The sequence below is a fragment of the Calypte anna genome, chromosome 28, assembly GCF_003957555.1.
Source record: "Calypte anna isolate BGI_N300 chromosome 28, bCalAnn1_v1.p, whole genome shotgun sequence".
NCBI classification, from domain to species: Eukaryota; Metazoa; Chordata; class Aves; order Apodiformes; family Trochilidae; genus Calypte; species Calypte anna.
The window spans coordinates 3,857,605-3,997,085 of NC_044273.1; the positions used below are offsets into that span (position 1 = coordinate 3,857,605).

General features: G+C 48.1%; 6 protein-coding genes and 1 long non-coding RNA gene across 13 annotated transcripts in view; 3 read left to right on the plus strand and 4 right to left on the minus strand.

Moving 5' to 3' along the window:
* Positions 1 to 1,022: 1,022 nt before the first annotated feature.
* On the plus strand, positions 1,023 to 4,090 carry IL12RB1 (interleukin 12 receptor subunit beta 1). The gene is made up of 11 exons (XM_030466666.1): positions 1,023 to 1,163; positions 1,591 to 1,627; positions 1,723 to 1,833; positions 1,908 to 1,990; positions 2,074 to 2,536; positions 2,621 to 2,722; positions 2,801 to 2,947; positions 3,024 to 3,167; positions 3,304 to 3,397; positions 3,484 to 3,565; positions 3,647 to 4,090. The coding sequence occupies exons 1-11, from the start codon at positions 1,038 to 1,040 to the stop codon at positions 4,088 to 4,090; spliced, it is 1,833 nt and encodes a 610-aa protein (XP_030322526.1). The 5' UTR covers positions 1,023 to 1,037.
* A 3,341-nt stretch (positions 4,091 to 7,431) lies between these two features.
* On the minus strand, positions 7,432 to 8,553 carry LOC115599826. The gene is made up of 2 exons (XR_003988631.1): positions 8,109 to 8,553; positions 7,432 to 7,915 (listed from the first exon to the last, which is right to left on the minus strand). It is a non-coding gene; the product is annotated as an uncharacterized LOC115599826 (long non-coding RNA).
* A 4,814-nt stretch (positions 8,554 to 13,367) lies between these two features.
* Positions 13,368 to 28,568, minus strand: ARRDC2 (arrestin domain containing 2). Of its 4 annotated transcripts, XM_030466221.1 has the most exons (13): positions 28,015 to 28,568; positions 27,457 to 27,560; positions 27,195 to 27,289; positions 26,986 to 27,101; positions 26,550 to 26,668; positions 26,202 to 26,385; positions 17,063 to 17,129; positions 16,774 to 16,921; positions 16,331 to 16,433; positions 15,790 to 16,046; positions 15,296 to 15,455; positions 14,878 to 15,029; positions 13,368 to 14,786 (listed from the first exon to the last, which is right to left on the minus strand). In XM_030466221.1, the coding sequence occupies exons 1-13, from the start codon at positions 28,550 to 28,552 to the stop codon at positions 14,733 to 14,735; spliced, it is 2,097 nt and encodes a 698-aa protein (XP_030322081.1). In that variant the 5' UTR covers positions 28,553 to 28,568; the 3' UTR covers positions 13,368 to 14,732. The 4 variants fall into 4 exon arrangements, with proteins under 4 accessions (XP_030322081.1, XP_008499160.1, XP_008499159.1 ...); XM_008500938.2 differs by lacking the exons at positions 26,202 to 26,385; positions 26,550 to 26,668; positions 26,986 to 27,101; ... (1 more) ...; positions 27,457 to 27,560; positions 28,015 to 28,568 and adding an exon at positions 23,038 to 23,491; XM_008500937.2 differs by lacking the exons at positions 26,202 to 26,385; positions 26,550 to 26,668; positions 26,986 to 27,101; ... (1 more) ...; positions 27,457 to 27,560; positions 28,015 to 28,568 and adding an exon at positions 17,922 to 18,552.
* On the plus strand, positions 28,546 to 31,660 carry PEX11G (peroxisomal biogenesis factor 11 gamma). 3 transcript variants are annotated; one of them, XM_030466324.1, is made up of 5 exons: positions 28,546 to 28,722; positions 28,799 to 28,987; positions 29,076 to 29,254; positions 29,780 to 29,830; positions 29,937 to 31,660. In XM_030466324.1, exons 1-5 carry the CDS (start codon positions 28,657 to 28,659, stop codon positions 30,151 to 30,153), a joined length of 702 nt encoding a protein of 233 aa, XP_030322184.1. In that variant the 5' UTR covers positions 28,546 to 28,656; the 3' UTR covers positions 30,154 to 31,660. The 3 variants fall into 3 exon arrangements, with proteins under 3 accessions (XP_030322184.1, XP_030322185.1, XP_030322186.1); XM_030466325.1 differs by lacking the exon at positions 29,780 to 29,830; XM_030466326.1 differs by lacking the exon at positions 29,780 to 29,830 and having other exon boundaries at positions 31,053 to 31,660.
* A 796-nt stretch (positions 31,661 to 32,456) lies between these two features.
* LOC103534937 (ectoderm-neural cortex protein 1) lies at positions 32,457 to 36,538 on the plus strand. 2 transcript variants are annotated; one of them, XM_030466236.1, is made up of 3 exons: positions 32,457 to 32,564; positions 32,822 to 34,623; positions 35,960 to 36,538. In XM_030466236.1, the coding sequence occupies exon 2, from the start codon at positions 32,833 to 32,835 to the stop codon at positions 34,600 to 34,602; it is 1,770 nt and encodes a 589-aa protein (XP_030322096.1). In that variant the 5' UTR covers positions 32,457 to 32,564; positions 32,822 to 32,832; the 3' UTR covers positions 34,603 to 34,623; positions 35,960 to 36,538. The 2 variants fall into 2 exon arrangements, with proteins under 2 accessions (XP_030322096.1, XP_030322095.1); XM_030466235.1 differs by having other exon boundaries at positions 32,499 to 32,579; positions 35,960 to 36,475.
* Positions 36,539 to 41,372: 4,834 nt separating this feature from the next.
* ARHGEF18 (Rho/Rac guanine nucleotide exchange factor 18) lies at positions 41,373 to 90,359 on the minus strand. The gene is made up of 31 exons (XM_030466350.1): positions 90,102 to 90,359; positions 83,750 to 83,886; positions 82,811 to 83,301; positions 81,061 to 81,271; positions 80,634 to 80,748; positions 80,145 to 80,202; positions 79,890 to 79,934; positions 79,528 to 79,608; positions 79,047 to 79,152; positions 78,373 to 78,535; positions 67,135 to 67,202; positions 65,519 to 65,582; positions 61,933 to 62,077; positions 60,972 to 61,084; positions 60,677 to 60,817; positions 59,952 to 60,202; positions 59,137 to 59,262; positions 58,004 to 58,121; positions 57,303 to 57,551; positions 56,428 to 56,504; positions 54,284 to 54,462; positions 53,907 to 53,995; positions 53,410 to 53,598; positions 52,646 to 52,783; positions 51,508 to 51,629; positions 51,025 to 51,081; positions 50,361 to 50,408; positions 49,297 to 49,764; positions 48,312 to 48,639; positions 46,349 to 46,471; positions 41,373 to 46,257 (listed from the first exon to the last, which is right to left on the minus strand). The coding sequence occupies exons 1-31, from the start codon at positions 90,184 to 90,186 to the stop codon at positions 46,097 to 46,099; spliced, it is 4,746 nt and encodes a 1,581-aa protein (XP_030322210.1). The 5' UTR covers positions 90,187 to 90,359; the 3' UTR covers positions 41,373 to 46,096.
* Positions 90,360 to 92,813: 2,454 nt separating this feature from the next.
* Positions 92,814 to 139,481, minus strand: part of INSR (insulin receptor) — a 52,257-nt gene continuing 5,589 nt past the window's right edge. Inside the window, exons 2-21 of the mRNA XM_030466184.1 lie at positions 137,346 to 137,897; positions 117,449 to 117,764; positions 115,286 to 115,431; positions 114,890 to 115,034; positions 114,441 to 114,655; positions 112,658 to 112,784; positions 111,786 to 112,036; positions 111,052 to 111,219; positions 110,163 to 110,364; positions 105,724 to 105,995; positions 105,251 to 105,393; positions 104,484 to 104,643; positions 103,865 to 103,964; positions 103,272 to 103,339; positions 102,829 to 103,058; positions 102,342 to 102,452; positions 102,086 to 102,245; positions 101,174 to 101,303; positions 100,854 to 100,988; positions 92,814 to 99,348 (exon numbers count right to left, since the gene is read on the minus strand). Of these exons, the coding sequence (XP_030322044.1) occupies positions 98,994 to 99,348; positions 100,854 to 100,988; positions 101,174 to 101,303; positions 102,086 to 102,245; positions 102,342 to 102,452; positions 102,829 to 103,058; positions 103,272 to 103,339; positions 103,865 to 103,964; positions 104,484 to 104,643; positions 105,251 to 105,393; positions 105,724 to 105,995; positions 110,163 to 110,364; positions 111,052 to 111,219; positions 111,786 to 112,036; positions 112,658 to 112,784; positions 114,441 to 114,655; positions 114,890 to 115,034; positions 115,286 to 115,431; positions 117,449 to 117,764; positions 137,346 to 137,897 (3,986 nt within the window). The 3' untranslated portion in view covers positions 92,814 to 98,993. The remainder of the gene's footprint in view (positions 99,349 to 100,853; positions 100,989 to 101,173; positions 101,304 to 102,085; positions 102,246 to 102,341; positions 102,453 to 102,828; positions 103,059 to 103,271; positions 103,340 to 103,864; positions 103,965 to 104,483; positions 104,644 to 105,250; positions 105,394 to 105,723; positions 105,996 to 110,162; positions 110,365 to 111,051; positions 111,220 to 111,785; positions 112,037 to 112,657; positions 112,785 to 114,440; positions 114,656 to 114,889; positions 115,035 to 115,285; positions 115,432 to 117,448; positions 117,765 to 137,345; positions 137,898 to 139,481) is intronic.

The following is a 139,481-nucleotide window of genomic DNA, read 5'->3' on the forward strand; positions in this document are numbered from 1 at the left end:
TAGGTGACTTCTGAGCAGAAGAGGAAACGGAGGGAGCTGCTCCTGGCACTGCGGTCACCACCGAGAGGGGTTGGGGGGGGTGGAAGGAAAGAATCCCCCCCCCCCCCAGGGTGCTGGGGGAACTGGGGGCAGGTTGGAAGACCCCCAAGTCCAGCTGATGGTGGGGTGGCTGCTGGTGCTGGTGTTGGTGCGGGGCGGTAAGTGCAGCGGTGCTGGGAGATGGGAGATAAGGGCAGAAAACTTCAAGTGATTGATTTTGGAGGTGATAATGCCCCGGGGAGGGGGGGTGACACCTCTGTGATGGAGATGATCATCCAAAACCACAGGGACATGGCAGGGGAAGAAGGTAAATCCCTGCCTGTAGCAAGCAGGAGCTGGGGCAAATGGTACCAGCTGGAACCGCGTGCCCAGGGAGGGGGGAAATGGTGGTTTTTTTGGTTTTTGGGTAAGTATCACCCAGTTCCTTGGGTGAGCAACACAGTGCTGGCTATGCCATGGCTCCAACCAAACCTTGCCCAACTGGCTGTAGTTTGGGGTGTGGGACCCCTCCCACCCCCTGTCCCCACCGCAGGCATCGCCGAGCCCACTGGCCTCTCCTGCTGGAAGCAATGCCATTCCCAAGGGTTCCTCTGCTCCTGGCCACCCCTTGGCCCTGCTGGCAACACCTCCTACCTCCTGAAGCTCTGGTGAGTTGGTCACTGTGTCCTGGGGACCTCATGGCTGTGTCCAGTGGGGACACCTTGGGACAGTGCCTTCTCCCATACAGCTACGTGACGCCCCGGACATGCCATGAGTTCAGGGTGGGCTCCAGGACCACCTACACCCTGAGCCATCGCCGTGTCTACGTCCTCACCAACACCACGGCCTGGGTGGAGGCACACTGGGACAACCACAGCCACAGGACCCCCAACATCACACTCTACCTCTACAACTCCAGTAAGGACCCTTGGGGTGGGGATGGGCAGCAGTACCGGTGGTGCTGGTAACCATGAGACCACCTCTGCTTTCCAGTCAAACCAGACCCACCCCACACGGGAATGCCCTTCAACAAGACCCGTGGCTGGCTGCAGCTACAGGTGCCATGGCCACCGTGCCACCACCTGGGAAAGCCACCAGAGAGGGAGGCTCGCTTCCGAAAGATGGAAAACAGGACCTGGGTGCAGGTAACACCACCGCTTGCCGGAGCTGGAGGTGACCGAGGGGACAGTCAGTAGCATGGTGACAACCCAGGTGACGCCACTGTCCCCTCCCCCCTCCAAACCCATCTGTTTTGCTGCGTTATCAGCTCTGCCCCGTCCTGCTGCCACCCGTAACAGGATCAGGCTGGGATTCCTGGGATTACACCAGCAGATCCCTGGATTAGGGGGATGATGGCGATGGATGAAACGTGGCCTCTGGGACCCCCCCACCCCTCCTGCCAGGAGGGTCCTGGGCTTGAAGCCATAATGCCCCAGCTGATGGGACCCTCCTGGCCACTGGGTCCCTTCACCCTGTTAGGGTCTGGGGGACACAGGGCAGCATCTGCCTTTGTGTCCCAGTAACAAACTGGTTTTACAGGGTGGGTGCCTCTGTCCCTGGTTCTCTCCACAGGTGATGTGCAAGGCAGTGAAGGATGAGGATGACTCAGGTTGGTTTTGTCCACAGGGATGAGGGGGGTGAGCAGCTCCTGGGGAAAAGGGGGGGGGGGTTCACCCCCCTCCTGACCCTGCCACCCCCCTCTAGTGACCTGTCCCCTGGGGGTGGGTGGCACCTTTGAGGTCCAGCTCCGGCACAAGCCTCCCCACTGGAGCAGCTATTGGAGTGACTGGAGCAGCTCCATCTTCGTTCCTGAGGGTGAGGAAGAGGAGAGGGAGCAGGTGGGATCCCCAAAATGTTGAGAGCCCAACTCGAGCTCCTTCCTCTTACAGAAATCCTGGAAAGCCCAGAGCTGAGCTTCCAGCTGGGCAAACTGGGACGAGATGGGCAGCGGGTGCTGAGGCTGAGCTGGCAGGTAGGGTGACATCCCAGTAACCCCCCCTCGGGGTGTCCCCTCTGCCATGTCATCCCCTGAGCCACCCCCTCTCCCTCCCACAGCGAGTCCCCGAGGACAGAGGGGACGTCACTTACACCCTGCAGGCCCGCATGCCGGCGTGTGGCTGTGCCCAGGGGGACGAGGAGGACACCGTGGTGTTAGGGACAGAGCACAACCTCACCCTCTCTGGTGCCGAGTACCAAATCCTCCTGACAGCAGCCAACGATGCCGGGCCGGGACCAGCACGGCACCTCCTGGTTCCGGCAGAGCAGCGGACAGGTACCGGCCCCACCGCTAGCCCTCGGGGAGTTATTTTTCCAGCTATCCCTCACCCCCCGCCCCATTTCATCCCAGACCTCAGCTTCAAGGACATTGGCGTGACTGGGGACACCGTGACAGCGCGGTGGGAAGCACCAAACCCGGGATCTGCCTCCTGCTTTGAGCAGCAACCGCTGCCGGGAGCCCCCAGAGGGGGAGTTTGCACCCAAGAAGATTTCCCTGCCAACAGCATCCATGTGGAGCAAGGCAAGAGACCCCTCTGAGCTCCCCCAGGCCTGTCCCCAGATCCCAGCAGGGACTGAGCCAGCACATTCCCAATTCCTGTCCCAGGAACACTGGAAGCCCCGGGGTGTCACCGCCTCGCCGTGCACAGCCGGGAAGCAGCTCGGGGCTGGGCCACCGTCGCCGTGACCCACCACTACGCCAGCAACGGTATGGGGGGGACCAAGGAGCACCAAAGAAGAGGGATCCTGAAATGCTCCCCTGTTTAATTTTTTTGGCACCACGCAGCCTCTCTGGCCATCCCCATCCGTGCCAACGCCAGCGCCAAGAACGCCACCGTTGTCCTTCACTGGAGCCCGTCCCCCCGTGCTGCCTGTCCTGGGGTGTTGGCCAAGTATCTCATCTGCCATGCAGCTGAGGGGGACAATGTGACATGTGAGTGAGGTGGGAGGAGAGTGGGCTACCGGTGGGCCACCAAGGGGCCACCACCTGCTCCTTACTGTTTGCCCAGATGATGAAGCAGAGGCCACGGCATCGCACTACACGCTCCAAAACCTACGGCCTGGCACAGCCTACAGGGTGGGCATTTGGGAGGTGACAACAGAGAGGGAGGGGACCTGCCATGCCTGGTGGCACTTCCAGACCAAGGCACTGGGTAATGTCTGGAGACCCTGTCCTGTTCCCTCCCCATAGGGTTTTCTCCATGGGGTTCTCCCCCTCACCCCAAAAAAACATCTCCTGTGTCCCAGGCGGAGTGCTGGGGACAGAAACGTCACCACCCGGCCATGCCCGTCCCCAGGGAGCACCATGGAAATCCCACCTCAAGTACCTGAGCATCATTCTTGCTCTCCCCACTGCAGCTGCCATCTACCACCTGAGCAAGAGGTGACAGTGGCACTGATGGTGGCCCCCTCACCTCCCACCCACCACCTCTGTCACCCCCCTCTCTTCACCAACCATCCCCTCTCCAGGGCTCGCCACCTCCTCTTCCCACCCCTGCCAGAGCCCGTGGGCAGCAAAGCCATCCAGTTCTGTATGGGAGAAACCAGCCAGGTGAGTCCCAAGGGGCATCTGGATCCAGCCCCCCAGCACGTCCCCCATGGGAATCCCACCCCAAACCTACCCAATCCTTAGGACCAGCCCTGCCCAGGCTTCCTGGAACCTTCGGAGAAGTTCAGCACAGCTGAGCTGCTGCTGCCAGAGCCAAACACCAGCGTGGAGACACCAATGGATGCCAGCACGAGGCCTGGAACACCCCAACCCAGCCTGGTGACTGGGGAACCAGCAGTGGTGACATGTCTGGAGGTGACACGTCCCGTGGTGACATGTCCAGAGGAGCTGCCATTTGCCTACTGCAGGCAAGAGGTTCTGAGCCCAGTGAGATTTCCAGAGCCCAGCAGCACCAGTGACTCTGGCCATCCACCTGATGATGATGAGGAGGAGGAGGAGGAAGGAGAGGAGGGAAGGAGAGGGCTGCACAAGCCTCTGGTCCCCATCACCCTGCTCATCTCTGACAAACCCATCACCATCAGGGATGAGGAGGAATGGGACCCATTGCCAGGATGGAATGCAGGATGAGGTCTCCCATGGGATACTCAGTGCCCATGGGGGATGCTGAGCACCCACCCCATGGCTCGGGGTCACACCAGCATCTCCAGGGGGTTTTCTGGATCCCAAGACATGGAAGGTGATGCTTCTGGGTGCAGGATATGGCCAAGAGCATCCCAGAGTCATCAGTGATACTTAAGGAGGGGAGGTGGGAGCAGGGTTTGGGTGGGGATGAGGGGTTGAGAGAAGAGGCAAAATTCCAGCCCTGTCCCTGCCCTCCTGCCAGGGCTGGGGACAGCATCACCCCGGTGGGATGGGGCACAAACAGCCTCACAAACAAAAGCCCTGGCACCAGATACTGGCTACTAGAAAACAAAAGCAAAACCCAACCAAAACTTGTCATGCAAAAATAAAGGCAAAAAATGAGAGGAAAACAAGGGGTAAAAAATTTTAAAAAGAGGTAAGAAATGAAAGAGGGGAAAAAAGGGGGAAAGTAAGAGGGGAAGCAAAGGGCAAAAAAAAAAAAAAAAAAAAAAAAAAGGTCAAAATATAATGCAAAAATATAAAATAAATGCAAATATGGTTTTTGAAAATGCAAAAAATTAAAATAATTCAAATCCCTGCCTGAAGCAGCAGGGCTGAGCTGGCCTCCCGGGCAGCTTCCAAGGGTTTGGAGCTGTGGATGCTCTGCAGAGGGCCTGGGGGTGAGGTGGGGCTCACAGGGCCCCACCCAGCCCCCACCTCAGCCCTTATCTGGGGCAGAACTGGGGCTGTTGCTGCAGACGAAAAACGTTTTGTGGTTTCAGCAGCGCCCAGGGGCCCAAGGCGGTGACTTGCTGAGAGTGCAGGAAAAAAAAATATACGTAAAGGGGAAAATAAAACTAAAACTCAAGGCGGGGTTAAGTAGCACGGGGAAATCCAGGCAAAGGCAGCGCCGTGGTAGCTCTTGCCACAGCCCCCAGCACGGCTCGGCCTCCTGCCTGCTGCTTTTTTGTCCCCAGTTGTGTTTTTCTGAGGGATTTCACGGAAACCGCGCGGGTGAGAACACCCACCCGAGACAACACCCGTGGGTGCATCCCGACACGTCCCCACCACCAGCCGGGGCTGGGTTGAGGAGTTATGGGTCTGCCCGGGGATGGGGAGGTGATAGCCACGGTTCTGGGGGAGACCCCCAGGCCATGCAGGGCCCCCCCGTGACGCCCACCCGTGGGCGGCTCTGTGCGGCTTGGCTGCTGGAAGAGCCACGAGGTGGCACCAGCCCCGCATCCCCCGCGGGGCATCCCCGCACCTCCCCTCCCGGCACCATCCCCTCAGCCCCTGCACCCCAAATCCTCCAAATCGGGGTGGACACCGATGATCTGGCAGCTTCCCAGTGCCAGGGCCGCGGCTGGAAGGCTCAGCCCCGGAGATCCGGGTGGGATTCTGCCCCTGTGCTCAGCCCTGGGGAGGCCACAGCTTGAGTCCTGTGTCCAGTTCTGGGCCCCTCAGCTCAGGAAGGACATTGAGGTGCTGGAGCAGGTCCAGAGAAGAGCAAGGAGGCTGTGAAGGGATCCAGCAGAATTGCTGTGAGGAAGGGCTGAGGGAGCTGGGGGTGTTGAGGCTGGAGAAGAGGAGGCTCAGGGGAGACCTCATCACTCTCTGCAACTCCCTGAAAGGAGGTTGGAGCCAGGGGGGGGTTGGGCTCTTTTCCCAGGCAACTCTCAGCAAGACAAGAGGGCAGGGTCTCAAGTTGTGCCAGGGGAGGTTTAGGTTGGAGATGAGGAAGAATTTCTTTCTGGAGAGGGTGATCAGGCATTGGAATGGGCTGCCCAGGGAAGTAGTGGATTCTCTGTGTCTGGAGATCTTTCCAAAGAGCCTGGATGTGGCACTGAGTGCCATGGGCTGGGAACTGCAGCAGGAGTGGATCAAGGGTTGGACTTGATGATCTCTGAGGTCCCTTCCAACCCAGCCCATTCTATGATTCTATGATTTGGGGACAGCAGGACAGCCACACCCTGTCACCAGTGCCACACGCTCAGCTTCCAACCCCCCCCCCCCTATTCCCAGAACATTTTTGGGACTGGACCAGCAAAGGACGCAGCATCGAGGTGACAGCTCGGCACAGTTTGGGTGGCAATGCCAACACATCACCCCCCGCGGGTTAATGATTCCTGCTCAGGGAATCACCCCACACTGGGGCAGCCGCTCCCGGGTGCTGCTTGAAACCTCCCCAGCAAGGTGGGAGGGGACAGAAGACCCCCCCGTAAACCCCATGGGGTCACCTCCTGGGGATCCAGCCTACCCCCTGGCACCACTCATATCCCCCTGACACGCTGAGGACAGCTTTGTCCCCACCACCAGCCCCACTCAGCCTTCCCCACACGTGTCCCGAGCTGGTCGGTGCTCTGCCGGGAACGCGGCACCTCGCAGAGCCCACAGGCAACGTGTGGCTGAAAACTCATTAAACCAACCTCGCCAATTAGTGCCAGCGAGAGGCTGGGGACATTCTAATGAGTTTAAATTTCACGGGACTGCTTTCCTAATGAGTCTCTGCGGGGGATGGAGGGGTCACTCGCAGCCCGGGGACATGACCTTCCCCTCCTCTCCCAGCCGACGCCGGGCAGGACCCAGACACACCGCAGGGCACGGGTGGCACCTGGGGGACCTGCCACCCACCCCCCTTATTCCCACAGGTGATCGATCTCCAAAAGCAGTCGGCACCAGGGACATGCAGGGAAGGGATTTACCCCACGCTGCTCTTGCTAAATGAAAAAATTCAGCCCTGCATCCCCCCAGAAAAGGCCAAGGGGCAGCTCAGGAAGCAGTTTGGGAGCCTGGGATTTATTTTTGGGTTGAGTGATTCAAGTTCAGGTCGGCACCGAAGAAAAACCATAAAAATAACCAGAAGGGTTTGCTACAGCTCCATAAAATCAGCTCCTGGGGGGTCTGAACCGCTGGGGAGTGAGGGATCCATCCCTGGGGGTCTAGGATTGGATTTTGCTCCCAGATTGAGGAGTTTAACCTGGTTCCAGCCTTAGGAATCACAAAAAGCCTCGCAGAGTGACAGCTAAGGCTGCAGAGGAAGCTGCAACCCTGCGGCCCCTTCCATCCATCCATCCATCCATCCATCCATCCATCCATCCATCTCCAAGCCCTTTTCCCAAACCCAGCACCTTTTTTTTTTTTTTTCCCTTTCCCAGATCCCCACCCAGTGAGCAGCCGATCCCCAGCCGGGGTTTGCCAGCCGTGGCAGGCAGGAGGAATGATTTGCTGGGCAAAATGCCACCTCTGCCACCACCTCCACAATGCCACCCGCTCCCTGGGGGGATTAGGTGACAATTCAAGAGCTGCTTTGACTTAATCCTTGTGCAAACAAACCGATCCCCCGGGTATTTTGTTTATTCTTTAAACAGAATTCAGGCGGCTCAACCCCCCCCCCCAGGACCAACCAGCAGATCCGTGGGGTAGAAAAACCTCCTTAGGTGGGGGAATTTGGGCTTTTCCTCTTTCAAAATAGCTTTTGGGTTTTAACCCCACAACCCCCCCAAAAAAAAACACCCAAAAGCAAACCAAACACCCCAACTCTTGCTGGCACAGCCATCCCTGTGCAGCGGGGAGGTGGCTGCAGGGGGCACAGCTGGATGGGTGGGCACAGCTGGATGGGTGGGCACAGCTGGATGGACAGACAGCCAGACAGCCGTGCCTGGGCTCGGCTTGTTTTTGAAAGTCACGGGTATTGCAGCTCCGGCGTTTCGCAACCTTTCGGTGTCACAACAACAACAACTGCAGCTCCAGTTCGCAAACAGGACCCAGCACCCCCGGCTCTTTCCTGCTCGCGTCAGCCCCAGCTCGTTTGCTGCAACCGCCCGAGAGCTCCTGCCAGAGCCAAGAAGGGAAAAATAACTCCAAGCAACAACAAAATTGAATTTTTTTCCCCCCCCTGTTTCTTCCCCACTAAGCTCGGGGCCACTCGACCTGCTCAGATCCCTGCAAAATCCCCCCAGCACCCTGCGTGGCCCAGCACATGAGCTGGGAGAAAAGGTAAAAAAAATAATAAAAAAAAAATCACCTTTTCCTGCTGCCACGTGAGAAACACCCGGACAACAGCAGGAATTCTTTTTCTTTCTGCACTTCTAACACTTGGAGCTGGCTGAGCTCAGGGCCAGCAGCCCAAGGGGCAGCTCAGCCTCTGGCACCGCTGAAGCTTTCCAGGCTTTGGCAAGCACCCAGCGCAGCTATTGAATTATTGGTTTGTTTGGTGCTTTTTTTTTTTCTTCCAGCCTTATAATAATCAAAGAAATCATAAAATGAGGGTGTTGGGAGTCGGGTGGCCTCCCCAGCTCTGGGGTGAGGGGGAAGGCGAGGACACAACACCCTTATCAACACACACACAACACACACACACATTCCCTGCCCGCTTGGCAGCCGCTCCAACCAGAGGTTTGCAGCGTAAACATATTTTGCTCGCACGACAGCCGGGGTCGAGCTAAGGAAAACCATCTCGGTAGGAACCCAGAGAACCTTCCCCCCGCAAAAAACCCCAAAAAACCCCACAAAAAATCCCCTTCATTTTACAGCACCCCCCCCATCCACGCACCCAGGGGCAATTCCAGGGTGAGGGCTGCAGCACCCATCACCTAGAGCCAGTCCTGCTCCCGCGGGCTTTTGCAAGCAAATTGACTCTCCCTCATTTTTTCACACACAAAAACGATGGAAAAAGCAGAACAAACCAGCTCGAGGCCACCCCCAGGGCTGTCCTGTGGCTGCTGTCCCCACCACGGCCACCTCCAACCGGCTGGGACCCCTCAGGCTATCGCTGGCTCCATCGCATTTACACAGCTGCTCAGCAGGAAAATCCTTCTCCCTGCTCCCTATAAACCCTTCCTTTTTAAAAGGAATTGGGTGCAGGTTTGCCAACGAGGTGGATGATTGGGGAGGAGGTTAATTGAAAGCTCCCGGTGGGCTGTGGGCAACTCTGTAACCACACTTGGGGTCACCTTCTCCCCCACAGTGGGCTTGGCTTGAGGGTGTTTCAGTTTTGGTTTTTTTTTTGGTTTTTTTTTAAATCAGCTCAAACTTGTTGCTTCTCAAGGGTAGGAGGAGAAAAGGGGGAAACAAAAAGGAGCATGACCCCATTTCTGGAGCCTTGGAGGCTGTGGTGTAAATGGGGGAATTGGAGACAGGGTGTGCCAGGGTCACCCCATGGCAGGAGCTGGGAGCAGGACTGAGATTGTAGAGGACAAAGTAGTGGGGACAGCATCCTAGTCCTTGGCTCACAGTAAGGGATGTCCAGAGCATCCACCCAACCCCCAGAGCATCCTCCTGGCACCTGGAACATCCCAGCAGTGAGGGCAGTGGTGCTGCTTGCATCCCCCCTGGTGCCAAACACGCCACACCAGCAAGGGTTTAGCTGTGGGGAGGTCGCATGGTCAGGACAGGGGATGTCACCAGGCTCTGTCCCCTGAGGCATGGCAGGGGACGGGCACCCTACACAACTTGCAGAGCAGAGCCTGGGAGTGAAAACAAACACAGCCGGGCTGGGGAGAGGTTCAGGGACCAAAGTCCCATCTGTGGCATGAGGCACAGCCATGTCACTCCCATGTCCCCAGCTGGGCCAGCACTGTCCCCACTCGGGGCTCTGTTTGTGTGCCAACACGTCACGCGCTGCCATCGGATGACTCTGGGGGGGAAGGGGGAGGAGGGTTGAGTATTTTTAGTGTTGTTGTTGTTGTGGTGGGTTTTTTTTTTTTTAAACAAAGCCAAAATATTTGTGTCCCCAGTCGGTGGCTGAGTCCAAGATCCTGAAGGGAGAGGGGACACTCGGCTTGGTGGGGAGGGTCCCCACTGGCAGTTCCAGCCCCCTGCAGGGTCCTGGTTGTTTATCCATAGACATGTTTGTGCGGGGCACCCGGCCCAGTCCTCACTGCCAAACAACTGGAGAAAAGTTAGAAGGTCATCCAAATTTTCCATTGGCCGAGGGAGGGAGCGGTGTCAGCACTTGGGGGGGGGGGACACAGGACTGGCAGTGAGATGCCAAATGGGAAGGGGTCAACTCCCCCCGCAGAAAAACAACAGGTTGGGTTTGATATAGTGAATAAAAGTGATGTTTGCCCACAGTACCAGCACCCGCAGCACCCAACACCATCAGGGGGGGTTCTGGTGAGCACCAACGCCGCACTCCGTGGGGATGGGATACACGGCACAGGCAAGGATGCCGGGGCACCAACCAAGGATGCTGGTTTCTCCACGGTTTCCCCCCACTTGAAGGGCTTCCCAGCCTGCAGCAGCCCAGCTGTTAAATCCGGGGAAAAGCTGCGATTCCTGTCGAGCCGGCAGGGAAAGCCCCGCGTGGGGCTGCAGGGACTGCGCCTGCGGTTCCCGTGGGCGGGAGCGGCTCCGGCGCCTGAGTCAGCGGGAGAAGGGCGGCCGTGGCACCGCCCCGGCATGTCGGGGTGCCCGGCTGGGCCCTGGCAGAATTCTGGCACCCCAACGCCAAGGGGAGACCCCGGGGATGCTGATGGGACTGAGCGGGGCCGTTCGTGGCACAGCCAAAGCGTTTCCCAGTGCCCCCGGGGGCTGGAGGATGCACCGGCACAGAGCCTGGGGACGAGCAGCCCTCCCTGTGGCTCCTGACCACCCATGGGTGCCCACCCCGGGCTGCGAGCTCGGCCTCGGAAAGCTGGAAAGATGCTGAAATTGGGCAAGATGGGAGAAGGAGCAGCTTGTTTTGGGAGCTGGATGGGTGCCCGAGCCTCGGAGGCGGCAGCCGCCCCGCTAATCCCCAGCACTCACATCACAGCGGCACATTCTGTCCCTGCCAGCGCTGGGACGGCTGCGGGCGTCGAGTGTCACCCTCACTGCCTGAGTGTCACCCTCACTGCCTGTCACCCTCACTGCTTTTCACCCTCCCCAAGCCACAGCCATCCCACCACAGGACAACAGCCTCGAGCAAAGGCCACGGCTGCTGGGCAGGGACCCAGCGACCGCCAGCAGTGGGGAGCTGGGGGGAAGCAGCAGCCCCAGCATCCTGCAGAGAAGGACCAGGAAGGGGGTCCTGACACCTTATAGGGTCCTGAGCTGCCCCAGAGGGGTCCCAGCACCCTGAAAAGCCATGAAGTGCATATGGGAGGGTCCCAGCACCCTGTAAGGTCCTGAGTTGGGGTTCCCAGCACCCTGTAGACCCAGGAGGTGTCCTGGGTGGGTGTCCCAGCACCCTGTAAGGTCCTGAGTTGGGGGTCCCAGCACTCTGCAGACTCCTGAATTGCCTTGGAGGGGTTCCAGCACCCCACTGCCCAGGGTAGGGACGGGGGGTGTCCCATATTTTTGGGGCTGGAGGGCAAAATGAAAAATGAGAGCAGAGCTGAGCTGGGAGGGGAGGTACAGGGCAGGGGGGAGGTTGGTGTTTCCCTGCCTCTTGTGAAGAGCAGATTGTGCCGGGTGGTCTGGGAAGCATTTTCCAGCAGTGGGGGCCAAGAGCTATAAATAACCCCAGCACTGTGATTTCATAACCTGCCTCCTGCCTCTCCGTGCCACAGCCGACACCGCCGCGCATCGAACGGGGACATCCGGACTCAGCACCCACCCATGAAGCCCCCCTGAACAATCCCCCCCCTCCCATGTTGGTAACTGGGAGAATGGCCAGGACTGTTCAAACGAGGACTTTGGAACTGGGGAAGATAAACAGCAGCAGCAGGGGCATGGCCAGGGACGGTGGAAGTGTTGCCAGGGTGGGGGGGGTCCACACTCCATCCCTCTGCTCCGAGTATCCAGACAGGGTATTTTTAGTCTCTTTGGGATTGAGGAGCTGGAAGTGACCCAGTCGTGCCGTGCCCCCAGCCTGGCAGCCCTACTGTCCTCTGAGAAAAACCTGGAGGCATCAGCAAGAGTTCTTGCTGGAAAGATCCCTTCCCACATGGGGAGTGGGAGCAGTGCCCACCAGTGTTGGGTTCCCCGTCCCAGCATGGCCTGTCCCCGGGGTTGTCACTGTTACACTGTGGGATGTCCTTTCCCAGAAAGGCTCAATGGGATGGATGGGATGCACTCCTCCCCCTCCAGCCCTGGGAATAAGCATCCCCTTGTGCAGCCAGGGCAGATGATCAGGGTCTGACCAGCACCATCCCCACCGCCGGTGCAGAATGGCAGCCTTGTGCTGTGCCGAGGGGCTGATCACAGGGATTCTTGCAGAGGAACTTTTAACCAGGGGGAGGGCTGGAGGTTTTTGTTTTTTTTTTTTTTTTTTTTTTGTGCCCTCTCTGATGTCCTCAAAGTGCTCCAGCGTGGTTGAACCACTGGGTCATGCAGCAGCAGCCATCGCAGGCGGCAGATCCAGGCACGCGTTTCCCTGGAGGAGGGTGCAAACCAAATTCCCTGCAAGGATGGTTCATCCTCTTCCAAGGAAAATGAGTCAGGGTGGCCAGGGATGCCAAATCAGTTTTGAATCAAGATTGCACGAGCACTGGGCAAACTCAGGGACAAGTTATCTCTCTGCCCGAGGCCCAGGGCCTGGCCCACGGAGGGAGCATGTGCTCTGACGCTGAGCAGCTCAGTAAACAGCACCAAAAAAAAAAAAAAAAAAAAAAAGCAAAACAAAAAAAGGGGGGAAAAAAAAATAAAATCACATTCCAGCAGCAACATTTTTAAACAGCATGGGCTGGAGAGGCAGAACTCAAACTCTGACTCAACCCCTGCTCTGCATGTGCCAAGGTTTGCAGGGCTCGGCAGAGATGAGGAGCATGGCAGCACCATTCAAATCAAATCCCAGCCCTGGGGAGCAGGTGAAGGAGCTCCTGCTCTTCCTGCACGTTGCTGGCATGCTGAGGCTGATCCAAATCCTCTTGGGGAATGATGGAGCCACCACAGGAGTGTCCCAGCTCCCAGTTGGACTTTCCGGGTCCCTGCCAGGTTCTTGGGATGGAGAAGAGTGAATCTCCAGCACCCTGGACACAAACAGGGAGTGAGAGTGGAAAAATACAAGAGGATTGCTCAGGAGCCTGCTGAGCCAAGGATGGGGAAGGGGCCAAACCAGCATGGGGGTGTTGGGAGCTAGAGCATTGCTCTGGGCACACACTGGAGGAGCCCAACACCCAGGCAGGGCAGGGGGCTCCAGGGGGGTTGAATCCTGCTGAGAAGCAGAGCTGGTTGAGGGGCCCAGTTAATCCCAGTGCAGTGTGGGACTGGGCGCAGGGTGGAACTGGGTGCCTGTGGGGCCGTGAAGAGAGAGGAGAGAGTGTTCCTGCTCTGAGATCCTGAGATCCCAGCTGCCACGTGAGCTGCACGGCTCTGGAGAAGGGGAAGCAGAAAGAGAGCGCCAGGCAACATCTGGCAACAGCTGGGTTGAAAGAATTTATTTCCAACAAAAGTTCCCCAACAAAAAGTGGTACAAAAAGACTCATCAGAGACAAGAGTGGTCGTTACAAAAGTGTTCACAAATACAAAAAATAAAATAAAACCAAAAATCATCTGAGCAACCCCCAGGGAGCACGGCCCCAGCGTGGACTCTACGGTCTCGGCTTTGGTCACACCTGGGGAGGGTTTGCTCAGTGAGGGAATGCAAAGGTCCTCAGCACCCAAATTCTGCAGAGCCCCTGGCATGCTCAAGCAGTCCTTGCTCCAACACCCAGCTCACTGGTTCCCACCCCAGTGAGCACAGGTTGCTGCTGTGTCACCACCACACTGAGGCCACTGACTCCTCTAGGGGTTAAGGAGCAAGCCCATGCTGGACTCCTGACCCTGACGGACTCCATTTCAACTCCACATCTCCCATCAGCATTTGTGGAAGCCACCAGCCTCTGAACAGGCTTCCTTCCCATCTCCTTGGCCACCAAGGAGATGCCAGACCCACAGTTCCAACCCCCTGTGGCAGTACCATGAAGCTGGGGGTAAGGGTTTTCAGCCTCATTGTGGTGGACACCTCAGCACATTGGGCAGGTTTGGTGCTGACACACAGGAATCAGCTTTCTTGTTCTTGGTAAATAGCACCAAAATGCTGCTGTGGGCTCATAAATCCATTCCCCAAGTCCTCGGCCCTTAAAACAGCCCAAGGGAGCCCTGAGTTTTGGTACACTACCCCAAATCATTCCCCCTGGAGGCATCACCAGGCTCGTGGCAAAGGTTATCAGCAGTGGATGAAGTCCCTGCTTCATCTGGCCAGAAAAAAGCTTTTGATTTCCTTAGGGAACTGCAATCCTGGTGAGCTGCTGCAGCAGAAGGGCTGCACCTGCCTCCCCACAGGACTCAAACCCCAGCAGATTAAAATATTCTCAAGAAATTCCAAGAAATACCTCCAAGCTCCTGTTTTCCACTCCAGGAGTGACCAGAGCACAGCTCCTGCGGGTGAGGGGAGAACAAACCTCCTCCTCTTTGTACCCCGAAACCCTGGGGCAGTTCTTGACCTTTCTCCTCCTGCCCAAGCACACGCAGAGCTGCTCCACACCACGGGGTCCCACATCTTCTCCTCCCATGCACAAGTCCTTGACACCAAGCTGGGTGTCAACCCGTGGGACAGTCACAAGAGGAGCTGAGCACGGTGGACAGAGCCGGGGGGGCTCGGCACTGCGGGAGCTTCGCAGCCACCATAGAACCCATTTCCAGCCCAAAGTGCTGCAAGGGTGAAAGCTTTCATCCCAAGGGGATGTCACCCCTGATATCCCAAGGGGATGTCACCACACTGACAACCACATCCCAGGCTCTTCTCTCAACAGGTCATGCAGCGCGGACGGATGTCAGCTGAAGGGGGGTTGGGATCGATCTGCAAAGCCAAGTTGAGAGTCAAGAACTTCAGAAGTGAGAACATCCCAGCCTGGTCTCACCAGCCCACCCAGCCCAGGGGGATTTGGTACCTCTGAATACAGAGGAGGTGGTCGGAAGCGAAATTCCTGGATGTAGGCAAAGAAAGGACCTTCCAGGATGCCACCGAGTTCGCTGCGGCACGGCGGGGCCAGGCTCTGCTCGGCCTCTGGGCTGGACACGACTGCTGAGTATTCAGGAGGAGCTGAAGGGAGGAGAGAACCCTCAGGGAACAGCAAACTCCATACATAGGAGACAGAAAAAAGCCTCAAATCCACCATTTCCCCAACCCTCCCAATTCGATGGGGAAGGAACCCAGGAGATGCAGCACCACAACCCCCCCAAAAAATTAAGTTAAAAAAGCAAAAGCTGGTCCTGGAGCAAGAGAGGAGGTTGAGAATTTGCTCCGACCCTCTCTGCCCACAGAAGGGTGCAGCATCCAGACAGCTCCCAGGGGAGGGAGAGGCTCACCCTCTGGCTGCTCCGGGATGGTGCTGAGCCAGTCCAGGTTGACGCTGTACTGGCTGCTGACGCTGGATGTGCGGCTCCCGAAGGGATGGAGGGGGATGGTTCCAATGACAAGTGGCAGTTCAAGGAGCAGCTTGGACGTCCCAGGAATATCCACACAAACCTGCAGACAGGAGACAGCAGGGAAGCTTTACTGGTGGTGTTTCCCCCAGGCTGGAGGGGCAGGTATGTCCCCAAAGCACTGGCTAGGAGGGATTTTTTGCATGGAATCATTATTGAAGGGTTTGTGTTGGAGGGACCTTCAAGCTCATCCAGTTCCAACCCTCCTGGCATGGGCAGGGACACCTTCCACTAGACCAGGTTGCTCCAAACCCCATCCAACCTGACCTTCAACACTGCCAGGGATGAGGCAAGCAATTCTGGCAGTGGGATGGAAAGGGAGAGGAAGGGAAGCACCAACCGTGCACTGAGCAATGCTCCTAGGGAGGTCCCCTCACCTTCAGGGAATATTCCACCTGGATGATGCGGCACTGGAGGATAGATGGACCCACTGGGGGGATCTTCAGGGCCCGCCCGTGCCACACTTCCCTCTTCCCAGCTGCGATGGAGTCACCCACAATGGTGGTCACCACTGCTTTCTTCTGCTTCTTGGTGCCCCGAGCGATGAAGGTCTGAGTCTGGACGATGGCCGCCTTGGGCACCACCGCTCGGCTTGTGCCGTTGTCGATCTCAGCAAAGATAGGGATGACCTCGCCTGCCAAAAGACACAAACAGGGATGATGGAAGAGGGGAAAAGGAGCCCGGTCCTACCCCAAGCAGCTCCTGCAGGGGATCACCAATGTTGCTGATGCTTTCTGTCTGGTTTTGGAGCCTGTCCCCAAGAGGCTGCCCGCGGCACGTGGACACACTAAAGTGCTCCCACTGATTTTTGTGCCAAAATTCAAGAGCCCAGTGACCCCAAAAAGTGACCCCAAGAACACACTGAACCCAAAGCCCTTCTGCTGGGGTCTACTCCCCCACCCTCCAGAGGTGGCTCACCTGGGGTGTAGCCTTTTCGGTCAATCTTGGCAGTCACAGAAACCTGGCCACGGTTGCAGTACCAAGCACGAGCAAGTTTCTCCTTAGCACCAGCCTGGGGAGCCTGAAGAAAAGGAAATATTTCAAGTATTTTGTAACAAAGGATGAAACTGAAAGCAAGCACCTCCCTGGCACTGAGAACCTGCCAGGGGAACATCAGCAACAGCTTCAGGATCTGATGCAAGATGTTGTTGCAATACATGAAAGTCTTCAAAAACTCAAGAGCATCGGATGATCTCTGCCCAGCCCTGGGAACACCAGAGGGCACAATTACAGGGGACAAATATTCTATCTGAAACCCAACCCTGCGCTGCAATGCCCGAGCAGGGGCAGACACCTTCCCCCTGGGCTTCCCGGGGCAGTTTTGGGTCTTGTTGCCCTGAGGTGGAGCAGGAGGAGCTCACCAGCAGTGCAGGTGTGTTGATGTCGATGGGTTCAATCACTGTGAACTCCTTCTTCACCTTCTTGACTGTTGCCCAGGGTCTGTGCAGTTTGGCTTTCACCCAGTAGCGCACACTGCCGTGCTTCCCCTCGAAGGAGGTGGCCAGGGTCCTGGGGAGGAGCAAGGAGCAAATGAGAAAGGTTTCTCTGCCTGAAGGTGGGTTCTGAGGTGGTCTTTGAGCTCCCAGGGTCTGTATCGGTCACCAAGAGGCACCCACTTTGTATCAGGGTAACAAAAAGATGTCCACTTACTCAGGGAGCTGGAAGGTGAAGGGGAACTCGTGCCTCCCCGCCTGCAGGATGGTGACTTCACCATTGTCTGTGGGCAAAACAGATTCCTGAAGATTATTTCCCTCCTCCAGATCTTCCTCCCCGGGAAAATCGGTGGCTGCACAGTACCCCCTGGTACAGTACCCAAAAAAAAAAGGTACCCAGGATGTACAGCACCCCAAAACATACCCAGGATGTACAGCACCCAGCAAAAGAGCAGTGGGATGGCACAGGAATATTTCTGTCAGGGTCTGGCTGCAGCAGCAGTGACACAGCTGTGACACCAGAGCAGGGTGCCAGGTCCTCTCTGCTCTCCACGTGTCCCCAAGCATGTACGACCTGGGCAGCTTCCCTGGGTGGGCTCTGCTCACCCTATAGACACCCCCAGGGTTTGCACCCCCATCCTGCCTGCACATGCACCCAGACCCCATCCTGCCCAGATCCTAGGGCACCTAGGCACCCAGATTTCAGCTTGAGAGGGGGGTATCATGCACCCAAATTTCAGGCAGGGTGTCTCAGACACCCAGATTTCAGCCGAGGGGTTTCATGCACCCAGAAGCTGGGTGTCCCACACACCCAGGTTTCAGACAGCTGGGGTGTCTGCAGCACCCCCTGCTCTAAGTGTCCCATGCACCCTGATTTCAACCGGGGGTTTTCATGCACCCAGCAGCCAGGGGGTGTTCCAAGGCACCCAGATTTCAGCCGTGGGGGGGTAGGGGGGGGTAGATTATCAGCAGCCAAGGGGGTCCAAAGCTGCCCCATACACCCCAATATTCACCCCCCGCGGTCTCTGGTGCACCCACGCCCCTACTCCTGGAGCCACCCCCCATGGGTGCCGTACCTGTGGGTGCCACCAACGTGTCGTGATGATTAAGAAACTCCACCCGGTCGCTGTAGCTTTGCGTGTAGGCTGTGCTGGAGCCAGCGCTGCGGGATTCGGTCCAGTGAACGCGGGCAGCGCCCATCGCCCGCAGCCTCAGGGCTCCGAGCCTCGCTGCCGCCGCCAGCTCCAGCACCACCCTCCCCGACACCGTTTGCCCGGGATTAAAGCCAACCGGACCATCCCTTTCCGTACCTTCTAGCACGATTACAAAACGTTTCAAACGATCGAAAATCATGGCGAGGAAACAACAAAAAAAACAAAACAAAAAAAAACCCCGAAACCACAAAACCCCCAAAACCTCCCGACTTCAACCTCTCCCCGCCCGCCGCTGGTTTTAAGCGACCGGAGCTCCCGGGGGCGGCCCCGGTGGGGCGGGGCGGGACGGGACGGGGCGGCCCCATCGGGCTCTGCAAAACAAGGCATGGAGCATGTGCAGGACGGCCCCCCGCACCTCTTCGGCTCCGTGGGTCACCCACAGGAGGCCCACGCAACCCACGGAGGCGGGAAGGAGTGGGAGGGTGATGGCTCCTAAGGGTGCGTGTCCCATCCCAGCGTCTCCCTTCACACCTTGATGTCACCCCCAGGGGTGTCTGGATAGTGGCATCCGCTGGAATGTGTCCCCAAGAAGGATCAGCCTTTGGTGACCACACAGGGGACACTGTTGGTCCCCCAAACACCCCCATCCTGCTGTCCCATCCCACCCATAGCCCTGACTGGTGCCTATCCCATCCCAGCATGGTCCTCCTGCCACCCCAGGAGGTGTCTGGACTGTGCCACCCACACGAACGTGTCCCAGGGGACCAGGACCTGAGCAGCCCCAGGGTCACCACGCAGGGCACAGGCATGTGAGCGCTCCCATCACCACCCATTGCTCAGTGCCCCACACCCTGAACCCCCCCACGCCACCCTCCCGTGCTGCTGTCCCATCTCAGCTACATCCTTCCTTTCCCAGGATTCTGAACAGGCTGCAACTGGATCTGGGCTCCCGACGTGGCCAACTGGCACAGGAAGGAAAAGCTGGTCTGGGACACGGCTTCCCTTACTTCTAAGAAATCAAGGCCTGGCTCTGGTTCAGCTTGTGCAACCCCAGAGGGAGGCAGGCAGGTTGTTAACCAGGCCAGTGCTGGTTTTCCAGCACCTCGTGCCAAAGTTTGCATGGAGTGGCTTCAAATCCCAGGAGCAAATCAAAGCCCAGGAGAAAATCATTCCTGTGGGGGGAGGGCACGGGTTGGGGGGTGGCACTGGGGTAAAAGCACCCAAATTGATGATTCCCAGGGTGGGCATCACCACAAGCAGTGCCCCAAGAGCACAGAAGCAATCATAGAATTGTTCTGGTTGGAAATGACTTTTAAGGTCATGGAAGTCCAACCATAACCCAACTCTACCAACCATTCACCCAGCTCTGCCCGTGGTGCTAATCCATGGCCCTCAGCACCACATTCCACAGCTTCTGAACACCTCCAGGGATGGGGATTCCACCCCCTCTCTGGGCAGTCTGTTTCTGTGTTTGATAACCCTGCCAGTGAAGAAGTTTCTTCTCCTCTCCAATCTAAACCTCCCCTTGCACAACTTGAGGCTCTTTCCTCTTGTCCTGTTGCTTGTTCCTTGGGAGCAGAAGCTCCAACCTCCTCTCAGGGGGTTGCAGAGAGCCACAAGCTCTCTCCTCAGCCTCCTTTGCTCCAGGATCAACACCCCCAGGTTCCTCAGCTGCTCCTCAGAAGTTCTCCAGACCCTTCTCTTTGTTCTCCAGATCTTTCCCCAGCTTCGTTGCTCTTCTCTGGACATGCTCCAGTCCTTCTTGTCATGAGGGGCCCAAAATTGATCCCAAGATTCAAGGTGTGGCCTCGTCAGTGCCCAGCACAGGAGCACCATCCCTGCCCTGGTCCTGCTGGCCACACCAGTGCTGATGAGATGTTGGCAACGAGAGGAGAAAGGGATCTACCCCTGCCCCAAAAGGGTTAATGGAACTTTAGAAACCTCCACTTTCATCCTGATTGTCACAGCTGTGGAGCACCAAAGCTCTCCACCCCATGCACAGGCTGGAGACAAGACAAAAGAGGCCTTCAAAAAATGTTACTTGGAATTTGGCCACTGAAATGTTGAGGATTTTTTTGAGTTGCTCCCAGCCATGCTGGGCAGGATCTGCTGTGCTGAGTGGGGTTGATCTCAGTCACCGAAAATGAGCTGGGCTGAAGCCTTGCAAAGCTTGAGTTGTCACCAAGGGCTGACTGGGATTATTTGTCTCCTTCCCCGAGGGATGGGGACGGGGTTTGGGTTTGTGTACGTGACCATTTGTTGCCACAAGCAAACATGAACCCTGGGAAGGGAACCCAACAACAATGGGAGAGGAGGAAGGCAAGCATGTCACAGGAGTTTAGGGGTGATGCCAGCTCTGGGAAGGTGCCTGGTGTCCCCCCAGAGATCCATGGTGACATTAGAGGTGGGGGGGGTCTCAAGAGGAGATGGAGTCTTGGGCAGACCCAGGCAGCTCCATCCTGCACTTGGCATGGGACCAGAATCCTGCACCCTGCCCATGGGACCAGAATATCCTGTGTCAGCTTCATGAGATGTCCACAGCCACCTCTTGTTTCTTCCATGTGGGATGGGAAAACCCTCTCTGACCTCTTTGGGACCCCAGAACCAGGAGGAAGTCTCCTCCAAGAGCTTTCCATTCCAGAATGCTCCTGGGTTCCCAATCCCAACTTAACACCCAGGCCAGGCTGGTGCAGAAAAGATCTCCAACTCTTCAGCCCCATCTAGAGTCTGGCCAGGCTTAAGATGTGGTCTCAAGAGCAACTGACACCACTGCTGGGACCTGGTGGGTTCTTCCCACTGGCCCTGGAGCCACAAAAAGGGTCCTGGAAAGCCAGAGAGAGGAGAATGCAAGAAGTAACAAGGTGAGAGAGCAGCTGTACCCTGACCCAAAATGGGGACAAGATGGGACCATGAAGGAGCCTTGCAGAAGCTCACACTTGTGTACCAACCTTCCATCCCTGCAGGATCTGGGAGTGTTGTGTGCAAGGATTAAGGTGTTGGTCAAGTCCACCCCACGAGGGGACAAGATGTGCTCTTACCCACATGCTCCAACTCTCCTGGTTATCTCCATAAAAATAAAATGGCATCCAGAGGTTTGCCCCTTACCAGGGCAGGATTCCAGGCCTCTGGGAGGTGTTGTGGGATCCTGGGACAGAAAGAAGCACTGCACAAAAAGCATTTCTTTTTCCTAGGGCTCTCTTGCAACTCCAGAAGAGCCCAGGGCCTGCCTTGTCCTTGCCCATTAAACTCAAATCTTTTCCTCTTTTCCTGCTCCCTGAAATGATTACACAATTTCATGGACTCATGGAATGGTTTGGGTTGGAAGGGACCTTAAAGCTCACCCAGTGCCACCCCCTGCCATGGGCAGGGACACCTCCCACCAGCCCAGGATGCTCCATCCCAACCTTCACCTTCCAGGGATGGGGCAGCCACAGCTTCTCTGGGCAGCCTGGGCCAGGGGCTCATTCCTCTTATACCAAAGAATTTCTTCCTTACATTTTAGCCTAAATCTCCCCCTAAAGGCCCACGGAATGGCTCTGCCATGCAGTCTGAACATCCTTCTGCCCCTCTTGTTTCTTGTCTTGCAGCACAGCACCCAGTGGTGCCAGCGCTCAGCACCCTGCCAGGAAACTGCAGATAAAGCCAAGGGGGGAGCAGAAGGGAGAGCTCTTATCTCTGCCTCCCTTCCCTCCTCTGCTGCCTCGTTTCCATGGCAAACCCCTGCGTTTTTCAAACAACAAGCAGACACGCTTGAGCTCATGGAGAAGCAGCAAGGAGAGAGAAGTCACTGGGGTTTTGGTATGGTGGCATGAGAGGATGGCATCAGGAAGGTTCAACTCCTCCAGTGCAGGGTAAGGGACAGAAACCACCAGCTCTAAGCCCCAGGAGTGCAGGGTGCTGGTGAAGATACGGTTCCTCCTGGCTGAGGACCTTTCTCCAGATGGCTCCAGGGGCTCCTGTCCTACCACAATCCCAGCAGCACAATCCAAAGGTGCTCATGGCAGCTTGTGGTTTCCCTATAGGCACTCACTGCAAGGATAATGGGGAATAAAACTCACCCTGTGACCTTACAGCTTATGTGGACATCCCCCAAACATTCCAAGTGCTCAGGACCTTCTCTGCTGGAGCTCAGGGCAAGGGCTTGTCCCGTGTCCTTCATTGTAATTGCAATGGCAAAGGGAGCATCCTTAGGCACAGCAGGGAAGAGCCACAGCCAAAAGACAGAAACTCCAGAATAATGCAAGTGTTTGGAGCAGATGGCAAGGTAAAGTCATCCAGAAATGGAGGATAAGGCCCTCCAGTGCAGTCTAGAGATGGGAACACCTCCAGGAAGGCAGCTCAGGTCCTCATTCCACCACTCATTTCCTTCTGCAACCACTCTGTCTGCCAGCTAGGGCTGGCACCACTTTCTAAGCTACACAATTAAATAACCTCAGTGTGAGTGATGTCCCATGGCCACTTCCAGGGCAGGGTTGGCACTGTCACACAGGCCATACCAAGGTCATCAAAATCAGGACAAGGAGGAGAAAAAGCCACAGAGCTGTGTTTGTAACACTGCCATTGGAGGGGAGGGTAAAAGCCAGGCATTTTCATCAGGAAAGACAAAGTTACTGGGGGGAGGGATGGCTGTGATGTCCCATGTCCCTCAGCTCTGGATCATTTCATCCCAAGAGCACAAGGAATTCAAGAAGCAGAGGTAAGCAACGGGCCAGCTGGGCACACGGGTCCGGCGTCAGGAAACCAAACCCAAATATTTACTGAACTCCTAAGTGCTCTTTCCACACTTGTGAACAGACACTTCTGTTTGCACTTCCCTGGGCAAACAGACCAAAACCCACAAGGCTCTCATGCCCCCCAGCCCCCAGCTTGCAGGCAACCTCCTCAAAACCAGCAGCAGGGAGACCCTTGGCAAAGCCGAGGTCTCCTGAAGGACAACACTGCCTAGGGCAGATGTTCTCCTGGACCTGGAGGGATCCTCCTGGAGGGGACACCAGCAGCCCAGGGGGGTCCCACCCCAGCACCCTGCAGCAGAGCTTACCGGGGATGAGCCAGGAGCGACGGTGCAGGAAGGTCTGGTAGGCTGTGTAGTCCCTGTAGACGGTGTTGAGCCCCACGCTGAGGCTCTCCAACCAGTGAACTGTGGCACGACCCTGAGCCAACACTTCCAGGGCCCTGATGCTCAGGGTCCCACGCAGCTCCAGCCTGACGTGGCCCCTCAGCAGCTCCCCACTGCCCCAGGCTCCCTCCTGCTCCAACTCCACCGACAAACTCCGCAGCCATCCTGGGCGCTGCATCGCTTCCAGCCCTGAAGGTCCTCCAGGGAAAGGAGGAAAGAGCAAAGGCTGCAGTAGAGAAACCCCTAATTTATCCCAACCCCTCTAATTTATCCCAACCCCTTCCCTGGCCCAACCCTGTGGGTCTAATCCTGGCCAGGGTTGGCCTCAGCCCTGGTTTTGGTGGCGATGCTTTGGTGTTGACCTCATGCACGTGAGGCTGACGCCGGGACGGGCCCGTGGAGATGAGTGACGTGGGGTTTGTCTTTTTTTTTTTTTTAAAAGCCAATGGAGAAATAACGTGAGTTCATCTTATCTCTGAGTCACAGGCACTGTCAGGGTACAAGTGGGACGTGCTGGTGGCTCCGTAGCAGGGAGGGGATGTCATGCCAGCAGATTTCCACGTCACTGTGGGGAATCAAAGGAAGGCTGTTTGGCTTCCCTGGTCAGGTATTCCGGGGACATTGCTGGAAAAGGAGTTCAGAAAGGAAAGGCTCTCATCCCAAAAGCCAGTTTTACTTCCTGTGTCTGCATGTCACGTTGAAATCCACGTGGGAAAGAAAGTGGAGGATCACAGGGGCCATCCAGCCACTGGTGTCACCAGCAGGTGATGTTCACCATCTACTCCTGAGGGGTGGCACAGGTGGCAGTGCCACCTCAGGGTGGCATCAAAGTAATGGAGTGGCCTTGTAGCAGAGGCAAGTCCCTGTCACTGTCCCAGATGATGCAGCCAGGGTGTTTAAATGGAAGTGTTTGCAGTGAACCTGTTGCCAGGCAGTGAGGTGAGGCTCCTGTGTGGATTTGCAAGACTTGAGTATCTGGCTGCTTTCACCAAGAACTGTCCTTTTCCTGAGAGAATCACATGCCAAGAGGAAAGAGGGGAGGGTTGTGGGTGCAGCCAGACTCCTGTGAACTGAACCCATCAGCTTCAAGAGGCTGAGAGGAGCTCATGAAGCAGCAGCAGTGGCTGATCCTGCTCCCTTTGCCCCCAGCCTGATCCCTCTTCAAAATCCCTCTATCCCAGAGGGAGTGCAAGCTCAGCATTCAGGAGACTCACGTGAGTTATCAACCAACAAAAATAAAAGGCTCACCTCCAGGAAAACAGCCCAGTCATCAGAAGCTGGGGTAGAGCTGCCACGCTGCCCGGCTGCTCACTGACCTTTGGTTTCAGGCCTTGACACCAAAATCCAAACAAAAAAGAAGGGAATATTCCAGCCCTGACAGTGCCTCTCCCTTTGCTTCTCATCTCTGAGCTTTCCCCTGTCCCTCCTGCTTCCTCCAACCCCAGGGCCTGCTGAGAGGCACCCAGTGGGTCTCACAAACCAGAGATGTGTCACCTGGGTCTTTGGCTAATGCCCCAGTGTTTATTTTTGCTGTCACAACACCTGTTTGTGTCCTTGTTCAACTTGTGAAATAAACATTCCCTGTAAGAACACACACAGGAGCCAAGAGCAAGGCACCAGGATGGCCAACAGGTAACACAACAGTCCACAGTGCAACAAGTTCTGGATGGTCATCAAAGAAGGGAGAAGATCAAGGGGCAAAGTGCACTTTCCTCTGGGGACAATATCTTTTCAGGGTCCCCAGTGGGACACAGCTCACTTGGCAGTCTCCCTTTTGGATTTCTGCTGGTCCTCTGTACTTGGGGGTGAACTCATCTTTGTGCTCTGTCCTGAAGAGGCCTTGAGTCTTCCAGGGCAGCCCCAGGTGTGAACATTTGATCTGAGGAGAGAGAAGAGCTTCCAGCAGATGGGGACAGGGCTGAGGAAGAGGCAGGTGGCAACAGGGCATCTGGCAGCTCCTACATGTGAGCCCTGGGTGGCTCCCTGACATGAATTTACCCTGTCTGCATGCCTCTAGCCATGCCAGTTTTTCTCTTCCAACCCTCTGCAGGGGACCAGAATCCCCTTCCCCCTCCCTCCAATGTTCCTTGGCTTAGGGGCTTGGTTTTCTGTCCTCCTGCTCTTTTCAATGATTTTTCTCAGCTACTACTCTGCTCCCCAGAGAGCAGTTACTTGCAGAGAGGATTTGATGTGTGGCTGTCCCTTCTCACGTGGCTCAAGGGCACACACCAAAACTGATGATGCTTTCCTTGGTATAATCCTGCTTCCCCAGTCCTCCCCGTGGTAAATCCAAATTCAGGCTGTACCTGCTGTAGCACATCTTCAGAGAGCTGTTGTTTCTGCAGTCTGTGTGGGACCAGCATGGCCTGTGTGGTGGTGACAGGACTTTCATCTGCTGACAGATGGAAGTGAAATAAAAAGTAAATCCAAGCCAGGAAATCTTTGCAGTTTGATTTGCACTCACAAATCTGAAGAGCACAAGACAGGCTTTGCTATCAGCACTTTGCTGCAAGCCTTGGCCCAGGCAGAAAACAATTCTCAGGGTGAGGAGGTAAATGGAAAAAAACCAACCCAAGAAACCCACACAGCACTTACAGGAATATCACTCCATATGCTAGTTATGGAGCTGCTCCAGAAGTCTGGGGCCAAGGGAAAGACCAATTCAACTGTGATCTGTTCCACATTTAGTCAAACACATGGCTTAAAACCAGAAAACACTGTAGGAAGGGACCTTGCTCAGCAGCAGAGTGCTGGCCACCAGAAACAGGAAGGCACGTCAGAGGAGGATTATGGTAATGCTTTCCACCACCAGCTCTAACCACATCCCTTCCTGAGGCTGCACAAGCACAGCTTTGGATCAAAATCCTCTCCTTCCTCCCAAATCCAAAAGCAAAACAACTTCTAAAAACAAGGGGAAAAGATCAGGCCACTGGATCACGTCCCAGAAATCATTTATGGCACCTGAATACACTGCACATTGCAGGGAATGTCCCAGAGCACCAGGCACCACTGTCCCTTGCACAGAGGTAGGAGAACCCCAGCAGGCTCTGCCTGGCACCACAACATCCTGAGCAACGGGGCCTTACTGTGGTAGTTGAAGGGGATGTGGCTCTCGTGGTGGCTCTTGCTGTCTGCTGTCACCCTCTGGCTCTGCTCAGGGGGGCTGTAGTCTGCCTGTTGTGTTGTGCTGAAGAAACAGGAGTGTTTGTCACCCAGGCAGATGCTGCTTTGATGTCCCTGTGGCTTTGGTGTGAGGTTGTACCTGTCAGGCTGGAGAAGACAAGAGCTGCTTGCACAGCAACAGACTGGGAAAGGCACCTTGTTACACAGCCCAGAGCAGGGAGAAGGGCCAGCAGCATCAGTTTGAGTGGTGTACATAAAACCAGAGAGGTCTCCAGCAGAGAAACACCTGCACAGCAGAGCTGAGAACAAACCTTGGGGTAGGAGAGCTGTGTTGTAGTCGTTCTTGCCAAGGCCTGAATTCTCTCAGGATCTTCATCACCTCTGGGGATGGATGAGGCGTATTTGTCTGGATGGACAATAGTGACAGGCTCTGGGAAGAGTGAGAATGAAGGATGTCAGAGCACTCCAGTGTCTGAACAGTTCACAGCTACAGAAGCCTTCCCCTCGTGCAAGAAGTCACAGGAACTAATTCAGCTACTGAACCTTCTGGGAAAGTGGAGTGGGGGTGAAACAGCCTCACAGGGATGACGCCGAGTACATAAAAACTACAAAGTCCTAAATACAAAACTATTTATGAGTGCAACTGTCTTTATCCATAATTAGATCCCTAAAACCTGGTGATTAAACTTACTGTACACCCCAGCAGTGGTCTGTCCACATTGCCTGTGAATCACAGCCGTACCTTACCTGGGTTGTGTGCTGGGAAATGCTCTGATGTCGAGGTGGAGAATCTGGTGCAACCATCCCCCAGCTGCAGGTTGGTGTGGTGGACCTGGGAGGCAGCAAGTTCCTTATCATAGGCTCTGCAAGAAACCAGATTAATGACCTGCTTAATTAGCAAAGTTGATCAGAAAGAGCAGGTCCTGGGGATACCCATCATGTTCTCCTCCCCTTACCTGTACGACCCCTTCTCGGGAGCATCGTAGGAGTATTTCTGCTCACTGATGGAGTCACTGATTCTGGGATCCCCAAATTTAATGGCAGACACGTGCTGAAGGGAAGCCAAGAGAGCTAGAGAACAGCTACTTAGAGCCCCATCCCTTTGTTTCCCCTCTCTGTCCTGCCATCCATCTGGTTTTCACAGATCCCACACCTTTCAGTGTGGGAATGTGCTGCCCTTCAGCTGTGTCCTGGTCTTCCCCAGAGTCCTGCCGTTACCTTTTCACCTGGCTTTGTAGTTGGATTCCATTCACCCTTAAATGCTTCTTGGTAAGAAGTGTTGTAAGAGGGCTGTGCACTCCTTGGAATAGTGGGGAAGCATCCTGCCAAACAGAGAGAGGAAAAAAACAACGGTGTTATTTCCAAAAATGCTCTTTCTGCCCTCGTGAGGAAACAGAAGATATGGAAGCTGCAATCTCCAGCCTCTTCAAGTATTTTAGTACTCCTGAATCTCTTTTTTACACTGAAACAACAAATTGACCCCAGGGGGAGTTAAGTAAGGCTGCAGAAGGTGGCTGTGGTGCACAAGGTGACAGCTTTGGTGCAAAAACTGCAGCAGCTGAGCAGGCAGCAAGCGTAGCAGAGAGCTGGAAAGGAGAAAGTGGCAGCAGTTAGGTCATTAACCTGTCTTATGAGCATCAGATCGATTTTACTCAGCTATAAAAAGAGAAAAGTAAAATATCCAAATGGTTCCAACAGCTCTGGATGCTCAGTGTCACTTCCCAGGTGCCCAGGGGAAGGTCTGTGGGGGATGGAGGGGTCTGTAGAGCAGCTCACCCTGGGGTGAGGGCCTGACCAGGGGCTGGAGCTCGGGTGCTGGGTAGGAGAGGCTGTAAACAGACGGAGGGAGCTTTATTTTCTCTCTGTCTCCACAAGGAATGTTGTCTTTCTGGGCGGTGGGCAGAGGGGGTCTGTGCAGGGAGCCATGGGGCCAGGGGAAGCTGTCCCTCATGGTCGAGTTGAGGACACGGATGCGGGGGTCTGCGTGCATGCGGACACCCGGCTGCAGGGGCAGAGCTGGGGTCACTGGCTGGAGAGGCTTCTCTGGATAAGCCAGGCGAGTTTCCGAGCAGGTTTCCCCGCTGTCCTCCTGAGCCCGGCTCAGCACCTGCCCTTTGGGGGGTTGTGGGGCCGGGGCCGGCCTGTAAAACCCCCAGATCGGGGGAAAGTGGATGTGAGACAACGGCCGAAGGGCGCCTCCCGGCACCCCGCGCTCAGCCCCCAGCTGGATGTGGGACGCCTTAAGGAAGTCGCTCCCTTGCAAGGGGGCCGGGATAACCGGCACGGCGCTCCCCTCCACGGCGCTGCCCGCCATTGCTCAACAGGCTTCAGCCGGGCCGCTAGGCCGCGTCGCCATGGCGACGAGACCGCCTCCTTCCCGTCGTGCCCCGCGCCGCGCCCCATCCCGGAAGCGTTGCTATGGCGGCGGACGCGCTCCGCGGCCTGGTGGCCGCACTCGAGAGTTACCGCGGGCGCGACCGGGTGGTGAGTGACGGGAACGGCCCGGTGGGGCCATGTCCTGCCGGTACCGCCGGGCTCTCACCGGGCTGTGCCTCCGCAGGTGCGCGCTCTCTGCTATGGCTGTCAGCTGGCGGGCGGAGCGCTGGCCGGGCCGCAGGAATCTCCGACCGGGCTGCCCGGGGGTCTCTTGGCCGCCTCGGCCCAGCTGAGCGCCTGCCGCACGGCCCTGCGCCTCTTGGATGACTTCGCCATGCTCAGCTACAGCTGCGGCTACGGGTTGGGCCCTAAGGTGAGCGCAGAGCAGGCCGGGGGGCACTGCCAGCCCCCTCCCCAGCCGTGCTCCAGGTGCCGTGGTGTGACTTCCCTGTTCCCTGCAGGATGAGGATGGGCTGGTGCGGGGGCTCTCGGTGCTCTGCAACTTGGCCAACCAGCTGTACTACCCCTGCGAGCACGTGGCGTGGGCAGCTGACGTGGGCATCATCCGGGGGGAATCTCGGAAGTGGTGGGTGCTGAGCACGGTGTTCTGGGCCCTTTCCCTGCTCGTGGGGATCCTGAGGTAAGGCTGGAGCTGGGCAGGGAGGGAGAGGAACTGGGAAGGAAGCAGCTTCCCTGGAATCGGGTGAAAATGAAGGAGCCTCTCGGGGGCAGAAGGGTGTTCGTCCTCATGGGTGTGCTTAATGGTCATGGAAAGCTTCCCTGTCACTGAGCACAGGGTCACCCTGGGGGGAAAAGACCTTCAAGATCACTGAGTCCCATCAAGACCTGACCTATCCCTAAACACTGCTCCTAAATCCCTCCAGGGATGGTGACTCCACCTCTGCCCTGGTCACCCTTTCCATGAAGAAATTCTTCTTGACATCCAACCCAGCTCTGCCCTGGTGCAGCTTGAGGCCATTACCTCTCCTCCCATCACTTTTAACTTCACTTTACAACCTCCTGGAAGCAGAGAGCAAGACAGTCTCCCCTCAGCCCCCTCTTCTCCAGGCCAAACCACCCCAGCTCCTTCAGCCACTCCTCACTTGTGCTCCAAACTCTTCCTCAGCTTTGGATGTGACAGGAGAAATAATTCTGTTCTTTGCAGATCACTGAGAGTCTTGTTCCAGTTGAGGAGAAAGCTGAGGCAGCACAAGGGGTATGATTTCCCTCCTTGGCTAACCTGAACCCAGACAGATCTCCTCGTTTGGGAGCTGCCACAAATCCTGCTGGGCTCCCAATGATCTCCCACTTGCTTCCAACAGGACATCCTCAGCTCAGAGCCAAAAGGAGGTGATGAAAGGCCAGGTGAAGGCTGAAGTTCTGAGCATCCTTGCAGACGTGGCAGATCTCTCCAATGCCATTCACTGGCTGCCTCCTGGGTTTCTTTGGGCTGGCTGCTTTCCTCCGTGGTTAGTAGGCCTGCTGGGAACCATATCCTCCCTGATTGGTATCTACCAAGCATCTAGAGGAGGAAATTAAACTGTAATCAAGCTTCAAAGAGCCTGATTTTCACATGGTTAAAAACATCTTCAGTGAGGCAGGGTGTATTTTAGCTCTCCTGGGTGTCACTGGCTGTAATTCCACACAGCTGGGACTGGAGCCAAGATGTTGATTACAGAGAGGATTGTTTGCAATTAACATTTTTCTATCACTCTTCATCAGAGAAATCTTTCAGGTGAATGTTGGGAAAAATCAGGACTGGTAAAAAAAAGAGGAGGAAAAAGGCACTTCCACCCTTCCTTCTTGTATCCCAAAAGACAAACACAACCCTCCAGTCACAGGAACCATCAGAAAATCAGCACTAGGAGGAGAAACACCCAGAGCTGTGGCACACAAACCTCCCAAGGGACAAATCCAGGCTTTGTGCTTGTCCCTCTTCTGCCCCAGGGAGGTGCCAGGTACTGTGGGAGCTTCCCCATGGGATGGTTTGAGCCCAGAGGTGAAGTGGTGACATTGTGCCCATTGTGGAGGAGAGGGGGAAGCAGCTGTACACGGTGCCTTGGGAAGCTTTCTGCCTGTCTGTGTGCTCTTTTTAAGGAGAAACACTGGAAGTTGAGAGTTCCTGGTTAAAACAAAGCCTCCGTCTGTGCCTTTACGGAATGCCAGCGGGTGGAGCTCTTCCACCGGGCTCTGGCAGCAGCCAAAGGACTTTTTTTTTTTCTTTTTTCTTTTTTTTTAATTATTTTAAATTTTTCTTTAAAGAAAGCAACAACTTTACTAATCACCTTTCAAAGGACCAATCAACCCGATGCCAAGATGAGTTTTACACTTCTGTTTCTAGGCGGTGCCACGAATAAAGGAGACAAATGCTTCAAAGGTGGCCTTAAGAGTGATCATTCCTCCTGATAACACAGCAAGAGTTCTTTATCTGCTTCCAGAGAGCTCCAAACGGTGCTGAGGTGACAGAAACCAGTTGTGCTGTGCAGGCTGCAGCTCCCAAGCTCTTTCCAGCCTTCCATCTCCCAAAATTCTTCCCAGCACCTGACTGCCCACTGTGGAAAAGCACCTTCAGGACAGGGTTCTGCCCCAGCTCTGGGTTCTGGTGGAGCAGGATTGAACCCACCACGCTTGCTCTCTTTTTTTGTGGTGTTGTTTTTGGCACAGACATGGGGAAACCACCTTCTGCCTGTGTTGTAAGAGCAGCCTGAGGCCTTGATCCTCATTCTCCTTTGCAGTGTCCTTGCTGTTTATCTGGACCTTGGCCCTGCAGAGCTCCAGCTCGGTTGCAGCAGACGCCTTCCTGTCTGTGCTCAGCTTTTGGTGTCAGATTTACAGGTTTTGGTACAACTCGGAGTGTGGGCAAGTGTTATCTGGGAAAAGACTGCTTGTTTTTTGCTCTGCCTTTGTGTCTGAGCAAGCTGAGCACGGGGAGTCCTGCGTAGGTACAGCTGTAGCTCTGCTCCTGTCACCATCTGCTGTGGCTCCTGGGGGTGTTTTTAAATAAAAAAAACCAGATTCTGTCACTTTGAACTTCATTAAACCATTCCTTCCAAACATGCATGGGACAAGGTGTGACTGTAGTGATTAAACCCCCCCCAGTACATCCACCTCTGATGTCAAGTTAGTAAAACCAAACCATTTTTTACACAGCCTGTGAAGCAGCCTCAGTGCCTTTGCTTCAGCCACCTTCTTCACCAAGTAACTTGAACTGGTGGCTGGTGGAGCATGAAAATCTCTGAAACGTGCCAAAATAAAGCAAAATCTGGTCACTGAGAGTTTCTCGACCTTGTTTTGGTGCCAGCCAGCAGTGTTTAAGCAGCAGTGGTGGCTGCTGCCCATGTTCACACAACCCCTCAGCCAGGGCTGACCTCACCCTCCCTAAATCTGCTTGGTTTTGGGTTTTTTTCTTCTCTGTGCTACCATCAGCCCTGCTCACCTCCTGCTTTACCCCACACAGGGAAACATTTGCTGAGCAGGGCTGTGCTCGGCCCGGCCCTGACCTCCCTGTGTCAGCAAGTCGCGATTATCACCGGAGAGCCAGCAGCTGATGGCGGCTCCCAGACCGGCTCCATTTGTAGAACCGGTGACCGCACCACCGGGCTGGATAACACTTTTTTCGTCTTCCCGAACCTTGCTGCGGGAAGAACGAGCGGTACCGGTTCCGGGGGAGCGACGGATGGGCCACGGAAGGAGTGTGGGGGGGGGGTAACCGGGGCCACGCTGCCGCCCGGCGCGGAGGAGGTGAATGGGCTGCGCGTGCGTAGGGGCGGCTCTGCCTCACCATTCACAAAGAACGAGCGGAGGGCGCTGATTGGCTGATCCGCCGCGAGGGGGCGGGGCCAGCGGCGGGGAGCGGCGCGGACGGCGGGACCGGAGTGAGCACCGGGACACCGGGGAGCAACGGAGCGAGCACCGGGATCGCGGGGAGAACCGCAGAGAGCCCGGGCCAGGTGCGGAATCGCGGGGTAAGGAGCCGCGGGCAGCACCGGGAGCGCTCATTGACCCCCGGGATACCGCGGGGCCCTTCGGTCCCAGACCGCCCGGTGCCCCGCTCCGGTGGGCGCAAGGCGAGCCCCGCTGCCGCCTCTCCCTTCCCGGCCGGACCCCGCGTCCCATCGCCGTAGCTCCCCCCAAGCGTGGCCTCTGCTGCATCCCCGCCGGTCTAGGGGCTTTCTCAGTGCTGACTCTCCGGTTTTCCCCCTGGCAGATTCCAGCACCATGTCGGTCAGCAGCCACGAGAACCGCAAATCCCGCTCGAGCTCCGGCTCCATGAACATCCATCTCTTCCACAAACCGGGCCACGCCGACAGCCTCCTCACCCACCTCAACCTGCTCCGCAAGCGGCACCTCTTCACCGACGTGGTGTTGAGAGCCGGGAACCAGACCTTCCACTGCCACCGAGCCGTCCTGGCCTCCTGCAGCCGCTACTTCGAGGCCATGTTCAGCGGGGGCCTGAAGGAGAGCAGAGACGCCGAAGTGAACTTCCACGATTCCCTCCACCCCGAGGTGCTGGAGCTGCTGTTGGATTACGCTTACTCGGCCCGGGTGCTGATTAACGAGGAGAACGCCGAGTCCTTACTGGAGGCTGGGGACATGTTGCAGTTTCAGGATATTCGGGACGCTTCGGCTGATTTTTTGGAGAAGAATCTCTACCCGGGGAACTGTCTGAACATGCTGCTGCTGTCCGATGCCCACTGCTGCCAGCGGCTGCTGGAGCTCTCCTGGAGGATGGCCTTGGCCAACTTCACCTCCCTCTGCAAGACTGAAGATTTCCTCCGACTGCCCAAGGACAAACTGCTGGAGCTGGTGGAGAGCGAAGAGCTGGAGGTAGAGGATGAGACCTTGGTCTACGAAGCTGTCATAGGTTGGATCCGCTACGATTTACCCCAACGCCACGGGGATCTTCCTGAGCTGCTCCGCTCCGTCCGCCTGGCGCTGCTGCCAGAGTCCTACCTGAGGAAAGAAGTGGCCTGTGAGAAGCTGGTGACCAGCCACAAGCTGGGCGAGGAGATCGTGGCCGACGCCGTCCGATGCAAAATGAAGATCCTGCAGAACGACGGCCTGGTGACTGGGTGCTGTGCCAGACCCCGCAAAGTCAGCCAGGCCCTGCTGCTGCTGGGTGGTCAGACCTTCATGTGTGACAAGATTTATGTGCTGGATCACAAAACCAGCGAGATCATTCCCCGGGCTGACATCCCCAGCCCTCGCAAAGAGTGCAGCGCCTGCGCCATCGGCTGCAAGGTGTACATCACTGGGGGGAAAGGCTCCGAGAATGGGGCTTCCAAAGACGTTTGGGTTTATGACACCCTCCACGACGAGTGGGCCAAAGCTGCTCCCATGCTGGTGGCAAGGTTTGGCCATGGCTCAGCGGAGCTGGACCACTGTCTGTACGTGGTAGGAGGTCACACGGCCGTCAGCGGTGCCTTCCCGGCCTCTCCCTCCGTCTCCCTCAAGCAAGTGGAACACTACGACCCGCAGCTGGACAAATGGTCCTTGGTGGCTCCTCTCCGAGAAGGCGTCAGCAACGCCGCCGTGGTGGGTGCCAAGATGAAGCTGTTTGTTTTTGGTGGCACCAGCGCCAACCAGGAGAAGCTGCCCAAGGTGCAGTGCTTTGATCCCGGGCAGAACCGCTGGACGGTGCCCACCAGCTGTCCCCAACCCTGGCGGTACACGGCCGCCACCGTGGTGGGCGACCACGTCATGGTCATCGGGGGGGACACGGAGTTCTCCGCCAGCTCCGCTTACCGCTTCCACAGTGACACCTACCAGTGGTCCAAATTTGGGGACGTCACCGCCAAGCGCATCAGCTGCCGTGCTGTCACCTCGGGCAACAGGCTCTACGTGGTGGGAGGCTACTGCGGGGCTCAGCGCTGCAAAACCCTGGACTGCTACGACCCCTCCTCTGACACCTGGCGCAGCGTCACCACCGTCCCCTACTCCCTCATCCCCTCTGCCTTCGTCAGCACCTGGAAGTACCTTTCTGCTTGAGTCACCTGAAGAACCTGGAAGGTAAATTGTCATGGGTCAAGCGAGAGCTTCTCGGAATGTCCAGCGATAGGATGAAGGGAAATGGCTTTAAACTGAAGGACAAGAGGTTTAGAGTTGATCTTGGGATGAAGTTGTTTAGTACCAGGGTGCTGAGACTCTGGAACAGACTGCCCAGAGAAGCTGTGGCTGCCCCCTCCCTGGAAGTCTTCAAGGCCAGGCTGGATAAGGCCTTGAGCAACCTGGATGAGAGGCATCCCTGTCTGTGGCAGGGGGGTTGGAGGAGATGATCTCTAAGGTCCCTTCCAACCTAAGACACTCATAAAATCACAGAATGGGTTGGAAGGGACCTTCAAGATCACCCAGTTCCAACCCCCTGCATGAGCAGGGACACCTCCCACTAATCCAGGGTGCTCAAAGCCCCATCCAACCTGACCATTCCACGATGCTTTGATGATTTTGTGCTGGGATAAACCCCAAGGGGCAGATGCTGGTGGAGACCCAGACTGGAGTTGTCCTAGAGACCAACCCTGTGCCAACCTCAGCTCCAGGAACGTGCTTCAAGCTGGGAGTCTGGGATCTAAAACCCTGCAAGAGAGAGAGAGAGAGAGAGAAAAAGAGGTCTCTTTAGGTGCTGAAATGCTGTGGGCAGATTAGTATAAATAACAAGATACTTAACCTGGCATCCCAGCCTTTCCACTGAGTCTTGGCCTATGCAAAGATTTTGGGGAATGCTGGCTGGGAGGAGGATTGGGTGTCCCTGGTACAGACAGGAGCTGGGATAGACCCGGCGGTGCCAGGGGGGGGCCTGGCTGCTGCTTTTAGCTCAGCCTCCTCCTCCTGGTGCCACGGTTAATCTGTTAGTGGCACCCAAATGTCTTGTGGGACATGAGGGCTGGGAGCTGGTGCCAGAACAAGATTAAAGTTGGGATTTAGTCCCAGAATGGTTGGTAATTGCATTTGTAAGACAAACCCTGTCTACATATAAACACAGGGTTTCTCCACTTCTAATTATTCTCTGGTGTCCCTTTCATGCCATGTCTTTCCTGTTCCACTTCTGTTACAAAATTGCAACTGGAATGAAATTTTTCTAAAAGGTTCTTGGCAGGAAAGATGCAAGAAATCACAGATCCCTGCAGGATTTTAATTTTTTTTTTCTTTTCCCTTTGCCAAGAGGTCCTACTACCCAAGTGAGCTGTTTTAATACAATACAATATCCTGTGACACCTACAGACAATTTCTGGATGGAGAGGGAAATCAGCAGCTCCAGGACAGCAGCATTTGAGGGGCTGAGGCCCAGGGAGTGTTCTGGGGTTTGTTGTACACTGCTCTCACAATCCTTTTGTTCTCTGTATTACAGGGTTCTCACCAGATTTTGCCTTTACTGAGGAACCAGAGACAAGACATGGGAGCTTCTCCTCCTCCTCCCAGCAAGCCTGGGACCTGTCCTGGATGCCAGCTCTCATGTGGATTGTGGTGGCACCAACACAGCTTTGAACCCTTCTGCAAAGCCCCATTGTTCAGAGCAGGGAGGGAACATGCACAGAGGGACCTCCTCGGGCTGGCAGCTTCTGCTGTCCCTTCAGACAGCAAAAGGTTTCCAAGTTTTCATCTAAGTTGTGAGATCTCAGAGCAGGAAACAGAGGAACTTTCTGAAAACAATTTTTTTTTTCTTTTTTTACTTCTTACATTGAGTATTTTGTTTTAAGTGGTATTTACTGAGAAGGACAGAGGACACTCCAATGGAACTGGCAGCAGGCTCTGGACCATGCTGGTGCCTGCTGGGATGTGGAATGCAGGCAGCACCAGAGGCACTTCCCTGAAATGTCTTAACACGTGACAGTACTTTGCCCATGGGCTGGTTCTGTACCCTTTTTTTTTTATTATTCAGCAGTTGTGTGTGTTTATTACTCAGCCTGGAGCTGCTTTAATAAATCTGAATGAAACCTCTCGTGTCCCTTGCCTGCTCTGTGTGCTTTAGCTGCAAGTTTTCCCAGCTTACTCTTGAGAGAATGTTTAGCAAACCACCAAAGAGCATTCCCTGCTTGAGCCCAAATCTCCATCGAGGGCTCAGACCTTGCTTTATATTTGTAACAAGGGACTAAGGAAAGCTCAGGTCTTGTCCTGCCTGCTAGCTTTGGAGGACACACAAACCTGCTTAAAAATTCCAAAGATTTAGCTTCTTTCTGCCCTTACCTGGTCATCCTCCATGGAGCTGGATTTTCTCCATGCCAAAAAGACCAAAGGGAATTGCTGCCACTTCTCTTCCCAGCTGCAGGTGATGGTGGGGGCTGTGGTTGGGAAGGAAAAGTTCTGCTAGAGGTGGGAGGTACAAGACAGGGATCAGCACAGTCACAGGAAACAGGCACGAAGGTGCAACCAACTGTCTCACCACAGGAGCATGGTTTGGGTGTGATCCATTATTCAGAGTTAAATAAATCAATGTCACAACCCTTCCTAGCTGCTAGTATAGGCAAGAACTGGCAAGACTGGAAGGAAGAAAGCTGCCCTGCTGCTGGTGGCTGAAGAAGATAAACTGATTTCATTTCCCTCCTGGTTTTTGATGCCTCTGCCCTTTTCAGCACCCCAGGCTGGGTCTTTTTTTGTTTTTTTTTTTTGCTTGCCCTTGCTGTGCCACCTTGCTGTGTCCCCCCCTGCAAACCCAGCCTGCAGCTCCACAGCCAGCAGCATCAAATCACAGAGTCATTTAGTTAGAAAAGATCTTTAAGATCAAGTCCAACCACCCATCCAGCAGCTGGAGTGTGGGGCAGCTCCCAGCTGGGCTCTGCCTCACACACACAGACAGGCACACGAGTTTGCAGCCCAGGGACAGTCCCAGCCCAGGGACAGTCCCAGCCCAGGGCACAGCTGGGATTAGAAGCCAGCAGGGCAAATAGAATCCAAGGATGTCAGGTTGGAAGGAACCTCAAGGATCACCTGGTCCAACCCTTCTTCTATTCTCATTTAGATGAGATGTCTCAGCATCCCATGGAGCTGAGACTTCAAACTTTCCAGCGTCAGGGAATTCACCACTTCCCCTGGGAGATCATTCCAACATCTCCATCCCTGCTGGCAAGCAGGAAGCTGCTTCACCTTTTCTACACCTCCTGCTATTCCTGAGGGTCGGACTTTGCTCAGCAAGCCAGAGGAGTGGAGGTTTCACTCAGGGCCACTTGAGCAGCAGCTGTTTTCCTTTGTGCTGCCAAGCACTTCAGGTTGGCTCCCAGCCACATCCGCCTTCTGCACCAGGGACAAAGTTGTTCCCAGCACCACAGGGCTCTGCCTCCTGCTCCTGGGATGTTACCCGAGCCAGCAGAGCAAGCAGCCCAGCTGCTGAGGCCCTTTGCAAGAGGCTGGGAATTGATTCTTTCTTCCAAACCATCCTTACAGCTCAGCACCTCCTAGGGAAAACCAGCACTTCCAGCACACCTGGGCTTGGCTGCTCCGCCGGGGCTCCCAGAGCTGCATTTCAGCCTCCTTCACCTGGCAGAAAGTTCTTCCAGCTCCACCTTCTCCTGGCAGGAACCACCCAGCACAGTAGGGAGAACTCCTGGGGAAAAAACAAGACACCTTTTTTTTTTTCCTCTGGCATGCTTGATGCCCTCCCAGCAGACCTGTTCTCCCAGTCTGACATTTCCATGCATTGATCCGATCACTACTTTGATGCTGGGACCAGAAAATTGAGGCCAACTGGGCTGCAGGTGTGTTGGGTTTAGAGGTTAATTTGGTTACCAGGATAGAAATCCCCCTGAATTAATACAATAAATTTAGAAGCTCAACCCCAGAACTCTCCTAGCCAGGAATCTGCACCCCTCCAGCTGCAGGAGAGCCAGACCCCAGCCCACAAGCACATCTGGGAGAGGCCACAAGCAGGGGCATCACTGGGCTCCAAGTCAAACCACTCCAAGAGTGTCATCACTCTCCCATGGGATGTTCTCCTTCTCACACAAAGCCTACAAGCCCCCCATGGTCAGAAAAATACAGAATCCCACTGACCCACCTCTCTCCTAGCCACAAGATGTACAGCCAGCATTGATTTTAAGGGAACTACACTAGTTTTTTTGCTTTCCTGGGTTCCTACAGCTCAGCTCAGCCAAGGCAGCATGCAGAACTTCTCCCTTCTCTACTGGGGATGGCAACTACTGTTAACTGCAAAAAAAAATTAAACAAAATGAACATAGCAGCAACTGAGAAATACCCTTTTTCTGGCTAAGATTGGATACAGATCAAGCAGATGTGAATGGTACTGCCACCCCATCTGTGCCAATGTAACCCACAGGGCAAAGAAGGCACCAACCATCCACAGAGTGATTCTGTCCCTGACTTCTGATGGTTTAGAAGGAACAAAGGACATGACCCCCAAACCTGTCTGAAACCTCCTGAAAATCTGCCTGGGCTGGCCTCAGGTCTGCTCTGACTCTGGAGAGAAACACCTACAGGGTGCTGCTCCATGAGGGTTCCTCATGTTCCTAAGGAAACAATTCCCACTCTGCCTGAGCCTCTGGTGCCTGTGACACTGTCACTGAGCCAGGGACCACGCCTGGCACCCCACAGCACTGCCAGCTCCAAGAGGCTTTGGGCTTTTATCCTCTTGCCAGGTCCCCTGGGTGCAAAAGATGGAAGCAATGCCACCACCACTCAAGGATGGGCCCCACATCCCTGGGGCTGCTGAGCCTTGGGCTGAGCTGAGAAATGAAACCGGATTTGAGTCATGGGACTGAGGAAAGGGAAAGGCAGCAGACAGCACATTCCCACTGAGCCAATATCCTTTGTGCCTGTTTGTCCTCCAGCATCTGGCTGGCTGATGGATCTCAGCTGCACGCCTGGGAACCATCAGCCCTGTCTCAGCCACATGAAAGAGGAAGGTTGAAGCAGAAAGCTTGGTCATTGCCTATGGCCTCTGAATGATTCATCCCAAGAGCAAGAATGTGGTTTGGGTTTCGGGTTAATTAGCTCCAGATTTGAAAGAGAGACAAGGGCAGGGTGGAGGAGCTGCTGGGAGATTGGGATGAGCAAGTGAAGAGCTCTGAAGGCACCGCCACCCCCATGAACCCTGCAGAAGGTGGCTCAGGGCTCAGCCCTCTGGATGAGCCTGGCCTTTTGTCATCACCAAAGGAATGTCTGCCCTGCTGCTGCGGGAAGAACTGAAGCAGAACACAAACACCCACACTCCTTTGAACACCCAGGGCTGCTGCAGCAGCACCAAACTTCTAACAGATGCAAATTCTGCCTGAGATTTTAACTTGCCTCTGCAGAACTCTGGGCTGCTGCAGCTGGGCAGCTCCCAAGGGGGGAATCATTGCTCCAGGGATCCCTCCTGGGCACCTTATCCCTGAATCCATCCAAGCTCTTTCTAGAAACAATTCCTACTGCTCTGATGCACAATTATGGCTGTGGGAGAGTACAGTGCAATTAGAAAAAAAATAAAATTAAACCCACTGCTCCAACAGCAGCTCCATGAAATCACTTTGATTCCATTTCTTGATGCTCAGGGTGCATTTCCAAGTCCCTCACCTTGCTCTGGTGACAATGACAGGGAGCTGTGGGAGCACACAGAGGCAGTGACCTCCTGTGGCCACTGTGGTTCTGAACTGAGCAGGAGATAAAAGGGATTTTCTCTCCTAGGAAGGGTGAGAAAAAGCTAAACACACACACTCCAAAATGTCACTAACACATCACTCCCTTACCTCCCATAAAGATCAAGTTGTAGTTTAAATGCTGATGTGTGCCTAGAAGGTTTTGGTTATTTACAGAGGTGGAAGAAACTGAAAATCTTGTGTTTCTGCCACCTGACTTCCAGTTTGTGCCATGACCCAGATGTCAGCTGCACTGCAGAGACCAAAAAATGCCAACTGATTCCTGTCCAAAAAGATCTGGGGTCTTCCAAAAATGCTTGGAGCAACCTGGTTGAGTGGGAGATGTCCCTGCCCACAGTGGGGGGGTTGGAATTGGATAATCTGGAAGATCCCTTCCAACCCAAACCAGTCTGGGATTCCACAATGTGATTTTCTTTCCAGCCTTATCACTGCACAAAGTGATTCCCAGACCACTGCCCAAGTCACATCCAAAACCAGCAGAGGGTTTTCCTCCACACTGGCTCCAGTGCAGGGTTTTGATGCTTAAAAATCCTCCTTCTTCCTTTGGGAGCACTGATCTGAGTCCCACGTTCTCCCTCTCTCTCCCCAGTTTTGCATCTCTCCTCCTCTCCAGTTGAGGTCCCAGCCTGCCAAGGATGCCACAAGCAGGGATTTTACCAGGAAACACAACTTGCTGACTCTGGAGCTGGAAGCTCTCCACCAGCCAGAGGCTATGGGATTGGTGCTGGGAGAGAGGAAAGCTGCCAAATCAGCACAAGAACTAGGGAGAAAGTTTCTATTTTTGTTATACTTGTTCCAAATGGGAACTGATACTGTCTGGGACAGAGCCAGGCATGCCTCAGCCTGGCACCATGGCACCAACATAGAAAACCAGCTTTGTGAAGTTCCCTCTCTCCCTCAGACAGACATTTCAGCTCAAACATTCTGAGGCCAGCTGGTATTTTTTCCCCCCCTGAGTGCTCACCTCACTGGCAAGGTCTGCAGCTATCAGTCTCCTCCACTTAACACCTCTCATCCTCTATCCTTTCCTTTGGAAAACTGTCACTTGGTTCTCAGGGGATGTTATCTCTGTCCAGGGAAGAAAATGAGAAGCACATAAGGGGTGGCTGCTGCTTAGATCTTTGTTTCATATAGAAAATAATAATATATATATATATATATTTATAGGCAGTCAGGTTTTGAATACTTTCTTTTTTATTGCTAGAAGTTGGTTTCAGTCCTATTGCAGCTCTGAAAATCCTTCAGTGGAAAACCACCGCAATCATGGTAAAAATCATCATTTGGTGTGCTAAGATCAAGTTTACAATTAATCAAGAGTGCACAAGTCAACAGAATATTAACATTTAACCATCAACTTTACAAATAAAATAAGGACTACAAAGATGTTGCTCCAGCAGTATCAACAGTAATTGAATTATTTACAAAGTTTACAGCCTAACAAAAAACAAAACCAAACTCTTCCCCAACAAATGGTGGATTTAACCACAGACCATGGTTTTTTTGTTTTGTTTTGTCTTTTTTTATTAAATCTTTACAGTGCAAGGTGGGCCTAGAAACCAGACCTAAGACTAAAGAGCATCAAGAGAGTTCACAGTTCTGAGTGAGATGCACAGAGTTATGCCAACAGGATCTACTTTCATGAGAGGTTTCCTGCCAGGTACAAACAGAAATGGAACTTGAAATCAACTTGTCTAAAGTGCTCCAATTCCTTTCAGTACAAAAATATAAAAAACTGATTTATAAACATGGCACAAATGGTATGAACCAGAGCTTGCACAACATGGGGTTGGATGAGTAAAATGCTGCTGGAAAATGAGAAAGAACAGCCAGTGGTTACAAAGATGTTGGGTCTGGCCTTGAAAGAAAGCAGGGGAAAAGGCTTTTCTTTTACCTATTCAGCAAGAGGTCAGGCAAGGATAGCACATGTCTAACCTGGCCTCAACAAGGTTGGGTTTTCTTTTTTCTCATATAAATGTAAGAACTGCTGGGGAAGACAACAAAATGCTCCAAATTCCCTTGCACAGGGGCACAAAACACAGGGACTCCACTGAGCAGCACCAGGGAGCCTCAGCAGCTCCTATTCTGCAGAGTTAAAAGTAGAAGTGAAACCAAATACATACTTGGAATCCCTTCCTAGTTTAATTTTGAACTTCCATTGTAAATGCAAAGGGCAAACACACACTAAGCTCCACGTATGCAGAATCATCTGAAAGACAAAAAGTGTCTGAAAATTATTTAGAATTGCTCCTACCTTTGCAGGAAATGCTATTACCTTGAGCAAGCATCTGTAAAATACCAGTTCTTCTGCCTCACACTGGGAAATGATCAGGGATCTCACTGCAGGGCCATGCCACAATGCCAAGCCACAGAGAGCACACTGAAAAACTAGGAAAGCATTGACAAGACACAGAGGAGAGGTGGGCTCAGTGCTAGTGGACATAAAGGGATCTTCAGGCTGAAATACAAAATGAGCAGGAAAGAGGAAGCATCCTTTACACCATTAAAATTGGAAATCAGAACCATAGGAGCAGCAGGGAAGAACTGAAGCAGAACACAAACACCCACACTCCTTTGAACACCCAGGGCTGCTGCAGCAGCACCAAACTTCTAACAGATGCAAATTCTGCCTGAGAATCACAATATTAAAGACAATATCACAATATTAAAGACAAACATGACAATAATTTTAAGGCTGTGACACAAAGCAAAGAAGGAGGCAGTTGAAAGCTATAATTTCCTCCTCACCCCAGCTCTGAAAGAAGCCAAAAGGCCCCTGGGAGGCACAGAATTTTGAACTATATAATCCTCAAGTATCACTTAAAAGGAAATTTATCTGAAGCAATCAAAAAGTCAAGTGGAAAGGCCATTCTCCAGAATCAACAGCCCAGGACACAGCAACACTTTGCAGTCTAATTTGCCAAGCAGAGTAAAGGTACAAGATTGGAGTCAGGAGTCCAAAACGAGCTCACTCAACTGGAGTGATCTGGTAACAATTTCACAGCTTCAGATTTGCAGAATTGAAGAGATAAACCATAATTCCTCTAAAGAAAATCTATCACTTCCTTCCCTCAGGCCACCTGAATCCCCAAACAGAAAGTTCTGAGCCACGTGAAAGGAAATGCAATCCCTGTTCAGGGAGAAAACAGAAAGCTGGAGCTAGACATGGGAATTGAGTACAAAGAATGATTTTAAAGGTAATTTCTAAAGTCACAGATTGAAGACCCACACTCCAAGGAGCTTTTGGGGTGCTGAACTAATAGCCTGGCCCATAACAGTCCTGGGTCCATTTGCTAACAGTCAGAACTTACTTGAAGCACTGCTGACAAGTACTAAAACAGTTAAAACATTAATAGAAATGAGACCTCACTGCAGACCTGATTTTCTGTCTGTCACTATTCTGAGTTCATTCATTGCACAGAAGAAGAAAGCAGCCAAATAAAATCCCTCAGACCCTAGAACACTCTCTCCCATGCTTTAGGACAGGCACCAAATTAAATGTTTGCCAAAAATCCTTTTAAAATACCCAGAGACATCCATCTTGGGCTGAGGTGGTTAATTCTACTGATGCAACTTAGCTTTAAGCTAAAACTTCTAAAAACCTGGTAATTTAGGGCACTGAGGCCACAGAGTTTTCCCTAGGAGTGGCCCAAACCACAGCATGAAGGAGAGAACATACTGTGCATTCTTCCTGCTTCACTGGCTGTTTACAGAGAAATTACATGTGGATTAGCAATGATTGGAGCCTCCACCTCAGCCAACTGTAATATCAGCCCTACAGGGCTGCTGGATTGATCAGAAGTTGCATTGACTTGAAGAATTCCCCCACATTCCAAGCTAGCTTTTGGAATGCAAAACATTAATAGAGGGTAGAACTGGGTTCTAACCATCAACATTGTTACCACAAAAATTGCTGCAAATCCAATTTGGGTAAATTCTGATGATTTACCAAGCAGTCCTTTGATATCAGAGTGAAATGTGTCCAATTTTATAGCAATCACTTGTCAGGGGGCTGGGGAGTGTCACCAGTCTGGTAACAAGCACGATGGTTTGGGGTTCTCTCTCCTTGAGCTTGGTGCCACTGCTTCAGTTTTTTACCAGAATCACTTCACAAAGAAAAAGACCCTTCAATCCACAAAGATTTCCAGCCAGGGGTGCTTGGTCCCTATGACTGAATCAGGATTCTGTAGCTTATCTGTATCTGAGCAGTGCATTTGGATTTTTCCATTTCTTGTCTGAAGATGAAAACTCAAAACCCCTGGAAAATCAAAGTCTGTATTTGCTGCTGCAAATCTATAATGTTTCTTGCATTTTAAGTACTGAAATCATTTTAACACTTTCATCAAGCAAGGGGAACTTATGAAGGCAGCATGAATGTGAGCAGACTGACAAATTGCCATTTGATGCCATCACCAGGTGACTACATGGAGAACTGAGCAGGCATTCCAGCCCCTGGTGCTAAAAATCACTTGAAAGCAGAGTTACAGATATAAAACCCAACATTATCAATCATGTTCTAAGAGGTATTTGCCCAAGTTTTCAAGCTCTCAGATACTGCTTTCTTTAATTCTGTAATAACACCTTCTAAACAGTAGCTGGCTGGTCACATTCAACACAGATTGGGATAGACATCCCTAAGCAATGTATGGAGTAAGAAACTGAGATAAAAATTATAGAAAAGAATAAAATGTCTGTGCAAATTACTACAAAGGGAAATAATGCCTTTTGAGCAGAACATTAATGTCATCACCATTCCATGATTAAGAACTGACCCATTTAACAAGAGGTATCAAAGCTGGTTTAGCTGTAAAGCAGCTGAACCAACATAGCTTTAGCTAAGTCTACTTTTATTTTTTATATTTTTTAAACCCAAACATTTCTAATTCCCTTCATTCCTAACAGTGCTGCAGAGAAATCTCTGCAGTAACAGCAGCTTTGATATCTTCTGGTACTCAGAGTTAAGTCCCAACAAGTTAAGAGACAAACAAAAGATGCAGAAAACTTAAGGTTACACAAGACAATAAATAACTGCATCCAAACACTTCTCACATTTGTCTTCAGCAAAGAACAAAATCCAAGTCTCAGTTCATTCTGAACCAGCTCATGAGTTTTGCTTGGGATCTTCCCCAACATGGAGAGCCACCCAATGCCTCCCAGGAGACAGGGATCCAACACAAGCTGATAACCCATGAAACGTTCATTCCAACTCTTCGTTACCGTTGTGGATTTTCACATGTCCAACCCTTCTCACCCACGAGCAGGTGGAGCTCCTGACTTCTGAAGACTCTTAAGAAGTTTGCCTTCTCTCTTCCACTGTGCCTGGCCATGGAGCACGAGCTCCACTGAATTCACCAAAGGAACAGAGATAATTATTTGGCTCCTGTGAGTGGGCACCGCACCGACTGTCACGCCTGGCTGGAAGGAGACTGGCTTGCTAATCAACTAATTATCAACATATCATTAGCATATTCCATTACTGACCATGCACCTGTGAAAACAGATTGAAAAATTTGCAGCCATTTTGGGGCTTACATACTACTAAAACCTTTTAACATAAAAATCTGGGCAGTTCAACATCAGCTATAACCATTTCCAAGACGGTGCCCACAAGGAGGGTACATTCTCCAAAAAGAACAAATTACAATAAGTGGCAGCATTTTAATATGCTCCAAATTTATTTCCCATCTTTGGAGAACTTCAGAGCAAATTTTCCATTTGTTGTTAATCTGTTTAATTTGGCAGAGAAGCCAACAAAGCTGAGCAGGAATCCTGGTCTGGTCCTTGGTAGTAGGAACGGGACAGGGATGAAAAGACATCCACTTCCTGTCTCTGCCAGGTCGAGCACTGAGGCCTGAGTTCTTCAAACAGTGTGTCAGCTGATTAATTTCTTTAAATGGAAATAATTAGAAGAATATCACATCTTCTTTGCTGGTATCATCTTGCACATTTAACAGACTTGGCTGAGAGGTGACCAGGGGCTGAACGTGAACGTTATTGGGCTTGAAAGGGTTCGCTGAGGCAGATGAAAGTGCTTCTGGCTGAGCATCTGTGGGGCCGTACAATTCTGGAGAAAAACATGGGAGAAAAGGGATTTATGAGACTGCACAGGCACCCTGGGGTTATTTCCATGGATGTGGAAGTTGGTTAAGATGTACCTGGCTGGAATGGAGGGGTCTGGCTGCTTGGGAGGACTGGGCTTGCTGATCTTCTGCCCCTCAGGAGCCCCTCGTCTCGTCCAACAAGCCTGGGGGGGAATAGCTGCTTCTGATCAACAGATGCTAAAGAAAATATTTTACACATCAGTCTCAGAGGCCAGCAGTACTTCATAAATGTATTTAACACAAAAATTTCATGCTGGGGCTCACTGCATTGGCACCTTTGCATAGCTGCTACGCCACGAAGAGCTGGTACTTCTGTTTCAAGATACTTAAATTTTCTCTTCTGTTTAGATGATGAATTCTTTCTCACTCCTTTTCCTTGAGGACTATGAATTCATTTACTAGCAGCCCCTGACAACCTCAGATTGTACACTTTAGTATTATAAAGCACAGGAGAGGAAAAGGAAAAGGCCTTTGTCCTTGGCATTCAAACAGCAATGGTTTTTTTTGTACTGCTTTTAGCAGGCAGCAGTGTGATAACTGCTTCTCCCTGCTCTCCATCTGTCTCACAGCTGCTCAGCAGCACTCTGCACCAAGCCTGGTGTTCCAGCCTGTCAGTTCCTTAATTTCATGAATAAAAGCAATTCATGGCATGGTCACTCTGGATCCCAAGAACTCCTCCTAGTGCACATTCCTTACACATCACAGAAACCAAATTCAATAGACTGTATTTTGCCTCTGGTACAGAAAGTCTTGTTCCATTTTATTCTGAGGTCTACATATGAGCATAACAAGCATGTAACCCACTGATGCTCATGAGAGAACTTATTTGTGTTTTCTACCTTTTATATAAATTCCAGAAAAACACCATTAAGTGCATTTCCACTGCAGAGATCATTATGTAAGAGCTATTAAAAAAATAAAGCTGAGGATGTGGTATTAGAGCTTTATTTTCTCATTTATGAGCATTTGGTATTCACAGTAAAAGGATTTTAGGCTTCATTTATGTGCAAAACCAAAGTCTGTACTAAACCTCAGGCATGACAGAGACAGCCATTTCTACAATGGTTTGTACAAATGTATAAAATCTACAAAAGGATTTTTTTCCCCTTTTCCCTTCCTAGATTGCTTCAGTTCTGAGTCTGCTACAACAGTGTAGGTCCAAGAGCTGGGTAAGCTTGCCAAGGCTGAACACTATACAAAGCTAAAAAGATAATTTTGTAACTTAAAATTGTAGGCCATTCTCCTAAGCTGGCAGTAAAGCTATTTTAAGTGGTAGGAAAAAAAAAAAAAGAAGTTTTTTACTGTGTCTGTCATTGCCAAAGATCACTACTTTAGCACCTAGCAGTTAGCAGTAGAATTACACCATGGAAGGACAACTGTATTTTCACTTGTTTCTATTTCTGATAAAAGTAACCCCTTTCAGCTCTGCAGCACCTCTGTTCTGGGCTGGCAATCTGAATTTTAATGACTGTGTGGTGCTAAGGAAGGCACTGCATTCCATGTCATGACAACTCTGAAGAGAGAGTGCAAATGCCTCAAAACACTGCACTCATGCAGGAGCAAAAGTTCCTTTCCTTTAACACCACAGCTCAGCAAGAACATTTTACACCCTGTAAAATGTACATTATACACATTTTAATTCTATTCAAACTCTCACCATCATCCTGGCCTGCTGGATTACAGAGCTCCACTTTCAACATTGTCCTTTTGGGTGATATTTTCAAGTTAAATAGTATACACATGTAACTGAGGGATTTTAAGAGTCTCCTAACTGCAGTAAGGACAGACACGAATGCTGGTGGATTCTCCATCCCTGGAGGTTTTTAAAAAGAGACTGAATGTGGCACTCAGTGCCATGGTCTGGGAACCACAGTGGTAGTGGATGATCTCAGAGATCCTTTCCAACCTGGCTGATTCTGTGATTTTGTAGTAGATTCATTTCTGGGTAGCCAAAGGTTTAAACTACAGCCCTGTGACTCCCTGTGCTGCTGGCAGAAAAGCATTTCAATTCCCTTACCTGAACTGTCTGTCCTATGAGATGCTTTGTTCTTCCCACCTTTCTCCTTGCTTCCTTTTGTGAAAGTGGCCAGCTTGGTGGGAATCTGCTGCTGGACTGAGGCTGGTTTCTGGATCTGGTTTGTTGCACTCAGGAGATGGATTGGCACTTCATTCTTCAAGGCCAGGGCTGGACGATTCTCCAGGCTGGTGCTGTCCCTCCGAACCAGGTCTGTTCTTTCCAGGTAATCCATCCCAGAGACACTGACTCTGCCAGAACTTTTCAGGATGGGGAGAGATGGTTCCAGCCCTTCTCCATTGAAGCTCACAGAATGACTTAACATCTGGCTCTATGTGAAAAAAAAAAAAACATTTTAAGGCAAATGGGTGTTTTACCCTCTCAGAAACAAGGAGAGACCAACCTCAGCCCCCAAATAAAGCACTTTCTAATGAAACATGTAACAAACCAAGCCTAGAGCATGACTGTAAATCCTTGAACTCTGAGAAGAACCTCAGCCTGCTGAATATTGCACCTAGCAAAGGAATGAAAGAGCAGACTGTGCTAGGTGATGAGAGGATGGGGAGAAAACAGTGCTTTCTGACAGTAACAAATGAGCCAATTTTATCAGAGCCCAAAATTCACATTTGGAAACCTAAAAATGTTTTTAGAAATCTACTCTAGAAAGTGCTACCAATGTAGCCCACCTTCTGCAATCACCTGCCTGCATCTAAAAAAATCTTCAGTCAGATGTGAGCAAAAATGACTTATTGTCTATTTGATTTAAAAAAAAAATAAAATTCTCATTACCAAATGTCTGGTTGGAATTTCACAGGCCCTGGGGACCTGTCAAGCTCTGGTGTCTCTCACAGCAGCCACGATCAGCTACTTCAGCTGATAGTCCAAGGAGCCAAGTAACAAGTAAACATGGGTTAATTGTGCAAAAAGGGCAATTTTCAGAGGTGAGCAGGTTCACCAGAAATAAACTCCAGGAAAACCAATTCCTCACCTGTCCCATTTCTGGGGAGAAAGTGCCTGACACTGTGTTCTGCTTCTTCAGCTTCCTTAGCTGATCCAGACGTTCCTTCTCCTTCTCCACTGCTCTCTGTGCTTCCCTCAGCCTCTCCAGGTCGTGCTGATAGGCCTCCCTCTGCCTCTCCAACTCCTCCTTGTCCTGGCTCAACTTCTCTCTCTGCTGCCTTGTCTCCTCCTCCCATTCCTGCAGCCGAGCTTCAGTGCTTTCAAATTCCTTCTGCTGCCGGATCCTTTCCCTTTCCAGGCGCTGCTGCTCCAGCTTCAGCTGGTTCTGAAGTTTCTGGACGTTCATCAGTTCTTCTTTTTGTTTTTCAAAGTTCCTTTGTTTCTCCTGCTCTAGCAGCAGGTTGCCTCGTGTGGATTGCAGCCGGTATTGCTTCTCCCGGTCTGCCATGGTGGCTCTTTGCATCTCAATGTAGCTGTCCTGCTGGGATATCACTGCCTGGAGGGGAAAGAAGGAAGGGAAAGGAGAAGGGCAGCATAAAGCACTTGGGTTCAAAACCAGTGCCCAGGTAAACAGAAGAAAACAGCATCAACCTCATGAGATCACAGAGAAATCTGTCTTCAAGAACAGACTTCACTTCTAGGGTGAGGAGCTCACTGTGACTGCCACTGCCTAAAGATGGTGCTTAAGGAATGAAGTTATATTTAAGTATGGGAAAAGTAAGAGTTTTTGCACCTGAAATGATGGCTCTGAAAGGGATCAGCCAAAATCTTGCTGACTACAGGTAACCAGCAGTACAACTAATAGTGTGTAACAACAACAGCTTTAAGAAATGAGGATGGAGAGCAGGAGGAGCTCTGAATCGCACTGAAGTGAGTAGGAAAGAGGAAACAATTACTTAAAACAACAAATCTAACACTTCCTGCAAAACACCAGACACGGGGTTTGTTTCCTTGAGTCTCACATCTTATATTCTGCTCTTGACTTTAGCTTTAAGGGATGTTTTATGGTAGCTCCTCTCCACACCTGCACATTCCATGAATTTCATTCCATTTAAATGCCTAAAACCTGTGGGAGAGTAAGTAGTGGTTTACCTGAAGACTGAAGAGCAACTGTAACAGAGTTTGTATCCTTTGGACAAGCTGAAGAAGGGGGAGAAAAACAGACATCAGACATTTGACCAGAGCCCTGTCAGGCTTTTTTTTTTTTTTAAATAAAAGTGAACACAATCACAGTGTGTCTACAAAACCACACACCATGGAAGTACAGCTCCAAGGGTACACCAGCACAGTGCCAGCCAAGAGGACAACACGCAGGCACAATGAATTTCAGTATATTAATCCTTGCAGAGATGTGAACCAGCAGCCTTCATCAGCAGTTTTCTTCACATGAACTATTTAAGGATCACTCCCTCCCATGCTCCAGCACTGAATCACTGCACAGGTGCAGCACTCACAGGAGACTCAGAGTTTTGTCACTGAGCTGAGCACATCCAATCTTTGCAAAGATGCAGAAGTAGTTGGCCAGCTCTTCAAAACACCTCTCTACAGACCCAGACCCCATCCTTGTCTTCTAATAGGACTTCTATTTGTGTTCATGGGTTAGAATCACAAGGACCAGGCTGTTAAGGTGCTTGTGGGTTCCCAGACATTAAGGATATTGAGGTTTTGGCTGGTTTATTTTTGGTCTGGTTTTGTTTGTCATTATTATAATATTTCTCATGTATTCCCATGGCTACTTCCCAGAGTTCCAACATACCTGAGACTCTATGGTGGGCTGAAAACCACTGCTGTCATCCAGACTTGTTAGATCACTCTAAAAAAAAAAAATAGACAAACACTTGTTGGGCATTGGCAGTGCTGCCAGGGCAAGCTGGAAGGGTTCATCTCATGAGGGAATACTGGAGCAGAGATTGCTTCCCTACACTGAAGGATACAGATTAAAAATTCTTAAATCAGAGTCCAGGCTGAAACAGTGTGAAACTCTGGAGATGAAAGATGGTGCTAACAATATAGCATCAAGCAAACAAACAAACATAAAACTAAGTTATTGTGCATCTCAAGTGCTGAGCTATCAACTCAACATCCTTCCTGGAGTCTAGTAATTTAGCAGACAAAACTCTGTCTCAGTCTAGCCCTACCAGCTATTACAGCTTTGAACTCTGGGGAGCTTTGTTCTGCACCACTTTTATGAAGAGGAACATGAAGAAAAGCATTTAAATCATGTAGAAACCCAACATACAGTCTGAGGTCCTTTTTCTGCATCAGAAGGGAGGTCATGGGGTTGAACATCTGGACCCACTGCAGAGCCTCTCCATTCCCACTGTCTCTGGTCACCACTGCTGTTCTTCCTAAAACCACCACCTGAAAGAAGAGTGGAGTATCAGGAACTCACACCAGCACAGGGCCTGCAAAACCTCACAGCAAGCAGAGAAAAAAGCAACCTGTGACTTTGAGGTTAGAACCAACAATATGCAACTGCATGGCTCATCCATGCTGTCTCTAAGTGAAAGAGGAGGTAAATGAAGAGTAGGACTGCTCAAAAAAAGCATAAAAATTTGGGCAGAGTGGGTTAAGATAAATAGGGAGAGTAAGTTCAAATTACATTGCTCTATTTTAAGTGAAGCAACCACAATGGAAGCCTGAAAATGATCCTCTGTGGCTACCAGAATTGCTCATAACATGGAATACTTGCTAGCAGAAAAATTCTATTCAAAGCAGCAGCACTGGGAGCATGGAAGGAGGCAGGGGGAGACAGAAACCCTGCTGTATAAAAAGCCCTGGAGTATGACAGACATACTGCTGCCAAGAGAATGAATGAATGCTAGAGATTAGCAACCTGTGAAATAAACACTATTTTCTTTTTTAGTAAATGCATGAAGCACAAATGGAGATAATAGTATCTGGTACTTCCACTTATTCCATTAATTAACAGATAAAGCATCAGTGCCAAATTTCTATTATCTAAAGATTCAGCAACCCTTTAGTTGCAGGCACAAAAGAATGTGGGCAAAGTTTTCATGACTCAGTAATAAAAAGCTGAATTCAAATTTCCTAGGTCTTGAGCTCAAGATGTTATGGTTTTTTTCCCAACAAAATTAAAATTCTGTGTGGAATCATGGTGTTTGGTAAGCACAGGTTAAGGCAATGCCCTTAGCATGACTCCAACTGAGAGCCCTACTCTGCTCTCTAGTGTTGGGATTGGAAGCAAAAGATACAACATGCTAATACCACAGATTTGCTTTTATTGTCCTCTCTGAGCCTGGTGAAGCTTCTTCAAATCAGAGCCTCCCTTAATTCTCCTTCTCTCATTCTCTGCACAGAGAAACACAGTAAAAAGCCAAGCAGCTCAGAAGAATGCTCAATGGTCCCTTTCTTACTTTTCATTGACACTGAGGGGCTGCTGTCATATCCTCCAAAGGTCTCTGCCCTCCTGGGGAGTCCCGACCCAGAACCATCTTCAGGCTGATAGGATCCACTGCCCAAGTGAGTGAAGAGAAGGTTCTGGAGATTTTCAGCTAGGAAAGAGGAGAACATGCTGTGTAAACAGCAATGAGACTAATGCAGCATGCTAACAAATTAAAAAGCAAAAATTCAACCACCAAGTACACTAAAAGATGGAAGAGCTTGGCATATTTCCTGCAGTACAGATGAATTTCAAGTCCTGCCTAGCTCTTCACAACAGGTTTTTACTGGATCTGTAAAGATGACCTCTTCCTTCATTGCAGGGAGGATTATCAAGCCTTCAGTGCTTGGTTTTTCTTTGATTTCCAAAATAAAAATTATGTTTGTGTTTCCTTTCTAAATATACTATCTTTAGATAGGCTATTTTAATATCTGAACCTCATATAACACTGTATTTCAGGACTGGTGTTTTATTAGAGCACACAATTATCCATCTGAATAGACCCATCCTAAGACTTCACTGGTTGAGCCTTAAAAACAAAACATCCAAACTGGGAGAAGGTTCTCTACCTAAAATCACAGGGGTACTTCACTTGTCTTGTAGTTTGGTTCTGAGAATAAGGAAGTCTGAACAGGGTTACATAAAAATATGATTATTACAGGATGGTTTCCAGGACCTGTCCTTAGATCCTACAAGCTTATCCCCACCCCTGCATCCACATTCCCACCCTGCATTTACCTTCTGTCACTGCAGACTTCAAAATCTCCTCTCCATTCACATTTTCTGAGATATCTCCCCGAAGAAGCAGCCTAGATCTGGATCCTTGGGAATGGTCTTCAAACCCATTCATCTCAGACATTTCCAGATAAATCTGCTGCTTCTCAGTCAGACTTTGAAGAATCAGCTCATCTTTCATGTTCAAACGCTCTAAAGGAAGAAACAAACTCAGTTTGGCTTTCCTAATCACCCTAAGAGCTTAACAGCCAACTTGGAAGCTGATTATTCATTTTATGGCCACAGCATCAAATGCAGAGATGTAATTAACAGTTAAGGGGAAGACTCAAACAGCACCCAAAGCTTATCTGACTTATTTAACTATTTCTACATAATCTTGCACTACATTGAAAGACTTTTGAAGGAGACACTTGAGCACATCATGTGATAAAAAGAATAAAAGTCATAAATCACAAGTGATGCTGAGAAGCAGTTCATGGAATATATAATTAAGTAATTACCTTGAAAATCTTTTAACTTAGCTCTTGCTTCAGCCAGCCTCCTCTCTGTTTCAGGTTCATTAAATGTTCCTCCTTCTTCATCAGGACAGCTATACAAAGGAGGAGACAGACTGAAGGTTGATTTACATATTGGATAACTTAAAACCAATTTTTTTGGTTTATTTTCTAAAAAGAAGATGAATAAACTGTTTGGCTGTTGTTTACTTTATCTTTACAAGCAGCTTCTTCCCAACTAACACAAACAGAATCACAGACTTCAGTCTTAGGAAGAAAGTTTAGACAGAGTCAAATGGATTTTTACAATACATTTACACCTGAGTCCTGCAAACAGAAGACTGATAGACAAGAAATCCCTCTGGTCTTCACTCATAAATTACCTTTCCACAGCTCTGCGGATGTGTGCCATCCAGGAATTCCTCTCCTCTTTGGAGCCAGTGTGAATTTCATACATTTCTGGTCCTTTTAAGGAAGCACTGATTAAGAACATTGCCTTTTCCTCATTAGCAACCTCTCTCACAATCAACTTTTGCAACGAGATAACTGGTGGCTTAGAGTCCTGCAAAACAAAACATCATTTATCCCACTCTATTATCAACATTCATTAAGGTTTGTGTTTCTCAGCTCCCTCCATCCCCTGCTTCTACAGGGCACCATGAGCTATAACAGCACAACAATGAGACACCAGCCCAAAACTGGAACAAGAAAAAATATTGACACGTGGGAAGTAAAAAGAGAGAACAAAAGGAAGGGCTAGGAGTTCCAAGTTGGCTAGAAAAGAAATAAAACCATGACACAGAGGTGTTCCAACATGCCATCAGGCCCTGTGAATAACAAAATAAGGTGACAGATTGTACACTGCATAATTAAGGATTAAGTGGATTAGCTGTCAGTCTTTGCAATGAAAATAAATTTAAAGAAGGGGTATTAGTTACCAGGAACCTTTACACAGCACAAGGCAATATATGCAGCCTAGAAAGATCTTCTCCAGAAGAAAACAGCTCTCTGTAAGTGCTGAACCTTCACAGAAAAATCTAGAGTGACAATAAGGAAAATTAAGGGTGAAGCAGCCACCAGGAGCTCCAGGTTTTGGCAGCTCCTCTGAGCTGCAACTCAAGCCATGAACAGAGGTCACTGGAAAAACAGAATCACCAAGCAGATGCATTTTGCACCTATCACTTCATTTACCTACAGAGAAGTGCAATCTGAATTTTAAATAAACTGTAAACACATCAAGATGCAAAAAAAATGGATCAGTCTATAACTGCAGAGTGTGGTTCTGGGGGGGAAAACCCCACCATGTAGCAGAGATCAGCTTCTGGGGATCTGTGCTCACAAAGAGGAGAATTTCCTTGTGGACATCTAACCCAGGGCATGACCTTGGAGTGGAATAGCTATCCTGACTAAAACCATGGATTTTATTTCTTGGGATCAATGCTTCAGCTTGGCTGTAAGCTGCTCACACTTATTTCAAGGCATCCATATGGAAAACTGCCCCACTTTGAGACACAGAACACTAACAGTGTTTTCTCTGCATTTTGGAAAGCAGGGCAGAATGAACCTATCAGAGGCAATGGCATAAAATCAGCTGCTGTTCAAAGATTCCCCAGTGCTGTTCAAGAGCAACCAACATCCAGCCAGCCTGGTTTGTCAAAGTATCCCCATCCTGTGCATTAGAAAAAAGGCAATTGGAGAAGTGGTTTTTATAGCCCTGAGGTTACCAAAATAGGTTTTGCCATTAGATTTCAGCTCTAACATTAATGTCTTAAAAAAACCAAAACAAAAACAACCACAAAAAACATCCAAGAAAGCAATTATATAAAAAAAATAATTTCTCTGTTATTGGTTCTCTTACAGCCTGAACTGAGGTAGATCAGGACAAAATGTACACAATTAACTGCTCTGAGGATACCTGTGGAAATGTCCTGGAAAAGCAAGTAGATCCACTGAGTGTTCCAGAGTGCTGCAGTAATTACATCTGCATTTAGTGCTTATTGCATGGACTTCAGGAAGGTTCTCTGCCTCCAGGAAATCTTAGGCTACTATCACCCTGGTTAGCACACCCCTAACCAAAAAGGAAGATTCTTTCCCTGCACATTAACAAGCAGAAGCAGAGTTTATTTGCAAGTGCTTTGCAAAGCACAGTTCTAGCATGTTTAAGATACAGAAAACAGCAGCCTAACAAATTTCACTAAAAGAGAAAGTCACAGCACAAAAAAAAAAAAAGAGAAATGAACCTCAGAACACACTCAGGCAGCAGAAAAACCACAGGAGATGTTGCAGCTAGAACTGGCTGATGGAAGGGAAAACTATTTTGCACTAAGAGAGCAGGAGGGATTCAACCATCACCAGAACTGCTTCAAAGGAAGAGATTTTTATAATAGCTGGCTGGTTTATTAACTTGATTTTTCCTTTTGAGCCTACCATAACATGTACCTCATGCTTCTAACTGTATTTCTTCTGAACACTGTCACTTTCATAAATACTTAGAGTAAATGTAGTAAAGGAGAAGAATAATACCTACCACTGATGCAAATGTATATTTTTGGTCCTTTTCTTGCAAGAGTAACAGTACATCAGTTAACAGGACTGCCAGAATATCTACAGTGACAACAAACAGAAGAAAAAAAGAAGGACTGGTAAAAACTCAGAAATCACTTGACTTAAATTTCCTGTGGGCCAGGAACAGCACATCAACATTTGCAGCATTGGGGCTGCTCCTGCCTGTCACTTGAGCTGTCCAGAGAGTCTGCAGCCATGTGGAACCAGCACAATGCAAACAGAGCTGAGCTCAAGCTTGAGAACATCAACCCTGCCATCCATCCCACCCCTCAGTTCCAGCACTCATGAGGGAACATGTCTCCCTCAACAGCAGATTCTGCTGAACTGCAGATGTCCATAGAGCCACCTACTCTTGGTTGCCTTTTATGTGCCATGGAAGCTTCTCCTCCAACACTTGTGTGATAAAACAGCCACTGATAGGACTCTGCTTTGATTTTCTGGCACAACAGACTTCATGCAGAAGGAAGGTGCCCATGGGGCTGACACAACACAATCTTTACAAGTGTGAAGTTCAGCTTGCACAAGATAATGCCTTTCCACAGGAGACTAAGTCAGGATGACTCAAAGCTTTGTCATCTCTCTAAAGACCTCCCTTTTGAATTGGAAAGCAGATCAGGCAGATAATAAGCAAACAGCATAAGGAACTTGGCATGCATTATAGAGATGCTTATTGGACAAGCCAAGAATAGAACAAGTGCTATTTCCTCCAATATTCTATTAAACAAGCAGGTTACTTGTCATCTACTCAATTGATTGGTAATAAACAGTTACTAAAAAAAAAAAAGTATGAAAAATCTTGTTTTCTAGTTGTATTTTTTCCCCTTCCTGGTCCTCTACCTTTGAGTCTCCCTGATGCAGCTTTCCAGTACAGCATCCCATCCAGGAGAAGTCTCCTCTGTCCCATGTCATCCTTCCGGAAGAAAAGCCCATTCTTGCATTTCCCAGATGATTTGAGTTCCATTTTGTGCATAATCTCTTTAAGGCGTTGCCCCTTCTCACACTCATTGACCATAGCATCTACATGAGTGATTGTGTCCTTAATTAAACTGAGGGCCTGGGTCAACTCTTCATGATCTCTGGTTCCAGCTAAAAGAAAAGAGTAGCCATCAGTCATATTTTTCAACTCTGGAATGAAAGATCTGAGACACCCAAACATATTTGAATGAGGACGTTCCACCCTGAACATTTAGCAGTGTTTCCTAAAGCTTGAAAAGAAAATATCCTAAAGCTTAAAAAGAAAATATCCTAAAGCTTAAAAAGAAAATATCCTAAAGCTTAAAAAGAAAATATCCTAAAGCTTAAAAAGAAAATATCCTAAAGCTCTAAACCTTTAATGAACTGACAGGCTTAACCACTATGGTTTTGTAGTTGCAGACTTCATGAACACTGCTCTTGACCCTCCGATGAGGGATCTGCATCTAAAATGGCACGTTCAGGGAAGAAGGGAGTGAGAAAACCTGACCCTCATCTGAGGAAGGAACACACAAAACAGAGGAGAAAGAAACAGGGGAGGTTCTAGGAAGGAGTCACCACCCTACCTTCTGTATTCTGGATAATACGATCCACCAAGACCGGGTACTTGGTGATGCGCTGTGTCACCAGAAGGATGCACTCCTGGACACCCAGCCTCCTCACGATGGAACAGTTGCCAATTTTCTAGAAAACAGGACAGTCCCATCACACCCACTGTTATCTCCTGCTCTCCTCCCTCACCTCTCCAGTCACACGCTGTCCCAAAACCCCTTGGTACCCTTTGGCACAGCACCACAAAATCAGCCGCCTCCATTTTACTAAAGCCAAACTTCTGTAACCAAAAGGATTTTAAAGATTTGGATATTAGGAATGATTTCTTCCTAAAAAGGGTTGTCAGGCTCTGGCCCAGGCTGCCCAGAGCAGGGGTGGAGTCTCCATGCCTGGAGGGGTTACAAAGCTGTGGAGATGTGGTGCTAAGGGACATGGGTTAATGGTGGCCTTGGCTTTTCCAACAAAAACATTTCTATGACTGAGAAGATATATTTAAAAAACTTCTTTAGCTCCTTGAAAACGAAGCCTTCTCCCTTTTAAAGACACCTAGTTCAGAGCTGAAAGTCTAGAGCCCTGTTGGAAAGTTCACACAGTATCACTTACAGGTGACTGGAAAATGAGAATATTCAGGGCTGTGCAATGCCACCTGAGATTCAGGTTACAACTTCCACGTTGCCCTTCCACAGCCCTGAATTCATTGCACAAGAGAGTGAACAAACCAGCCTGGAGCCAAGCTGCTGGCTTTGGTACATAGTGGGCAAAACTAGGCTAAGAATTCCTGGGTTTTCCTATAGTAGTTCACCAACAGCATTTACCATTGTTTTAATTTCTTAATCCAGCCATTTTACAAAGATGTTGATGCAGCAGGGCAGTGACAGAGCTCAGTGACAGAGCCAGGAACAAAACATCCCATTATTCCCCAGTCCCTCAAGAGCCTGCCTCAAATTTAACACCTGCCAATTGTGGCTTTGTGTCCAGGCAGCTCAAAAGATCCAAAACACAGGAAGCAAACCACCCATCAAATAAGGAGATTACCCCTCTAGCCCTGCTCATTCACATTTAGGAGATCTTCAAGTGAAAAACAAAACCTAAGGTGGTCAAGTCCATTTTGCAGAGTCAAAATGGGAGACTTCTGGTTGTTGTTTACCTTTATTAAGTTTTGGAACTTCTTATTGCTTTGGAGAAGGTCTTTATAGTGGCTAACAGCTTCATTGTGTCCACAACAGAACACACCGTATTTTTCTTTCATTCTCTCCCCATTTTCACCTGAAAACTAATTGGAAATATAAACCATAAATCATTAAGAGTAAACCTACCTCCAACTGCAAGACTCAGGTTTAACATGGGTTTATGGTAACTGACTACTGAGACATTTAATATACCAATTTCTTCTGTTCCAGAAATGAGAGATTTATGCAGTGTGATATCTGAGAGCTTGGAATACCACAAAACAACTAAAGAGGAAATGATGGTTATCATTGTGACAGTTTTGAAAAGATTTCTGGGCCTCTGCACTTAAAAAAAAACCCAGAGAGCTGTAAAAAGGTGAAGGGCAAAAAACCAGGTCACCATATGAAAGAAATGGTTGCATCTACTCCACACCAGAGTGGGTGCAAAAGCTGTAATTAGTTCAGAGAATCTTTACTGCAATTAAAAAAAGGTCAGAATGAAGAAGCTCAGCATTAAATGCAGGAGAGTCACAATTGGGATGGACACCAGAAATGTGTTCCTTTACTTTTGGGACAGATGAAAAATAGAACCAACCCATCTGCAGGCACATATTTCACCAGGTGTACATGCACATGGCCCAGAGAACTTCTAATGAACATTTCATTTTATCTGGGGCCAGATGTGCTGCTGGGAGTCTCTCCCACATTACACTGGGAAGAAAAATCCAGTATTAAATCAGACTTCACATAAAAATTTACAGGGTCAACAAGGTTGGTAGAATTTAATTCACACCTGTTTTATCAAGAGGTCTCCAATGTTCTGGATTATATAATTTTGGTCACTGCCTTCTTCCAAAGATTCCTTTCGTCTCTCCTTTAACTGGAGCAGGAATTGCCCATGCATCTCCAGGAGCTCATCCACACAGGGGAAGAGCTTGTTGATGACTGCATTTGGGAACTGCAGTTCTTCTCTCATGGCTTTGGAGTAAACCTTCAGCATTATCTTCAGGGTCCTGACGTGGTGCATTTCAGTCTGCATTAGTTCTGGGTAAGGGGAAATAAAAGAAAAAAAATAAATAAGTCAACAACTGGTGAGATACAGAAGAGCAGGCTCTGGAAGCCACCACCTTTTGCAGCACCTTCTTCTTCACTACAGTCTTTGCATCCCTCAGAAGCACCTAAATTTGCTCTATTAATGTCCCCACCAAGCAGTGACTGTCCCTGTTTGTGGAACAACCTCTTCCAGTTGCAGATGAGCTATTCCCTAATTCTATAGCTGGGCTCTGCTCTTTACACAAGGCATACTGGAAACTATGGGTTGCTTAAAATCAGTAAAAGGAGGAGTATTGGTGCAGACTAACACAGGTAACAGACTTCAGAATCTTCACTCAGTTTTAGTTCTCAAGCACACCTCAAAGTGGGTGCCAATAAAGAGAATGATTCCTGCTTCCTTTCAAAACAGTGGCACTATGAAATAGAAAAAGCTGTAAGAATACCAAACCCAGCAAATGCTCTTACCATAAATGACATCTTGCCTTTTTATAACTTCTTTCTTTTGTCTTTTTGCATAAGACTGCTCCACTGCAAGACTCCAAGACTCTGCCTCAAACTCATGAGCATCTGTTTCTATTTCACTTCGGAGGGATGTGAAATATGCATCTAGACCAAAAGCACATTCAATTTTAGTTGTTATTAAATTTGTTTCCCACTGCATCCTTCATTACCATCATTAAACAACAACAAAAGAGAAAACATGCTTTAAGATTGTGTAAGGAATTACATAAAAACCCAGAAAAGCACAGAAATTCCATACCTTCCAGAAAAGTGGAGTCTGCTGTTGTAGATGCAAGTGAGACAACATCATCTGAAGTCTGCTTAAATTTTATAAATCCTGAATCTCCTTCATCCATGTCTCGTGAAATCAGTCTAAATGGCCAAAGAAATCAGACCAAGGGACCAAACCAGAACATTAACAATTCTTTAAGTTTCTTGAGCAAAATAAACCAAAAAACCAACTCCTTTAACAACCATCTTTATTCTAAACTATAGTGCAAGTCAATTTAGCAGCTCCACCACTGCAATATTACAGTTTTAATAACAGCAGCATGAGCAAGTATGCAGCTTCTTGTATGATATTTTAAAAAGACATCACCTGGTGACAAGCCACAGCCAGTTCAGAGTACAAAGGGCACTTTCACTGAGAAGGGAGCATAAATGTGGCACAAAAAAAGTAAACAACTACTTAAAACAGCAGGTAGCTTTGAATTTGTCTACTATTTTAATCAAGGCACCCTGCAATTTAAAACCCTGCTGTCTCCTACACTTGCCAGAACTAGCACAACCTAGAATAACTGAACTCAGAAGAAATGACTGAATTGTCTGAAGACAAATGTGCCTATAAAAAACATAACCTAGACAGAGACATGCAAACACAGCCTTATTTTTATGGTATCTTTTATTGGATAGAGACTGGATTCTTGGATTATTAGGTTTAATAATCCTAATTAGAGATTATTGGATTGGATTGGACCACGAAAGACAAGGTGATGTAAATTTTTAAACTATAGATTACTGTTCAGGAGATATTCAAAATTAATTTCAGCCTTAAAAGCTCTATGAATATCTTTTGAGTTTAAAAATCAATGCCAGCTCTTCCTTCAGTTCTGTAATTGCTTTTGTTTTCATGGGGTTTTTTGGGGGGTGTTGGGGGAAAGGGGGGGGGGGGGGGGAAGCAACAGAAAAACCCTGAATGAGGAGAAAAGCAATTTACTTACCCAAATTTATGAACAGCTCCAGCAGTATTCAATGGAGACTGAGAATTTCCTCTTTGGGTGATAGTCATTCCGAGATTCCGTGGGAGTACTGGGGTGCCATCAGGTCCCAGGAGGAGACTTCGGGGCTGCTCCTTCAGAGAAGCTGCTAAAGAGGCAAAAATGGAATTGGTGCTCAGAAAATGAGGTGTACACTGCAGCTCCCCTGCTCTCAGCCCTCTCTCTGAATGCGGGCGGAGGACGGAGAGGATCTTGGAGGTCAAGAGCTCGTTGTCCAGAAAAACATTCTCATTCCATTTCCTTGAAAAGGAACCACAAAAAGAGAGCTCAGGAGGAGCTGGGATCGCATTGCTCCTGCCGCTGCTTTTTGAATTTGTATTCCCCATGCTCACCACTGGCTGCCCTCAGACTTGGCACAGGAAAGTGGCCCCAGAGATGCAGCGTTTTTATACTACCTGTGATCCTTCTAGAAATGTAAAGCTGCCACTTAACTTACTGTATTGGCTAAATCAGCAGGTCTGAAGTGCAGGAAATTGGTCCCTACTGTGCCCATTTAGTGTGGAAATTGCAAAGTATCTTCTCCTTTAGTAAAACACCAGAACCTACACACAATTATTCACACCCTACCGTATAAGGGCACAGAACATTTCATGGCAAACAAGAAAAAGCTGAGATCACAGAAAGCCCACAAGTTCTTTGCAATGCCTATTGCTACACAGAGGTTTTATATGTGCATGCACACACACCAAATGTAATAGGTATCAGAGCTAAATTTAATTTTAATACTGCAGCTTTTTAATGCTTTTTAAATCTAGGCAGACTGTGAACTGTAAAGCTATTTAAAACCTTAATCATTATTACACAGTACATGGAAGCCTGTAATAGATTTATAATAAATGGAGACAATTATTTAGCACTAATGTCTGCAATGAATGATATGGAAGAAGAGACAAAATACATCCTTTTAAAAAAAGGAACTCCAGGGAAGTCAGAGATGAAGAATCAGCCAGAGAACCTTTAAAACTTTTCACTGACAAGGTCTGCAGCTGCTGTTTCTTCAAAGTGCTTTTAAGGACATGGGAGTGGAAGAGTTCTTGTGGCTCCTTGAACCCAGGACTCTTGCCACTGTGAGGAAGTTTTGCCTCATATCCAAACCCAACTCCTCATCCAGGACTGTGTCTGGGAGGCTGCTTCAGGACCACACTGCTGTGGTGGTTCAAGAGGCTCTCCAGTTCCCAGCCAAGGTTTATGCACCCCAATTTACAGGGTTTCTTGTAAAAACACTGGTGCCCACCCATCCCCATGAGTTCCCCTTTATTACTCTGCACTCCTTGCTGTACCTTCACCAACAATCATCATCTCTCCCTCTGCTTCTGCCTTGCTCAGTCACACACAGCTAAATCAAGGTATTTCCTCTCAGAAAACAGGTTTTTCCACATTTCCTGATATCCCCTCTGCTACATCTGCTTGTCTCTCATTTCACTGTCCTTGAAGCAGTTGAGCAGAACAATATTAGGGCTTCATGGAGCATTTCATCAATGACATTTAATCAAAATTATATCACTGAATCTTTTCCTGATGGAAATACCCTTGAGTTGGAAACCTCTTGGCAACACACAGAGTGTTCTCAGTCTACAACAAAGTGAGTAAACTGAGTCCTCTGCCAGGCTGAGGAATTTGGGGTTGTTCAGCCTGGAGAAGAGGAGGCTCCCAGGTGACCTTAGAACAACCTTCCAATATCTGAAGGGGCTACAAGAAAACTGGGGGAGGGCTTTGGACATGGGGGTGTAGTCAAAGGACAAGGGGAAACAGTTTCAAACTTGAAAAGGGGAGATTTAGGTTGGACATTAGGAAAAAAATCTTTAATTTGAGGGTGGTGGGACACTGGAACAGTTGCCCAAGGAACTTGTGGCTGTCCTCTCCCTAGAAGGTCAGGTTGGATGGGGCTTGGAGCAACCTGGGTTGGTGGGAGGTGTCCCTGCCCATGCAGGGGGTTGGAACTGGGTTATCTTGAAGGTCCCTTCCAACCCAAACCATTCTATGATTCCATCTCCAATTGATGAGCTCCAAAGCCTCCAAAAGAGCAAACTAAGCAGACACTGACAAGATTTATAAAGGTGTATTGCTTAAACAAAAGCTTAATAATAAATATCCTCCCGTTTCCCTTTGGGGAAGTACTGTAATCATCATCAGGTTCTCTTTCTGTGCTCCACAAGCCAAGAACATAAAGTTCTGTTTCACAACTGCAGGCCAAATCTAAAAAACCTCCAGAGGCAAAACATGGGGAGAGGGATGGGGGGACACAACCAACACAGTTTGTACCTTTCTTTAAAGGTGTTTCTCTTTTATGGTGCTCCAGTATCTTTTGGGGTTTTTGCTGGGTACTGCAGCCTGCAGTTAAACTGTGGGTACAGCCACACAACTCCCGTGCTGTTAAGCTGTTCTTTCAACTTCCAGCTTCTGCTTTTGACTATGGAAAATAAGTACTGGCTGCCTAGCAGAGTCTGCACCAACAAAAACCCATTTTCTGTGTTCAATTAGCACTGTCTGCACACTGCTGAGAGGCTGTATTGATCACTGTTAACCTATCACACCAGACCAGACTGTGTACCACAGAGCTGTTTCAACGACCAGCCCTACAGCCAAATTTTCCTATTTTCATTATTCCTTATTGTTTGCTATTTTAGTCTCTGCACTTTCCCCCCTAAATGCACAGAAAACCATTCTTGGTAATGCAAACAGCCACTTAGCTTCTTACAACAATTATCCCCTTCATGCTACGTCTTGGTACTTCATAAAGGAGTACACTTTGTAATGCAAATCAAATGATGCCTAACAAAAACTATTTGAAAAACACAGGGTAATATTCTGATATTCATGCCAACTGTCTTTCTTCCAGCCACCAAAGCAACTGGAACGCAGAAAAGAATTCTGCTCTCCTCATGGTCAGTCACCTGGGAGTCAAGGAGCCTGGTCTGTTAATGCAGACCTCCTAACATCCATGAATTTAAATGCCATTTAAATCCTCCACCTGTGGCCACAATGGTTCTTTTCCAGCAGCAAAATGCTATTTCAAAGTCTAGGCTGTAATAGAGCTGTTCTTTCTTATTTTTTTTTTCTCTCTCAGATCCCTTCTCCAGCTTTATTTCAATAAAGATTTATGTTGAGACCATTAGTGCTAGCTTGGCTTAGAGATTTCTAGCAACCACTAGCTGCAGGCAAGTTTTAAATAGACAATTATGAAAATCTGATGTAAAACAAAGTTCACAGTTCTAGTCTTTTCAGAGGCCAGAGAATAGGCAATCAATGAAAAACTAGCTTATTGATCCCTTTTCACCATGATATTTTGAGGTTACACAGCAAGAAGGTATAAAGAAAAATAAAAAGATAAAGAGATAAAAACACACAGGAGATTGCTAGGAGCCTCTAAGCCATTCCCAATAGAAAAAAAAATGAAGCCATCTTATTAAAAGAGACCTTTTCTATACTTCAATAACACACTGTGTATTGCCTTTAAAACATATTAAAGAAAAAAAAATACAATCAAACAGATAAGCCTTGAGCACAGAAATCATTCTTTAGTACAAACCTGGGGAAATGCACTGGGGTGAACTCTGTGGAGATCCAGAAGGTCTGTGCTGCAAATCTTTCTGCTACAGGAAAAAATACAATATTCTTACACATCCAGACCAAACTTTCTGTCCAAAATGAATCAGATTTTTCCTATCATCTAGCACTATTTGTAAGTGAAGCTGTATGCTGAAAGCATAAAAGATTTGACACAGCAACAGTTTGGATTTTTTCATATTCCAGGAGAGTGAAACAAGCATTAACACATTGTATAAAAATCACCAGTGTAAACCAGACTGAAACAGAACCAAACATGAAGTTACAGCTGAATTAATGCTAGGATCAAAGATAATTTATTAATTGAAAGTAAATCCTTTATGCAGTCTTCACCTATACTTTTGTGCAGTTCAGTTAAACCAGCCAGTTTCAACCAAAATTGTGATTTATCCAGTTAAAACTGCATTTCTGGTAAACCTGTACAACTTTCTCATTCTCAGACTGGAGTACAATTCATTGGGATACAATTTATCCAAGATACAAAGAAATGAAATAAGTAATGCAGCCTTTTGGGGAGTCTTGCTTCAGTTTGAGGATCTGATTTCTGACTTCATTCCCCACATCACTTTGTTCTACAGCTCCCTCCTTGCTCCCTTCAGGAGTGGTTTGTAAGGTCTGATTCAACCAAGAAAGTTTGGGAGATGGTAAAGAGAGGAAAGCAGCAGAGCAAGTGGATTTATAGGTTTAAAAAGAAAATGCACAATGCCTCCAGAAGTTTAAAAGTATATATCAAAAACCCCACTAGAACATTTCTGCCCTCAAAAGACTTCCATTCTAAATCACCACGAGCTGAAATCACTTCCTCTAACCTCTAATAGCCCAGGTTTGAGCTGTTCTGCTCTCTTTTTTCCTCCTCATAGTACTCCCTAATCTGCTATCAGTCTCTGAAATCATCAACACTTGCAGGTTAAAGCAAACTAAAACTCCCTCAAGTAAAATCAGTTATAAGGAGGAGGAAATTATTTTCAAAACTGATACCAGAAGAAAAAAAAAAAACAAAACACCTGACAGAAAGCTAGCTGAAACCAACCTGTGACCTTACATGCAATCACAGGTACCATGGTGACACAGATAAAAACCAAGCAGCTTTGCAAGACAAAGTTCATCACAGTTCAAAAATGAAATCACTTATTCTGCATTGCTCAGCTTCTAAATAATACAACACTTTTATACCCAAACTCCTCTCCATCCCTCATGCTCTTCTAGCAGCTTTCAGATGGCACAACCAATTAAAATGCAGTGACACAAAAAGCAGAGGCACCATAAAATTCAATTATGTTCCCCCAAACAGGGATGGGTTTGAGCATTCTTGTAAGGGTTAGTTACAGTTCTGACAGACACAAGCAATTGTCAGTAGTTTTCAGGTCAGCAATAAAACATTTCCCTTTATATTCCTTATATTAATTGTGAGAAATTACTAGAATGACAAGTTCATAACTACTCAGTGCCTTGAACATGTAAGGCCAGAGTCTGGTCTAGGCAATTTACATCAACTGATGTAAATTAAAATGCTTGCACTCTATTAAACTTACCATATCAAGCAGTGGTATCATAAAAGAACAAATTTTAAAAACCAACCTTGGGTCTGATGCTGCTGCATTCACCCAGTAAACTCTTGCAGTTCTTATGGACATTCACTGCACAATCTGAAACACACAAAGTTTTCAATCATTCTTGTCATTCCCATCCAGGGAAAGGAAGAACAACACATAAAAGATCTTAATGTTGGTAGGACTGCTCAGGTGATTCAGTGAGCAACTTTGTGCATGTTCTGCACTTGATTTTACACCAAATACTCAAGTTTTTTCAGTCACTGATAAGCAATTCCCACATGCAAGCACAAAGAGACAGCACTGAATGCACTGAGAGCATTCTGCCTTCTCTCCACTCAACCAGAGCACTGCTCTCCTCCTGGTTGCACAGGTTGTTTCCACCTCTCTCTACTCAAAACTGGTACCATGCAAAAAGGCAGCAATTTCTTTTCCTGCCTCTGCACACAGAGCATCAGCAGGAGCTGAAGTAAGGACAATAAAGTTCAAAATGCCCCACAGAGCTATCAGAGTATCACCACCATCTGAGCATTGTCCCTTTTCTAGCTTCACAAAGGAAACGTTTCCAAATAAAGGAACTCAAGCAGCTCTTTTTATGCTCAAAAGGCATAAAAACCCATTAGTAGCATATTAAAATCCCATCTCTTTTTTTCCTTGTAATAACTACTGCTTGAGAAAATAGGATAACTGGTGGTGTCAAATATTTTCTGCCCATCTACACAACCAGATCCTTCATCAAAAGCAGAAGCAGGACACCAGCAACTCAGACAGCAAAGGAAACCAGTTTTGTTTCTTTCCATATAATTCAGGAGTGTCTGTTAAAAGACAGAGAACAAAACTATAAAGATGAACACTGTATCTGCTAGAGAAAAGTCTGTTTATGTCTCAAGCACAGAGGAAAAAGTGTTTAAGGTCTCTTCATCCAAACAGAACTATCACCAAGACGCCAGGATTGCTGATCTGCTTTGAGGCTCCTGTCTGATGTAGAAAATGCTACTTTTAAGTGTTTTCCATAAAAGACAGGAAATCTCTTAGAACAGGAGGAAAATGCTTATTAATTTATTTGTGCTTAAGACCAAGTAAAGATATAAAATCAAGAGCGAGAGAAAGACTGAGTGCACAGACCTGGAAGATTGTTACATGCTGCTTCTACAAGGGTGGGAACTAAGAGCAGAACTCTGTGCTTTGAGTGCCTGCCACACACAGAACTTCCTCAAGAACAATCACCTCCTATAACCTCTCTCTAAGCTGTGGTATTTCCACCAATAGTGTACCCCATGCAACAAAACAAAAGGCACTATATTGAATTTCAAATGTATGTGGGCCTGCAATCAGATGATAAAAGTGTTAACAAAATTATTCACTTGCTAAAACTACACTGAGGAGAACAAATCTATTTGTTATTTTGGCATTGAGAAGGCCAGAGAATGAAAAGCTTGTTAACAGACACACCACAACAACAAAACAACTCCAGGACAATGGAAACCCCTTTCCTCCCAAGACAAAGGAGCAAACTGTAGGGCAAAAATCACCACACAAAAGGAAACAGAAAAAAAAAATAATTCTCCATGACGTCAAGCTGGGTTGGCTTCGGGTCTGGCTTCCAGACGGGTTCCCTCCAGGGCAGAGGAGACACAGGGATAAAGGGAGATGTTGATACAACCACTGCCCCCCCACAGGACAAATCCACTTCATTAATCTAGAATCATTTAGTCATCTAGAAACATTTTCTCAACCTTCACATTCCCTGGTATTTACATATCTCTGGCGATTACATTTGATAATTCTTTTCCTCTAACTGATCAGCAGGGCCAATTCAGCTTCAACAGCATGGGTACACCTTGTTTAGCTAACTGGAAAGGGGACCTCAGCTTTCAATTTTCAAATCCTGCACTTGCTCTGGTAAAGATAACAGCTTCTCTCACTCTCGGTAGGTATTTTTCACTTAATCAGCTGACATATCTAATAGAGCTGTGTATTAGTTTCTATGCTGCTGAAAGGTTCTTTACACAACACGGGAGAACATGCTAGAAACCAGGAAAAAGCTACAGAAAAGCCTCAGAAAACTGCAGTTGAATTGAAGGGCTTAATTCTCCAAGAGAATATTTGAAATGCAATTAACTTCATCATTTCCAAGTGCCCTTATTTTTGTCTCTGTGTAAGAGAGGAGAATTTTGAAAACTGACAGAAGACTCAAGTGTTTTATAACCATACTCCAGTTTTACCAAACCTGCTCGAGCTCTTCCTGCTCAACACATTTTTGCAGACAGAGCTGAACCAGGTACACTCCAGTTAGGGGTGAGAACAAGCATTTGAATACTGGTAAGTTGGATTTTTCTGCCTGTAATATCTTGCTGAATTTTTATTCTTCTGGGGAGCTTCTCTGAACAGGGTATTAGAGAACTGCAGGGTCAAGAAATAACAAAAAGAACCAGGGACTGAGGACAGTGAGGCAGCAACAGGAACCTGCATACAGTGAGACTGATATTCATGAGCAGAGATACCTCTGGAAGGTTGTTATAATATGGAAATAATTAATACACAACCTCAGAAAACGCAGAGAGCCATCTAAGGCAAGGAAGTATTGGATTTGAGAAGCTATGTCCAAGAAAGAGCTAAAAACTCCAAGGACTGCTACCCAGACTCTTCCCTTCCCTTTCCCTGTCTTCTCTCTCTCTTGGGAACTGCAAGAAGATGAAATTGGCAGGAAAAACAAAATCTCCAAGGAACTTCATTTCAACACAGACTGTGCTGAAGGAAAGCAGCTCTGGCTGCTGCTGAGACCAGCACTTCAACTGCCTACACACCTAGGATTTGGGTCACCTTGACTGCCTGGGGACAGGACCACTGCTGCCAGAGTTAAAGAGACCACACCTAGCATGGAAATGAAGTAAACCCACTCTGGCTCTTTCTGGGCTTAAATTAGAAGTTTGGGACTTAAAGACAGTGAGTTTTGGGAGCACCACATTATCCTACACCTGCTTAATGCTTGCTAGTGCCTATGGCTTCTTGCTCATTGACAAGGGCCTCATCCAGCAAAGATATTTCAGAGCAAGAAGCTCAGAAACATCATAAAAATCCTGTTCTCAGGTGAGAGTAATGAAATTAATAGCTGGTATAATCAAATTAAAAAACAAACACCAAAACAAACTTCACTTATTAATGAGATGCTTTCCCAGAGGTTCACAGAAACCAATTTACAACTTAAAGAGCATTTTATTGGACAACCCATTACAAAGCCCTAAAGGCTAAAACTGATTCACAGTGGGCAAGAGGGCAATGAACCCAGCTGAACAGCTGGTGAATACATTTTCTCTCCCAGCTGGAATACCATCCAGTGGATCAGACACTGGCAATGGCCTATTAAATGTCTTCCAGAATTGAATTCCAGGACAAATCTATGACTCACCAGATATTATGAGTATTATGACCCTGACCTTTGGTCTGGAACGCTGCTGCCCAATAAAATAACCCTTAAAAGACCATTTGCAAACAGCTATAACTAACAGATAGATATAATGTGACTGTTCTAAAATGATTATTTTTTCTTTTTAATGACAGATTTAAGAGAAAAAAAATGTTTAAAACAGGTAAGTTCAGGCAGGGACACCTTCAGACATCTAATGATACATGGAGTTCAAGCACTATTTTAATGCTAAGGATATATTCATCACCTGTTAAAGCCAACCAGCAAACAAGAGCCGTGGAAAAAAGTTGTTTTCTTGTGAAAGCAATAATTTTTATGGTTTCAAATACCAGATGCTTCAGGGAGCAAAGAGAATCTCTCACTTCTTTCCTCACCCTTACACCATACAAAGTAATTCCTCTCTCTCAAACTGACAAAGTGAACAACTTGTGTCTGAATGATGAATACAGAGTATAAAACTCTGAATTTATACACAGAGCAACACAACAGCTGAGAAACATTTCTAACAACCACAGCGTTCCAGAAAAAGCAGAGTGGCTTTGAGATAAATCTCCTCAGGAAAGAGGAGGAGTTTCAGAGGAACATGAAGAAGTTTCTGTATTAGGTAAAGCCAGGTCATGTATCTTCAGGAACTTGGAGCAGATTTAACTTTGTCCTAGTGGCTTTGGTGACCCGTGTTTACTTGTTTTGCTAACTCACCTAATTACACAGAGGAAGCCAAAACCTGGAAGGGTGCAGGGTGATGAGATACTTCACATTCTGAAACAGAGATAAGTCCACACGAGAGAGCAACACCACTAAATTATCAGGTTTCATCTTCCCTCTGAAAACATGCCTCTTTGTCTCAAAAAACAACCTATAATTACTTTCTCCCCGCATCTGGTTTGATTGTCAAAATATCAGATAGATGAATGGGGCTGGGGTTGTGTCATTGCCAGCAGTGCAAGTTCTGGTGGCCTCGGGGTTTTCTTTAAGTGCAAAAACCCCAAGCCAGAACAAACGAGCAGCTGATGTTTTGATTTCTCAAAGCAATACAAAGTAAAATCAGCACACAGGCTCAAAAGAAGCACGAGTACCATTTCAATTCTCTCACGCTGAACCCTTCCCCCCCTCTACAAGAACGCTACAAAACTGAAGCAGCAGCTATGACAACCATAACAGGTATTTAAAATATTTCATAGGTAAACATTAGGTGGAACGACAACACACAGTGTCTGATGGCTCCACGTTTAAGGTCTTTTTAGGCACAACCCGGACTTTTTTTTCTCCTCACTGCAGCAGCCTCAACACTACGTGGGTAAAACAACCAAGAGGAGGTGGAGGATTTCAGTTCCTAAGGATGCTGAGACTCGAGCTGTGGCACCAAGTGAACCAGTTTCACACCAGACTCCATCACCCACACCTTTCAGCCCCAAAAAGAGGTCTCCAAGACACAGACTCGGTTCTTCCCCACCCACGTCCTGTCCCCTCGATTCAACCTTGAGCTGCTAACATTGGGAAGGCGATAAAAACCTGCGGGATTTGTCACGAAAGGGAAGATAAAACCGCAGCCCCGGCCAAACTCCACTGAGGTGGTCGGCCTGGTGTCACTGCCCGCGGCGGGACTTGCTGGACAGGGTCCCCCCACAGCTCCTCAGTGACGAAACCCTCAGCAAGAGCACTGCGAAGCCCCGGGAGCAGCGTTTCCCTACCACCGGGCCGGTCACCGGGCCGCGGCCTTCCACTGCCCCGGGGAAGGAGGGAGGGATGGGGGCTGGGGGGGGGGGGGGGGGCGTCCCACAGCCGGGAAGACTCGCTAAGGCTGGGAGGGGGAATGGGCGCGGGGAGCCGGGGAACGAGGCTCGGGGAGGCAGCAGGCGAGCTGACACCCCAGTCTCTTACCGGACTCCCCGGGGAGCCGCCGGTTGTACTCTCGGTCCCAGGAGCCGCCGCCACAGCAACAACGAAAGTCCCGGAAGCAAAAGGAAAAGGCGGCAGCGCGCCTGCGCGCCACGGGCCGCCGAGGGGAGGGGCGCTTCCCTCAGGGAGGGTACGGGACACAGAGCCCGCCCGGTCCCTACAGGGAGGGTACGGAGCACAGAGCCCGCCCGGTCCCTACTAGGAGGGTACGGGACACGGAGCCCGCCCGGTCCCTACTAGGAGGGTACGGGACACGGAGCCCGCCCGGTCCCCTCAGGGAGAGTACGGCCACCCCCGGCACGGGCATTCCCCTCAGGGTGCGGACGGGGCGAAGAGCTCACCCGTTCCCCTCACGGCACAGAGCCCGGGCATTCCCCTCAGGGAGAGTACGGGGCACGCAGCCCCCCAGTTCCCCTAAGGGAGGACACAGGGCTCAAAGCGCTCAAAGCCCGCTCGTTCCCGGGCAAACGGCACAGAACCCGCCCGTTCCCCTCAGGGTGGTCACAGGGCATCCCGCCCCGTTCCCGGACATAGGGAGTGCAGCCCGCCCGTTCCCCTCAGGGAGGGCACAGGGCACAGAGCTCGGCCATTCCCCTCAGGGAGGGATGGCACAGCCATTCCCCTGGAGAAAGGCGCGACCACCCCCATGCCGCCCTTTCTCCTCAGGATGGAGTCAGGAGCCATCAGGTTTCTCCCTGATGAGGGTCCCCGGCCCCGAGGCTGAACCCCTGAGGGTGGATGTAAATATTCCACCCCATGAGTGATCTGCAGGGATGCTGCGATCCATCAGCGCCGGGAACAAAGACTAAAGATGCCGTTTGACGGGTGGGATGTAGCATCCCAAGTGATGGTTTGAACACGGTTGTTCATGTGTTTGTGCAGAGACCTGGATGTGCTCTGCGTAGGTGATTTGTTATGAAAATCCTGGTGGGATTTGCCATTCAAAATGTGCTGAAGAGTTTATGGCAAATCCCACCAGGCAAGGTTGGGGTGCCCGGTCCCGCTGGCAATGACTGCCAAGGCCTTTGCAAATGATCCCTGTGCAGACAAAAAAACCACAGCAAAGGGGAATTATCTCCACTATCATCAGATTCACACACTGACCTGTATAACTAAATTGCTTGCTGGAAAGCAATTCCTTTTCCCTGATAGCCTGATAGGTTTGACCTAATACCAACACAGGGCCACCGAAATACGCTCTGCAGGGAGGAGAAATTGGGAGAGCTTGTGATCTAACCTTAACCTAACCTTACCTCCTGATCTTAACCTAACCTTACCTCCTGATCTGATTCACTCTGAGGATTTAAAATGCTCATTTCCATCTCAAATTTGTCATATTTTAAATCACACACATCCACGCTGCCTGAAAACACAACACCCTCCATGACAGACAATTCACCCTACAGCTTTCCTGTTCAGCTTTGAAAGAACCTGCCACTGTTTGGGTTGGAAATGAGCTGAAATCCTAGACTACCATGGGACCAATATTGCCTCTGCTTTCCACAGTGTGACCTGTTAAATCAGTTTTATTTTTTTTTCTCTTCATCTCATACTTGCAAGCTTTTAAAAATGTTCCCTTTTGTGCTGCTTCAGGACTAAGTACAATAAGGTCCCGGTTGTTTATTGTGGCCGCTCAGCACTGCAGTCAAATAATCATTAAATAAAGCAGTTTGGGGGTAAACAGCTGGCTGTCACTTGGTGACAGATTAATCCTTAGACACTTCAAACTTTGTGCTTTGCTATATTATAAAAGCAAAGCATTGGAGATTGCCCAACTACAGCTGAAGAGAACGTGCTGTGCTTGCACAGCTGGCCCCGGGGCATCTCCACAAAATCAGTGCAAAATCTGGCACAGCAACCAGCTGAAAGACTCCATAGCTCAGAGCTAAGGTTTGGATTGCAAAGAAGAGAAGAGAACCAACTTTCTAATCCTGTGTAATTCCATAGTAACAAAAGATTTCTTAGTGGATGAATTGTGGGTAGATTACTGCCATGCAGCCTTATGCTTTTGCCAAGCTAAGTGGAGAAGATTCTGACATTTCGTCAGGGAATGCAAGGAGCAACACACAAGAGATGTTCCAGATCAAGTCCAGATACGAAAAAAAAAGTGAAAAGCAGAAAAGAAGAAGCACTAAAAATAATCTATTCTTCAGCTTCCTTCTCTAAAACCTCCAGAGTTCAGCCTGGCCAGCTCTGTGTCAGCAGACTCCTAGCACAGTAAGTATTGCCTCTGAAACCAGTGCTGCAGACCACTTGCACACTTACTTTAGATCCTGCCTCCCTTGTAACCATACTCACTCCCAGCCTCTCATAGTCACTCTGGTTTTGCCTGTTTTATTTGGACTTCTGTCAGTAATCATTTACTCCAAGTGGGACTCCCAGTACATTTATCACTGTCATCATGTTACAGCAGCCAAACCTCTTTTCTCCCTCTAAATAGAAGCTTTTTGGCGGCTGTGTCTCCCTCCAGAAATGCAAAGTTTCAGCTTGCCTGCTGCTTTTCAGATTACTCAGGGCTCTGTGTGGGCTATGACCAGAAATTTTAGAATAATAATAATAAAATTAAATCAAGTAACTCCTCCTTATTACAAGCCAAAACTATTGTTCCTGTATCAGCTTATTGCTGCTGTAGTGGGAATCCTAAAAGCATATCAAGTAAGAAGTGAATTTCACACCAAATTTCAAGACCAAACCAAGGGCCATTCTGCTCTCTCAGCTTACAGATAAAAAACCACCATGGGTGGAAGATGTTTGCCTGACAAACTGCAGAGACCCATGTCCTCCATTTAACCACAGGAACATTGTGGGAAAGAAAATGGTTCCCCAAACCTTTTTCACAACGTGCCTTAAATAAGTCCTGGAAAGTAGAGCAACCAGCAAAGGTTAGCCTAGGATAGGTGAACAGTCTGGTGTCCAGCACAGCCTGTATTATTCAGAAAGATTCATTTGAACACCTTATTAAAAAAAAAAAAAAAAGAGGAATTTGAAGCCTCTTGAACACTTTGGTTGGAGTGTAGGATTCCTTTCGAAGACGATGGTCGATCCCAGCTCCCAAAAGGCTTTAGGACTCTGTCTTTCCCATAAAGTACTAGAGATTTAATTCACAACTAAAGAAGATGCAGAGGACCCATCTCTACTCTGGTGCTCAAGCTGAAGTTGCTAGCAGGGAGGTAATCCTACTGCCATCCATATTCCATGTCATATCCTTGGCTCACCTCCATGGCACAGCCTGCTTGGAGAGCCTTCCCCTCCTGTCAGGGCTTTCCTGGGACTCATCTACCTCCTGCTGCATAAACTCTGGAAGCATGTTTATAAGAGGGGATTAATTTAGGGACAGAACTTTTCCACCCTTGACAGCAAAGGCTCAAAAGGAGCTTTCTCCATTTCCAGGTGAACAAGAAACCTACAGACTCACAGCTCAAAGTTTATGTAACAGCAAAGTTTGGGTGTTGAGATCCCAGAGACTGCAAATATTCCCCTTTGTTTTTCCAGTCCTGCCAGGCTCCTAACATCACCTGTGAGACTCCAAAACTTGGAACTGCAGAAACAATCCCACATCTGTACTCTTTGACAGTCTCCTCCCCTCCCTTCCTGGGAGACTTTGGCTTTGTGGTGTAAGGATGGATGGGAGGGTTTAGGTAGCAACTCACATGGATGGTTCTAGCAGAACAAGGATTCATTTTGCATTAAAAGCAGAATTCCTCCTGCTGTTTCTTCCTCTAATAAGAGCTCCCACTCCTCTATTTCAGCACAGTCGTGGAAGCCACAAACCTTTCTGTCCACAGGACAGTGAATGACCTCCAGCTTCCCAATCATTTCCCCATCTTTCCTTTCCCTGGCTTCAGCCCATCCCTTTTTCTTTCCCATCTTTTCCTGTCATTTCTTTCCCACCTTTTCCTGTCATTTCTTTCCATGACCCTCTTTTGTTCTTCTACCACGTGGTGGTGCTGCTGTTAAAAATACCGTGAGGAGGTACCGTGAAGAAAGAACATCAACAACACCAGCTCCTGAGCATGAGATGGATGGAGATCTGGCTGGGGACCAGAGCTTATAGATGGTGAGAGTTCATGATGAGAAAACAAGAGGAGCAGCCAAATATCCTCAGATCCTGGCAGCAACCACAGCTCAGACTCAGCCCCGACAGAGCAAATTGCTCTTCTGAAAAGCAGGAGAGCTGCTCAGGCTCCACACTGGCCCCAAGGTTTGCTTTTCAAGAGCTCTATCAGGGATTTGTCAGCCACAATAATGGGAGAATCTGATACCAACTGGCAACTCCACCACCCAGAAGCAGCTCACAAAGGATTCAGCCCAACGTAATCCAAATATATCCATTCTTGTCACACAAGTCCCAGTCCAGATCTGACTGCAGCCAGGCCATTAATTTTACTGAACATCTCAGAACCCTGCCCAATTCTCCAGTTCAAGACACTGCAAAGGGAACACACAAAAAATGAGCCTGGGCCTTGTATCCCTGAGCATCCCCGAAAGCCAAAGAAGATGTCAAAGAAACCCAAACACAAACCAGTTCCTCAACCACTCTGGAGTTTTTCTCCTGAGTGTTAGGATGCCTCAAGAAGACAGAAACAACATAAAGGTTACTACTGTCCCTCCTGTCCCAGCCCCACAGCTTTAGGATGGATGGCAGATGCTGAGCCACACTCCTGTTTCACCTGAAGCTCCAAGCCCTGCACTCCAAACCACAGAACTCCACAGTGGTTGTTCAGAAAAGAATCACAGCAGCAGTGACCTCAGGGTTCCCAAGACCCTCCAGAACACAGCTCCAAGCTCTTGGTGCACTGGGGATCAAGGACTGTCTGGTATCTTCTCCAGCTCAGATATTTTTTGTAAAGCAGCACCCAGGACTGCAAGCAGAGCCTCTGCTGGGAGGTTCCTCAGAAAGGAATAACAAGGCCTAACTCTGCCACCTCTCCTAAAATTTGGATTCTCTCTAAATACTAGGAGTTACAAAGCACTTGCTCTTACTCAGCTCCCTGCTTTTTGCTGTGATACCTCTACTCCTGGACCTGTGGTCCTTTCCAGTTTCCTTCCCTCTGCCCTCAAGTTAAAACACCCTTCCAACAGTGCACATCCAGGGGCAGCCAGCTCCTTGATGCCCCCCCGGAAGGTTTTACTGACCTTAAGAGAGACTCTTACTGAAGAGCAATCATTGTTTGAGGATGCAGGGTAGAGAAAGAGAGCAATTCTTTCCTTTCCAGAAGTTGTTTTTGTTTTTTTTTTTTTTTGTGCCCTCAGATGATCTCTTGGGAATTAAAATGTTCTTCAGTGCTCTGAGTGAGATCAAAGAGGAGGGACAGAGTTTGTCCAGCAGCCAAAGCCAGGCAGCAAATGTCCCAGTGACTGTACTGGGACACACATCAGGAAAGCAGCACAGCCAGCACTCCTGTGCACTGTTTGTGTCTGTAAAGCAACAATCTGACCCGTGCAGGTTCGAGGAGGCACCATTTGACTTTTGTGTTAGTTAATAAAGTTTTGGATGCTCTGGAAATCCCCGTGCCAGTGCATGGGGCAGAAGCTGAGCTGGGAAATCACTGCAGCTAGAAAAACTGGCCCAAAAGATCCAGTTTCCCTCAGGCAGCAGGGATATTTGCTTGGGCAAAGCAGAATTTTGTGGAAAAAAAAATATTAAAGGAAAAGTTGACCTAGAACCCTCCTTTGGGAAAAGGGGCAGGAAATGGTCAAGCAGACAAATGAAATAAGGATCAGCTATTGCCAGGCAGGATTTAGGGATCATTTCAACAATCTGGTGAAACAGCCAAGCCAGGCCAAGCAGGGTGGTGGGGTCCAGTCAAGCCAGGCAGAAGAATGAAGCAATCCATGAGGCTGGTTTAGGCAAAGGAACAGCTGACCTGGGCCAGAGGGAGGTCGGGGAGAGGGTTGCAGTCAGGCTGGGTGGGAGCAGCTGGTGACAGCCATACTCACTCAGGCACTGCAGAGCACTTTTATTCACAAGAGGTTTGGCACACAGTGAGCAGCTGGTGCAGCTGGAGAAAACCCCTGGCACAAGCTGGTGCCTGTTGATCTCTTTTGGCTCCTTTGTCTCTTTTTCCTTCTCCCTCTCTTTTGGCTGCTCTTTGTTCTTACCCTGGAAGGAGAGAAAACCACAGCTCCATTACTGGCCTTGCACTGCCCACATTTTCCTTTCCCTGCTGGTAAAAAGAAGCATGCAGAAAGCTGGTGTGAGCACCCACAGTGGGCACAGCTTTGTGCTCCAGCCTTTGGGATCCTAATGCTCTTCCCAAATGTTTTCCTAAGGCTCAGCCCAGTCCCTCTAGGCAAGGTGCAATGGGCAGGACACAGGTTGTGCCTCTCCAGGCTCTCCTCCTTGCCACAGTGGGTGCTCCTGGCAGTCACCCACCCAAAACTCTCTTCTCCTGATCTGTACCACTCATACAACACCAGGAGGGCAGCCAGGAGGTGCCCTGGAGCCAAGGGGGCTGAACTTTGGGGGTCAGTCTGTGCAGTTAATTTAGGGGTCACAGTGAATTGGCCATCAGCCATCCCAAATCAATTTAACTAGCTGGTCCCTGGGCTCAGAGCCCCTTTCTACCTGAAGAATTCAGCAGAATTCCACAAAAGGAGCAGTGCTCCCTCACCTTATCCTTCTGCCAGGACCCGGTGACTCGGCTCCGCAGGGAACTCAGACGTCTCATCACCTTCGTGCCTTTCTCTGCTTTATCAACCTTTCCACTCTCCTCATTTCTGAAACAAGACCAAGACCACGTTCACCAGGGGGAAGTTAACTGACCAAGTGCAAAGAGATCACTGAGGAGCTTCATCTGAAGCATTTAGAACTCCTTCTCCTGAGGGATCTGGTTCAGCATCAGTCATGTCATTTATTAATGGGACACTTGCAAATAAGGAGCTGAACTTTCAAATTATGTGTGTGAGTCCTGCCTGCCTCTGAGTTTTTGTTCAGTGTGAGGCAGAAGAAGGCCCCAGTCCTGGCTGAGCCACTGCAGACACCAGTGTCCTGCACACAGTATTAGCAGGGCTGTAGAGCTTTGATGGAGTTGGGCTGGAGATGAGGCTGCTCTGGTAACACGGAGCATGTGGGTTACTCTCTGGGTCACTTACTCATTAGACAGGAACTCAAACCAGGTGAGGTTCTGCTGGGAAGAATCACTGCCTTCTTGTGTGTGAGCTCTCTGCTTCGCCCTGTGCAGGGAGAAGACATCAGACACACAACAAAGAATGTGAGAGCAGAACTTTTGGGTCAGCAAGAAGGCTCAGTTTTGGAGACAGAGCAGAACCATGTTTAGAGTTACTCCTTCTCTTTGCAATTCTACCCTGGGTTCATTGGAGGAACACAGGGATTCTGGTACCCTGGGGATTCTGGTACCCTGGGGATTTGCCCCTCAGGGAACCAAGTGTCATTTGCCAGGTGGGTCCTAGGGAGACTCATGACCTCCCCACATCCCTCTCCCAGACACACTTACCCATGGTATTGTTTCAGCTCCTGAAGTACCTGCTGGACAATTAGCCTACCAGAGAGGAAAAGAAAATGGAGAGGTTAGAAAACGTCATGGCAAAAGCATTCTGCACCCCAAAAAGCATCAGGTGGTAGTTTACAACCAGCTACTCAGCTGTGCCCCAGCACAGAATGGGATCTCCTTTGCTATGGCAGCTCCAGTAGCTCAGATATACTCAAGAACTTTCACCATCTCCACAGAGCCAGGACTGACAATACCTACACGTGGTCTGGGGACACATGGTCCTTCTCCAGCATCTCCAGAGCAGGGGGTTCAACACCTGGAACATAAAACACTCTCAGCAGAGATCCTGGTTTGCCCTGGTTAGTTCAGGGCACTGCTGTCAGAGGGGGGGGCTGCCCAGAGACCACATTTTCCCCCATTCTTTCTCCTTTTAGGACAAAGGACACCTTTAAACTTGGGCAGCTGAAGCAGTGCCTTTCGTTCCTAGGAAATCTTTGCCTTGTGTGAGGAGGGAGTGACTGATGCAGAGGTTATGTGACAATGTGTCACTGGGGACAGGTATGGCTGCACTTAACTTAGCCAGGATCAGACCCAAAGTTGCCTTTTTATCTCAGGAGCTCCTGAGACCATGTGGAAAGGAAGAGCAGAGGATCTCTAGGTTTGCAGAGCCTACGTCTCCAGTTCTTTATCTTCTTAATCACAAATATCTTGCACTCATTTAATGCCATAGATAGAGTCCATACCAACCTTCCCCAGCTGGAAGAGAAGTGTTGAAACTGCAAGGAACCTGAGGGGAGGCGACTGTCTCACAGGCTGCTGGGACAGACTTGGACCTCAGTCTCTTCCCGTTGCTGCCACGTGCCTGGAGAAGTAAAATGGGCACCTTTAGTCCTTTGGGCACCAGGGGCACAGTGACAGGACAAGAGGCAACAGGCCCAAGTTGCAGTGAGGGAAATTCCAACTGGACTGATAAAAAATGAGGGCTGTGAACCAGCCAGCTCCCGGGGCTTTTGTCCTGCAAGAAGGGGCAGTTTGTCCCAGGGCTGAGACACCCTCTTGGTGTCCCTGATTCAAGGCTGGCACAGGAGTCCAGCCTGCTGCTGGCTCCTGCATGCACTGATTGCCTCCTGCACCCCTACCTCACCCCTGGGTGCCACTACCCTGGCACACTCACCCCCTCCTCCAGGCCAGGGCTGACCCTGTGGTGGGGGCACAATGGCTCAATCTCCACTTCGATCACCAGGCCACCCCCTCTGCTCCTCCAGCTTTCCAGTTCCCCTTTGGGCAGCTGAAAGGACACAGGAGGCTCCGGGCAGGACTTGCTCCTCTTCTCCACATCCTCCTGCTCTGGGTCGCTGCCCATCTCAGTGGCATCCAGGCTGAACCTAAGTCAGGGCAGAAGAACACAGCAGGTTAGCAGGTGCCCACCTCACTGTGCCCAGCACTGCACTGTCCCTGCAATGGGGTGAAAAGTCCTGAAGAGCTCATGCAGCTGGGTCAAGGAGGGTGAGCACAGCAGGCACCTGGAAAAGGAAATTCCAGGGAGCATCAGCCAGGACATCAAGTCCTCAGAATGTCACAAACAGCTCCTCTGGCTGCCACCAGCTCCTGGGGCACTGGGATCACTGATCCCTTAGCAATCCCTGAGACTGTGCAGGCACCCAGAGAGCAGCCTGGCCTGCAGGAGAGCTGAAGTGCCAGGGAAGTCCCTCTGGGAATTTAGAAATAGCAGATGTTGTTGTTTATCCAATCATCACAGTGACAGCAGGATTCAAGTCCTCTTCTCACCAGGGCACAGCTTCCAGGAAGGAAAAAGAAATCCTTTTCTGGGTAATGAGATGGGGACCATCTCCCCCAGTGCCCCACGGGTTCCTGACTGGAACCCATGTCAGCAATTCCATGCAGTGCCAAGAGCATGGGAGCAAAATGATGGATAGGGCTGGGTGGGAAACCTCACTCCCTGCATAGGTTCTGTCTGCAGATCACTGTCACTTCATCCCTGCTGCCAGGCAGAGGCTTCAGGAAGCACTTGCTTAGGGGAGGGTGGGGTATTGGCCCCTTCTCTGGCCCCATGCTCAGCCAGGGGACTGAACGAGTCCCTGACACTGCCAGGAGCTCTGTGCCACCATCCCTCATGTGCCTGTTCCACAGCATAAACTGTGACTTGAGCCAGAGGCAGATGGAACAGCAACAGGTCTGAGAACCCAAGTCTGAGCTTGATAAAGAACTGTCAAGATTTCAGGCTGAGATAATTTTCGGGTACCTTATAAGGAGGAGATGGATAAAAATAGCTCTTGCTGGCTGATTCCCAGTTATCCAGGAGATCAATACATCTGTCAGCAGGGGAAGGATGAGTGTAGGAACCTGGAGCCCAAGGCATTAGTGTGGCAAGAGCTCAGCACAGCAGTGATGCCAGGCCTGGAAACTGTTTCCAGCCAGAGCTCAGCATCATGTCACAAAATGCATTGGCCCCTGCAGGCACAGGGAGGACAAAGCTTGGGGGACACTGCAGGCACAGACCCCACCAACCCAGCTCACAGACAAGAAGAGAAAGGATTTGACACAACTCTCAATTCTACTAAGGTTGGGCAAAGTTCCCTTTGAGGCAGAGGATGGGGACCATCAGGTGATGCTGCTCAAGGGTCCCTCCAGACAGGAATGAACTCACCCAGATGAGAAATCCTCTTCCCAGCCCCAAGAGCAGGAAAAGAGGGGCTTCCTACTGCCAAGGAGGCATTAAAGCCTCTTAGTGCCTTAGCATCTGTTCCTCCACATCCCACCCAACCCCAGGCATCCAGATACTGGGAGGCAGATCAGACAGAGGGAGCTCAGCCAGAAGCAGCTTGACCTCAGGGCAGTGCAGTGGCTGCAGCTCAGCATCATTTGTCCCAAACCCATCAAATATTGCTCAAATATTGCTTTACCTGCGTTTGCAGTCCACGGGTGACAGAGGGCTCCCCCAGCTGTGCCTCCGAGAGGTAGACATGGATCTCACCAGGGTTGGGAAGGACTCCTTGGCCTCCTCCTTTTCTCCTGCCCCTTCAGGGCACTCCGAGGTGCTGGTCCCACCTTCTGGGACTGCTGCCCAGGAGCAGCCCCCAGCCCTGCTCAGAAAGCAGCGGGCAGCCTCGTCATAAGGCATGGAGCAGGAAACAGGGTTGGAAAAAGCAAGATCCATGGACATTTTGGGCAGAGCCCCTGCTCTCTCCTCCAGGGATTGAGCAGCAGACATGGGCTGGGCTGCTGGCTCGGGCTGCATTGCTGCCTCTGGTGTTGTTTTGGGAACTGGTGAGCTCAGGGATTCCAGATCTCTGTAGTACTCCGTGCCATGGAGAGCAGGGTCTGAGAGGAGATCCTCAGTGCTGCTCTGCAAGTCCACTGCTGGGACATCCAACTCTGTGGAAGAAGAGTCCTCCTGCAAAGGCACCAACAGCTCAGCCTGGTTACATGGATCCCACCTGAGAGCCTTGCACCCATCCCATGGAGGGAACACCACCCACACAGAGCTGAAGCTGCTTTTCTTTCCCTTCTCCTGGCAAACAACCCACCTTCAGCTGGGTGTCTCAAACCAGACTCTAACAGGAGCTCTCTCCTCCTGCACCTGGCAGCCAACCCCACCAGCTCTGCTCCTTCTGGTGCCCAGGATCTCCCTGTGCCCCATTCCCCTGTACAAAGCACAGAGCCAAGATATTTCCCAGCAGCAGAAGCAACATAACCTTGTATTCCTCAGAAGTCTGGATCATCACCCTTTCCCCCCATCCTTATTCCACCAGAGAACCCTCTGAACACAGTGCTGATCACCCAGTTTGCTGGCTCTGGCTCCTGCCTCCCATGGTGGCAGCAGAAGGACAGAGGACACTTGCCTTTTCTTCAGCCATGCTGGTGCAGAAGGTGTCATCCTCAGCAATCAGGGATGGGAGGAAGCTTCTGGGGTTGGGACACTCCAAACCTGGGGGGCTGGGGTCAGTGAACTCCTGTAAGCAGGGTTTGCAGTCAGACCCTGCAAGGTGGAGAAGGTGACAGCATGTGAGCAGATGGCCCAGAGGGACCATGCAGGGAGAGGTGACATCAAGCACCACCTCCATGTGGCCCTCTGCTCCCTGGCCCTGCACTTGGCACTGCCAAGCAACCTCTGGACCTCAGCAGCCTTCATCCTGAGGGAACCTTGATCCTGTTTCTTCATCCCTTGAGCCATGGCACATGCAAGGAGGGACCATCCCTGCCAGACCCTCATAACATGCTCTGTGCCCCAGAGGCTGTTCCTGGAGTAAAGCAGAAGAATTAAGCACATTTTTACAGCTGTTACTGACAGTATGGACTTTAAAAGAAGGAATCTAGAAAAAAACCCTACTGACTGATGTTATTTTCATCCTTAAGGAATAAAGGATGCTGCTGGGAAGCCAAACTGGAGGCAAAATAGTGACACCAGGCAATGCTGAATGTGCAGAGCAACAATCCCCTGGGTGCTGGCTCTCTCCTGTGGGTTTTCCCCACACAGGAACATGAACCTGAGTGTGTATCCACCATCTGATAACTCAGTGAGAAACAAAACCAAGGTCTGGAGAGGCTGGATGGTAGGATAGATGTCCAGCTGCCTGAGGCACATTCCTGTGCCACGAGACACACTCTAAACCTTTGCTGCCATCTCTGAGCATGACTCACTGAGGCCTTTTAGTCCTTGGAGATACAGCTGAAGGAGATGGAAAAAAAACCACCAACAAAACCAACAAACCCCTGGCTGTTTCCTGAAGCGTGGTGGTGGATCTCTGAAGATGCAGAGAACAATAGCAAGATCCTGGAAGTGGCTGTATCCAGGGGGAAAACCCAGCAAGAAACTGCTAGAAACCTGTCAGGAAGCAGGAAAGTGTAAAAACATAGATGTGAGGAAGATACTGCTCAGAAATGCCCTCTTGGAAACCTTGCATCCTGCTGTGGGGCTCAGTGCTACACCAGGCAGACTGAAATTGCATGGTGCCAGCTTGAAGAAAAAAAGCTGCAACCATGAGGGAGAGTTTGGAGGTTTGTCCCTTGGATCCTGCTGCCAGATTTTGTGTTTGGAGGAAGGTTTGGTGTGTTTAAATGTGTGCAGTGATCTCAAGCTGCTGATAAATAACACAGAAAGAAAACACTCTGTGCAGGCAGTGTTTTAATGAAGGGTTTCCTAACTCTAAGAGCAGAGAAAATCTGCACCAAGATTTTATAGCAGGGTTGTAGAATTTCCTTCACAAGGCATTTGGAATTCAGAGCCAGATTCCTGCCCAGGATGTCCTTGAGCTGCATCTCTAATGTGAGAGCTGGCAGAGGTTCAGTGAGCTGCTGGACATCACCTTCTGTGTTCCTCAGATGCTCCTGGATTGCCTCTAATCACTGGTAACCAAAAAGCAGCATTTTGAACACACATTTAGACCAGTGCAGGTTTGGGCATGAGCTTGTAGGAAACTGAGTGGCCAAATATCAGTAAAAGCCACTGAAGCACCAGAAGAGGCTGGGATGAAGGTAGAAAAGATGGACAGGGAGAAGCCAGGTGACAGGAAGGATCCCAGGGGGATAAATGACCCAAGGAAGGTAGGAAAAGGAGATTCCCTGCCCTCACAGCAGCAAACCAGCAGCAGAAAATCAGTAAAGCCCCAGGAGGGAGCAGGGATGGAGCTGCAGGAGCTGACGTGCTGTGGCCTGACAGAGGCCAGAGCCCTGACCCCCAGGTTCAGCTAAAACAAAGAGGTGTTTTTTTTCCCTCCCAAGCAGGGTCTGACTGTCCTGCCAAGGCTACACTGAGCTTACACCAGGCTGCAGCTCTGAAGTGGATTCCTGGAACAGAGTCAGCTCCTCAGAGGCCTGGAAAATATTCCCTGTGTTCTGCCTGTGCCATACAGCTCTCAGGATTTGGCCAAGACACAGCCTGGAGTCAACAGACCCCCCCCCTCCAGACCCACCAAACAACTTATATCCTCCTCAGAGGCTTCAGACACTCCTGTTCAACAGGCAATAAATCAGTTTTGCATCCAGGATCTCTCTGGTGGCCTCAGCTCCTGTGGCTGTCAGGCAGCTACAGCAATGGGGAGACCATTTTAGGCAATGTCTGAGCAGCAGAGATGACAATTCAGGGCTCCCCACCAGCTGGGTGGGTTGGTGCTGAGCTGTCACCATGTCTGGAGCCAAGCTGGGAGGACCCTCAGGCTGCTGGAGGGAAAACACCTTCAGGTTCTGGCATCAGGAGCAAGGAAAGGCTCTGCTGGGACATGCAGGAGAGGGAAGCAGGGCTGAGGGGTTTGGAACATCCCTGGTTTCAGGATGGAGGTGGTCAAGCATCTGTCAGCAAAGCTCTGGAGGCTCTTGAGGCTCTTTGGATGGCCCCAAACTCCATTCTGGTTGGAAGGGGATGGGACATCCCAGGTCCCCAGGCATGGCAGGCAGCAAGGGTCAAGTTTATTCAGCTGAAGCTGGAGATGAGATGACAAAAGTGACACTTGCAGGAACACAGACTGTTTGCTGAGGGAGGACATTAAGCAGATTTAAGGATTGCAGTTGCTTAATTTGCCTCTGGCTGGGAACCATAAAAGGTTATTGCTGCAAGGAGAAGCCTCATCCCAGGAATTCCCAGGGCAGAGCTGGGGAGGAAGAGTCACTGCCTGGGCTGGGCAGGTCCCTGCACACCAGTGGAGCTCTGCTGGACCTGGCCAGAGCTTCCAGCTGAAAAAAAAAGTGACAAATCTGGGCTTGGGGAGGAAGGAAGCAGGGACTGATGTTCCCTGCATGTGGCAGCCTGGGACAGTCTCGAGGGCTTTGGATGCTGAGGGGACAGGAAGATTGAGCAGCTGAGCTGTTTGTCTCCACGTTGCTCTCTGCAAGGCCACTGGGAGCTCAACAAAGACTGAAACCCCTGAGACCTGCAGCCCAAACCTCCCTCCTGCAGCCTCCCCCACGGGTGGGTCACAGCCCCAGAGCAGCTCTGCCAGCAGGGATCCATCCTCCCCTGCCCTCTCCGTGGCTTGGAGCAGGATGCTGGTGTGGGAAACACCAGAGGAAACGTGGATGGGAGCTCCCAGCACAGGGGTCACATCCTCCAAGCCTCAAAGGCTCTCTCTGCCTTTCCACTGGGGCATGGCCACGCCAAAGGCACTTGCACAAAGGGATTGCTGAGTTGTGACTGTGAAACCATCCCAGGAGGAAGGAAAGGCTGGAATATCCCGGGCATTTCCCAGCAATCAGGGGTAGAGAGTGTTGGGAAACCAGAGAGAGCATCACAGATAATAGAAACAGCAATGATCCCATCTCCTCCTGGCTCCTGCCTGGGGCTATGGGGTAACCTGTCTGGGCAGCCCTGTGCCAAACTGGGGTGAAGCTCAGTCCTTTGCCTGCTCTGGGCCCCACATCCCCACCCTTGGCAGCCGTGGGGGGTTGGCTCCTGCAGCCTGGGCTGGAGATAAGGTGTCCAACCCTGCAAGGGGCTGCAGAGCCAGCAGCTGCCTTATCACTCTGCTTGGGGCCCGGGTTTTGGGCATGAAGGGCCAGGAGAGCCAGGAGCCAGCACAACCCTGGGCTCCTCTCAGCTTCAGGAGGGCACAGAGTGTTTCACATCTCCCTTCTGATCATCTCCAAGTCACAAAAAAAAAAACCCCAAAAAATCCCAACAAAAACCCAAAAAGGAGTCAGCACTTTGCAGCTTTCTGCAGTCACTGGGGAAGGTCCCACACAGCCCCACAAGTGCCCTGGAGAGAAGCAGAGACCCAAAGGTTCTGTCCTCACAGCACAAACACTGGGGATAGGGACAGAGAGCTCTGCTGAGACACTGCCCAGAGCTGTCAGTGCTTGTGAGCCCTGATTTATTCATTATAAAAATTTATGACAGAAATGAGTCGTGTCCCCCCCCTCCTGAGCCTTCCCAGTGAGCCCAGAACTGCCCCACAGGAACTGGGGAGAGGGGAATCCTCAGCACTGCTCAGAGCTGCTCTGAGATAACCTTCCTCTGACCACTCACTTTGGATTTTGGTCTCCTGCACATCCACATCTCAGGAGAACTGGGGCAGAAGGGAGGGGAATAATGAGGGAGAAAGGGGATCAGGAGCTCCAATGCCACAGTCCCCCAAAGCATCCCCCCCTGAAGGTGACGTTTGAGGACAAGGAGAGAAGCACCCAGCTCACTGGGGACTGCAAACCTCCTGCTTCCCTCATTTCCCTCTTTTCAGGTCCCAGCACTCCATGCAGGAAGGAGTTCAGTTCACACCACTGCTGGCATTTCCCCTCCTCACCCTGGGGCTCTGTCAAGCCCAGATGGTGCCACCCAAACCTCCTGGTTCCGACTGCTCCAAATACAGGGGCTGTGCTCACAGCTCTCTACCACAGGCTGCAGGAATCTTTTTTTTCCCCAGCATCTGTTCAACCCCCAAACTCTCACCCTAAGGCTCAGCCTTGGCCTGGCACCCAAGGGAGATCTCCCTGCACACCCCAGGTCCTGCAGCTCGCTGGCAGCACCCACCCAAATCCATCTCAAACCCAGAAGGCTGATAATTTAACCCATTGCCCAGCTCCTAAAAGCATGGGCATGCCTTGGAAAGAAGGCAAAAAGGAAAAGCTTTACCCAACATTTAGGCAGCTTCCCCCCCACCACTGAGAAACGGGGGGCACTCAGCACCAAGCTCTGCCTGGGGTCCCCCAACCCTCTCTGCTCCCAGCCCAGCCGGGACGCTGTGTCCCCAGCACCCTCACTGCTCCCCACTCCCTGCTCAGACCTCACGCCCTGCACCCCAGGCTGTTACCTCTCTTGAAGGACCATCTCTTCTTCCAGCGCTTGGAGAAGGAGGGCCAGGAATGGTTGAGCAAGGAATCTGCCATTTGGGAGCCCTGAGTGAGGTGAGAGCCCCGAGCAGGAGCTGAGAGCAGGGAGCAGGACAGAGCTCAGCGCAGTCTGAGGCAGCGCTGCAGGGGCTGCCAAGGGGGGAGTGGAGGAGCCAAGTGTTTTGTCAGAAGTATCAGCTGATGGAAGCTGTAGCCAGAGAGAAATTCCTGCTCTCTGGCATTCCCACCTGTGTGATGGGTCAGTGACTTCCTACAGCAGGGTTAGGGGGATAAATGGCCACAGAGCCCCTGAAGGTTTGTCCAGGATTGTGGATGGGAACAGAAAATAAACTCCCAACACCCTGCAACTCCCTTGCCCTCCCTGCCAAACCCACCTTGCTCCTTTCATGATCAGCTGTCAGCCATCACCCTAGAGAGTCCATCACCCTGAAGGTGGTTCTGCCCCTGCAGAACCCCTCATCTGAGAACTGGGTGAGAGTTAAGGCCACAGGCTTGTTATTTACACCTTTTGCCATCAATTCCAAGTGCCATGGCAGAGCTTCTGCAAGGAAAGCTGTGAGACCCTGTCCATCTGCAACATGGATCATCCTGTAGCTCACAGAAAGTCCTTATCCCTGGAAGGAACCTTTCTCCAAGCCCTTCTCAGCTTTCCCACACAGGAGGCAGGTGGGAGCTCTCTCAGCTGTCTCCAAACTGACCCAGGAGACTGAATTCCCCATCTTGAGCTCTTCACACTCACTGCTCCTGACTGGCATCTGTCCCACAGCCCAGAACACCTCCAAACTTTGCTCCCAGCCCTTGGGTCAAGCTGAAGAAGTCAAGTTTTACCCTGCGAATCTCTTGGGCTCCTGGGCCAAACCAAACCTTCTCTCCAGCTTGTGGTCTCACTGGGCACAACTCGGATGGTTTGGGAATGGCCACAGGCACCTCCATGGCATGGAACCTACTCTGGGGTTCTGCCAAAGCCTTTTCCACACCTGCCCAGCACAGCCCTCCCCACATCCTCTCAGTGTCACCTCCCCAGTGACACAATCACCACGGGCAGTCCTGGAGGGTGTTTTGAGGGATTTGGGTGCAGATCCCTCTGCCCTTGTCCCACAGCCAAGCTATGGCCGTGCCCTGGTGTCCCCACAAACCTTCAGCTGTGACACAGCTGGAGCTGGAAGCAGCACCCATAGGGTGTGCAGCCACCCCAGGTTACCTCCTGGTAAAACCCCCACCTCATTTCCTCTGCACTCGAGCAGTGATGCTCCCCGTGGGTGCTGCTCCCCAGCCCAAGCTTTGCCTTCCAGCACAGGGAGGGGGGAGGCTGAACAACACCCAAGATGGGGACGTTTGGCTTCAGGAAAGCTGCTTCCTCAGGAGGCACTGAGGAACTGGAGTGACAGCCCCGATGTGTGTTTAGGGGGGGTGACTTACCCTGAGGGCTGGAGGCTTCTCCAGTGGGTTCTCCGTGTACCTCAGAGCCTCGGCTTCTCCTCCAAAGCAAGAAGTGGAAACTCATCAGGGCAGCAGCAGCCGAGCTGTAGGTTTGCTCACGGGGGCCCCTCCCTCAGCCATCTCACAGCTTCCCAACGGCACAAACGAAACCAACAAACCCCCTCTCCCAACCCACAGCCCCCACACCGCTGCCCTGACTCTTGCTCCTTGCTCATGGAGGGTCCAACAGGATCACCTGGGGGGTTTGTGCACCCCAAAGCTCCCAGTGTGGAGGCCCAGAGAGCAGCTGAGCCCCAATGGCTGCCAGGACAGCGATTGCCACAGAGCCAGCCACTTCCTCTTCCCTTCGGGGAAAAACCGCTCAGTGAGGGCCTGACACCCACTGCTTGTTACCAGGGTTAACTCTTCTTAACCAGTCCTTCACCTTTGCTGCCATGGGTTGACCTTGGGCAGCACCCTGATACCCACCAGGACTCAGTCACAGAATCACAGAATCATCCAGGTTGGAAAGGACCCCTGAGATCATCAAATCCAACCCTTGATCCACTCCCCCCCGTGGTTCCCAGCCCATGGCACTGAGTCCCACGTTCAGTCTCAAAAACCTCCAGGGATGGAGAATCCAACCCCTCCCTGGGCAGCCCATTCCAGTGCCTGATCACCCTCTCTATATAAAGAATTTTTCCTAAAAAAATCTTCCCCAGTCTCACACGAGGCAAAGCACAGAACCCCCCATGCCGGCCACAGCCACGCGAGTGGGTGGGACATGGACACCCCCAGCCCCAAAGACCCCAAAGGGGGGGGGACGGGAGGCAGCAGTCCCTCTGCCCTCACCACACAGAGCCCCAGGCATGGCTGTGCCCCCCCATGCCCCCCAAATGTGGGGGAAGGTGGAGAGAGAGGGGTCCTGGCAGCCCCAGCCCTGCTCAGAGGATTCGCTCACACTCAGAGACCGCGGCCTTGGCAGTGCTTGGAGCAGCAATTACCCCGTGTTCCAGGAAACCACAAGAGCAAAGAGGAATTAAGGTTTAATTTCTCTCGAGTCCACAAGAGCTCGATTAGGATCAGGGCTGCTCCTCCTCAGCCAGGCAGCTGCCTCTGCTGATGAGCCGATGGGTTTTCCTTAGCTGGGAGAAGGATGAGTGGGGTCATCAGAAATAGGGAAATAGGGGTTGGATGAGGTTGGAATCGATGAATTTGAAGGTCTTTTCCAGCTGAGCAGTTCTATGATCCTATGATTCTATGATCTCCTTCTCCTGCCCCCTGTCTGAGACAGTTTGGGGGCTTTGGGCATGGGGCTGTGGGGGCAGCCTGGAGGAAGCCATCAAACCCCCTGTGACAGTGAGTTCAAGTTGTGGCTTTGCTTCATTTCACATTTGAAGGTCCCCAGAGAGCAAACCAGTGCCAGAAGAGGCAACTCCAGAACGTTTTCAAACACCAGTTTGTCTCTCATCGCTCTCAGGATAAAAGATCTTCAGATGGGCCCTGACCAGAGCCCAAAGCCACCCAGCTCCTTGGTGTCCCTGCAGGAGGAGGAGGAGCAGGTCCAGCCCGGTGCCTTGTCCAGGCCCATGGCTGGAGGCACTAGGTGGCATCAGCACCGCATGATTCCAGCCCCACCATCTCCTTCCCAGCCCTGGGCTGGAATTTGTTAGGAACTGGGATGAGGAGCGCAGGGAGGATCCACCTCAACCCCTCTGAAAAAAAAGCAGCACTTTTTGCACAAGGAAAACCCAGCCACTCACGTTTTTAACAACTCACTGGGTGAGTGTGAATAGATACCCCGGAGTCCTCTCGAGGGGCAGAGCTCCACGGGAGTCCAGAGCAGCCCCAAATCGTGTGGGCAGCGATAGTGGTGTGTCTGGAAAGAGCCAGGAGAAAAAAAATCTTAACCCAAACCCAAATTCCACCTCCTGCATTCTTGCACCATCTCGCCAGGAGCAGTCGGTGGCTCCAGATGGTGACAATCCCACAAACTGTGACCTGGAAGGTGCTGGATGGCAGCAGAGAAGGAAAACAGCAACAATGAGGCCCTCACCTTGCTGGTGCATCTGTCAGGAAGGAAATCTCACCTCTGGTGAAACAAAACAAGATTTAAGGCAAAGATTTTCCACCTCCCAACCTCCTGCAGGATGGGCAGTGAGACAGTTCCTGGTGCAGTCCCTGCTTGGCTGCGGGACAGGTGAGGAAGCAAATCCTCAGACTTTTAGGTTGTTTTCTTTTGTTTTGAATTGCCTCCAGGGAAGGAAACCTGGATCTGTGCACATGGAAAATACAGAATTACATTATGAAGCAGCAGCTCTGGCTGTTTCAGGCAGTAGGAATCCCTTTCCTAATGTTCACCTGATGGCATCAGACTCCCAAAAACCCCACGCAGAGGAACAGCCCAGCATGGACCAGTCAAGCCATCAGAGTCGAAATGGCTTCAGCCCATCAGCCCTGGAATTGGCAGATCTGGATTGTTTGTTCTGATTTGGGTTTTTTCCTTAGCACCATTCATTTTAACTGGAAGTTTTGCTTATTCCAAGCCATCCTTTTAGTGCTTTCTCGCTGGCAAAGCAGCATTTAGGGCTGCACAGACTGCAGACACAAAATGAACATTAATTCTTGGGTCATTTATTCACAATTTTAATATAAACAGTTAATTGTTCAGTATTCTGACACATGGCAAGATTTTTTTTTGTCTTAATAGTCAAAGGTATTTTCTGTACATGTCACTGGTTGGCTCTTCTATATGAAAACACTGAAAAAATAAGTCCAGGGGGAAGGGTTTTCCTTTTTCTTTTTTTCCCTTCCTTTATTTAAAAAAAACCCCAAAACCATGGCACATTTGATCCTGTATTTCAGAGAAGAGGTATCTGCAATACTATTTGTGTTTTTGAACCTTAGATAGGCAAGGGGAAAAGTAGGAGCAGCAAGACTGAACAGAAAGAGAAAAATAAAACATCACTTAACATGGAACTGGAGGTGTCTTTAGGTGATTTAAGTGCAGGCAGAAAGCATTTGCTTTGGGCTGTGTTTGATAACCCTGATGCCCAGCACCCCTTCCCTGCAGGTCCTCAAACACAAACCAGTTCTGGTAGTCCATGAATAAAATCATTGCCTGGGCTGAAGCAGAAGGAAACTCTTTTTCCTTTCAGAAACCACCTTTTCAGATTCAGGAGTGGCCTCTTGAACATTCCCCCTCAGGCAGCACTCAGGGGATTTGGAAACTAAAATGGTGGAAATGTTGCTGGATGCTGCTGGGAGAATCCAGCTGAACAGAAGAGCTTTGGCATTAAGTCCAGCTCAGGCCTCTCAGGTGATTTGAGCTCAGGCTTTACTGGTGACACTGGGACTCAGCTGTCTCTGTGCCCACATTTAAGCCTCACCAATGGTTCCTCTGCAGCTGCCAGAACTCCCCCAGGACCCCCTGACCTGCTGGACCCCCTGCACTGAGAACCAGTTTAGTTCCATCAACAGAACCACTGGACTCAGGCTCAGCAACTCCCAGAAACATCATTTCCTGCCATTTGTAAAGCTGCTGCCCAAAACACCACCACCAAAAGCTGTAGGAGTTAATACCAACTTTATTATACAGGATTTAAAAAGTCATTTCTCTACCTGTCCCCTTTATAGCTTGCATTGTGCTGCAGTCGATTTGCCAACCCTGCAAGAAATAAGAGCTTCCTTTTGAGAAGGACAATCAGTTTCATTGTCAAAAGAAATCCACATAGAATGTCAGCAGATTGGATTAAAATGGGAGATTCCTCCCCAAGTCACTTGCACGATTGGCTTCACTCTTATGAGGCTCGTGACAAGGCAAGCCAGAACAGAACAGGTTGAACATGGTAATTAATGCTCTTACACCAACATCCACAGACAGAATCCAAGCAGAGTTAACACAGAGCCAAGCAGAAGGCAATATATATAAAAAAAAAAAAAAAAAGAAAAACAGAAAAAAAGGCCAAATTCAATTAAAATTCATATAAATACCAAACTAACCTTATTTGGAATTTCATGTATTTCTGAACTATTTTCTTGATTTTAATCCATCCCACAGCTCCTTTCCCTGGACCACACACACAGGAAAACTATGAGGGGCATCAGCTGTTCCACAGAGGGGACCAAGGTCCTGCTGAGCATCCCCCCAGAGCAAGGGGCAGTTTGGAGGGAGGCTGAGCCACAGGACCAGAGGGTTTCTCTGCAGTTTCTTGCTCACTCCAGGCTCCGAACCAATCTCACATGGAGCAGGGGATCCACAGCCTTGAGAGTAAGGTTTTTATGGCACAAAGAGATTTATTTATTTTTTTTTTTTTTTACTTTCTGACTTGTAGAACAAGGTTCCAGTCTTGGGATCAGGAATCACTGCTCGCAGCCAGGGGCCTGGAGCACCCCAGGGTCTGTCAGTGACATGAAGAGGGAACTCCACTGTCTCTCTCCCTCTCCTAAAACAGAGGATGACTGACACAGCACCCATCTTGCTCCTGTCTCTGCCTATTTGCCTTCATCATAGTTAGGTCAGTAACACACAGTAAAGCAACTTTGAGATTGTTTTTTCCAAAGAGATACCAACATCATACGCAACATACTAAAACGAAGCAAAGTGTCCCACCACTATAATACAAATTTAGGAGGAAAGAGCTAAACTACCCATAAATTAAGAGTACCCTTTAGCAACCTAAGAGCAGCCTCTTCCATACCAACACAGCTGCTTTATGATCAACCAAAAAGCTCCTCCTTGCAGCATGGCTGAGTTCCTATCACCTTTCCCAAGCCAGTGCTGGCACGGAGTTTATGTTATTAGCTCTTCTATTTTACAACATAATAAGAATATTTACAAGCAGCCAAGAAAGACACGTTTGCTCACCCAGCAGCCAAGCTTTGTGCTGCTGCCCTGTTCTGCAGGAGAAGTACCAGATTTACAAGAGGTGCTCAGGAAGTGGCAACTGCATTTCATGTGCAGAGGGGTCTGAGAAACCTCTCACACTTCAAACATCTGCTCACACAGCAGAGCACAGAAAGCTGCTTCTTACACCTCCTGCTTCATCAGCTTTAGAGAGAAAGTTCTGGCAACTCGTTGGTACCTTCCCTGCCCCCAGATCAAGCACAGGAGGGTTCAGCTGCTCCTGGACAGGGTGCAGAGCCCCTCCTGCTGCCCTGCGCTGCCAGCGGGAAGTTCTCTGCCCACAAAAGCAGGATCTAACCCTCCAGAAGATGCTACCTCAAGAAAAGAAAGAGCTTCCCACCTCCAGCCTTGCACTCAGCTCTCCTGGCTATCACTTGGCTCCTGCCCAGCAGCAGCAGCAGCAGCAGCAGGAGCAGGAGGAGCAGTGAGTGCTCCCACCGCAGCCACGGGATTTTCACCCCAAAGAGATTTTGGAGCAGCAGCAGCTCCCCCGAGGAAAGCAGAGCTCCTGGCCAGGAGCTCTTTGTAACACAGGTAGAGAAGGTTTCACCTAGGACGTGCCATCTCAACGTGCACACAACCCCAGTGTCCCTGAACAGCCACCAGCCAGATCCAAGCGAGGGATTTCAGCAACTCCCAGGGTGAGGTTCTTCCAACAACAGAGACCAAAGCATCAGCTGCGGGCTGAGGGTAAAGGATTTTCCAGAAGTGAGAGGTGGGCTTTACAAGTGATGTTCATTTATCCTTCCTAATTCTAGAGTGGCATCTTGAACACTGCTCGTGTTTGTTTGGGGTGGTTTTTTTGTTTGTTTGTTTGTTTCCAAAAGGGGCAAAACCAATCTCCTCACCACCAGTACCATCCGCCCGTCCTTGCCCTTGGCACGAGGCAGAAAGGATGATTTGGAATAGTCTTGATGAGCAGCACTGGGTAGAAATGAGTGCTCTGTTTGGTGCAGGGTGAAGGTGACACCATGAGCTGTGGGAAGGGGCTGTCCACAGAGCCACAGGCATCATCAGTTCCCTTGTTCAGCTGCAAATCCTGTGTCCCCAAAGGGCCAACCAATATCCAAGACGTTGAAAAGCCAGACCCAATACAAGGTTCCAATGTTGGTTTAGAGAAAAGATCTTCTCTTCCCTGTCACGATCACCATAATTTATAATATTATCAAAATACTGCTGACAAAGGTGGATTTTGGGACCAGCAGGACCCATTCACCCCAACCCAGCACAGCCCCTGCTCCATGCTGGCACATCCTCCTCCAGAAAGAAGCCATTTTGCAGTCATTGCTTTAAGTCCAAACATTTAAATGGCTCTTTTGTTTTTTGTTTTTTTTTTTTTAATAAATCACAACACAACTCAGAGGATGCTGTCAGAACATCAGATCCAAATTTTGGTCATTCCTGCTCCGATGAGCACTGAGCAGTGACGAGCTGTTCTCCCACCCATTCCCTTTGGTGAGTGGTCCCTGGTATTGGAATCAGCTGATATTGATTTTCCCTGATCCACAGTAGGTCCAGACCAGAATATTTCAACAGGTTTAGAGGTGCGTAGTAGTAAAAATATCCTTAAGAAACACTGAGGTAGACTGCACCAGAACAGGACAAAAAGAATCCCACCACATCCACCTGCCAAGATTTCATGGATACAAATTTCCACATTCTGTGTGGTTAAGAAAACAATTTGTTTGTTGCTTTTTTTTTTTTTTTTTTAACAGTGTTTTATATATTAAAATAAATTAAAAAATTCTTATAATAAAAACTCCCCCTCCTTAGAAAAGTGTGAGAATTATGTCTTCTTTCCTGCAGTGTAGTACAGAGCTGCTAAACAGTTACTACTTGGTAAAGCAGAAGAAATGTAAACAAGGCCTTTTGAAATCAAAGGTTCTTCACCCATCTCTGGACTGTCCGTTTTCCACCCAACTTTCTGAGCAACCTGCACCTTCCACCTTTGCCCAAACCAACCAGATTCAAGCAGCTCAAAGGCCCAGCAGCTCCTGGTGGTGCTCAGAGTCCATCGTTCTCCTGACAGAGAGGAGATTCCTGACCAACCTTGTTCATTCCATTCCAGGGAGAAACCATCAGCACCACCCAGGCTGGAATCAAAAGCCACCTTCCAGCTCAGTGTCCTCACTCCCACCAAGTCAGGAGAAGTTTGTTTTCTCCTGGCAGAGAGCAGAAGCTCCTCCAGGGGGGGAAGCAGAGGATGGAGCATCTGCCTCCCATTTAAAACCACCTCCTGCATGTCAAGGACCTGCAACATCCCCATCTCCATTCCTTGCTTTAGCACTTCTCCCTGCCAGCACCTTCACCAGGAGCCAACCTGGAGTTTCACCATTCTTTTCTAAACACCTCACTCTAAATCAGCTCTGTCTTTTAGGCAAACAGCAGCAAAAATCCCAAAAAAAACTACCAAAGCACAGTCCAGAAGACAAAAAGTCACCATCCTGAAGAGCTGAGAGCAGCGGGCAGGGGATCCCAGGAGCAGGGAAGGGCTGGAGGCAGCAGGAGGCCAGATGCCTGGGCAGCAGCAGATGGGCAGCAGGAAGCCCACCACAGTCCCATCCAGCTTCTGCTTCCCCACAGAGCCATGAGCCTCCTGCTCTCCCCTTTAGTGTCTCTTTTTTTTCAGCTTGAGTTCTTGCTCCTCCTCTCTTGGCTGCTTTGGTGGCAAAACAAGTGGAGGTGGGGGCACAGGAGTAGCAGGACTCAGCCTGGGATGTTCTGGTGTCCTTCAGCCCCCATCAAGCAAGTGAAGTCCCAGCTACTTTATCTCAGGGCTTCGAGTGGAGCCAGCTGACTGCAGTGTGTAAATCAGGAAAGAGTTTTAGAAAGCCTTGTCAAGGATAAACTCAACACGTGCTTCACAGCTCCTGAAAGGGCATTCAGCTAAAATGAGTTAGTTCTGAAATCTTTGGACCACTTTAAGACCAAACAATCCCCCAACATTCTCCCTTCCCCAAAAGGATCATAAACAGTCAATAATTTATATGAAGTTAAAATTTAAACTAAAGACATTTTTAAATATGTTACAACAAACAATATATATACTCAATGCTGTAAGGACAGAAAACTCCCTATAGCTCAGGTCAGGGGACTCCTACTTCGTTTGGTCTTGAAAGTACCCACAAATCTCAGATTTCTGCTCCTTTGGCTCCCAGCACATTTTCCTCATTTGTTAATGAGAGAAAACCTACTCCCAAGAGTCCTTAGTATAAAAATAATCTGTTGAGGATTCAGTCACTCCAGGGAAATGGGGGGGGAGGAGGAAAGATAAGTACACACTTCCAAGAAGAGGAAAGCTTCTGTGAGAACATACAAAACTTATGTACAAAAACCCAGAAGTGTCTATTTTTTGCTATACAAATACACCCCACAGAATATACTGCACACACGCACGCACACACACGCACCCCTGGGTTTTTAACCCATTTTAAAAGTAGGAAAGCAGCAGCTATTGGTCAATTTGAGGATCTGGTGCGTCCGACTGATGTGTTGAATCCTTCAGCTGTAGAGAAGAGTGTGCCTGAAAGCCTGGAATCCTACTGGAAACCTTTGTTGGGTTTGTTTTTTTTGTCCTGCAGAAGTTCTGTTCCGCACCGTTACACACTGTAGCTCAGACACCAGCAAATTTCATGTCTGGGTGGGTTTTTTTGTGGTTTTTTTTTTTGGTGTTGGCAAACGTGGAGGCTCCTCCTTGGGTTTAACTTACACCGTTGCTTCCTGTTTTGAAACCATGGTTACAGAAGGGACAGCAGCCATGGAAACCTCTTCCATTTATGTTCAATTTATGTTCACGGATAAGTCCACTGACAACCAGTCAACTTGGCAAAAAAACAAAACAACAACAAAGAATATTAATCATTAAGATGATTAAAAATCTGCAGAGTTCCTCGATGTGTGTCATCCGCTGTGGCAGCAATAACAAGAGTCCTGAGATTTGTGGAGGGGAAAAAAGCAGATGCAACCCTTGGGCCAAACAGGAAGTGTTAGGAAGGGCTTGACCTGGGCATGGAGAGGATCCTCCCGTTTTTCTTGCCACCGTTCATGTGAGTGTAAGGTATGTGCTCTTCATAGTTCCCCTTGAGGGCCATGGAGGGTCCATTGTCCCTCCCCAGGACTTTGTCTCTCTGTGAGTACGAGGAGGGATCGAGGGGAATGCTCTCCATGTTCTCGAAGTCCATCTCGTACTCCTCTGTTTCCAGAGGTTTGTTCTCCTCACTGTAGAAGAAGGAGACCTCTTGGAAGCTGGGGTGCAGGTCCTCCTTCAGCATCTCGATGATCTCAATGAAGGTAGGACGCATCTTGGGGTTGTACTGCCAACACATCTGCATCAGGCTGTGCCTACACGAGGACAGAGAAGAGTCAGCACCAGGCAGAAACAGTTCCATGGAGACACAGACCAAGCCTGGAGCCATGTCAGGCCACTCACCACCCACTCTGCTACTCTGAGTCGTTTGTTCTCTCTCCAGGCTTCATTTTTTGCCTGGAGATCCTGACACTCCTTCTTCTCTACTTCTGTCTAGATCAAAAAATTCCAATTCCTTCAATTGTTCTTCACTTGGCTTCTGAAGGAAACGTGGCTGCTGTTCACATGCTCTGTGTGTGTGCACAACTGCTTACAGCCAATTCACCATTTCTTAATGAATTCCATTTTAATTTTAACTTGCAGCCTGAGAGATAACAAAGCTCCTAAAACTTCAAGGAAAAGAGGAGACCAGGGAGGGGCAGAGGTCTTGTAAACATCCCACTCTAAAGCAGGGCTGTGGCAAGAGGTCACCTGTTATCAGACACAACCAAGAAAGAACTCACAATACAAATAAAGTTTGAAACTGGAGTTTGTAACTGACCACAAGAGACAAATGTCCACCGGGCTGTTGCTTTTTTCCATAAGAATATACACAAAACATGTTAATTTTTGACTCTGGAAATGCCATTTTGGCCAGAAATGGGTTGGGGTAAGAGGCTACCAAGTCACCCCTTGCCACAGCTCCTCTCACCCTCTCTCAATGCCCCTCCCCAGCTCAGGGTAAATCCTTGGTAATGGGATATTTTTAAATGACTCTGACAGCAGCAGCTTAGGAAGCATCTGGGTGTGCAGCCACTGGCAGAGCTGGGGCCACAGTGACCTCCAGACAGCAAACGTCATGAGCAGCTGGGAGGGCAACCTTTAACCCCAGTGCAGGAGAATGTCTGGCTGTGGTTTGTAACCTCAGGGAGGTGTTTTTCACTGTCCTCATCCAGTGCCCTCTTTTCTCCCTAACCTTGTGGGCAAGCCCAGCCCTGTGCTTTAAGCTGGGCAATGAGTCTGCAACAGAAAAAAACCAGAGCACAACATTTCTCCTGCCTCTCCCTCCTTGTTGGCTGTGATTGAATTGCTAAAAATCAGCAGTAAAAAGTTGGTGTAATTCTTAAAACTGTTTAGGTAGTGTAGAGATGAAGTAGAGAAAAGCTCAGCAGCTGGGATTAACAAGCTGCTCTCCAGTCTCTGCAGCCACGTGGATGCAGGTGGTGGCCAGGCTTTGCCACATGACATAAGCCAACTCACTAGTCTGGAGTGGAGGAAGAACATTTTATTTGGGCAATTAATCCAGTGCTTATTTGGATCTGGAGCTTTCCTGTACTCAGTCCTTCCTTCTCTTGACTCTGGACTTACCACAGAAGGTCCAGGTGGGTTTAATTTCCCTTCTAGTGAAACTGGCTGGCTCAGGTTGAATTTCTGGCTTGCTAAAGTTTGTTTTGTTCCTCCCCAGCAGAGAAAGGGTTAAGAGGTGTCACATATGAGGCCACCTTTGTTGGCCAGACCAGCTGAAGAGTGCAGCTTGGTCCACTCCTGCTTTACTACTTACAGCCTCTCGGGGCAGTTGTCTGGCTGATCCAGGTATCCTCCATCCATGACAAACTTTAGCACCTGCTCGTTGGAGAGTCCCTGGTAGGGCTGCTCTGCCAAACTGCTGATTTCCCAGAGGACAACACCAAATGACCTAAAGATGAGAAGACTCCCGATGAGAATAAAACACCCTGGAGATCCCATCTGTTAGAGACCAGGTAGCTTCCCAAAGCACAACTGAATGCTGTGAAGAAGTCAGCAACCCATAATTTAAACCATTTCTGTTAAAATACTGAACTGTTGAGCTTGAATCCATCTGGGACTGCAAAGCCAACTTACCAGACATCAGAGTAAGCAGTGAAAACCCCATCCTTCAATGACTCAGGTGCCATCCACCTCACAGGCAGCAGTCCTTTGCCTCCCTTACGGTAATAATCCGTCTCATAGATATCTCTGGTCATGCCAAAGTCTGGGGAAAGCAATTGGGATGTGTTAAACATCTCTCCTCCCCTGCCACTTGAACTGTGTAACATCTCCAGATGAATATTTCCTTCTTCTGACACCAAGGCTGTGGAGTCTCCCACAGCCAGACCTGCAGCTGCTTGTCACTTCATGATTAAAATTCAGAACATCTTCCCTTTTCCCTCTGTGTTTTCTACAGAGCCTCCAGAGTTAAATTTTTATTTTTATTCATCCCCTGTAAGTCAAACATAGCTCTTTTTGCCCTGAGATCCCACTGCCTTGGCTTGAAATCCAAAGAGGTCTGAAAAACCACCACCCTGTGGGGTTTTGGTTTACTTTAAAATGTTGTATTTACTTATTTCTAAAAGGTTTTGGGTTAAAACATAGCTCTTGTGGAAGATCAATGACTTTTAAAAGGCACCTGATCTAATAACAGGATTATCAACACTTGGTTTGTTGTACCCAACACTTTCTTTGTCATAATTCTCATGGAAGGAAAGAACAGTGAGATAACCCCAGGAAGCTGAGGCTGAACAGGTAATAAACATTTTGGATAGAGGTTTAAGAATACAGTAGATGAGAAAAGCTGCTCTGGCTCTAGGGGAGATTATTTCCTTACTGAAGTCCACACAATTCTTTCACAGGGAAGAAAAAGGGGAAAGTTTGTTGCAGTTCCAAAGGGAGGAAGTGGAAATCACCCCTGTTTGCCACATTGGTTTGGGGCTTCATCTGTTTCACTTTACAGCAAGTGGGACCCGTGGAATTCTCATCTGATGGCACCTCACATACCTCCAATCTTTACAGTGAAGTCTTCTGCAACCATGCAGTTACGAGCTGCAAGATCCCTGTGAACAAACTTCTTGGCATTGAGATAAGCCATCCCATCAGCAATCTCTGCAGCCATCTGGATCATCTCCCTCAGAGTGGGTGGTGGACGACCAGGGTTATTCTACAAAACAAAAAAAACAACCCAAAACTAAGTATTAAAAACCCAAATCAAGTTCCTCTGGTGCAGAACAGACTCCTCCTCCTCTTCTGCCTTTACCTCAGCATCAGGTCTCAACGAGCGAAGGTAACTTTTCAAATCTCCATGTGCCATTAACTCCATGACCACCAACGTGGGTTGCCCTTTGGAGACCACCCCGAGGAGGCGAACCTGGAAAATAAAAGAGAAATTCCCTCAAGGTTGTGTCCCAACACACCAGGGCAGAGCCCAGTCATGAAAAGAGGGAGCTAGAGCAAAGCCAACACCCCCCAGACAAGAGCTGAGAACATCCCCATGAAACCCCATCACACTGGGGTATGGAAGATGCATTTTATAAAATCTGACATGGGAGATCCCAGCTCTTCTCATCAGCTGCCTCTGCAGAAGGGCTTCTAGAAGCAGAAACTCAAGCTTTGAGACCACTAAGGAACTATTGGAACCATAGAATGTCAAGTTGGAAGGGACCACAAGCATCACTTGGTCCAACCCAGACGTTGGGTTATGTGATGAGACCTGCCAACCACCCGAGGCACCCAGTGATGCTTACCACATGATGGCAGCTGAACCCTTTCATGACAGAAGCTTCATTCAGGAACTCGATGCGCTCGCGGAGGCTCGCAGACTCGTTGACGGTCTTCACGGCGACACGAGTCTCAGGCTCTCCCTTCACAATATCCTTGGCAATTCCCTCATACACCATTCCAAAGGAGCCCTGGCCCAGCTCTCGGAGGAGAGTGATCTTGTCTCGTGGCACCTCCCATTCATCAGGGACATAGACTGTGGAGCAGAGGGAAACGTTGCAGAGTTGAGTGAGTTGCGCTTGAAAGACGTTTCTGGAGCAGCCTCGGGGAGCACTGCCACAGGGTTTTATTTAGAAAAAAATTCAAGATTTGAAAAATTCCATGAAGACAATGCCAATCCCATCCTGCTGCACAGCCCAAATGACCACACAAGAAATAAGGCACTGAAGAAAGCCCTCACTGCTCTCACCATCACTGGCGCTGAGATACTCGGGGTTAGAGGATGCGTAGAGTGGTCCAGTTGGTCCTTCAGTTTGTCTGGAAGGGAGATTAAAAAAAAAAATCCTTCAGTATGTTTGCAGCCTTTGACATATCAGAACTGAAAGCACAGAATCGCTGAGAATGTCTTTGGTTGGAAGAGACCTCCAAGATCATCCAGTCCAACCTTTGACCAACACTGGAAGCTCACCACTAAACCATGTCCCTAAGGACCAGGTCCACACACCATTTAAATAGATCCAGGCTTTCTGACTCCACCACTGCCCTGGGCAGACTATTCCAATGTCTGACAACCCTTCCAGAGACAAAATGTTTCCTAATATCCAGCCTGAACCTCCCCTGGTGTAGCTTGCATCTATTTCCTCTGGCAGTTTGATTAATTCCCAAAGCATGCAGCAAATAAAAACTGTCTCTGTTTCCAAAGGCATAAAACAGTGCCTTGACTACATTAATGTTGCAATAATTATTAATTGGAAAAGAAACATATTACTTCCAGCAAATGAACAAGATCTTTGGATATATGTTTTGCTTGTCCTGGTGAAAACATCATAAAGCTGCACTCACCTCTTTTTCACAAGCACATAAGCAGCTCCAATGATTCCAGCAATTATTATGGCAAAAATGATGGGAACAATTATAACAGCAATATTAGGCTGAGCATTCACTACAAGAGAAAAGAGAGAGATGGAGGTATTATACAGGACCAAAATCCAAGTGTTTTCCTCAATAAAATCTCCCCCTCAAGCAAAATGAAACAAGAGGGTGTTTCAGATGCAGATAATGGGGCTGGGAACAACATGAACTCAGGAAAAGTCACAGATTGAATCACAGAATGTCAGCTTGGAAGGGACCTCAAGAATTACCTGGTCCAACCCTTCTAACATTACTGTTTATGTGAGGTGTCTCAGCACCCTGTCAAGCTGAGACTTAAAACTTTCCAAAGTGGGGGAATCTACCCCTTCCCTTGGGAGTCCATTTCAATGTCTGACTGGCCTCAGAGTGAAAAATCTGTATTTCCAAGTAATTTCAGTTTCTTGAAAGCAGATGGATTGAGAATATTTTATCATCCCTGTGCACTGCTTGCTAAATCCCCATCTTCCCCAAATAACCTGGGCTCCTGTCAGGAGTCAGACGGTATAATAAGAATAGTAATAATAATAATAATAATAATAAAAGAACTCACAATAATCAGCCACATAAAAATAGGTTGGTTCTGTCCAGGAGCCATTTCCAGCCAGTGATGTAGCTCGTATCCTGACACTGTAGTTTCCAGGCTGCAATCCACGGAGTCTGCAGCCCTGCTCAGTGGCAAAATGCTTCCTGGAAACGCAGTAGTGTGCTTCCTGCAGGAAGTGGAAGAGGAAAGCTGCAGGAATCTACCTCTGCACACCGGGATTTCTGCCTCGCTGCCAAAGAATGTACATCACCAGGGCTTGGACATGCTCCTGTCTTTCCCAATAGAGTGGTTTGTCCTGGATTTGCATTTTACAGTTTGGTAGTTCAGGTTACAGGGAGCAGATGCCGGGTGCTGGGCTAAGAAACCTGAGCTGGGTTGGCAAATCCAGCTGCCCACAGAGTCCCCTGGCAGCCAGCACGGGCACCAGCACTGCCCACACCTCTCTGGTTGCTTCCTTCATTTGTCTAAGCAGTTTGAAATTGAGATATCTGGGGTTTGTCCTTCTCTGAAAGAAAAGCCCTGAGAAAAATAAAACGCCATGCAGAAAGTTGGCAAATCTGATCTGTGGCAAAGAGGCAGGGTTTTATTTCTGTGTGGCCACGGGACAGAATTCAAGCCACTCGTGAAGATTTATGTCACTTTCATACACAAGGAAACCAGACAGGAGACAACACCACATGCACGAGGACTAGTAAAGACTAACCCTAACCAGTCCTGGATTCCCTGCTTCCCCACACATAGCATATGAAGAGAAGACAGTCAGAAATTCTCACCTCTGTCTCCCCAAGACGTCCATAATTCACTTCATAGAGCACGATCAGACCATTTGGCTCCTTTGGCTCCTGCCACTTCAAATGCACTGTGTTTTTTTCAACCACCTCATGGGTAACTGGGCCAACGATGTCATCAGCCTTAGCTAGAAATAAATTAATAAGCATTTTATTTATTGTATTTATTTTTATTTTTTATCGATTAATAAGCATTTTATTTCACATCTCCATCAAAATTTGCCAATCATAGAATTGGCTGGGTTGGAAGGGACCTCAGAGATCATCAAGTCCAACCCTTGAACCACCATTGCATTTGCTAGACCATGGCACTGAGTGCCACATCCAGTCTCTGTCAAAGCTTCATCAGTCAACCTTTCCTATCAGGACATAAAGGCAGCACCAGTCTTGTTTCTGTAGGAAAAGCAGCATTTTGACCACAGCCATCACCCCAAAGCAAAGCTGAGGGAAATCCTTACCTTCTGGCATGGTCCTGGCACTGACATAGGCTGCGACGCTGCACCGCGACTCCTGAGCATCGTGGTTACAGGCGTGGAGCTCGATGCGGTACCCGGTGAAATGCCTCAGGCCTGAGATAACCAACGACTCCTTGGACTTCACTTTTTCAAAGGGTTTCTGTTCCTCTGCATTCTCAGCTGCTGCTGCTGAATCGTTGGGAGAGGTTGGGATGGTGGGCATCACCACCGTGGCGTTGGCCACCAAGCCAAGGTCTCGGCGTTTCCTCGATGGCCTGTTCAGTAGTAGAGGTTATGAGGTTATTTGGAAGAGTCAAGGTGAACAAATTCATCTTGAAGAGGTCAGGAGTGCCCTTGCAACCTCAAAATCAAGCATTGGTATTTGCAATGCAACAAAGAAATTCAGCACTTGGCTTGTTTGGAAAAAAAAAAGGAAAGAAGTTCTGCTTCCCACCCCAAGCTGGAATGCAAATGGTTTTGAAAAATTACATCTCCCCGAGGCTCTGCAGACAGGGCAAAAAAATAAAAAGAAGTAAATAAATCCAACTCTAAAGTATTTGCTTGAGAATTCGAGTCATTCTAGATCCTCTCAGCTGCACACAACTTGACTAAGTTGTCTCACAGATGCCACGTAGTGTTGTGATGCTTGGGAGTTCATCTCCTACACGCTCCAGTGGTATCACAGCCCCCAACTCTGATGACCTCAGATGTTCCACATATTCCAAGAGTCACAAACTTGCATTTATAAAGCTTATTCCCAGCTTGGTGGAATACATTTCCCTCTCTAAAACCTATGGCTGAATCTAGATAATTTTAACCTTTTTACTGAGAGACCCAACCTATTCTTTTTCACAGACACATCTGAAACTCACAGTAGTTGTGTGTGGTTTTGTTACCCAAATATTGCCTCTCAACCTCTTGCACTTCAGGCTGAAAATCAAGTTTTTTGCAGTTGTAAAAACAGAACTGGCAGCATGATCCCATCAGCTCCTCTGTTTGCTAGTGAGTGCTCCTTGCCAGCTTTAATGTCAGAGTTTGCCAGCAAATAAACAGAATTAATACAATAGAATGAAGAACTGTTCACAAATCTCATTTTCTCAGGGAAAAAAAATAAAAAAAAGAAAACAAATACCAAAACAAAACTCCTCATGCTAACACTTCATGTCCTGCCACCCACTCGCCACGAGGAATTGAGTTTGGGCATGAACCCAGGTGGTGAATCACTAATTCATGACACAAAAGGAATTGATGCCATTTGAGAACTGGCCCGGGGATCCTAAGGGGATGATGAACTTTTTTAGCATGTGCACGTGTGTGCAGCTATTAAAGGGTACAAAGAGTGACCTGAACTGAACCCACACTTGAGGCATCTCCAGTCTCTAAAAATGTAACAGGCTGCTGAAGCAAATCTCTGCTGCTGAACTGAACTTTCCAACATCACCCTGGGACTACCAGGGCAATGATTGGCCACCAGCAGCCAGGACAGAAAATTGCAGAGGTCAAGGCTGTGTCTGCAACCCCCAGCTCCATTCCCCCATGGCATTTCTCCTCCAAAGGCAAACACAAGCAGCTGGGAAGCAGATTTTAAGACTTCCTCAAACTAAACATCAGGTTGCAGACAGTCAAGGAAGCTTATTCATTCATCAGATGGAAAAATGGGATGCCAAATGGCAGGTTCAGCAGAACACATTCCAGCTTTCTATTTCCTCTTAATTACTAATCAACTCTCTTTGGAGCTACTGTTATCTCAGCTTGTGCATTGTTCTAGACAGGTCTGGGTCATGCCACCTCTCCCTCCTTTGGAAGGAATCTTGACAGCCAATCAGAACCATGTTTGGACCTAAAACCAAAGCTACACTCCACTGGTCACAAAGTGTGGATTCAGCTGTTCCTCATGTTTAAGAAAATTTTGGGTTTCACATGTAAAAGAGTAATTTGACCACTGATGCAGCACAGAGTAAAATGCAAGAATAACTTCTTTCTTCCTGCTAAGAGAAAGTAAGAAAAGCTTTGAAAGCTGTAAACCCTAAACTTCCCATATTTATTATCCTGGATTTGCAGCTATTCTCTTGCCAAATTCTCTGTATTTTCAAACACCTGCTCTCTCCCCATAGTTGTCCCAGTGCCATTTCCATTAAGGCCATTTCAGTAGCTCCAATGGCTTTTAATGTCAGCCCCTTCCCAGGTCTGGTTCCCTCTGTAACCCACAAATATTTGTGATGACATGAGTGTGTGTGACAGAGATAAAGACAGAGAGAAGAGTGAGACTGCTGCTTCTGCAGTGGTGATGGTGGAGAGTATGCATGAAATTACACCCTGAATAGCAGCCGTTTAGTTCCCCTCTGCCTCTCAGGACTTCTGGTACTTTTGCAATCTTCCCATGCTTTCCACAGAATCAAGGAGTGACTGAGGTTGGAGATTGTCTCATCCACCCAAAGCAGGGGGAGCCAAAGTAGCTGGCTCAGGACCACATCTGGTCAGGTTTGGAATATCTCCAAGACTCCACAACCTGCCTGGGCAGCCTGTCCCAGTCTGCAATCACCTATTTGCTCCAATCTGTGCAAAACACGTTCCAATATAAGAGCAAATAACACAGGGAAGAAGAAACAAAGCATCAGCTTCTGATGGCCACTTTGTTCAGCTACAAAGGGAGGTTCCAAAGCACATGATGTAAAGCTCCCTGTGAGCTCTCCCTGGGAAGGTGGGTATGGCAAGAGGCATTTAGAAACCTGTAGTTTGCAATGCCAATGCCACAGCAAATTAAACCACCAGACTTGTGATAGTATCTCCTAAAGTAATCAATCACACATGGTGGGGAGGGAAAAGCTTCTAGGATTTGCAGAGGGGTTCAAAGTTGGGTGAGATGGGACCTGGATGAAGGCAGAATGGGGCAGATTCACATGGATGGGATCCTGCACAGGGATCATAGAACTGGGAACAGGATAGGAGGAGAAAAAAGGGACACAGAAAATAAAAGAGAGAAGACACAGGAGGAATAACATCCCAACTGCTCTGCCTTCCACATTCTGCCATACCATATTCCTTCTTCCCAGCTGTGAGATTCACCCTGTGAAGGGCAGAAAGCTTCTCATCTCCACACAGTATCGGGAGAGAGTCAATAAAGCATCAGAAGCCATGGAAAAAGCACCTGAATGAAAACACACTTCATGTTCAGTTGCCAGGCTGCCCTATGGGCTGACAAGGGGCACAGTTCTCACTGGAAAACTAATTCTCATTTACACTGCTGCAGCCTGGAGCCTGCCTGGAAAGACAAGCAGGATGCAGCTCAGCAAGAAGGCATCTTTACTGCTGACTTGTAACACCAAAAAGGGCTTCTATGCAAAGGATTAATTAGCCCAGGGGAAGTGGAGATTTCTTCCTTAGCAGGCTGACAAGGTGGCACATGCTGGTGATTGGTTTCTTCCTAAAATACATACCCCAGAAACTGGCCTGAGAAGCATCCTGGGCTGGCTGCACAATAAAATTGAAAAAAAACAACAAACAAACACAAAGAAATCAGGTCGTCAGAATTGTCTGCCTACATCAAGACGAGTTTGGGGTTTGCACAGGGCTTGGTGCTCCTCTGCTTTTGAATACATCATGTCCTGGTTCATTTTGCAGCCTGAAACCTGTCCTAACAGCAAAAGAAAGGACTACACAAGCTTCTGTGTGACACCTGAGGGCTTCTGGATAAGAGACACTGGCTGGTAATTCACTCAATAATAAATATTCAGTACAGTAACCCAGCTTTTGTCAGGCAGCTGAAAGTAGCTGTTTGTTTGCTAAGGGCAGTAAGTAGAGAATAAATTGAGAGCCCAGAATACATGAGAGTGAAGAGGGGAAAATCATCCCAGGCTTTAACCTTATTCCTAACGCTTCCTCTGTAAGTTGCACATGAAGTGTGAAGACATTCAACACCACTTAATGTGACGTTGGCTGTGCCATTCCAAACAGGACATTCACCACCCACAGCAGTTGCATTCCTCATGGTATTGGAGGTATTTCCCAGACTAAGTGCAAGGAAGACCGCAAATACCACGCTAAAGGACAAGGCTGTGGGCATGGTAAACTTCCCTTTTTCTTTTCCTTTCTTTTCAACTGGATGAAAAGCTAGACCACAGAATTTGAGGACAGAAAAAAATAGCTATTTTTGGCATCATACAAGTTTAAATGAGCTGCAGGCATGTGGCTATGTGTTCAGGATTTTTCACTTCGCTCTCAAGCTGAGAATTCAGAGACAGGAAATAAGAGCAGGATCTTCCAAACCTGTAATAGCATCAGCTGCAGGTGCTCAGCTCTGATACATATTCAGCTGGACTTGAGTCTCATGGAATCCCAGAGAGACTGGAAATATGGACAAGTCCAGCCCAATATTTCTGTTTAATAATCAGTTTTATTTCCCTGCCCCAGACCACCTGAGTGATGTTGTTTGATGCTCGTACCTGGGGACAAAAACCTCATTGTGAAGATAGTTCTCAAATGTCTTGCGGAAAGCTGACTCTTCCAGCTCCTTCTGTATTTGAGAGTCTGTTTTAGGACAGGAACAACATTCTCCAGTGACATCCTCATTTTCACTTTGATTATACTTCTGAGGATCTTCGGATTCAAAAGGAGGAGACCACGTCCTCGAGGGCAGCTTTAGTCCTGTGGACAAAACGATTTGGTACCACTCATGCTTGACATGGTGGAAGCAGATCTTTGATCCTACAAAGATCCATAAATACTGGACTTGAATCCAGGCCCATGTGGGCATCCTGAGCTTTCACATCCATGGCCTCTGTCACAACAGGCTTTTGATTTAAAACTGTGTTCTAATTGAAACAACGATCAGATGCTGCTGTAGCTAAGCTGAGTTCTACCCCAGTTCATTTCAGTTTAGGTAACAGAGGGCAGTAGGTGAGATTCTGGGAGTCCTCAGTGAAATTTGGGTGTTCTGAAAGAATTCCCAAACATGCACAAGATGCCTGCACAAAATAACTTAGCCACTGATCTCCAGAAGCACTGAAATCTTTTCCCTTACTACCTCTGTAGCCATTATTAAACTTAATACTCAGGTTAAAAGGAACGAGTGCAGAAAGGAGATCCCCAAAGAAAAGAAGATATCTGATTAATTTGTAAAAAACCCTGATTGGGAGAGCTTTTGCACATAACTTGGCAATAGTGGCTGATGTGTAATGTAACTGAACAGTGGGAGAGCACAGCTGCATCTCAGCCTGTTCTTTTGACCAACCTTCTTGAAAACAGCTAAATTAGGTATCCAGAACATCTCCAAGGGAAAACCTCCAGACAATTCTGAGAAAGGCACAGGGAGAGAAAAAAACCCACACTCACCCTTTAAGCAGTAATCAAGTTCATAAAGCTCACTGTCCTCTGCCTGCTGCTGCCAGAACACCAGGTAGTGTGTGATGTTCCCATTGGGCTCCGAGGGTGGTTTCCACTTCAGAATGATTTGGGATGATGAGTTGGAAACTGATATGGGGTCTAATGGGACTGAGGGAACTGTGTGGGTGGGAAAAGAGACAGAGGTCACTTCCACTGCTCTGCGAGAGCCATCAGAACACAGGATAAACACAGGGCAGCTGCCATTTCCGTGGGAATAACCAGTGCAGTCCTTAATTGCTCCACTGACACCCAACAATCCTGCTCAGGATGCACCAGTCTGCACACAAATTGTTCTGTGTGGGCACATGAGCCTGATGGAAGAAGTGCAGGGAAGCACACACACAGTCCCAGACTGGTTTGGGTCTGAAGGGACCATGAAGATCACCCACCCCCTGCCATGTCCAGGGACACCTCCCAGCAGCCCAGGTTGCTCCAAGCCCCATCCAGCCTTCAACACTGTCAGGGATGGGGCAGCCACAGCTTCTGGGGGCAACCAGGGGCTCAGCACCCTCACAGCAAAGAATTTGCTTCCATTTGTTCAGGAACACCTTCCTACCACAGGAGAGCAGTAATAACAGTGGAAAGTTTCGTGGATATGTGACTGTCATGACTACAGGCAGGAGATTATTTAAATCTCTTTTTCTTTTTCCCTTGCAAGGTGATATGAATTGAAGGACACTCACCAGTAGCATTGGTCTGGACGTAGATGATTTCACTCTTTGCACCATATGTTCTCCGTTCATCTGAGAAGGTGACCAGAGTTTTCACAAAGACAGCATACTGAGTCCATGGCTTCAAGCCCCTCAGAAGCCAACCTGGCTGGGCCTGGGCTTTGGGTTCATTTGACCGTGGGGGTGGGTCCACATCTACAACTGTCCAGCTGTTTGACCCACAAGCATCTTGGCCATCAAACTCCGTCACGTTTTGGTACGGACTTTTGGAAAGAAAAACACAACAAAAAAACTCTCAAATGAACAGACTCCAAACTCAAGCTTTTAAAAACAAAATTTCTAAAGACATCACTGTAAGTTATAACCCTTCACCCTTTGAAGAAAGTCTGTCTCACTGTATGTGTTGTGAAAATGAAGCACAGGGAGCTTTGCAACCAAGCCTCCTCAGAGATCAGGTGCTGTTCCACAGATGGTCCCAACAATTTAATCCAGGCTAATTATTTTCAGCTTTATGAAAATCAGCTCATAACCTTGATTCTAAAAGAATGTTTCCCACCTCAGAGGGAATAAATACTTTAACATCCCATGGAGGTAGTGGGGACATGATAAACTCCATAGTTAGAGGATGTATGTCTAAAATAGTTGGAACAACTCTTGTTGGGATTGCTCTTAAATGAGGAATTTGGACTCTACACAACTCAGGTAAGTCAGGGATCTTAATGAACTCATTCATATAAAAAGAACATTGGAAATCTAAGAGTAGGAGGGAGACAATCACAGAGATTGTGCCCACAGCAGGTTTAGTACCCACTCCTCAATGCCAGCTGCTGTTTGGGGAAGCCCAGCAGGGCTCTTTTTTCATAACCTAACTGTGGATCACTTACGCTTCTTTGTAAAAAAGCATAAATCCCAGGAGATCACGGAAATCAGGGGGCCAGTAGGGCTCCCACTTCAACAGGATCTTGTCATGAGAAGTTCTAATGGAAGAAAATCTCAGCAATTCGTTTTCACCTGTAGCAAAAGAGCAGTGAGAATAATTTCATTCATGCTAAAAAGAGTTTTCTGTTTTTCATCATCTTAGATGTTTCTTTTCTCCACAGATAATACGGGAAGACTGGCATTAAAAGAGCTGCTCATTAAAACTTTACCTTACTCCAACACTATTCCTGCCCTAAGATGACCTCCTAAGTCTCCTGCCAGCTTAAATTTTTCTCCAATTTTACAAAAATCACCTTGGAAAAGAGTAGAACTAAATTCTAAGTGGGAAATCCAGAGGCAATGCATGATGATCAGCTGAACCCATCAGCTTTTGTAACCTCTGTGAATTCCCAGCCTTGCCCAGGGAACAAAGTGGCTGCTTTGCAAAGAGGAGGGAAGGACAACAAAGAGTTGCAGGAAGGTGGAATGTTACAATACGATACATCCAAGCAGCCCAGGAAAGACAAATGGTGGAGCTCTGATTAAATCTGCCATCCCTGCAGGAGCTGCACGAGGGAGGAAGAACATTCATTCCACTGGCACCACATCCAGAACAAACAAGGGCTTTTTAATTTTTTTTTTCCCTTTTACTGTTTTTTTTTTTTGGTAAACAGGATGCTGCCAATGTGAAAACTAATCTTGAAGTGTAAAAACAAGCACCAAGCCAAACACACTAGCAACCTGTGGTTTGAGGTAGGAAGATGGCACAGAGAACAGCTCAGCAGAGTGGAGTCAAACCTGGCAAGGAGAAATGTCCCAAAAGCATCAGCTAGACTAGAAGCTGCACACAGCCACATGGCAGAGCTGGGGTTAGACCCCAAATCTGAGTTTTATCCTACAACCCAAGACCAGCAAAGCAGAACTGGTTTGCTGTTTTTCACCCCAGATTATTTCTACAATCTGGGGTCACGATACGGCCCTTTAAGAGTTTTACTGTCCCAAACAGGGAAAGAGGATTCTGTGTTGGCTAGAACAGGAACAAACAGCAGGGATGGGGGGTTCCAGAAGGGATGTGCTTATGGCAAAACAAGTGTCTGAAAAACTACACCTTCAGCAGCACGACTTCAGTTAGAACATAAAGCAATGCTGTGTGTTTGCTGCTTAGCCGTGCTGACACAGGCCTAGCCTTATCGCTGCTCTTGAAGAAAGCTGTTAGCTTAAAAACCTCTGAGAAGCATAACCAAAAAATGTTGGAAGAACTTCCCAGACTGTTGTCATAGCAACTCCCTCACATGGCTTCAGAGATGGGTGGAAATCCTGCTTTCTCTACTGTGTTTATTCTGTACGCACACTGTCGCCTCATGACATGGGAAAAGAAGATTATGGCTATTAATCAGGTACTCAGCAGTAACACAGAGTTCCAGTTTGGACTGAGGTTATGTTGTGCTAAACTCTTCAAAAAGACACAACCATATGCTCAACCCTGAAAAACTCACAGCTGAGCACACAGAGAGCAAAGTTCTGAGGACCAAAGTTGGCCAGGTAGGCAGCCAGGCCAGGTAGAGCCTTGGTTGTGATATACTGAGAGTGTCACCACAGTGTACAAGCAAGAGGCAAGTCACACGCCTGGTGCTTTCCCAAAACAACAAGGCCAGTCCCTGGGAAAACATCATGTGCTGAGAGAAATAAGAGTATGAAGTGAGCAAGGCAGAGGGAAAGGAAAATAATGCAAGTCTGAGACTTTCTTACATGAGGCTTGGTCACCATTTGTCTTCAGGGCTATGTCATTCCTTTCCTGACGTCCCTTAGTCCCAGAGATCTCCTCCATCTTGTGAATTTCTGACAAACACAGTTTGGGATTATAATGGAAGAAGAGTTTGCCTCGTGCAATAGTGAGGTTGTGTTTACTCCAGTCCCAGAGTTGGCGAAGATTCTGGTTGTCCAAGGCATAAAATGAATAATTCCTGAAAGCAAAAAATGAAAACGTGGATTAGGAGGGGAACCACTGAAAATTCCTTTTTTTCTCCTGCACTGATCTAGACATCAAAGAAAAATGAAAGTAAATGATCTGCCCAGGTAGGCCACAAGCCATAAGCAGAGGAACATTCTAAAATAACTTAGGAATTGTTTATCCTGATAGCACTGGCACTCCTCACACGTCAAAGCATTAAAATTGAGTATCTTTTGAAAGAACTCACCCAGCTTCTAGTGTTTCTCCTCTAATCAGATGTAGTTTACGAAAAAAAGACAGAGAAACCAAGGCGTAAGAGCGGCGAATTTTTAGGTACCCTGAGATTTCTTCTATCAAGCCAAGATTTGCTTCTAGCTCAGCTGCTATGTTATCTATGGAGAGGAAAACATCAGGTTTAGTTTTCTTCACAACGAGAAACACTGATGTCAGAGCCCCAACTAGAACTGCTTCACATAAATTCCAAAGACCTTACAAAAAAAGCAGTTAGGGAAAAAAACCCCAATGACCATCACAAAGAGGTTTGGCTTTGTGGATCTCTGAACCCTTCTGAGATTCAGAGGGGCCAAGGCAAGAGAGAAATGTCCCAGCTCATGACACCCACTGCTCCATAACCAGAACTTACTTCCTCCACGGATATTTATAACTAAGCTCCCATTAACAATTGTGCAGCCACGGAGCTCCTGGGCCGATGTCACCGAATCGATCGTCTTCTCTTTGCCATAGTCACAAACCTTTGGGCAGGGCCCGGCACAGGGTGTACAGTGCAAGCTGGAAAACAAGAGAAGCAGGAATGTGGATGTGATGCTTCTGCAGAATGTCACCTGAGGTGTCCCCAGCAGCTCCCAAAAGCAGAGGAATCAAAGCAAGAGGGTCCTGCCAATAGGTCACGAGGGTCACTTGCAGTGCGCAGCACGTGGCTCTCAGGAGCTCCAAATAGCTGCTGATCATTATTTGACTTGCTGTTTTCACATTTGGAATGCTAATTGCTCACCAGAATGATTTGTTCTATTTCAAATAGCCCATGGTCCACTCAGTGCAACTTATCCCAGTGGTTCTAAGACCAAGAAACCCAGGCCCAGTCTCCATCCCAGGATCATTAACCAAATGTGTAACCGATGAGCAGAGAGCTGGCCTGGGAAATCTCTGATTAAGGACTGTAGGTAAAGTTGCTTTAAAAAAAGGCAAGTAAGCATGTTCTTTGTGCTCTGGGGAAACGGCAGCTAGATGATTGCTTGCCCTGATCACAGCACCACAAGAATGTGTTCCCAACTTATTCAGAGAAATAAATGCTGTAGGAAAAGCAGGGAGTAGTGTTGCGAGGTCCTGCTGGCAGCAGGCTGGAACAAGCACAGGAGAGAAGGGGTGGCTGCTCTTACCCAAGCAACATAACTGCTCTGGGAGCTGCTAACAGAAACAAAACAGGAAATGGAATAAAAAGTCCTGTTAGAATGAATTCTCTGAAATCATTAGAGCAGGAGCAAATACACAGGAGCACAAAGCCACCAACATTCATAGGAAATCTGACTCATCACAAACTATAACGTTACTGTGGGACAAACAACAAACTTACCAGTGATAAACAGCTCAGCAACATAAATTGTTTAATTCCTTTGTCGAAAAAACCCTGGGAATAGACAGAATGGCTGTTCCCTGCTTTGACTGGTGCTACGCTTGTTTGTTACATTGTCCATTTCTGTCTGGCACAGCTTGAACTTTCTCAATGAAACTAATTACTGGGACCAGGGACAGATACTCTGAGAATGATGCACTCAGAATACACTCTGCTCTTCTCATTAGACACAGTTCTTCCCTTCTCTGCTCAACAGCAAGGCTTTCCAGCCTGAGGTCTGCTTTGGGGGGCAAGAGAAGCCTCTCTGATGCCCATCTCTCTCATCCTACTCAATTACATGAAGACCCTTCCAACTTGAGGATGCTCCTCCATATACCTTTCCCATTTTTTCCATACTGGAGAGGAAAGAAGGGAAGCAGAGGAAGAATAAACCTGCAGGTAGAGCTGTCTGCTTTTGATGGCTTGAATTAGCAAGGCATTAGTTTGCAAATCATATTAAAGTACACCAGGTAATTGTTACAGACACTTCAGTGCTGGAAACTTCTCTTGCTCCCCCCTTCCCTGGGGATTCCTCCTCAATTCCCTGGGGATTTTCCACCCCTTCCCTGGGGATTCCTCCTCAATTCCCTGGGGATTTCTCCCCCATTCCCTGGGGATTCCTCCCCAGTTCCCTGGAGAACTTTCTACTTTGTGTTTATATTCACGTTGGGATTGGGTTTGGGAATTATTTTTTTTTCTTTTTTTGGAGGGGTGCTGAGAGCTCTCCAGCCCCGGGGGTGTAAAGCCCAGGATTTGGGGGTAAGACAAACCCTCTGTCCAAGCTGTGAAGAGCTGCAAAGCTGAATGCCTTGCTTGCATCAAAGATCAAAAAGAAAATCATTAACAACTCCTCCACCAGTAAAATCTCCCTCAAGCACAACAACAAAGCACTGGCCCTGGCCCTGAATGTACAGAAGGCCAATGCACAGAGACTCACACAGGAGAAGGCTGTATTGCAGAAGGAGGTGGAGCAGTGCTACTTCCAGAATGCTGCACTGAGGCACAAGCTCTCCTTCCTGAATAACATCTTGAAAAAACTTGAAAACCTTATGTCTGCAGTTAAGATGGCTCAGGTGTCAGAGTTCCACACAACTTTTGTATCCTTGTCCAAGGGAAAGATAAGCAGAGTACAAACCCTCAGTGGGGGTTTCTCTCCCTGCAGACACAGGTACTTACTTGCTGGAATTCATGATGTACCCTGAGGGGCACTCGTGAACACACTCGTTGTTGTGGATGACGTGACAACCCGACTCCCGGGCGTTTTTGCATTTGTTGTGCAGTTCCTGGCAGAAGCTGAAGGTGACACAACGCCAGCCCTCGAAGCGGTAGTGCCCGGGGGGACAGGTGTCCACACACCTCCCTTCAAGGTAGAAGTTGCGGCAGGCCACGCATTTTTCGGGGTCGTTTGGCTCCGTGCAGTCCCCGAGGCATTCGCTGTGACAGCACTGACCATCCGAGGTGCAGCCTTGGGACTTGCAGGCAGGTGGACAAACTGGGGAGAGAAAAGAGAAAAGGCCAATTGAGCACCAACCCAAAGATGTGTGATGCTGGAGGGCTGGTGAGCATCCACACTTCATCCTGCTGGGCAACTTTCTTTCCAAAAACACATCTGTGAGGTGCAGGCATCTGCCTCATCTCTGTTTTTCCAGGGAAAGTTCCCAATTGTAGCAACACTTTTGAAGATTGTTATCACTCTTCATTAATGTTCAGCTTCAGAAGAGAAACCCAAGTATTCCTTTTCTCTCAGTCCAGTCCTAGGAGGCTCCCAGGAGAGCTTTGGTGACTCCAATGATATTTCTGAAGCCCAGAAAGTGATGAGACTCCTTACACCAAGAGCTTCCCAGCCTGGGACAAGTTTCAGCCAGAAGATTCTAGTTTTTTAGTTTAAGAAGCAAAGTTTCCCACAGCAATCCAGCAAATAATGCATGTCCAACAATTATTTTACACAACCCTTCTGCTTTATCAGGATTTGCTCCTTATCTATCCACCTGTCACCCATTTCCCTGCTGCCGTGGAACCCAACACAAGCTCTTGGGTGACTCTCCCAGTGAGCCCAACAAGAAGGGCACCCACAAACTGTTATTGTTTGAGGGTTTTATGGTTAACTTTTTAATTACCCACCACTTAGCACCTCACAATGCTTTTAATGAGTGGTTTGGGCTTTGAAATAGAAACCAAGCAGCAGCATAGCTCAGAGCAAAGACCATGACTAACACTGAGATAGAGGGGAGGCTGAGCAAACCCCAAGAAGCTCCAAAGGCAGGGACAGTCCTACACCTCTGCATCTTCAACAACAGCCAAATAGAAGCAACCTGCAGATGATATCTTGTATTAGACTCACTAGAAAATGAGAAGCTTGTTTTAAATGCACAGTTACATACTCTTTAGCAGGCCACAGGTGGAGCAGAGTCTAGCAACAGATGCCAAGGCTGCAGTTTATTAGAAATACTGGCAATAGAAAAACACAAGACAGATAATTCTAGAATTTAGTCCAAAACACTATCAAAGCTTACCAATTACAGTCTAAAATAATAAGGTTTACAGGGGAAAAAAAAGTTTGGGCTGTTTCTGTCCTACATCCCCACGTTCCTAAGTGAGCAGACACACAGATGTTTTGCAAGAGCTTCTACACTTGTGAGGACCACCTCTTGGAGCCACAAACACCTCCCTGGAGCAGGGTAAGCATCCAGCTGGGAAGGAAACAACTCCAGTGAAGTCATGTAGGAAGGATCTGAGCAGACTGGAGGATCCTACAGAACTCCAAAGTTTAAAATATTCAAAAGATAACATTTGTTCATCAAGGAGTCAGTGGAGCAGACAGGTTAATGTGGAAGAGTTTGGCCCTGATGCAAAACACCCAGTGGCACATGGCACTTACTTAACATCCTGCCACACAGTATTTTGTTTTGGGGTTTCTTTAATTTGTTATGGAAACTAATCTTCAAAGCCTTATGCTTATTTACACATTTTGAACTCATCTGCAAATATTCACAGGGCAGAAACTGTTTGAATACTCAACCCTAAAAGGCTTTTAGAAGATACAATAAACTATTTTTAAACTGTTCTTAACGTTTCTCTTTTTCCTGTTCTAGAAGCTTTTGATGTATAAAAGACAGCTTGAAGAAAGCAAAGCAGCCAAGGCAACTTCCTTTTTTTCCATTAAGTGCTCAAGACCAGAAACTGTCAATCACTATTTTGTGCAAATCCTTCTTACACAAGATACTGAACAGATGTTGTCTTGACATTATCAAAGCATGCATACTAAAAGGTAATTAATTCTTTCTAAAGAGGACCTGGAAATCATGCAGAAACATCTCCACTGTATCTCCACTACTGCTTCTTGTAACTGCAGCATCCAGGTGATATGATTCTGGATGGGTCAGATGGGTTAAAAGGGAGCTTCATAAATCCTAGATAGAAACAGGGGAGCAGCTATTTCAGGGCAGGGGTTGAATCCACCATGCCATACCACAAAAGCTGCTGCAGGAAAAAGTGCTCCAGCAGCAGAGCAAAGCTGTTCATCACAGCCAAGATGCCTCTTCAGCAGATCTTTAAGGACAAGACTTTTAAAATCCCAAAGACAACAAACACCACAACGTTTGAATATTTGAAATATCACTGATCTGCCCTGGCTGGGGGAGAAACGGAGCCGACGCCGAGGTTCAAACCTGTTGCTGCAGGGGTGAATAAATATTTAACTAGCTAGCTTGAGTGGCTCCAAAGACGTAGGAAACAATGCTTTTTACAAACCTTTCTGATTATAGATTCAAACTGACATTTCTTCATGCTGCTGAGGCCCAGCTGGGGGGGGACAAAAGGCAGCAGAGTCAGCGCAAAGGAATTTCTACCTCCGTGGATTGCTCCCTCGTTTCACCACTTCCTTGTGCTTCAGGTGAGAGGAAAACACACTGATACTGTAAACATATTCCTGAGCCAACACAGGTAACCAGGATCCATATTTAATAGGAAAGTCAATTAAGGATTAAGCTGCTCAGCTAATAAACACAGTGTGCCTGAATATGAAAAGCATGATTAAAAATACTTGTGCTAGGTCTTGTTTCTTGCTTTCTCCTAAAAGCCCAATAGCAGTGGATTGTTTAAAAAAAGGAAAAATGGTAAGGATCACTCAGGGTAAGTTTTGCTTTCCCTTTGGGAATCCTTTGCCACAGAATGGGTTTAAAGAGCAGTGTCCTGGGTGAGCTGAATGGAGCTTTCAAACAGATGGTGGTTTGGATACAGTAAGAGGTGCCCAGTTCATTAAGAAGAAATCTTAAATCATGTGTATGAAAGTCAAGGTGTTGTGTTTTATCCTGTCCAGGGACAGATGTCCAGGGGCACGGTTTTGGGGACCGATTTGTCATGAACTGAGCATGCAGTCCATGTCATGGTGGGTCAAGCAGAGGCAGCCTGGGCCACCATGGGTCCAACCGCAGTGGCAAGGAACGAACTCGCCTTGCACTGCCAGCTCTGTTTTCACCAATGACACAAGCTGTGTTTTGATTACAGACAAGGCAATTAAGAGGCTCCAGATCCAACTGAAGTCCAGGACAGAAAACAACTGTGGCAGGAGAACCGCCCTCAACCTCAGCCAATGCATTTGCTGCCTGCACAGGGAGGCATCCAACCACTCTGCTATCTGCAGAAGGCAAACACAGCAAACACGCCTTAACCCCTTGCCAGCCACCCATAGCTGAGCTCCCCAAACAAACCCTTACCCCCCACCCCTTGCACGGGGGACTCCACTCCACCCCCTGCCCACCACGCTGCCCAACTCATTAGGCTAATGCAGGTAATGAGGTTCTCACGGGTTTTTTCTCGTTTTAACTGGCGAGGTGTATTTATAACCAGCAGAAAAACGTAGGAGGAAGCCAGCACGAAGCCGGCATTGACACAGCTTAAAATGGCTTGTTTTGGCCAGGATATGTGGCATTCATGCCAGGGCTTAGGTTAGTGTAATGTTATATGACGTGCACACGGCTGTAATTCAAAGCCAGAGTCCCACAGAAACAGTATCAGAGAGCTTTGCATTCCCCCCCACCCCCTTCCAGTTTTTTTTCTCTTACTGTAAATGGCTGCAAGATCTGTCTTTATAAATTTATCCATGAACAGCCCTGCACACACACACACACACACATGGAATCAAACTTGAGTTACAGTTGCAGTGGGAAATGTAATTTAATTTCCTAGCTGTATAGTCATGATAATGACCTCTGTAGAAAAGGGTTCTTGCGGTTCTAAACAAAAACAAAACCAACAAAGGAAAAAAAAATAAAGGAAACCCAAGGACTAATCGCCCACGGCAGTAACTCCTTGGAGTGTGTGTTGCAAGCATGTGATCTTAATTTAGCACTCCAGAGTTTGTGCTTGTTTCCTGAATTTCTGCAAGTGCTGAGCGGCATCGCTGCTATTGAAATGCATCTGACTCCTACTCCTTATAAAATTCTGTATTAAATCATGTTATACATCCACAGGATCTTTTTACTTGACTGCTTTTCCTCAAGACTAACTCCTTCTCTCCTTGTCAGAAAGACTGCAAATTCAGTAAGTTGATAAGTATTGTTACAGTTTCGTTAGGTAATTTTTAGCTGTAAAACAATTTTTAATTTTTTTAACTGGTGATCATCTCTTTTCTTGTAAGCATTTATTTGAACTGAACACTTCAACATGACACCTCATCCGAGAGCATTCATGCCTAGTAAGGTTGAAAAGAACTATTAAAAATTAAATAAAACTGTGTCCAGTGAAGACTGGGTATGAATCTAAAACTCCATAGCCGACTGGGTTGACAGAGAGTTGATGCAAGAAAGAGGGTGTTGCCAACCCCTCTGGCCTGTGGCTTATGTCCTTCTATTATTTCTTCATTTCAGAGAGCCCAGAAGGCAGAAACCTAAACCCTAAACCCCACCAGCAGCAGTTCTTGGGCTGCACAGGACCAACTGCTCCCAGGGCATTACGACAGCAGTAATGTGCCTGGGAAGAGCTTGGCTACAGAGATCCACCCCACTGTAAGGACCACAAAGACTTCTGATTGCTTTGGTGACCAACAACAGCAGCTCACCCATCCTTCCTGAATGTACAAAACACACCAAGGAACTAAAACAGAACAAAAATCAAGAGGTTAATGTGCTGCTCCAAAAAGACTGCCAGCAATTCTTGACACTGGCTGCAGTTATCAGGCAAAATTCTGGAAATATCACAGTATGTTGAAGCAAACTTTCTGTCAATTATTCACAGTGCTCAGCTGGTCAAATAACATTTATCTCTCCCTTTTCCTCAACGCCAAAGATGTCCCAGGAACAAACCTCTTAAAATGCATGGATTCCAATGCAGTTACCCACACACAGGACTTCAGTTCTCAGCACCAAGTCGGAAAGGAGCAAGTGCCAAGTAAGTTCAAGGCTTAACAATCAGCACTAAAATTCAAGTGTTATTTATAAAATAAGATATTACAGTACATAATGCCACGACCCCACTGGACTGGGAGTTGGGAACATTAGGAGGTCTGTATTTACACAGGAACAGATAAAATTAACTGCAGGTGCCTCCCTTCCCATAGACAGTGACTTCCAAAAACAACACACTGTTGCTAAAACGTAAAGGAAACTCTTCCCATTGACATTTCTCAGGACAACGTTACAACTCTTATCTCCTCTATCAGTAAGGATAAGAAATAACTTGTTTCTCCTCCCAAGCCTTTCACAAGTTACGTGCTCATGTAGAGCTACAAGGAATGTCTCAAATATTCCAGCATGGGACTGGTGCCATTTGCGAACCCCGTGTATTCGGCTGCTTCCTGCAAGGGAGGAACAGCTGCCACAGCTGAAGCCAACAGAGATGCTGGTGCTGTTGCACGGACCTGTTAGGATCAACAAATGTGAGTTGAGAGAAGATAAAAGGGTTTGGAGTTGTGTGCCACCTTGTCCAGACACGATAATGGAGGATCTGGAGGTCTGTGAAAGAAGTTGTTGGCTGCAGATAGGGGGAAAAGTTTGAGTTCTGCTGTTGATAGAGGAAAAAAAATGGATAAAGGGAGATGTCTCTAGAAAGGCAGCCTCTTTCACACCAACCTTTTGATGACTAGACAGTGGAGTAATCTATTATCTCCTGTGCTACAAGTGCTGGTGAAGTATTTCCCTGGAAACTAGAGAAATTCACTCATATGTGAGTTACATCACGGAATACAAAAAACTTGGAGAAACCCATACATACAGACACACACACATAGTTTTACATTGAAGTCATCTTAACATGATGAATCCTGAAGGAAATCATCAAGCTCAATGGATCCACAATGCCTTTGGTCTCTGACTCTTCATCATTTTAAGTTATACAAGCTTCTCCAGCTACTACACCAAGTACACGACATCCAGGAGCCCTGAGTAACTTCAGATACAAAGTCTTGGCTCCATGGCTGGAGTCAGTGAAACAGCCCAAGTGCCACCTCTTTTTTCTGGGGACAGGACTTCTTGGGCTACAAACCCAAATCAAAGTCCCTCATCTTGTCCCTTTGAACCTCCAGACCAGGCTCTCATTGTCAAAAATCTCTTAGACCTTTCTGTTTCTCTCCCTTGAAGGTTTTAATTCCTGCTGCCTCTTTCACCAGGAGATGTGGATGCTTCCTGCTCAGTTATGCCTAATATTGCCCAGACAGAATAAAGATTAGAGAAAGATTTTCCTTTGATGCATCTTAAGCACTGTATGTGGTGGTTACTCTGTGGCAGCAAACCCTGTGTGAACTGAAGTTATGGAGCAAAGGATCTCTCTCCAATGAGAGGTAGGAGACAAAGCTCCATGAAAAAATGTAATAAAAACTCAATACAAGGTCTGTTTTCATTTTCCTAGTACCTTTTAATTGAGCTGATTGCCCAAGCAGTTAAAAACAACTTGCAGAATTCTGGCTGAACTGTTGGCAATCAAACTCAAAATACCAAAACACAGAGTTTGATTTGAAAACACAGCAGCACTGTTAAAGGTGGGACCAGTGTCACAAAGTGCACACAAGGATAGGGCTGAGAAGTTGTAAATACTTTACCTGGTGTCTACAACAGTGTTGTTGTGCCATTCTCTGGCAAGCAGATCCAGCCTGTTCCTTGTACTTTGTGTTCAAAATTACATGGGAGCTTAGCACAGCATAAGGGATCAGAAATAAACCACCAACCTCTTCTTGTTTGCCTGGTTTTCCTTCATGTGCCAGCCCCAAAACTGACACCACATCTTCAGGCACAACTCAAGAGTCCCCAGCCAGTTATCACTGAGTAAAATGCTCCAGGCTCTGCTACTCAGTGCCTTTGATGGCTTATAATTGAAGATTACAAAGCCACCACCCCCACTCCTGTCCCACAGGTACCTGAGGACTGGGCGGCCTGAAGTTTCCAACCTTCAGCCCTTCTGACAGCAACTTGGAAGAGTCACTAAGGGAAATCTGTCTCCCTAAAAATGCTGCAGAAATATTCAGCCTACCTAACCTCTGGGGAACAAGGAGATTTGTAGGGAGCAGGTAATTTTAAAGCAGCTTGGACATTAACCACCTCATTTTGTACTTTAAAGTCAGAGCAGACAATTTGTAATTTAGACCAAGACATGAATTTTCCAAGTTGATTCTGGGGAATTTTTCCATAAAGCTTTGCTTGTAATTTTACTCATAGCTTTGAGACTGCTTTTTTGTCCTCATGGTTTGTTAAATTTCAATCCTTGTTACAACCTGAGGATTTGGACTCATCATTCAAGGGAGAACATGCTACCTGGGAGCCTCATGAAAGCTTCATGTTAATATTTAACTATGTATTATTCCTCCCAATGCACAGCATCTTGCAAACAGCCCTGCTGACTCTAACTTGCTCCCCTCAAACCTGCTCACGCACCTTGTGATCCCAAAAGACACCAAGAAAATATCCCTGAGGTGGTCCAGGAAACCACAGATGTCCTAAACTTCAAGTGTAATTGAGTTTAAAGTCCCTACCTGTACTTTATTCTGAATACAGGGAAGGATCTCCGGGCTCAGAGCCAGCCAGGTGACCAGGCTGGGGACAAGCTGGTTTAGTTCTTAGTGACCAGCAGCATGGCCTGACCAGAATAAGAAGTCAGCAGCTTAGTGCTGAAGGAGAGAAGATGCTGCATCAGGACAAGCCATAAAAGAGAAGTACAGGAGTTGATACCAACTGAGAAACAAGCAGAGATCTGCAGAAGTGGTGATGCTCTAAGGAAAAGATCCATTCAGTTTTTTCAAAAACACAAGCTGTGACTTTTACCTGCCCTGAAAGTCTGACCTTTGCTTTCTGCACTGAGAAGGGAGGGGTGAGATTGGCTTTTCTCAAGGCCACAGGGAAGGATGCTGTAGTAAACAAGGCATGAAAGAATGAAAGCCAAGCTGACACATTCAGCTACATGGGGACAAGGTTTGGATAGGTTATGTGAAAAGATGTGGAAAATGTCACCCAGGCACACAAAACAAGAGCAAAGCTGTAACAAAAAGGACGTAGAGTTTACAGCAAAGAACAGTGGGGCTGTCCATAACCAAGAAAGGTAATGGACTGGGTGGAAGTATAAGATTAACCACAAGGAGATTAAACTGATAACTAATGATCTACACAGAAACGTCAGCGAGAGGTTAAGATTTTAATCTGGACAGATTTGATGGCGTAGTCATGAACTGTAAACACAGATACTGAAGAGAAATTGGTGTTTGTGGATGGAGATACTGAAAAGAAGCCAAGGGGGAAAGATGCAACATTATTTTTTCCAGATTCCCCCCCCCCCTCCTCACCTTACCTCCCGGAGAGGATGAGGAGGGAGACAACTGAAACATCCCCTAAGGCCCAGTTGTGCCAAGACATACCTGTGGGATGAATTTTCCCATGAAGCAGAACTAACTAGCTCTGCCAACCAGGTTTGGTTTTCTTTTTTTTTTCCCCCCTGAAGTTACCAGGCTACATAAAGTGTTTTAGTGCCTGGCCATGGAGCACGCTGCCCAAATCCACGCCAGCCACGGGACGGCTGCGGTGGGACCCGGCACACAATGCCAGGCTCTGTCCCTCTGCAGCCTCTCCAGGGAGAAAGGGCTTTGCTCTGTGCCAAGAGAGGCTGATTCCTGGAGACAGCAGCAGCAGGATGGAGACTCTGGGTCTCCAGCAGCCCCTGGAAGCAGGCAGCACCCTTGGAAGAAGTGCTGCTGGTTGGCTGCCCGCTGCCCAAGGCAACCTCAGGCGGGCAGGGATCAAACCAGAGGAGTTGTAGCCCACACCAGGAGCCAAGACACAAAAGGACTTGCCAAAGGGCTAAGCCATACACCCTTCTCTTGCCAGTTATTGCCCACATACATACACCCAAAACTAAATACTGCCCAGTGTATCTTCCAGTGATTTAATAGGTGTTGTGGTTTGCCCTGAACCTATAACAGGGTTTTTTTTTTCAGAATTATATTTGAACAGTGGAAAGGAGGTGGGCAGGAACTGTCTCATCCACTTGGGAAGAAAGGCACAGACTATCTGCACCCATCTAATATTCTTTCATCTATTCTTGTCATTTTGGCCTCATCAGCTCATGCTCACTAATTCATACACCCTTCCCTCTTTGCCCAAAGCTGTAAGTATGCTCTCCACAGTTTATTTCTAGGTATAAGAATTCACTGAGCAGGACTGAAATAGATACTGTGCTTGCAGTCCCAGAGCTGAGCAGTTGAGACCTCTCTATGAAATGTATTTTTATTTACTACTTGCCCATGTCATCTTCAGCATACCAGCAAGGCCCATTTTCAAATAATTCAATGTATATTAATATGGGACACCACACAAAGTAACTCAGCTTCATCCAGACAGTATCTGCTTCATGGTTTCTCATTTCAAAATGATCCCTACAAGTTTGGATCTCTATGATGTGTGCTGTGTCACACCAGCCTGCTTCTCTAATTCAAGTGCCAAAAGAGAAATTATAAAAATGACCAAAAATCACACAAATGCAAGTCTGAGGAAAACCAAATTGCTACAGACCAGTACAAAAGCCATTAACTCTGTTGCACAAGACACCCTCAGCAGCTATTAATCTATTTCTCCTTGTAAATTATGCAAGAGAAAGTTGTAATCTGAAGGAATTTAATCCCAAACTAGTTGTGCCATGCCAGCAAGGAAAGGCCAACAGTGAAAGAACTGAATCTTCTGAATTAAGATCAGAGGAGAAATTGGATCAACAATTAATTGCTTGCATTATGAAAATTCTGGTTTGTTTCCTGCCCCTGCTGTGGTAAACTCTTAAAATACAACTGACGGTCCCTGAAGTCACTTTATTCAAGAAAAAGGAAGTACAGGAGTGGCAAAAGTCTCATTATCTGTCTGTTAAATTACTCTCAGCCACTGAGAGAAACAGGATCTGCTGACAAACCTGAACCCTGTGCCACGATTGCTAAAGAGCTTCAGCTGCATGGATGTTTATCAGCACAGGAGTCAAGATAGGGTCTAATCACCAGCTGCCATCAGCATTGTCCATTGCAGAGCAATTAAGATTCTTCAGATCTGGTCTAATTGATACCATAGCACGAGCCCTGACACCACCCAATCCCTGCATGGGGTAATTACTGCAGGGGAAGGAAAAAAAAAAAGCTATGGAAATCATCTTCTGATGGAGAGAGTCCTCTGCAAAACAACTACACAAAGTAGTGTTATCTAGCTAGAAAAAGAGATGGGGCTCTCCCCCACATATTGGTTTCTTCAGGGACAAAGAGTCTCTTCTCAAGCAAACTGGGGAGGTTTCCAGTCTCAGCCCAGAGCTGCTGTTATTGAAAATGATCTTCAACTGGAAAGGAGCCGAAAAAGTTTTCAAGATGCCGCCCAGTCCATCCACCTGTCCAAGGCCAGATCAAATACATTACCTAAGACATTTCTGACAGTTGTTTGTCTAAACCCATCTTAAATCCTGCCTCAAGGTACTTCCTGCTCACTCTGATCAGCTCCATGTTGCAACCACCAAGGCACAGAGAGGGGCACAGAACCACCCGAGAGGTCAACGGCAGCGCTGAGAAGAGATGGGTGCTGTGGAAGTCCCCATCCAGCCCAGGATCTTCTGCAGAATACTCAGTATGAAGTGAAGCACTTGACATCTTGCTGAGTCCTGCTCGGCCTCTCCTTCAGCATCAAAGCAAAGATTGTCTTTGAAACTGTGCCACTTCAAATCAGGGTTTGGGTGGATGGATGGTGTTGGCAAATCTGAGCACCGAGAGACCTGAAGTGTGTTTGAAAAACACAATCTGGAGTTCTTTTTGTTATCACAGATTAGAGCATGTGGAAAAACATGCTCTTCCCCAGTGCTGATCAATAAGAACTGTCATGCAGCAGCTCCTCCTTTCACCAGCAGAGCCATGCAAAACACCAGGAGGTTTTTCTTATCACACCCACCAAATTCACACCCTGTACGGGCTCCAAGTGAATGCTCTGTATTCCCCAGAACAAAACCTGAAGTTTGATGCAGACACTTAATCCTAGCAGACTTGCAGACCAGTTTTGTGGACTATAAACTTGATGTCTAAGCACTGAAAGAGCAGCCAAACACTACACCAATTATTTAGGCAGCCCGACAGATAAGGTTATGGCAGTGAGGAAGAAAAGCCTGAGGAAAAGGTAATCTACACATCACATTGCTTTTGCTAATTTAATAGTTGTCAAAACCTGCCCATGAGGTCAGAAGTTGTTTTGGATGAAGCACCAGTTTCCATAGAAATGCCTTTTCATTAAGACTACAGGTAAGATTCTACTGCACATTCTGCTCTCTCTTTGGCCAAAAACTCAGAGTGTGCAGATTCCCCAAGCCTAAAATCCACAGGATTGAAGGAACAGAGGAACAGTTTATTGAGCTTTTAAAGGCTTCACTTCAAATACCATTTTAAAACAAAAGCCTTATTCCTTTTAAGCTGAGTTAAGGCTCCACTGGGTGAGACTTGAAGACAGTCTGACATCACACTGAGGAGCTCCATTTCCTCTCTGGCTTTTGGGAGCTTTTGGGGGGTACTTACCAGGGAACTCTTGGACTCCTTCATCCCCCACTGAAGCTGTGTAAACACATTGATTGTGATCAGCCTTACTTCAGAAAGATGACATTCAGAAAAGACTGCAGAAAAAGCCCAGAAAAAACAAGTCCTATTTGGTTTATTAAATCATTGCTGTTACGTTTTTATCACCCATAGAATTTAATTGGCCTGTTTTTGCAGGGAAGACAAGAAAAACATTGGTCTGATGCTCAAATTTTCATGAAAACTGCTCATGAAGTATTAAAATCCTTGCAGTGTTGTCATGCAACATGGATGCCTAATGAAGTTTAAAAGGGTAATAGAAAAACGTTTCATTATCCTGGGATGCCTGCTGACTTGCACGTGCCTTGTTCCTAGGAAACTCAATACACTGGTAGAGCTTCTTGCATAATTCCTACAATTTTCTAATCATGTCTTTAACAGTGTAGAGAATCAAAGAAAGGTTTGGGTGTGAAGGGACCTTAATGATCATCCAGTTCAACCCCCTGCATGGTCAGGGACACCTCCCACCAGCCCAGGTTGCTCCAAGCCCCATCCAACCTGACCATCAACACTGCCAGGGATGTGGCACCCACAGCTTCTTTGGGCAACCTGGGCCAGGGGCTCAGCACCCTCAAATTAAAGAATTTCTTCTTAATGTCTAACCTGAATCTCCCGAGTCTGAAACCAAGATCCACTTTTGATTACAGACATTTTATGCCCTTTCTCAGCCACAGAAAGTTGCCGATATAGCAGAGTTTTAGTGTGATGCCTGAAGTTTCTGCATGAGACGTTTACAGATGCTCTGTTCTGTGCAATACCTGAAACTTGATTTCCCCCCAAACAAACCCTGCAGGTCTCTTAGTGAAAACCTCAGTTCCTACATTCAGACATTTCAGAACAAAGAGCTTAGAAGCAAACAGCATCTCACTCGCGTTACCTAAAGCAAAGCTGCCAAGTTCAGCAGCTCTCCCACAGACACCAAACAATCCTTTTCTCCCAACACACAGGATGGGATTTGTCCCTCTTCACAGCAATCATGGGGTAAAAAAAGAATCAGCCAGCAAGCCCATTTTGTGATGTAGAAACCCCCTTGTATTCTGCCACACGAGGTTACACCTCAAACCGAGTTCTCTCCTCACTGCTCCTACCTCTTCAAAACACCCCGCAGAGCCCAACCTCTCCCACCCCATCCCTTAAAGCTTCCCACTGCAGTAGTGCCCTGTGCTGTTAATAGAAACAAACCAGAGAAAATACCAAAACTGAGCTGGAAATTGTGCTTACCTCCAAGCCATGCTTGTCCCCTTAACCAACATTCAAGCACCACACAGAATTAATTCTCATTTTAAATGGCACAACACTGATGACTCTAAACAATGCCAGCCCTCCCCATACCCTCATTAAAAAAAAATCTAGATAAAAATTACAAACACACCTCGTTGGAGTCCACAGTATTCTAGTGACTGAGTGCTGGTTTGTGCACTTCTGCAATGCCAGCCTCAAATTTGGGATCAAAGCAGCAACTGAAATCCCATCAGGTTCAGCCCCACACCAGACAATCCCAGCCAGGACCCCACAACTTCTAGTTACCCTATTTTTCATGTTTCTATTTTTCCCTAGCTAATCAACAGCCCTAATTAAGAAGCATAAACATCCCAGCAAGTTCATTCACATCCCTCCAATAGGAACTTGCAGACAATTATAGGATATAATTGGGAAGTATGATCATTGAACTTTTAACCAGCTATTGTTACAAACTGAGAAGGGATTTTAACAGTGCTGCTTCCTCCAGGACACAGTTGGTTATTCACCAGCTCTGTAATTAATCAAAAGGTCCTGAAATCCTCCACCTTTCAGTTAGAAACAATCTTCTTGCAGGGCACACCTGGGTTTTTGACCCTTTTTCTGCTCTTCTGGGGTGTTGTTATTTTTTTAATCCTTGTCACATCCAAGTCCTGATAAAGATGTTTCAGAGAGCTTTGCCAAGTGACATATTTCAGTTGGGCTTCTTACACACACTGAATGCACTTCTTTGTATGGACTCAACAGTTCACAATCCCTTCAAAGCCCTCTACAACAAACATTTCCAGTTCCTCCATCATAAAATGAAATTATATCATCATACACACCTTAAAGTTACTTTGCTCTATTTGCCTAAAAGTGAGGAGGCATCAGAACCGCCTTTGATTTAAAATACTTTTACAATTCAGTAATATTTTTAAGATTCAAAGTCCAGAATCATTGTTCTGCCCTCATCAAGGGGGCTGGAAGGAGGAAAACATGCAAGTTATAGAAACCAACCAAATTCTTGATCTTTGCTTATGGCACAAAGCACCTCCAACACTCAGCAGGATTTGCTCTGAATAAAACCCACTGTGCCAGGTGAGCCACTTGCAGCACTCCCAATCATGCATTACTAACTCAGGTTAACCCTGTTGTTCAGAATTTTTGTTGTTTTTTTTTTTTTTTTTACATTCTGTGACTTCCTGCTTCTACACCCATGCTCAGCCAACAGAATTTCCCAACAAATTCACCTGCCAAATATTGTCTCTCTTCTTGCTTAACAAAGGGTAGTGAGGGTTCCCTTGTTTAAGTGGACAAGGTAACATGGAAATGCTCTTGAAGTGGAAAAAATAAGTATTCTACCTGAAGTACCTTTGGCATGCCACCCTTGGAAGTCACAAGCAGTTGATGTCACCACTGAGGACTGAGCAAAGATCTTAAAACATCTCCCAGTAACTTAGTGCTGCACCTCTGACTGTGAAGTGTTAAACTCCTCCCAGCCTCAACTACACTGAGATCAACAACAATTGTTTTGGGGAGGGGGCTGGGGAATTAAAAAGCATTAAAATGGAAAGTCAGATGAAAACTTCTCCAAATTTCACTGTATTAGCAGCAAAATACCACCAGCAAAAGGCACTGTTCTCCTTTTTAATTAACCAAACACATTTGCCTTGAAATTAAGACAACTTTTGGAAAAACTGTTTACTGCTTATTAAAGGTTGGAGAAGCTAGAAAACAGTTCTTGTTCACATGCCCTGAAGGTGGAATGGCTCAGGCAGTGAGTTCTGTCTAAAGTGTTGGTCAGCAATGGGCCGAGCTTTAGGTAAATTACCTTTGAGTAAAGGTTGAGTAGCGACGAAGCCCAAGAAACCAAATGTGGTGAGACCATGGGAGTTGCACACCTGGGGATTTCTTAGTAAGCTGAAATCATGGTACTGAAATCTCAGCCTTGGTTCACTGTTAAAAAGAGACCCTGATCTAGATGATGCTTTACAACCCTAAGTTTTGTCTATTGGTTTTGAAGGGAGTAGCATACTCTATTCCACCCCTTTTCCTTCAATTCTGGGCTGTCTCGCACCACCAAGCACCATAAATCTCTTAACTGCTCTTAATAAGCTAAAGTGAATTAGTTTAGGATGTCTGGCCTGTTTGGAAGCATCACAATAGCCCCAACCACAAGCACTACATGCACTCAATAAAGCTGTTGCTTGGCAAGGTTCAGGACAGACGTCCCAGCGAGATTATCGGGTGTCAACTTCCATCTGGCATTTGTCAGAGCTAGGGGGAAGAAAAAAAAAAAAAAAGGCACTTCTTATCAGATCTCCAAATAAAATGAGCACTTCCACTTCATCTGCTTGCAACTGGAAAAATTTCTTTTGTGTTTGAAGCTTTAAAAATATCTTGCCCTTGAAGTTGGCTAAGCCTGTTCGGTGCTTCGAGACCCCTTTCCCATACAAAGGTAATAAAACTAAGCTTCTGGTTACAGAAATTCCCAGCACATAAAAATTACAGGAAGCTGTTGCTAAGTAATATTTCTACCTAAGTAAACATCACAAAACGTTTCCCACACACACCTCTGAACTTTGTTATTCAAACCTGCCTCGAAGATGTTCATTGCTGCAGTTTCTTCTGGCCTGGGTCTCTCAAGAAGCTCTGAGTGCTGCTGCACTGCAGCTGAAAACATTTTAGGCTGAGCAATGTTTCTCTCAGTGCTTTGTTGTTTTGCTTGTAGCAGGAAACAAAGCAAGCTACTAAAGCTACTCTTTAGTTCCTCATCTCTTGCCTACCTGGCCCAGGGTTTTCCCTGGGTAAGTCACAGGAGAACTAAGAATTTTCATTCAGGATGAGCAGAAGAATCTGAATTTCATCATATTTTCTAAGGAAAGCCCATATTTCATATACCCACACTATACTCCAGCCATGAGACCCCTCAGTACTCACCAAGGGCTCTCTGATATTGCAGATCATTCTCCTGATCAATTTTATTTCACCATTCCACTTTTCCTTCCCTTATTCCACCTCCAGATGACCCAATATGTTATTAAAAGGTTGAACCCTGCTTTAGAGGCTGTCAAAAACATCAGCCTGCTGCAAATTTTGTATGGACAGAGAGGACTGGATGCAAGAGGAATTGGCAGGAAATCCTCTTTCAGAGGGAATTGTTCCTTCCGTCAGTGGAGTGACAGACATATAGCACTTTTATTACATTATTAAAAAAAAAAAAAAGGCAGAAAAAAATGTAAAGTATGAAAATCATGTTTGGCAGATCTAGACAGAGGTCTAGGAAGCTGCATTTCCAGCATTTTTGTTGTCTGCATTCTTCAGCAAAGACACTCTCTGCATGAACATGCTGCACCCAACTAAGAGCTGTGTTTTTAAAGGCAATGAAGTATGTATGTAAAAAAAGCAACTTATAAAGCTGTGGGTACAAAAAGGTACAAAACCTCCAGAACAGGAACAGCTCTTGGCTGCCATAAACAGCATAAACCAAACATACATATTTCCCTCCCTTCCTACCCAAAATACAACATGAGTTGCCCTTAACTGAACCAACTGGCTCTTCACACCAACACCAGCCACTGAGAAGAAGGAAAAGCAAGCTTTCAGGAAACACATCCCAACCACTCTGAAGCCATCTCCACCTCCACATCTTTGCACTCAGACTCAGACACCTCAATATTGCAACTGTTTTTTCAAAGCTTGCAGCTGCCCACAAATCATTTCAGTTCCTCCCAACCTTAGCTCTAACATCTGGAAGAAGATCCTGTATTTTGTTGTCTTGTTATCACCAACTGAAAAAAATTTCTGGGCTGGAGTTGTAGCTGCAAGGATGATTCAGAGACTTGGATTTGTGCCTCAGAGATAATTATACATTAGAATTGGAAGTGTTAAGTTTTGGGGTTAACTGGGATAGCTGTGCTGATTAAAATGAAGAAATTCCAAAGATGCATGATCAATATGAGACCTGTCAGGGATCACAGGATGGGTGCAACCACAGAAAGCAAGTAGGGAAAGACCAAGGACTGGTGGGGAATACATGGGGGGCACCCTGGACCCCACTCCAAGATGTTGCCATCTTCCTTCCCACCCATTTGGGACCTTTCTGTGACATCTTGCAGCCTTCCTAAGTGAGATCTCTCAAACTTCTTGCTTGTCTCCTAACTTTCTCCAGCAAGACTCAAAGCTTAGCAGGCTGGAAAAGCTTTGCCAGCTTGGGACTTGTCTCTGTCAATTGACACACACTCTGGAACATCAGAACAATCAATATCTGCATGTTCTTTAAAGATATTTTTTTTCTGTTAGACAAAACAGCAAACAAAATCTCCTGACCTGCAGTCCCAGGGCAGCAGCACTATCAGCTCAGAAAACCACAACTTCCCATCCTGAGATGCAAAACAAAGCAAAGCAAACAGGAGATGCTACACCAAGTTTTATAAAACAAACCAGGGATACAAATAACCTGCCTTAAAACAACCCAAAAAGCCAAACTTCCACAAAGAAAGTTACACTGAGCTGGCTGTATTTCACCCCAGCATTGATTAAAAGACAAAGAACAACAACAACAAAAAAAAGAGCAGAATGCTTTTCAACAGAAAGAGAGGAGACTCCAGCACAACATTTGCTGCTGAAGATTCCCAGATAAGCTGCAAAAATGCAGAGGGAAAGATTTCATGACACTAATACCCTCAGCACTGGGAGTTGTTATGAGGCTCTTCAGGCTAAGGAAAGCAAAGTACAATTCACACAAACTCTTCAGAATTTTGATAAAACAATTCCATGTGCAAAGGACACATTGCAGCTGGCAGGAGAACAGAGAACACAGCAATTCCACCATCAGGTTCACTAAATAAATGCCCCTTCATCTCCACCCTGGTTACTGGTGTGCATCTGTGCTGAAAATGCTCCCCAAAAAAGCCTAAAAGCCTATTTGAGCTGTTAAAACAACATCAGTAGCATCCAGGCAGGAGGCACAAGATAACACAGATATCAGCTTATTGAGAACACCAGCCACCAATAAATAAAAGTACAAATCTGAGGATTCCAAAGAAAGAGAAGTGTGGCTTGTGAAGTGGGTTTGAAAACACATACCTGGTAGGAGTGTTTCTTCTCTACATCTTCTCCAAGGAGCATAGCAAAGCAGGTGGCAGCAGCTGGGTACAGTGACTTTTGAAACCATTTTCAAATTCTAATTTCAATTTCCAGACCAAGTCAAATGGATTTCCCAGCCTGGTTTCCTGTGATCACTTGGCTAAGGTGTTGTGTGCTGCTGCTCAGGTATTTCCAACCCATTTTGAGCTGGATTTGTATGAGGGAGCAGAGATTTCTGCCCCAATGGTAAAATATTCCTACAGGTTTCATGGAAATATGGAGTCACATAAAGGAGAGAAACCATACATTCCAGACTGCTGCAGCACTGCCCCAGAAACTTCACAGGAATGAGGGACATAATGAAGGGTTTAGCCACAGAAAACAATTCAGCTAGTTCTTTAACCTTATAAAACAGCAGAAAACATAAAACATGAATGCATAAGAAACCAGGTCTCATCACTGATAATACCTGCAGACCAAAAGAGCTCATAAACTAAAATGCTTTATAACCTTATTTTCTTTCTAAAAAGGAACACACATGCACACTTGCATCCTCTCCCTCATACCCCATTATTCTGGCAACAAAAATAACCATTTTCTTTAAAAGGAAGCTAGACAATTTGGGGGTGAGTAGTAGCAGAGGGGAAACCACATTAATTTCTTTAGTTTATGTCTACTGGTAGGAATTCCTTCTCAAATTTGGCACTTAGCACTCAGATTTGCCCTTTAAAGCTTGGCAAGAAATTCTCTCCAGCCCACAAGTTTCCTAATTTCATCTTAGGACACACTGCTTCATTTGGATGCACTACCTCCAGAAAGACAGACAGCCCTAAATGTGTCACTTTTACCTCAATTCACTTTACAGTCGGTCAAATTTAGCAAAAATCAAAGTAAATATATAATCAAAACTGAACTTAAGGTCGGTTCCAAGATTGGAAAACACAAAATCTGCATGGAATTCTGAGCAACCCCAATACAGTTTAAGAACTGGAACTCAGGGTTTGCAGCAGCTGATTTTCTGAGCAGCCCTTCTCCCCTGAACCAAACCCCCAAAGCTCAGTTATTTCACCCTCCCCAGGCCTTTGCTATGGACAACCCCCCTTCCAGATTCCTTTCTCCTCCTCCTTTTTCCCTTCAGGTCTGACTTGGCTTCCAGCTTCTTACTCTGTGCAAACATTGCTCACTCATCCACATATATTACACTTTCTTATGGCAGAAAGGTTTCAGGAAAAACCTACCTGTACCCATCTGGAGTTGGGTTTATTCTGTATTCCTCTTCCCTGTATTTTCCTGGTTTTCCCTGTCTTTTTTCCCCTGTATTTCCTTTTCCCCTTTTCTGCTTCTGCCTGCTTCAGCTTTTCAGTCAATCTGGATTTTTAACCCCTTACCCAAGCCTCAACTGAGATCCTGATACCAGTAACCCTACAAACCAGGGGTTACACTCAGTCTGTTACACTCAGGAGCTCTAGGCTGTCCCTGACTTTCCAGAGAACCAAACCACAACATTTTTGGATACACAGAAGTGAAAGAACTGCTACAAGAGCCCCATCCCAAAGGTTCTCTCTTTACCCGAGGTGAATTCAGAGCCTTGCTTTTAGAACCTATGCTGAAAGATAGCAATGAAGATGCACCTATTAGCCCCCAGGAGATCTGACAGCTTAAAAAGTGTCAGGAAAAGCCCAGTTGGCAGAGAGGACCCTGCACACCCACCTCTCTGACAGCGATCGTGGGTCCAGCAGCGCTCAATAAAGATGCCATTTATCACAGTAGGAGGACAATTGCTCTTCCCTTTCACTGTTCCTGGACACACATCTCCACACTCTTCTTTGTCATCCTTGTTGGCCACGATGTAATTGTCTTCTACAGAATCCAAAATCCTTGACCAGTCAATGGTTGACAAGTAACATAATTCATTGTTCTTCTCAATCCGGACAGCACCCCGGGTAATGTTCATCAGGTTGTAGAGCCCAATCTCCTTCAGATGAACCATTTCAAAAATGACCAGGGCATAGTTAAAAAACAGGTGAGTTCCTCGAATCACAGTGAGGTTGGGGAAAAGGCCCTTTAAACTCTCCAGGCCATACACACGAAAAAGCAGCAAGTAGTCTGTGATCATGGTCAGCTTAGGAAAGCTGAGCTCACGGAAATCTTCAGGCTTGGTTTTAAACATCAGCAATATTTGCAAGTGGCCCTCAATCACAGTGCAGTTCTCCAGCATGTTCAGCCGGGTCAAGTTGTTGCGAATGTCCATGCTTTTGCAAACTGAAAGGGAAAAACCAAAACCAAAAACAAAAACCATCTTATTTATTAAGAAAAGGGAATCAGTTCAGTTTCGTAAATACTCGGTTTTGTGTGACTGCAACCTAACACACAGCAACACAGAAAGGTCTTTTTCGATCAAACGTGCTGTAAGAAATCCACTCCCTGCTACACAGTTACAAAATCAGACAGAAAAATATATTTCATAATTTTTCCTGCCACCTGGAGCTGCTGGGTATTGGCTCTATCACGACTGCAGTTGTAACACCAGCCCGCAGGCGTCATTTGGAGTTTACAAAAGCAAGAGACGTCCATGCAGCAGAGTCTGTTTTCTTTAGATAGCTGCCAGCGACACACCTACCTCATCTGAGATTGTGCAATTAATGCCCCTGGATTAGAGGGAGTCATTTAGAATGGTTGCAGGGAGGGGAAGACAGGGAAAGAATAATGGCTAGGAAATGGTAGTGCTTCAGATGAGACAAAGATGGAAATGCAAGAGCCTGTGCTCCTGCCCAGACTTTGCTGATAGGAGTAATTTATTGCACTAGTAATTTTTGCCCTAAGCATTCTTCTTGAATTAGGTGTTTGGGCTTTTTTTTGTTATTCTTTTTTCAAGGTTGAAGATCTACCTGGCCAGTTTATATATTAGAAGCAGTAACCCAAAGAACTGTCAAGTGAACAGTTCCATGGAGAATAAATGAGGAGTTAAACAGAATACAGTGCATCCAGACAGAAGGAAAGCAAAAAGCTTGGATATGGAAATTTTCTTCTTTTTATCACGAAGCACAGTTAAGAATGAAGAAAGAAATTTAGAGCTTCTGTAGCACCAACAAAAGTCCTGGTGAAAACCCTCTTAAAACCAAACTTCATCAAAAGGTACAGCCAGACTTTGGGCATTCAAGGGTGCAAAACAACTGTCTTACTGTCTTCTGAGTTTGTTTGTTTGCTTTTTTATAACAAAAATAAAAGTCATCCAGCAAGAATCAGGCTTTGCAAAACTGATGCAGAGACAGATGTTTAATGGGTACAACTCTAACTCCTCGTGGTTTTACACAGACCACTGCTGTGTGGGTTAAAAAGAAATTCTATGCAAATGTCTTAATGATTATTCAAAGATTTGCTCCACTGCAAGAAGAAAAAGAAAATCTGGCAACACTAGGATAGGATTTGAAGCAACCTTATTGCCCAATGGGATTTTTTGGCACTATATCCAAGTCGGTTCATAAATTGCTTTCTGGAAGAAAAAGCTAATGCATGCAGTGCCTCAAAGATCAAGGATGTACTTTGAAAAAGTGGGAAAGGAAATCTAGTGACCCACTAGCAGCCACCTCTTTGCCCTATGAAAAACTGCAGCCAAGCTGGAAGTAAGCCAGAAAACTGCCTTGCTGCACATCCCAACCTCAAATTCAATGTGCAAGTCACCAGTGTAGCTAAAACTGTATGATAAATTCAAAATCCAACACCATGGTTCTTATTTACTGCTTGCTGATCACATAGCCAAACACAGCACACTGAGGTGGGACCCGTGAGCAATCCTGTATCACAGGATGAAGTACTGCTTGGAGTAATCTGAACATCTACAGCTGA

Coding starts and splice junctions, on each gene's coding strand:
- ARRDC2 (XM_030466221.1), bottom strand. CDS start 28,552: ATGGCGGGCAGCGCCGTGGAGGGGAGCGCCGTGCCGGTTATCCCGGCC. Junction 27,102..27,194: donor CCCGAGAAGGGGTCGTACAG/GTAAGGGGAGGA, acceptor GGTTTCTTGCAG/AGCCTATGATAAGGAACTTG. Junction 14,787..14,877: donor CACCTCCTCTGTATTCAGAG/GTACCAAATCCC, acceptor TTGGCTTTGCAG/ATCGATCCCAACCCCCCTTC.
- ARHGEF18 (XM_030466350.1), bottom strand. CDS start 90,186: ATGAGTTTCCACTTCTTGCTTTGGAGGAGAAGCCGAGGCTCTGAGGTA. Junction 51,630..52,645: donor CCCCTCAGTGTCAATGAAAA/GTAAGAAAGGGA, acceptor CTCTTCTTTCAG/GTGGTGGTTTTAGGAAGAAC. Junction 50,409..51,024: donor AGCCCACCATAGAGTCTCAG/GTATGTTGGAAC, acceptor CCCCTTCTTCAG/CTTGTCCAAAGGATACAAAC.
- PEX11G (XM_030466324.1), top strand. CDS start 28,657: ATGGCGGCGGACGCGCTCCGCGGCCTGGTGGCCGCACTCGAGAGTTAC. Junction 28,988..29,075: donor GCTACGGGTTGGGCCCTAAG/GTGAGCGCAGAG, acceptor TGTTCCCTGCAG/GATGAGGATGGGCTGGTGCG. Junction 29,831..29,936: donor AAGCTGAGGCAGCACAAGGG/GTATGATTTCCC, acceptor TGCTTCCAACAG/GACATCCTCAGCTCAGAGCC.
- IL12RB1 (XM_030466666.1), top strand. CDS start 1,038: ATGCCCTTCAACAAGACCCGTGGCTGGCTGCAGCTACAGGTGCCATGG. Junction 1,834..1,907: donor CTCCATCTTCGTTCCTGAGG/GTGAGGAAGAGG, acceptor TTCCTCTTACAG/AAATCCTGGAAAGCCCAGAG. Junction 2,723..2,800: donor CCACCACTACGCCAGCAACG/GTATGGGGGGGA, acceptor GGCACCACGCAG/CCTCTCTGGCCATCCCCATC.
- LOC103534937 (XM_030466236.1), top strand. CDS start 32,833: ATGTCGGTCAGCAGCCACGAGAACCGCAAATCCCGCTCGAGCTCCGGC.